Consider the following 123,116-nt stretch of genomic DNA (forward strand, 5'->3'; position numbering starts at 1 on the left):
CCCCAGGCCTTCACCCCGTTATTAACTGTGTCCATGGGTTATACATATATGCATATAGCTTTTTTGGTTAATCTCTTCCCACCCTCCACCCCCCATCCCTCTTTCCTCTGAAATATGATCGTCTGTTGCATGCGTCAATGTCTCTGGATCTATTTAGTTCGTCAGATTCTTTTGTTCATTAACTTCTTCTTAAAGAAGACTCTTTGACTTTTCCTGTAGTGCTGGTACAGCGGTGATGAACTCCTTTAGCTTTTTCTTATCTGTGAAGCTCTTTATTTGACCTTCAATTCTAAATGACAGCTTTGCTGGGTAGAGCAATCTTGGTTGTAGGCTCTTGTTTTTCATCACTTTGAATATTTCTTGCCACCCCCTTCTGGCCTGCAAGGTTTCTGTTGAGAAATCAGCTGACAGTCGTATGGGTGCTCCCTTGTAGGTAACTAGTTGCTTTTCTCTTGCTGCTTTTAAGAGTCTCTCTTTGTCTTTAACCTTTGGCATTTTAATTATGATGTGTCTTGCTGTGGGCCTCTTTGGGTTCCTCTTGTTTGGGAACCTCTGTGCTTCCTGGACTTGTAAGTCTATTCCTTTCCCCAGGTAGGGAAGTTTTCTGTAATTATTTTTTCAAATAGGTTTTTAATTTCTTGGTCTCTTTCTTCCCCTTCTATCACCCCAATAATATGAATGTTGGGCCTCTTGAAGTTGTCCCAGAGGCTCCTTATACTACTTCATATTTCTGGGTTCTTTTTTCTTTTTGCTCTTCTGGTTGGGTGTTTTTTGTTTCCTCATGTTCCAAACTGCTGATTTGATTCTCAGTGTCCTCTACTCTACTGTTGATTCCCTGTAAATTATTCTTCATTTCAGTCCTGTAGCCTTCATTTCTGATTGGTACTTTATTAGGTCATCAATGGTTTCACTTGTTTTCTTAATAGTCTTATTAATACCCTTGAGTATCCTTATAACTGTAATTCTGAATTCTGTATGTTAGCTTGCTTGGTTCTATTTAGTTCTTTTTCTGGAGATTTCTTCTGTTCTGTCCTTTGTGACATGTTCCTTTACCTCCACATTTTGGCTGCTTCCAGGTGTTTGTTTCTATGGATTATGTAGAGCTGCTATGTCTCCTGGTATTTGTAGAGTGGCTTTGTGTAGTAGGTGCCCTGTAGCGTCCAGTGGCTCAGCCTCCCCAGTCCCCTGAGCTGGGCTTCTAGGTGCTCCCCTGTGTGGGCTGTGTGCACTGTCCTGTTGTAGTTGAGCCTTGGTTGCTGTCGGTGTCACTGGGAGGAATTGACCCCCAGGCCAATCAGCTGTGAGGACCAGCTGCAGCTACAGCCAAAGACCTCTGTGCTGGGGACACCCCTATGGAGCAGGATTTACTTCAGTGGAGCTTTGGTGTTCACCAAGGGCGCCCCTTGAGTGTCACTTGTGGATGTGGTATCACAGCTTTTTTATCCATTCATCTACTGATGGGCACCTGGGCTATTTCTAGATCTCAGCTATTGTAAATAATGCTGCTATGAACATAGGCATGCATATATTCTTTCTGATTGGTACTTAAATTCAATGTCATTTAGTACATTTACCATGCTGTGTAACGATCACCACTACCTCAATCTAATTTTAGAACATTCCATCACCCCCAAAAGAAGCCTCATTCCCATCAGCAGTCACTCCCCTTGCCCTCCCCAGCGCCTGAAAACCATGAACCCACTTGCTGTCCCATTGGATGTGACTGTTCTGGACATTTCACACAAATGGGATCACACACTGTGTGGCCTTTCATGTCTGGTTTCTCTCACTTCATTTTTAAAAAATAAAAAATATTAAAAAAACCTTTTAGGTTTAGTGCTGGCCTGTGCAGCTCATTTGGTTGAAGCATCGTCTGTACACCAAAAGGTGGCGGGTTCAATTCCAGGTCAGGTCACATACCCAGGTTGTGGATTATATCCCCGTCGGAGTGTGCATGGGAGGAAACCAGTGGATGTTTCTCTCTCATCTCTCTCTCTCCCTCCTTTTCTCTTTCCTTCCCTCTCTCTAAAATCAATAAAATAAAATGAAACAAAACACATTCTTGGGTAAAAATTTTTTTAAAAATTTAGGTTTACAGAACTGTGCCATTAATACAAATAGTTTCCATAGCCCTGCCTGTTTCTCCTATTATTAGCATCGAACATCAGCATTGCCACTGTCTTGTCAAGGGGAGTATGGAGCAGCTCCCCAAGTCACAGATGTGATTTTGGCAGCCCTGTACTGGGACATGTGAGGCCATTGCCTTTGTCAGCTTGGGAGCCCAAGCGGGTGATTCAACTTCCCCAGGTGGAGACTCAGCCCAATGCAGCCAAGGCAGCCACAGTCACCAGCCTGGGAAAGGCTCCTAGCGGCTCCAGCTCCAGGATTTTCCTGCTGCTCCTAGAGGAGAAAGATGTGGAAGGGTGGGATCTGCCCAGAGGAAACCACCAACATAAAATCCACAGCAGAGGCTCAGGGAACAAGCTGTGCCTGGCTGCAGGACTTGGCAGGAGACAGGGGGCAGGGAGCGGTCATTGGCATGGCATGGCATGGCGGGGCAGGGCTGGGCTCTGTGCCACTTGGGAGGGTGGTGGCTTGGCATGTAGCATCTATCCCTCCCTGCCCACACACGTATGCCAGGCTGGGGAAGGGATAAGAGAGGGGCCTGGGGGAATTGAGATGTGGTCCATGGGGGTTGGTGGGCTCCAGGAGACCAGGTTGGGGCAGTGGTCCTGGAGGGCACTGGTGGTGGCCTGGCCCAGGGGAGGGTAGCTATGGGGTCTGAGAGGAAGGGTCTAGGAAGTAGCTGAACAAATGCAGGGGGCAGGTTCAAAGGTGCCTAGGTTTCCTCCTGGGCCAGGTGGGAGGTGTGTGTGCCACCTGCTGATCTCAGGTTTCTAGGCAGGAGAGGGGTGACCTGCTGTTCTCCAGACAGCCTGGAGAGCCTTCCTCTCACCCCCACCCAGGGTCCAGGCTTCCCCAGGTGCTGACAGCTCACCTCCTCACTATGCCTGGTGTTTGCCGTTTTGTAGTCTACCGGTCACCATCCCCACCAGGCCTGTCATCCCCCTCTGGCTTGGAGGATGACAATGATTCATCAGGTCCTTCACGCCTCATCTACACTCCACATGGGGCAAGAATGGTCCTTCCAAAAGTGACATCTGATCAGGTCCCTGCCCTGCCCACTTCCCTTCTGTGGTATCCAACCAGGAGAAATGAAAACAAATATCCACACAAAACCTGTGCACATATGTCCACAGCAGCCAAAAGTGGTAGTAACATGGACAGATGAACACACAATATGGTCCATTAAAACACTGGAATATTACTCAGTCATGAAAAGTATTAAACTACTAACTGGATGAACTTTGACATGATGCTCGGTGAGAGAAGCCCATCACAGAAGGCTCCAGGGACCAGCACTGGATAGACCACCTGAGGAATGCCTGATCCCAACCCTCACAGATCCTACAAAGACCACCCCACATGCCCTGTCCAAATTCCTAAGTCACGGCATCACTGTCAATGAATAAGGTTTGGGGTCACTAGGTTTGGGGAAGCTTGTTAATGCAGCAACAGAAAACCAGAACAAGTTTTTATGAGTTTTATTAAATCCTTATAAAACAGAATACAAAATTCCGGCATTGACAGTTGGTGTCAAGGAAAACTTTTGAGCTGTATCAGTTTACCTGGTACAGTGGAGTTAAAGTGCTTGGATGTCTGGATCTCTTTTCCCCCATTAAAAAAAAAAATGAATTGTTTTCTGTTATACATCTTAACGTGGAAACACTGCTATTTCCCCTTTCCCCAGCACCAGAGCAGCCTAGCAGCCTGGAACACCCTGGGACCCAGGCGCTCATTCACAGTTAACAGTTCCGGCCAGCCCTCAGGGTTGCATTGTAGATGTGATGGGGGAAGAGTAAGTAGCTGTCCCACCTTTGAGAAAAAAACGCTGTTCATAGCTCAGCTTTCCAGACCGAAGTGACCATAGTGCCTATAGCTGGCAAGGCCCCATTTCCCTTACAAAAGTAGAACCCCCAGTTGATACATGGAATTACTGATGGGCAAGAAATGATGGACGTGGGGGTGGCTGCACACCCCAGGGTCTTTGGAAAGGCCACTCCACAGACTCAGGCGGCCAGACAGGCATCGGCCCCCAGACTGCAACAATAGTACAAGACTTGGGGGGCAGCAGTGTCTGAGCCCCCCAACCCACAAGGCCCCCTGACATTCAAGTATTCTTCAAGAATAGTAAAAGGAAGTCAACTGATGTTCTTAAAAACTAATGAAACAAGATGAAAAACTAAATGCCAGAGGGCTATCCAGTGGGCCTGCCTGAAAGACCCAGCCAGAACCCAGGCTGAGCTGCCCTGGTGAGGGCTTGGGGGCCACCCCACTGGCAGAAACACGTGTGCATAAAGAGAATGCTTGTATTGCATAGTGTTTCCCACCCAAGGACAAAGAGGGGTGCCAGAGTTTCCTCGAGCTTAGCAGGTCATGTGACATCTGACCTGGACACTGGGGTGGGGGCAGGTTGGTTCCTGGGTACCTGAGGGAGGACATTTTCCTAAAGGTGGGCAGAGAAGGAATGCTGCCTTTTGGGGGTGGGAGGGGGAACGCATTGGGAACCTGGGTTAGCCCTGGCTCGGGGGGAGGGGGAGGAGACAGGGCTGGCAGAGCTTCCATGTCAACCCAAGGGTGGATGGGGAAGGACGTGGCCATGGTCAGACTGAGCCCTGAGAATGGGCACTCAGGTGCCCGGGGTGGGGGGTCTGCAGGTCCCCCATGTTGGCTGACGAGTGCCAGTCCAGCCCCTCCCATCCCTCCAGTGCCCTTGCTCTGGGTAGCCCCCAGTGGAAAGGGTGTGGGGTAGTGGCAATGGGTGCAGCCTCTCCCCATCAGCTGCAATTTAAGGTCAAGGTTGTCAGTGAGGGGTGGGGTGGGGGGTGGTGTCCATGTGGTTGGCTATTCACTCCAGCTGCCCACACCCAGGACACCACTGGCCACCAGGGTGCCTTTGGGGACGAAAGGAGGTGCAAGGTCAGTCCAGCCTTGAGAACACTGTGAGGGCTGGGAAGGGGGAGGGGGCACAAGTGTGTTCCAGGGCCCCCCAGCTCTGGAAGACGGCAAACGTCCTCCTCTCCTGAGTCACACTGGGCAGGGGCCATGGGCACAGGGTCTTTCACAGTACATGTGAGCATGTGGGGCCAGGGTGGCGGGGGAGCGGCATGTGCAGCACATGTGCCCTCTGCTCTTCTCCCAGGGTGCCTGTTTACTTTTAACACCATTCAAAGGAAAAAAAAAATGGGGGTGGGGGACAGAAAAAAAAGGAAAAACGCAAACAGCAAAAACTTTATATAAAAAGATCCCCTCAGCTGAGCTGAGTGCCTCGGAACCCAAGGGGGTGGGGGTGGGGTAGCACAGCCTGCTGGTCACTGGCTGGCAATAGCTTAAAAAAATCTTGAGATCTGATTGGGGAGGGGGTGACCTATGTACAGAAGGAGGGAGGGGTCATGCGTGGTCCCCTACCAGGACCACAGGGGCTGCGGACAGGCTGGCTCGCTGCCGCCGTTGGGCCAGCTTGGATTGGGATGGTGGAGACAGATGCAGGCAGCGTGAGGTAGCTCGGATGACCACGGGCTGGCCCTGCCCCACCTCCTCCAACGCGTCCTCCTCGCGCTGGGCCAGCTGCCGGTTCATGGCGATGGCCTCGGCTGCGAAGGACGTGAGGTCTTTGGCACAGCTGTTCCTAGGGACAGGATGGGGCAGTCACCAAGGAGGGGGAGGTGGCTGCCAGGTGTGCCCTCTGCTTCCCTTGGGACCCCAGGGTCTGTGCAGTGCCCTCAGAAGGGGCTATGGACCCAAGCACCCCATCCTCAGCCTGGGGGGGCCTATCCCATCACCCATATAAGGACACCCAGGGCCTGAATGGCTTCCCCTACAACTTAAAGAGAATTTATTTTGCCTTTTTTAAACACCTTAACTTTTAATCTTCCCTCCTGCACTAGGGGCTCCCCTCTCTGGGCTGGAGACCCAATGCAGGCCTTACCTCTGCAGGACCATGGGCGTGGGCAGGGTGTTCTCTGGGGCGCACTGCAAGGAGACCGGAGAGATGAGGCTAGAGAACAGAGTCAGGCCCATCCTCCCCAGGGCAAACCCTCCCAGGTACCCAGCTGGCTGTGATACCAATAAAGGTTAAGGGGTACCTGCTTGGAAGCTGAGGCAAGCTGGGGCAAACAGGATGTTGCAGCCCAGATGCCTGTGGTGGTGGGGACCAGTGGCTCCCCAGTCCTACCTGCTCACCAGCTACCCTGCCTAACCATTCCCAGCCTAGCCCCTCTCCCTTCTCAATCCATGGGTCTCCTTATACTCCCAGCAGGAGTTCAGAGCCCCCTCCACTGGGTTGCCTTAAGCAGGCAGCCCTTGCTCCCCATGGGGCCCCCTGTCCTGGTGGCCCCAGATTGGATGACCACAGGCAAGGACAAAAGCTAGGCTCTTCTGGTAACAGAGGAGACAGGACCCTGCATGAGGCTGGGCACCCACCTGTCTGCCCCCTGGCTGACCTGAACTTGCTGCTCTGTGCCAGGCGGGAAGAGACCCCAGAGCCTCCAGGGCACAGGCCAGAGATTTGCTAAGTAGCTCCTGCAACCAGCAGGTGGGGGAGATTTCATAACTGTGCCTGGGCCGTAAGAGGATGACTGAGACTGACCCCCAGACCCATGCCACAACAAGGGGTCCTGACACTGGGCCCTAAGAGTTCTCTTGCACTTGTTCTGAGTCACAATCCCAGCCCATTGGAGGCTGGACGGAGGGAAGGCCCCCATGCCCTGCTGCCCCCAGTGGGACTGGCACTCACCCCCTGCACCCAGGGATGCTGCAGGACCTGTGCAGCACTCAGCCTCTGCTTGGCATCGCGAACCAGCAGCTTTGAAATGAGATCTTTGGCAGCGAAGGAGATGTGGGCCCAGTCCTTCTCAGGAAACTCATACTTGCCCTCTTGAATGCTCTCGAACAGCATGTTCTAGGGGAACAAGTGTGGGTGGGGTCATCTGCAGCTGAAAGGGCTGAGGCCCAGGCCCTGACATCTGATGGGCAAGACTAGACCCCAAGGGAGCGGTGAAACTGCTAAGTGGTAGAACCTCTCAGGGCTCCCAGGCCTGACCTATGGCCCAGAAACCAGGTGCAAGAACCCCAGACTGGATACCCAGTGAGGTGGAACTTGGGCCTAGGGCCCTGGGATTAGCTGGCAGGATGGGGGACGCTGAAGAGTCACAAGGAAAGTGAGGAACAAAGGTCTGACAGTAGCTGGTCAGGAGAGCTGACCTCCTGAGGGCTCTAAGACATGAATCCTAAGCCTCAATTCCTGTATAGAAAACAGGAACCTGGTCATCCCAAACTATAGGTCTCATCCCACCTCAGCTCCCTGACTGAATTGCTTTCTGCTGTAAAGAACCTTGAGAAACTCAGATGATTAAGCAGGCCAGCATTACTCTGTGGATGTGGTCAATGTTCAGGGACCAGGCCCTAAGGATTGCACAGGGCAGGGGGTGTGGGCACACAGAAGGTCCCTTGCACACCTGGCAGGCGGGGCAGGCCTCACCACGGTCCCAGCCGCAATCGCTGCCACAGTGGCCCACGAAGGGTGGATAGCCACTCAGCAGGATGTAGAGTATGACACCCAGGCTCCAGAGGTCGCAGCGCTTGTCGTAGATGCTGGCCTCCTCGCTGAAGGCCTCCACCACCTCAGGGGCCATATACTCTGCAGAACCGCACTGCGGGGGAAGGGGGCGGTGAGGACAGGATGCCGAGGGGGAGGGGCGCCACCGGAGGGATTTCCCAGTGTGAGGCGCGGTGGGAACGCCCAGTCACCTGAGCCCAATGTGACTGACAGCCCTGCTCAACCAATCAGCCCCGCCCCAACCTGACCACAGCCCCGCCCAAACCCCTGCCCCTGCCCAATCAACAGGTGCTGGAAGCCACCCCCTCCCCGCCGACCGCGGCCCCGCCCCATCACACCCGAAGGGCCAATCAGCGGCTGTTGCTAAGCGAAAGTTCCAAGGCCCCAGCTCAGAGACACAATGAGCTCCGCACCTCACCTCGCGGTCCCAAACCGCAACTTGGGACAGGATGTAGTCCCGTCCCCTCCCAGCCTGCCCCTCATCCCGCAGGCCCTTACCGGGGTTAGCAGCTCCGGGGTGGAGATGGGGGAGCAGTCACCATTGAGTTTGATGCCACTGCCCAGGTCAAAGTCGCAGATCTTCACGGGAGAGACCTGGGTGAGGGTCAAGAAGGGGCAGTGAGGTGAAGTGGGTGAGGGTCCTGCCCAGCCTGCACAGGGCCTCATCCTGCAGAGAAGGCCAACCCCCAGCGTTCCTCACCTGGTTGGGGTGCTCACAGAGGATGTTTTCCAACTTTAGGTCCCTGTGGGCAATGCCTGTGGGGTAGAACCAGGAGAGAGAGTCAGTGGGTGGGGTGGGTGCATCTTTAGGGGAGTCCTGAGTAGGTGTACTGGGGGCAAGGCTGGATACCCCGGGGACCCAGGCATCTTTGGGCAAGATGCCAAAGAGTAGGTGGCACCCTGAGCAGCCAACCCCACCAGCCACCTTTGTTGTGCAGGAAATCCAAGGCGCTGGCCACGTCCTGCACGACCACGCTGGCCTCCAACTCATTAAAGTGCCGTCTCTTGTGAATGTGGCTTAGGATGGAGCCTGGGGCCAGGCCATGGTAGAGGGAAAAAAACGTGTAAGGATCACCTCTGTATCCCCAAGCCACCACCCAGCACCCACTCCCACCTAGCAGGGAAGCTTCCACTCTGGCATCCTTGGGCCCAAAGTCCTTGACCCAAGTTGCTGTGTGGACAAGAAGCTAAGAACCCACAAGCGCCCTCTGATGTGCAGGACCCTCTGAAAGGTCTTCTGTGGTGGCCCTGAGCCCATTAGGATCTAGCTGGACATGTCTCCCAAGCTCCACATACCGCCCCGCATCTTCTCAAACACCAAGTAGAAGCGGTCTTCCTCCTCGAAGAACTCAATCAGCTCTAGAACGTTCCTGGGGTGGGGGTGGGGGCAGGATAGGAATGAGACTTCCTAAGGCCCCTGTGCATACCCAGCTCATGAGGGACCCACCCTCCTCACCCCCACCTGCCCAGAGGAAGCCTGGGACTGGGTCCACAGGCCTGCTTCCACCTTGCCCACCTCAGACTGCCTGCCTAACACTCGGCCCACTAACAATGGCCTGAACACAGTGGGAACTCCCTAAATGCTTGCTGGTGGTAAAGAGGCATTTAGGCCCATTCATCCACTAAAAGATAGCTCAGGGCTGAGGGTGGGTCACATTACCTGTGTCCCTGGCATTGATACAGCATCTCCACCTCTCGGAAAACCCTACTTCGAATGTGGCCAGGCTGCTTCTCGATGATCTGAAACGTGGGGGTGGGGGGAAAGCAGCTGGGTCAGCCGGACTTTCCACAGCCTGAGGGACCTCCATCAGAAACTTTCCCTGTGCTACACCTGAAACTCTTAGAGCTTTACCACTAAACTCTAGAAAGCACAGTTCTCCTACGGGGACCCAGAATTTGCCGGTCAGAACTGCAGCATCAGCATAAGTAGTGGGCAATGTGTTTCCCAAGTAGCACCAAGGGAGGGGTGGAGTGGGACAGGAAAGGAAGAGAGATGGAGCCAGGCTCTGTCCACTCCTGACCCCAAAAGGCCTCAGGGATGTATTTGGGGCCTGGGGCCCCTGCAAAATACCCCTCCACAATGTCAGGGTCCCCTGTACTGAGTGGCCTCCCCTTCCTGACCAGGAGACTGGTGGCCACTGTGCTGGCTCCCACACCACCCAGGGGACTAGAGGGGCCTCAGGGCGCCTGGATGCCAGCCAAGCTGTACCCACTTGCCTCCACACCAAATTCTGCCTCCCTAGTTCCACACCAGTCTGGGTATATGTCTGTGGTCCCACAAACCTGGGTGTTTCAGGCCAGCCCAGATTGGCCCCCTGCCCACCAGCAGACACAGCCTCCCAGACCCCAGAACCTCAGGAAGCCAACCCACACTTTAATCCCCAAACCTTTCAGGCACCCAGGAGCTCTAAAACCAGAGGGTTCTGGGCCCATCCCCCCAAATGCCCCCCAGCCATCTTTGCTCAGAGGTGGGGTCAGACGGTGCCTCGGGTCCCCTCTAGCTGAGCAGGTGGGCAGGCTGGGTCACCACCCATGTCCAGGGTTCTGTGCACATCACAGTGGCCAAGGAAGGGAATGTGGTATGTTCCACAGGCCAGGCTCCTATAGCAGGCAGGCACACAAATCCACTGACCTCCAAGGCCTGGGCCTATGCATTGACCCATCTGCCTAGTGACAAACATACCAGTCCCAAAGAGGGGCAGAAAAACCAGATTCCTGGGCCTCTAGAGATAAAGCAACCAGCCATGCCCTTCTGCAATAAACTGAACCTCATCCTGTCCCTTGGGAATCTGGCTAGTACCCCACTTCATAGAGAAAACTGTAGTCCCTTGGGGGAGGGAAATGGCCTTCTGAGATTTCAGACACAGGGCCTCAATTTCCCTATCAGTCAAACAATGATAGTAAGCCAGGCTGCCCAGCAGGTCCTTAGGAGAGAGGTACTCAGAGATACACCAGGTATGCAGAAAGTACTCTAAGTGCCCAATTTTCCTGCACCCACCACCCCATTCCACCTGGGAGCTTCCAGGGGGCAGGGACCAATAGCATCCTTTGTCACTGGACTTCCACCAGGACCTAGAGCTTCTGATCAGCCCTATTTGCCAGGAAGCACTTGGCCTCCCTGCCTGAGCAGCCAGCTTCCCATGACCCCACTCAGCCCAGATACAGGATCATGAGGACAGCCTAGAAGGTTTCTTAGAATTTAGGATCCAACAGTCTAGCCAGACAATGGAGGTGACAGGGCCACAGCTCCCAGGCTGCACCCTGGGTCAGAAGCCACATGGGGCATGAAGGAGGCTCTGCCCTGGTCTCCCTGAATGCTGAGCCCCCTGGGACCTAAGTATGGCATTACCTTTTAATATGCCTAGTAACCAATATGGGTAAGCACTAGTTGTGCCTAGGGACCAGACTGAGGTAACCCAATAGGTGAGCATCAGCTTTGACCAAAGACCCCCACCCCCCACCCCAGTCTCAATGGCCACTCTGGCACCAGGTCCTCTGCCACCTGCATAAGGTGCCACACTTTGTGGTCACTTTCAGTCTCTGCCTGGACTTGGGGGCTCAGCCCAGGCTGACCTGGATTCCTAGGGGTCATTTTTAGACACTGGTTTTCCCCAGTTTTGAGTCTGGGAATTTGAATGCCAGATACCTGGTGCTGCCGGGGAGAGATGAGGGGACAGGTGAGGGTGTTGTGCTTACCTTGACAGCGTACTCCTGGTTGGTGATGAGATTGATACAGGTCTGCACACGGGCATGGGCACCCTCCCCAAGCACATCCTCTTGCAGCTGGTAGACATCTGGGGAGCAGGGAAGGCAATGAGAGCTGTCCTGGGCGTCCTAGTCATCTCCTCACTGTCCCCGGTGATGCCCACCCTACTCACCTTCGAACCTGCCCGAGAAGCTGTCAGTTGCCCGACACCGCTTCTTTTTCTTGCCCCTCTTCTTGGCATCTGGGATGTCGATGGGCTGACTCGTGGGCATATCTGCACCAGGGGACCTGGATGTGAGGCCCACTTGGCCCCTGTGGCTCTCAGGCCCCACCTGGCTCTCACCCATATTCCCCTCCCTCCCGGGCCCCTCACCAGGGCGGGCTGGGCACTCCAGGCTGAAGTCAGTCTCCCCGGGGTGGGCTTGTTCTAGGGAGAAGGCCAGCTCGAAAGGATTCTGCCCCTGTAGTGGAGAAGAGAAAGCTCTCAGGCCCTAGTGCTGCCAGGGCTGTCCCATCACAGAGTGACCCAGTCCTGGGTACATATGCCAAGGGGAAGAAAGCCTGGCTTTGCCTGACCATGAAGAAATAGCCCTTCTACCCCCAGCCTAGGGCCCTTGGGGCCCACCAGGGAGTGTGCAGCCATGCAGGGAGGAGGGCTGCAAGTTACTGTGGGCACCTTGGTTTGTTCACCTGCAGAATGGGGACAGCAGGCTGGAGATCAAAGGCAAAGAGCAGTCAGTGGGGGGTGAGTCACCAGCTCTAGGGTGGGGCTCCCAGCCAGTTGCCCTGCCGGCTTTCCCACGGCCCTTTGGGTTCAGCCCTTCCTGTATAATGGGGTGCCATCACCCTCCCTGTCTTATGCTGCTCTCTATCCTGTCCCACCGTTCCCCCAGAGGCTTATAGGAGAGGCATCCATGGGCTTCAGCATGAACACTGAACTATTCTCTGCCTGGGCCACAGCCAGCACTGTCCTGTTCACTGCCAGATAACCCCAGGAGGGAGCCCCACAGGTCTAGTGCCCAGCGAAGAAACCATCCCTGTTGGAGAGGGGCCTGCTCAAGGTCCTGGATGGCCCCCAGGACTGAGGAGAGGACACCCAAAGAAGACAGGCAGCCCAGAAATGGAGAAATCTCCTATGGAACAAACAGAAGGCTGCTAGGATAAATGCCATTTCCACAAAGCAGATAGTCCTGTATGAGAACTGACAGCCCCTCACATAAAGGCTGAGGGATACTGAGGCCCAACCAACTTCCTTTTTGAGTTAGTTCTAATTAGGTCCCAACATCCTGACGGGCCAGGCAGCCAGGGCCCTGGTGGGCATTTGTATGTTGGGGGGGGGGGGGTGCCTGTATACACAATTGTGGTGCAAGGGCTGATACTGGGTGACCTGGGCCAAGTCACTGCCCTTCTCTGGGCCGTGTGACAGCTAGGGCTGGGGCTGTAGCAGGAGAATCATCCAACAGAGAAGGAACTCTAGGAGAGCCCTAGGAAGATCCCGAGGGGCTCACTCTGCCAGACCAGATTCCTACAGACAGGAGGCCCAGAAGCCAGGCCAGCTGCAGAGGGTGCAGGCAGAGGTCAGCAGGAGCAGCTGAAAAACAGTCGGGGCCCTCCCAACCTCCCTACCCACTCTGCAGATAGTTGCTAGGAGGAGCAGGGGAGGAGGGAGGAAGGGAGTACTGAAGCCAGCCTGCTGATGCTGGTCCACCAGCCTCTGCTCCTGCCCACTGAGGAGTCTGGCCCCCATGGGGACTGCGATCAATGCTCTGATAAGTCTTCGTCCTTCCACCTGGGAGGAGGGGGTCCAGGGTGGCCACAAAAGGGGGTTATTAGGATGGAAGGTGGACGTGAGGAAGCTGTCCCCAACAATCAAGTAAGGGTGCTAGGACCTGAGGGGAATGTGGGTCCCCTCACCACTCCCATACAACTGTCCCAGCCCCCAACTCAAAAGAGCTAGACCCTGGAGGACCACCTCAGAGCCAAGATTCCCTGTCCAGTGTCCCCACTCCCTCTCTTGGGACTCCCACAGTCCCACCTCAGCACAGGGCACCCACAGAGCTCTTGGGTGGCCTGCAAAGGCCAGCCTTCAGGCATAAGCAGTGTAGGCGGGCCAGGCCCACGGCTGGCTGAGGGCCTCCAGTCAGCAGGCCTTGGCAACAGGCAGCTGGAACCATCCAGAAAGTTTGAGTACGCTTTGACCGCAGAGCTGGCCCTGCCCACTGACCCTGTCTCAGCTCAGACACAGCTCCAGAAGTTAACAGACCACCACCAGTGACATCTCATGTCCACCACCCTCCCACCCAGCCCCGGCCATTTGGACATGCCAAGGCTGTCACTACCCTTGGGGGGAAGCAAGGTGACAGGCATGTGCATGGGGTGGGGCGCTGGCAGGCAATGCTGGCTGGACAGGCCTGGGAATTCTAACCCAAACACTCCAGGCTGGCTCCTCCCACCTTGGTGTCCGGCTTGCCTGTACTCCCCCCCCCCCCCAGGTCCTGCCTCCTCTTCAGGGCAACAGGTCCCTGCCCAAAGAGGCCCAGGAAAGCCATTACATAACTAGGCAGGCAGGCAGGCAGGCAGGGTGGAGCGGCTGCTGACATCACTGCCTCCCCTGGGCTAGGCCTCATGGGGCTCCTACCCAGCACCTGCCCGACCCCCCTAGACTTGCTCATCTGAGACCAGGACCCCGGAGCCTTGGGGCCACCGCAGAGACTTCCCACTCCGACAGGAAATAGGACTTGGGCCTGGGGTGTCTGGGAGGTGCACAACTGAGGGAGGTGCATCCAATCCACACCCCTATTCCACAGGCCACCTAGAAGGGTGTGTGTGTGTGGGGGCTGCAGCCCTCTCTGGCGGAAGGACCTCACAGACCTCACGGTGCTGGGGCCAGTACTGTAGCCGGCTGACACCCCACCCAGGACTATACACCTCGCTGAGGTCTGCATGGGACACACACCAAGGGCCTCCATAGACAGGGGCCCCCGGCCCACCTAAGGTTCCTAGAAGAAAGACCTCACAGACCCCAGGGCCCATCATATTGGACTGTCGGCCGCTGACTCCCCCACCGGCGCACACTCGGCTAAGGCTGCCCCAGGGCCAAGGCAAGGGGGCCGGCACGAGCTCCGCGCCCCTCCCACCGGCCACTCGGGTGGTCCAGCCCGGGGCGCCCACCAAACCAACCCGACCCTCACCTTGAACGAACGGTGGAAGCCCTGAAGTTCGGCTGTTTTCTTCTGCACCATCTTCTGTCCGGGCCCCGCCAGCGGGGGAGGGGACGCAGGGCCCGGGGGGCGGCCCGTGGGCGGGGGGCGGACGGGGAGAGGACCCTGCAGGCGGGAGCAGACAAAGAAGGGCGTGAGTGGCCGCGGTCGGCGCACCGGGAGCACAGGCCCAGGCGGCGAGGTTCCGCGGGGCCCGATCCCCGCGCCCGAGTAGGGGCCGGGGCCAGGCCAGGGTCTCCGGGCCGCACTCACCGGGGTCGGGCTCGGGCTCGGGCCGGGGGCGCAGTTCCTTCGCCGCCGCCGCCGCCCGAGACGCACAGCCCCGATCCCGCTGCGCGGACCGCGCGGGGAACAGTGCCGCCGCCGCCACCACTGCTACCGCCGCGGCCGCAAACCCCTCCACCCGGGCTGCCGCCGCCGCCGAGAGGAGTCGCGCGCAGTGCGCCTCCGCCGCCTTTACGGGCCAGGCCAGGCCCCGCCCCCGACGTAGGGCCCGCCCCCCCAGTCCCCGCCCACAAGCGCGCGGCGGGGCGAAGTTGGAAGGGTGCTGTGGGCCCGAGTGCGGCTGCGCGCTCCGGCCGTAGGGCGTATCTATGCGCTTGCGCCGTGAGACGCGCGTGGCTCTGGGCGCGTGATCCGGGAAAGGTTTAGGCGATTGCGGGAGGGGCTGTCTGAGACTCCAGGAGGCCCGCGAGACCCGGATGCGGAGCCGGAGCCCGAGCCCGGCCCTGCTCTCTGGCACCTCCCCCAGTGTGCCGGCGGGAGCCTAGGATACACTGACTCCTTTTGGCGATGCTCCTGCTCTAGAACCTGCCTCGCAGCTCCGTGATCCTCGCTTCAGCTGCCACATATACACACCGAACACGCTTTGCACTCCCCAAGAGTTCATCACGTTGTTGGCAGGGAAAAGGGACCACAGTAGGGGAGGGGTACTAAGATCTATGCAGGATCCTTCCTCAGTCCTGCAAAGGAGCGTTTGTTCTGGACTGATGGGGTGAGGGGCCAGGACAGGAGGTAAAACAATCCGATTTTGGCTGGGGCACCTGACCCAGGCTAGGATACAGTCAGCCTGGCCTGAGCCCAGGCAGTTCCCTGTCCCCCCAGCACTGTCGAGCAAAGTTCTCAGACCCTGTGCCCTAGTCACATGATCTGCTAGGAGTCCTCTTGTTCTCCAGGCTCCAGCTTGTTCTTCCATAGGCTTACAGCCACCCACCCCAACTCCCCCAACCAGGCCCAGTTGACCTGAAGCTGGACTGTCCTCTTCCCTTCCAGCCGCTTCTATTTATATGCTGCCCCCCACGACCACAGCTCAGGCCACAGGAGCTGTGAGGCCTGATCTCAGTCCCACGGATCCCTGGGGTGGGACTGCTAGACCTGCCTGCCCAGGAGAAGCCATGGGTCCCTCCTCATCCTCCCCACCTCTCCCCTCACTTGACTTTCCCCTGCCACCCTCGTCTCCTGTATTTATGTAGTCACCTGCAGGTCTTCGTGCACTTCTTGATGGTGAGGTGGGTATGGATGGGCCACTGCCCCTTACCAGAAGGTCAGCTCCACGACAGCACAGATCTGTCCACTGCCCAGCACAGGGCCTGGCACACTGGCAGGAGGAAGTACTCACTGAATGTTGCTGAAAAGAAGGGATGTTTGAGAATTTGTACATGTGTTCATGTACTCTCATGCACGCGTGTGTGGGGATGTGTGTATAACTGCATATAGTGGTTGTATAAGTGTCGTAGCTCCCTGAGGCTGCTGTAACAAATTACCACACACAGGGTAGCTTAAAACAGCATAAATTCACCCTGGCCAGTTTGGCTCAGTTGGTTGGGCGTCGTCCCATGCACTGAGAGTTTGCTGGTTCGATTCCCAGTCAGGGCACATGCCCAGGCTGGGGCTCGATTCCCAGGAGGGAGTGTGCAGGAGGCAGCCTATTGATGTTGTGCACTCACGTTGATGTTTCTCTCTTCTCCCTTCCTCTCTATCTAAAAACCAATAAACTATTCTTAAAAAACAAAAATTTAGCCCGGCCAGGCGTGGCTCAGCGGTTGAGCATCGACCTAGGATCCAGATAATCGGGGTTCAATTCCCAGTCAGGGCACATGCCCGGGTTGCGGGCTCGGTCCCCAGTCGGGGGCGTGCAGGAGGCAGCCGATCAATGACTCTCTCATCATTGATGTTTCTATCTCTCGCCCTCTCCTTTCCTCTCTCTGAAATCAATAAAGATATATTTTTTAAAAAAACAAAAACAAAAATTTATACTCTCATGTTCTGGAGGCCAGAAATCTGAAATCAAAGTGTCAGCAGGGCCACATCCTCACTGGAAGGTTCTAGGGGAGGATCCTTCCAGCTTCTTCCATCTCCTGGTGGTGCCAGCCATCCTTGGTGTCCGTGGCTTGTAGACACAGGAAGCTGACCACTGGGACTGGCTGGGTGCCTTGGCTGTGCTGGCCTGGGTGAGGCAGCCAGGCCTAGCCCCAGCCCATCCTGCACTGGAGGCGAGAGGGGCTGCTAGTGGGAATCAGGGAAGAGGAAGAACCTCTGTGCCCTGCCTGCCGCCTCTCGGGCCTCAGCCTTGTCCTGCTGCAGACCAGCCACCAGCTCCAGACAGCTGATATCTGCCATCTTCCTGGAGAATGGCCCTCTTTATAGGCTCAGCTCACTGAGGAAGGGGTTGGGGAAGGAAGGCGGGCTTGAAGGTACCTGGGGGCAACAGCTGGGCCTTCCCACTATGTCTGCTTTTCCTGGGACCCCCAGGGGTCTCTCCTGCTCTGGGAGGGAGATCTGACCTGCCCCTGGGTGGAAGCAACCTGCCAGGCAGGTGAGACAAGAAGCCTGGCCCCTACTTCTCAAGCCTTCCTGGTTTTCAGGAGGCAGGTTTCTTCCATCCAGGCTGGGGCATTGACAGTCAGCAAGGGGCAGGTCCAGCCAGGGCTGGTGGGCAGGACAGGCAGGGCCCAGGACAAGGATACTCCCCAACAAAGGATGCCAAGGAAAATGGCCAGCCTGAGAGGGGGACTCAGGACTGCTCTAGGGAGCCAGGGGCCAGCCTGAGGCTCCCAGAGCAGGGAGAAAGTCCTGGGAAGTGATGGCCACAAAAAGGAGAAACTGGTAGTAAATGCCCTTCCTGCCCAAGTCATGGAGGGGGCTTGACAAGTCTTGGGCTGAAGGTGTAGGGAACTGGCTCTCTGGGAGGTGCCCTGTCCACCTCCAGCCAGCCCCCAAGAAGTCCCTCACTTCTACAGGGTGACTCTCAGCCTATGTCGTACATAGGGACACCCCAAAACCTCAGAGGAGACACCAGGCAGGTCCTGACTGCCATCTCTGGGGCCTCTGCTTCCCCCTGCCTCCTCTGAGCCGGGAGGAGGCAGCTGGCTGGGGGGTGTCCACTTTGACCTGGTCAGGCGGCTGGAGCCCTGGCACCATGGGGCTCAGTCAGTGCAGAGTTCACCGTCTGGGCAGTGTCCAGGGAACCCCAGGGCCTCTGCAACCAGTGTTAGGGCTCCCAGAGATGGCACATAAAAATAGAGTGTGCCAGTTAAATTTGAATTTCAGATAAACAAATAACTTTTCAATATAAGTCACATGCATATATCCCAAGCAATTATCTGAAATTCAAATTTAACTGGAGTCCTGTATAAACATAAACACCTTTGTTCCCCAACACTAAAAAAAAAAAAAAAAAGCACCAGTTTGGTGTGTGTGCAAGTGCCAACAGGCTGGGGTGTGTATGTGTGTCTGTGCACATTCAGAGAGGCACAGCCTGTGTCTGTGTAGGGCAAACCCTGGCATCTATGGGAGAGGAATGGAGGTGTGTGGGGCATGCATGCACCTACTTGGTGTGTGCACACACAAGACAGGGGGTGCCCATGCATGGGGCTGGGTGCTGTGGGGCTGGTACTGGGACAATTGCAGCATCCACACAAGCCTGTGCCTTTGAGGGAAGGGTCACTCTCTACTCAAAGCCTGGCACCTGAGGCTCTGAGGGTCACAGGGCTGGCCCTCAAGCACTGAGCTGCTGTGGGAGAGGCCTAGATCCCAGCCCAGATCCTAAGCTAGAATCAGGGTATTAGAACCAGGGTCAGCACTAGAGGCTGGGGTGGCTGTATCAGGGGCAGTCAGAGTCAGAGTCCTGGGCTGGCACCCGGCCTAGCCTGCACTCCCTGTGCATATTCCCACCTGTCTGCCCCTCCCCACCCAGGAACAGGAACAGGAACCACAAGCCCCAGGAGGTCCCCAGATAAGTGAGGGGCATGGGCATGGGGCCATTAAGCAGGAACATCTGATGCAAGTGGCCGTAAGTGTCCCTTCCTGCTGGCTGACTCACGGCTTGCTCCATTCCAGAGGCTCAGCAGTCCTGGGGACAGAGCCAGAGCCCCAGTCCTCCTTGACAGTGTAGGGGGTAGGGCAGGGAGAAAGTAAAGCAGGGGTGTGTGTGGCCAGGAGCTGCCAGTTGTAGGTCTCTGCAGCCTTAGGGCCCACCCCACTCTGAAAGGGGATAATATTGCCCAAGTCCTGCCTCTCAAGGGTCACTAAAAGTCCCAAATACCAGGGGGTGGGCAGGGTTGCTTCAACAGATGGCCAAAGGCCACCACCCTGCCCAGTAACTGAGGATGGGGCACTTGGTTTATCATCTCTTCTCTACCACACGCAAAGCATTAGACACCCAGATGATTCTTGGGGGAGCAAGGTCCTGTTCCCAGCTGACCTGCTCACAAACAGTGAAGTGGGGCTTCATGTACAAGTCCCCTAGTTGTTTTAAATTGATTTTAGAGAAGGAAGGGAATGAGGGAGGAAAAGAGAGAGAGAGAGAAACACCCGTTTGTTGTTCCACTTATTCATGCATTCATTGGTTGCTTCTTGTATGTATCCTGACCAGAGATTGAACCTGCAACCTTGGTGTACCAGGACAATGCTAACCAACTGAGCAACCTGGCCAGGGCGAAGTGTCTGTTTTGAAGAGGGCGAGGGCCTTTCAAGGCATGGGTACGGGTCCTAGGAGAGGAACGGTCGGAGGAGGATAGAGAGGAGGGGCAGGGTATGGCAGGATGAGTGTTGAGGGCCAGAAGGGAAATGGGAGGTGGATGTGGGGGAAGCCCTGTGCCTGACCAGGTGACACCACTCAGCTCACCTGCTCCCAAATCATCTTGTCTCAAAGCCAAGGGCCTTTCCCTGCTGGCTGACTCCAGGTGTAGTTCAGGGGCCACCTCCTTGGGGCCCCTCCCTGACAGGCCAGGCCCCAGGCCTAGAGGAGCACTGAGCTCTACATGTGCTGACACTCCTAGGGCCAGGCAGAGGGCAGAGCTGGCTCCATGCTTCAGGAAGCTCAGTCACGCCCTGGGGCCAGCGGAATAACAGCCCCCAAAGACATTCCGTTTTCAGTCCCTGTACCTGTGAATGTGTCAACTCATGACATAGAGGGACTCTGAAAGCAGGAATAAGTCAAGGACCCTGAAATATAGATGGCTCTGGATTCCCTGGGGGCCCTGTGTCATCACGAGGTCCTCATAAGAGGAAAGCAGGAGGGTCCAAGTCAGAGAGATGGAAGAGGTGGCACTGCTGGCTGTGAAGTCAGAGGAAGGGGCCATAAGGCAGGGATGTGGTGCCACTAGAAGCTGAACAAGGCCAGAAAAGGTTCTCCCTGGAGGCTTGGGAAGGACTAGCCCTCCCCACACCTGGGTTTAGCCCCATGAGGCCCATTTTGGATTTCTGGCCTCCAGAATTGTCACAGAATAAATGTCTAATAAATTCCCTAAATCAGTGGTAATTTGTTACAGCCCCCGTGGAGGCTCATATGGGCACTAACTGGGGTACATCCCATAGTTCTCATTTTGCAGATGAGCAAAGAGGAGGTGAGCCCAACCAGGCCCGGAAGAGAGAAACCTGGCTTCCTGGCCAGGGTCCCTTGACGGAACGGGACAGGGGCGACGTGTACAGGCGGTAAGAGAGCCCTGGAAGCCTGGACCCGCCAAGGGCCAAGGTGGCCGTTGCGGCCGGAGGTGGCGGGTTCCTCCTTGACCACAGGCCGGTGCAGGAATCAGGCTCCGGGGATGTCCTCTTCCAGGATTGAATTTGCTTGTGCTGCTAAAAGCTCGAGCCGATCTGCTGCCGGGCTTGTGACCCGGCGCCTCGGAACCCTCCCCGCCCACTGCAGCCCGACGCCCGCGGCGCCCAGCCGGTTCCCACGCCGTGACCCCCGCCAGGCCAGCCATTCCCGAGGCGCCTCCTCTTCATCCGAGTTGCGGGGCCTGTTGTCCGGCTACCGAGGTGACGGGCGACGAGGGGCGCCAACGTGGGGCGCCGTGGACTCCAGGGTCTGGGCTACAAGCCCTGGGGACCCTCGGGGGCCGGGCCAGTGCCCCGACTCTGGCGCTGGGCCAACTCTGCACAGCCGCGGAAGCGGTTAACCAGGCAACCTGTTTGCGTCAAAGAACATGGCGCCCAGCCCCGGCTCACAGGGGCTGGGAGGCGGGGCCCTGGCGCTGGGCCAATAGAATTCCAGAGACCGAACAAAGCGGCGTGGCCTTGGCCTGCGCTCCAGCCAATGGGATTGTTATTGTCAAGCAGCGCGAGTAGGGCCGCGCCTCTCCCCCTCCGCCCTTTTTAAAAATGTTTTTATGGAGTTTAGCGAGAAAGGGAGGGAGAGGGATAGAGACATAGAAACAAAGATAGGTTGCCTCCTGCACGCCCCGTACTGGGGATGGAGCCCGCAACCCCGGCCTGTGCCCTGACCCGGAATCCAACCAGTGACCTCCTGGTTCATGGGTCGCTGCTCAACCACTGAGTACACTGGGCGGGGCCGCGCCCCTTTTAAAGGGACCGCAAGTATTTTTGCTTTCTGCTTGCCTCCTGGTTCAGGACTAAGGCGGGGGCTGCTGGCAGGTTCCGGCTCTCACTGAGCCTCAGTTTCCCCAAGTGTGCACAGCAGGGACGTGGAGACAATGCATTTAGAGCCTGTGGCTTCCCCGAAGGGCCCCCCTCTGCATTTATGCGGTGCCAAAGTGTGCATCTGGATCCTATGCAGCGCCTGCCCCCCGGGGTCACCCATGCCCCCACCCAGGAGGGCACCACGCCCTGCTGCTTTAGGGCCAGCGCGCACCACGGAAGGCCACACAGCAGGTGGGGGCCGGATTTGTCCCTTAGGCCTGAACTCCTACGCCACCTTTCTTCCCCTGCGCCAGGAAACATCCCTTGCAAGGACCCTTACTCACCTACAGGGGCAAGGAGGTTGGTTCCACCGGGTCTCAGGTCTCAGTGCCCGGCACTATCCCCACCGGCTTTCTGTCCTGACAGCGGAAAGCAAAGGGGTAATTAATGGTGATGAGGGTCTGGACCCTGTGGATTCCCCGGGACAGTGATCATAGGCACAATGTGCCCCCATGATGGCCTGGCCCTCTTCTCCACCCTGCGTGTCTCAAGCATGGACTGCCTCCCTGGGGTGGCCCTTGGGGAATGGAGATTGCCAAGGCTAGCCTCAGGGAATAAGGGGAAGCAGAGCTCGGATATTTGGGGAGGAGGGGGGCAATTAGCCTGGTAGGGTTCCTGGTCCATAGCAGGCTTTGAGATGTGGACCCAGCTTCCTCCTGGTGACCCTATGTCCTGCCCCTTCATCAACCCCCACCCCCGCACCTTTGGACTCCACTAACTTGGGGTGTCCTGCTTTGATCCTTTTTCCCTTATTCCTTATGTCCGTGATGTAAGACTTTAGCTTTCAGGAACTCTCAGTGTAATTTTGCAACTTTTCTGTAAGTCTAAAACTAGTTCAAAATAAAGTAAAATGAAAGAGAAAGCACGCCACTAGTGTTAAGTAATTTCTAAACATTGTTGTGTGTCCCTGCCCCCTCTGACCCATAAGATGACCATCACAACCCTGCATGCAGCTGGACATGCCTCCGAGGTGCCACAGCCTACAGGTGTTCTAGAAGCAGTCTTCCTGCTTACAGCAGGTGTGCTGGGAAGGGCTGGCTTTGGTCTGGGTGGACTGTGGGCTGTCAGTGGTGTCCACACTCCCCTGGGGCCCAGGGCTAGTGCAAAGCTTGTCCATGTATCCAGGATTCTTTGGGGTTTGTGGAGATACTACTGGGGTGGGCTGTGAAGATGGAGGAAGGTACCACCTGCCAAGGATGTGGCACCTCTAGGAACTGGAAAAGGCAGGAAAAGGATTCTCCCCTGGAACTTCCAGAAAGAACCAGCTCTGCCCATACCTGGATTTTAGCCCTTTGAGGACATCTGGCCTCCAGATGTGAGGTGATAAATGTGTGTGGTTTTAAGCCACCAAGTTTTGATGATTTGTCACAGCAGCCCTATGAAAGCACCGTGCTACCTCTCTAGGCTGATCCTAAGGGATGAGGGTGCACAGGTCTTCTGTTGCTGCTATGACATAGGGCATGGCTCCTTGGCAGCTTTTGGGGACTGGACTGACATATGAGGATGGTCATTTGACAGAGGGTGAAATGGATCCACCCTCTCTGGGCCTTTCCTACAGGACTCCTAGTGGAATGCTTGTTCTTTTTTGGCCTGGCAGGGTGGTCAGAGCTGAACCAGAGGAACAGGCAGAAAAATATGCTCACACACCTGGGTGAGATGGTGGAGGAAAAACAGAGGGTCTAACAGGTGCAGGGTGTCTGCAGGGACCCAGGGCTTAGGGCCACCTCCCTGAATCATGACTGACCAGGGCTGTGGGGTACCAGCCAGTCTTGGGGGCCATCTGTCACTGAGGTCAAGACCAGGGCCCAGAGAGGGAGAAGGGTCCAGCAACTTTGTCAATCAGTACTGGGGACCTGTGTTCAGGACTCATGGGTGAGCATGCCTACTCCATCTGCGCTTTCTAACGAAGTGCTGCAGGGGGCCCAGTGTCACCAGTGTGAAACTCAGGTCAACCCTGGCATCTGATAGAAACTCAGACATGCCCTAGCCAGTTTTGCTCAGTGGTTAGAGCATCAGCACACAGATTGAAGGGTCCCGGGTTCAATTCCAGCCAAGAGCACATACCTCAGTTGTAGGCTCATCCCCGGCCCCAGTTGAGGCACATGCGGGAGGCAACCAATCAATGTGTCTCTCTCACATCGATGTTTCTCTCTCTCTCACTCTCTCTCTCTCTCCCCCACTCTCTCTGAAAAGCAATGGAAAAAATATCTTCAGGTGAGGATTTAAAAAAAAAAGAAAGAAAGAAACTCAGACAGATCCCTGAGGCCCAGCAACAGGGCAATGGTGACCCAGCTGGCCTGGATGCAGTGACCAGCCTCCATCTCGTCTGCTTGGGGTGGACATAGCTGTTTCTAGCTGTTTTGCAGTGCATCTGCCTTCCTGGGAGCAGAGTTCCAATCCAGTGGGGAAGGGCAGAGCAGGCAGCTGATTTTGTTTTTCATCCACTGTCTTTGGTTTGGAAAGAAGGGCAGATGGCTCCAGAAATACCTAGGGACACTCCCTTCCCCCATCCCTCCTCCCTGCCCCGGTGGTGACTGATGGCAGCATCAGAAGGACAGCAGAAGTGCTGTGTAAACAGAGGCTGCAGAACACAGCTCCTGGCACAAAGGCACGAAACTCTGCACCTGAATGGGTACAGCCAGAGGTGGCAAAGGCCCATCAAATGGGTGACCAGACAAACACAACGAGCCCATCCACACACTGGACTATCATTCAGCCATGAAAAGGAGTGAAGCACTGACGCTCACTACAACGTGGGTGGACCTTGAACACAACGCCCAGTGAGAGAAGCCAGACACCAAAGGCCACACAGTGTGATTCCACTGATGTGAAATGTTCAGAACAGGCAAATCCACAGGGACTGGAAGTGGGTTCATGGTTGTCAGGGGTGGGAGAGAGGATGGGGTGACTACTGATGGGAACAGGGCTTCTTTTAGGATGATAACATTCTGGAACTAGATGGAGGTTGTGATTATACAACACTAAATGCACCAGATGCCACCACATTGTGCACTATAAATGGGTGAATTGTGCAGCTTGTTAATGCTATCTCAATAAAAATGTTTAATGAATGAGCCCAGCACAGTGGAGGCTCTCGATTGTATGTGGTGCCAGCAGAGCTTGATGGTGCCATTGGGGCACAAGGGGAGCCTGCTGTCCTATTGACCAAGACTGGACACAAAGCAAATAGCCATACACTACAGCACCTGGCACATTTCCTGGCCTGGATAGGTTATGAAGTAGAGAATTTGTGTGTGAACAAAAGAAGGGAACCAGTGGGGATCCCCGAGAGCCTGCAATATATAGACCATTAGCTGCACGCCAAGACTGTGTGCGCTGAGACTGCACTTTTGAGAAGGATCGACATTGTGAAACAAGGCATTTAAGGAACACCTGCTTCTCACTTGCAAGAAATCTCAGGAGAATGAACTGTGCCTTAGAGAGAACATGTGCTCAAAGGTAGCCCAAACTCTGCCCAGTGGCAGACTGGAAAGGCACCAACACCCTGCACCAGGAATGTACACAGAGCCTTTGCACCTGGTGACATGTCTGACATCTGTGTTTGTCATACTGGAGGAGCTCCAGTGGGTTGGTCTAGGGATGCTGCTCAGTACCCCACAGTGCTGAGGACAGCCCCACAGAAAATAATCCGGCCCCAGTGTCAGCAGTGCCAAGGTGGGGAACTGGTCTAGAGAGACTTTCTTGAAATAGAGCAGGAAGGATCATCAAGAATGTTCCAGCAGCCGGGCCTGCGTGGCTCAGCGGTTGAGCATTGACCTATGATCCAGGAGATCGCAGTTTGATTCCCGGTCAGGGCACATCCCCGGGTTGCGGGCTTGACCCCCAGTAGGGGGCATGCAGGAGGCAGCCGATCAATGACTCTGTCATCATTGATGTTTCTATCTCTCTCTCCCTATTCCCTCCTCTCTCTGAAATCAATAAAGACGTATTAAAAAAAAAAAAGAAAAGAAAAGAAAAGAAAAGAATGTTCTAGCAGCACTGTCTCTAGAGGTCAACAACTCCAACCACCTTTATGTCTTTAAATAGCCACCTGATTGGTGTTTCTGTCATGTAATGGAGCTGAACCTGTGACTCAGGGAGTGTCACTTCCACTTAGTGAGAAAAAGCTGGACATCTCTCAGGTAGCCGGGGTCACCCGCCTCCTAGTGGTCATGTCCTTCTGTGGTCCCCTCCCCTGACTCGCTTCTGACCAATGAGTGGGGCAACAGCTTGTGATGCCCTTCTGGCCCGCTTCTCTTGCTGGCTCTGATGAATCACGTGGCCGCGTCGGGGTGGCCCACATAGCAGCCAGCAAGAAACTGAGACCCTCAGTCTTGCACCTGTAGGGAGCTGTACTGCCAACAACTGCAAGGGCTTGGCCGTGGATCTGTCCCCAGTTGAGCCTCTGGGTGAGACCCCAGCCTTGCTAACACCTTTACTGCAGCCTGAACAGGGGGTTTCTGAGCCACAGAAACTGTGAGATAATAAACATGTGTTGTCTATTTATTTATTTATTTATTTTTATTAATTTATTATGTAAAGAGGGTTTTATTTACAGGGGAGCAGGACTCTAATGGAACCAGCCAAACCCCATGTTGTAATCTGACTCCTCCTCCTTCTGGCTTTTCTTCCCTGCAGCAGCTGGGGCGCAGCCAGCAGCAGGAGCTGCGGACCCTGGGGTGGCAGAGCCAGCCACAGCCCTGCCAGCAGGATCTCTGGCCAGCTTCCCAATATCTTGGGTGATGACATCTTTGACGTTTTTTCTATTCAGCTCACTGATGACATTGTTGAGCCGGTTGTTGTCTGCCTCGATGCCCATGATATCCAGGATCTTCTTGATGTTTTTGGTGCTGGGTGAGGCATTGCCCCTGAGGGTGGCCAGCAGGTAGAAAGAAACTTAGCCCACCTCGGTGGCAGTGGCCAGTGTGTTGTCTTAAGTGGCTTTGTCTGTGGTCATTTGTTATATAGCAGTAGCCCACGAATACAGCTACTTCCTGATTCATAACTAATTAATAGTTAATACAGTTTCTCTTAAAGACACAGATGTGCAATCCCCATATTACACACAGGAAGCTGATGTTTAGAGTTTACATTTCTTGTTAGGTGTTCTGACCCTACAGCCAGAACTCTTCCCTTGAACTCTGTCTGGGCTGTTTTCTCTCTCCAGAGGGGTTCAGGAGAAGGCTATGAACTTTTCCATGGCCAAGAGTTACTTAACCCTGGCTATTAATTTCTAGTTTTCCTGCATTCTGCCTAGAGGCAATGGCCTGTACAATGTCTGGTTTTATGTTTTTTTGGAATTTGACACTTTTCATAGAGTAAAATATACAATCAATTAAAAAAGAAAGTCAATTTTCACAAGTGTTTTTATGATATTCTGGCAGAAAAAGAGGTTCTCTAGTTGTTAGGAAATTTTAAAAATAGCCAGTAAATATTAAATTAATATTTAATATATACAAAAGTTATATGATATAAACATACTAATAAATCTATGTGTAATGTTATAATTAATGTATCAGTAAACTTAGATATTAATATATCAGTATATTAATATATATGGTTAGCCTGCCAGAAAAGTAACTTTAAATGTTTATGAAATCATTTTACTATGTTTTCCTTGGATTGGTAGCTCATTAATGTATTTCAGTAATATGGTTTTCTATTTCTCCCACAGATATATTAATCACGAAACCTGACCAACATAATTAACCTTGCAATTCCTGCTTTCTCATGGTTTGCTTGGCATTTGACATAACTTTGCCTGATCGAATTTGAACTCTTTATGCCTTTTTCATAACAGCTTTGTCAGGATATAATGCACATACTGTATAAGATTCTCCCAATGGAAGTGCACAACTCGGGGATTTTAGAGTTGTGCAACCATTGCCACCATCCATGTCTGTCAGAAAAGAATAAAGTGTTAAGATTTTGGGTTTTCTCCCTCATGAGCTCCTCACATTTTAAGCAGAGAATCAACCACTATCTCTGTATCAGGGTTGGCCAATTTTTTTCAGTAAAGGTCGGATAGTGGATATTTTCAGCTCTGAGGGGTGGGGCCTCTCACAGCTGCTCAGCTCTGCCTTATAGAGCAAGCTCCCTAGATGATATGCAAATGAGTGAGCAGGGCCATGTGCCAATAGAACTTTATTGACAAAAGCAGGCTGTAGGCTGCCTTTAGGCAACCCTGACCCATGACTGCTGCATTTGATTTTCTGTGAGCCAGTCTTGTGTGATGCTTTAAAATATTCATCATTACTGTTTTCTGGGCTTCCTATCTTTTGTAGGTGCTGTTTTCCTATCTTTGTTCCTCCAGTTAATCTAAAAGGATACAAACTGTTTGACATTTTACTAGTGGTTAAATATATATTTAACCTATTGAACTTAATTTTGCCAATTAGCATCATCTGTGAACGGTATCTACTAATTCTAGTGATAAAAGGTGAACATATTCAATTAATGTCATTTGCAGGTGTGAGCCTCAGCCTAGAAAATGCAGGAGAATCAACTTAAAATTCAGAAAAGAAGCCAGTTACAAAATCCATGGTGAAATCAAGAAATTTCTATATGTTCCAGACATAGCCATCCAGAAACTACAATGGAAAAAAGGCATCATGGTTGCATAGTAACAACCAAAACCAACTAAGAAGTAACTTTAGAAGGAACATGCAGCCCTGGCCAAGTAGCTCAATTGGTTAGAGCATCATCCCCATACACCAAGGTTGTGGGTTTGATCCCCCTATAAGGGCACATATAAGAATCAACCAATAAATGCAGCAATAGGTAGAACAACAAATCTCTCTCTCTCTGAAATCAATAAATAAAAATTAAAAAAAAGAAAAAGAAACATGCAGATGTGAAATGTCCAGACCAGGCAAGTCTTTAGAGACAGGAAGTGGGTTCCTGGTTGTCAGGAGCTGGGGAGGGGGTGGGGAGTGACTGCTGATAAAGACAGGGTTTCTTTTTGGGGTAATGAGGTGTTCTAGAATTTTTTAAAAATTGATTTCAGAGAGAGGAGGGGAGAGGGAGAGACGGGTAGAAACATCAATGATGAGAGTCATGGATCAGCTGCTTCCTGCACGCCTCCCACTGGGGATCCAGCCGGAAACCCGGGATGTGCCCTGACTGGGAATCGAACCATGACCTCCTGGGTCATAGGCTGATGCTCAACTGCTGAGCCACGCTGGCCGGGTGAGATGTTCTAAAATTTGATGGTGATGGTTGCACAACTCTGGGAATGTACTAAAAAGTACTCAATTGTTCACTTTATTTATTTATTTATTTATTTATTTATTTATTTATTTATTTATTTTACTCTGCAAACATTTTAATGATTATTATTGACCATACATTTTGGAAATTTTGTACTTCAAACTCCAACAGTTTAAATAAATGTTTATAATATACAAAGAAAATACAACCAAAAGTAAAACTCACTTTAAGTGTGCCTGGCATCTAGACCAGTTTTTTGTTTGTTTGTTTTTTCCCCTTGATATATCTTCATTTTTGAACTGCACAGACACACTTAAGAATTTGATTTTTATAGTATGGCAATTGTTCACTTTAAAATGGTGAGTTTTATGGTATGTGACTTACAGCTCAATGTAAAAAAAGTATATGAGCAAGGAAAAGAAAGCTAAACAAAACGTGCAGAACCCTGCGGGATGGAGATTACAAAGGGACATGCATGGCTGGAACAACGCAGAGGCACATGAGGCTCCTGGGGATCAATCTATGTCCCAGAATGACAACCTGGGCCCACATTATTTTCTAAATTTACTATTTTCACCAAAATCCCAGAGGTAATTTTTTAAAAACTTAAACTAATTCTGAAGTTCACCTGAACTATGAACGAAATGCTATTCTAAGACTAATAATACTATTATTAGCCTATGCATAATATTACTATGCTAAGTATTCAGAATAGATGAGAAAATATAAAAACAACAATAACAAGAAACTTATATTGACAGATATTAAAATTACTCTAACTCTGTAAGGTACATTAAAACTGGAGGTGGGCCCTGGCTGGTGTGGCTCAATTGGCTGAATGTCATCAGTGCACCAAAAGTTCACAGGTTCCATTCCCAGCCAGGGCATATGCCCAGGTTGTGGGTTCTGTCCCCAGTCACGGTGCGTACAAGAGGCTACTGATGGATATTTCTCTCTACATTGATCTTTCTCTCTCTCTTCCTCCGCCTTCCTCTTTCTCTCTAAAAATGAATGAAAACATTTTTTTTTTTTAATCCAAAACTGCCAGGGGGATAGGCAAATGCCTACAAAACCCAGAAACAGAACCCTGTGTAAATAAGTAGCCTTCTGATCTGTGCAGAAGCATCATATGATGCTGGAATGGGGGTTTACTTGTTATTGAACAAATAAAGATTTTCGTAGAGTCTTACCTCACACTAGTCATGAAAATTAAACTCTCTAGTAATTTACCTAGTGTTTAATAGAAAGAGAAAGCAAGCCATGGAGAACAAGAACACAGAGGAGAGAATTTACATAAAAACCTTCCGCAGTCCAAGTTATAAGTTTATCACAACGGGTGGATACTATCAAGGAAAAGATTGACTAAAAATGTGAAAGTTGGAAGAAAAAAAAAGTATGTCAAAGTGATCGTAAACAATGTTGAAGACAAACCAAAAGCCATGAGAGATATGTGTAACATATATAATAAATTATATATAGTATATAGAAAAGCTCTTATAAACAAGTATATAAAGACATTTATAAGCCCATATGTAAAGAATTTTGATAAACCAATAAAAGACCACTCCCCAATGAGAAAATACAAAGGATGTGAATTGGCAATATAAATGGTCAACAATGCGTTACTACAGTGAGGATTTATCCTATCAAAAATTGATAAATGACACAAGGCCTAATATCCCCAGCGTTGGGAGGAGGAGGTAGGGAAATAGAAACCTGAAAGATGTCCATGGAGGTGTTAATTGGTACCTCCTGGCTGCAGGGTCCTGTACGACCCATCAAAAACATCCTCCAGCCCTGGCTGGTTTGGCTCAGTGGTTAGAGTGTCGGCCAGAGGACCAAAGGGTCGTGGGTTTGATTCCTGGTCAAGGGCACATACCTCAGTTGCAGGCTCCCTGCCCTAGTCCAGGCAAGTGTGGGAGGCAACAAATTGAAGTATCTCTCTCACATTGTTGTTTCTCTCTCCCCCCTCCTCCCTGCCTTCTATTCTCTTTGGAAATGATGGAGAAAATGCCCTGGAGGTGAGGAATAAAAACAAAGAAACAAACAACAAAAGAACACCCTCCAAGGTAAATCCCTCTGATGCCAATGCCTATATTGGCAGTTCACCTATGGCGATAATTAGGGATATTTATAAAGATTTGACTAGAGGAATATGTATTGTAGCTATAAGATAATGGCTACAATTAGGAGGGGATTTGTGCCCTGGCTGGTGTGCTAAGTGGTTAGAGCATTGGCCCCCACACCGAAGGGTTGCGGGTTCAATTTCTGGTCAAGGGCACATACCTGGGTTTTGGGTTCGCTCCCCGCCCCTGGTCAGGGCCTGTGTGGGAGGCAACCATCACATCGATGTTCCTCTCTCTCTCCCCCCCGCCCCCCATTCTCTCTCCGAAAAAGCAATGGAAAAAAAATATCCTCAGGTGAGGATTAACCAAAAAAAACCAAAACACCAGAGGGGATTCATTAAGCTATGGGGCACCCATAAAATGCATGGTTCTCAGCAGAGAGGCAAGTATGCATATGTCTACCTGGGCCTCTCCAAATCGCCCAACCTTCCACATTGCTGACGCTTGTCTCCCTTTCGATGACCCCATGCTCCCTCTTGGAAGTCAAGATGAGGACCAGTCATCAAATTTCGGGACTTAACCATCAGTCTTTATGATCTGGCAAAGATTCAGTCTCTATCTTGACTTTCATTCTGACTCAGGAACTGCTTTTAGAAGCATTGCTGAGGGATAAAAGCCTCCTGCCATGGTGGAAATGGGCAACTATCAAGATCCTACTGACAGGGGCTACTAGGAAGGGAAGAGCTGAGGAGTAATCTTTAATTAGAATTTAAACAGGCACATGCAGCTAGTGGCTGCCTTATTGGACAGCATGGGTCTAGGGCAACGCCTGCCCTGGTGGGGAAACTCTCAGTAACAGGGGGCTCCTGATTGTCTAGGATGGTCCCACTGAATTCTTGAGTTTCTGGAAGAACATCTCGTGGATATATCAGAGGCTGTCCTCTGCCTTCTTCTGCCATTCTTTGTCCCATCTGTTGGGATGATACAAATCCACAGTCACTCCTAAATGACAGCTCCTTGGGCACTGGCCAGGAGGGAACATGGCCAGCTAGTCTTGTCCAAGCTGAACACTGCTGGTTCCTTCTACCACTACCAGTCTGACTAGATTCCAAGGTACCAGTACCTGCCCCCCATTACCTCTCCTGGTAAGACAAGTTTTGGGATGAACTGTCCTGTTGGGATGAGTGACTCTAAGGGAGGAGTCTTTCAGAAGCTCACCTCTAGTTCTTGTGTTCCTGGAGCCAAAGTTAATGGGCCCCAGGGCATTCTGTGTGCAAAGCATTTCTTTCTAAAGGGTGTTGACTTTCCTATGGTTGCTGTAACCAATGACCACAAATTCAGTGGCTTAAATAATATGTTTATTCCCTTAAAGTTCTGGGGTTGGGAGTCGGACATGGTCACATGGGGTTAAACCCAGGTGTGCGCAGGGCTGGTCCTACTGGAGGCTCTAGGGAGAATGGCCTTCTCCAGCTTATGGAGGCGCCACATGCTGGCTCATGGCCCCTGCTCCATCCTCACAGCCGGCAGCAGCCTCTTCCGCCTCTGACACTCACCCTCCTGCCTCCTCTTATGAGGAGAGGACCCTGTGAGGACATTGCCCCACTCCACCCTTGGGGAATCCAGGGTCATCCCCATCTCAGGGGCATTAGCTCAATCCTATCTGCAAAGTCTCTTTACCACGTGGGGTGACATGTACACAGGTCCCTGCACTAGGATGGGGAAATCTTTGTGGGCCATTATTCCAAATAACAATTATAGCTCCCAAATTCTTAAACTGGTCCTGGAAATTGTTGCGGTACACTTACAAATAAAAGGGTAAGGAGACAATGGCTTCTTTAGAAGGTATTTCCAAATAACATGGAATTCACTTTGAAGAGAAACATCTCCCTTCACACACACGCCCTCTGGGGGCCGGAAGCCACACTAGGCTCACAGGTTCCTTGCCAGTCTACCCTATGGCTCCGAGTGGCCCTTGGTGTCCACTAGGTGCCTCTTCCCCATCTGCTCCCAGCCAGGAGCATGGCCTGCAAGCCCCCTTGCAAAAGACCAAATCCTGTTGGTCCTGGAACTGTGACATTTTACATTTGAAAGGGGCCCCTGAGAGAAAGATGTCTGCTCCCATTTTTCACATGAGAGAAAAGTTTGAGTGTCATTTTGTCTTGTGCCCCAAGGTTGCAGGGCTGGAATGGGAACACCCCTCTGTTCCTTCTCAATCAATATTTCTGCACTTGGTCCATTTTCTGGAAACTTCTCTCACATGGCAAAAAGGCAAAGAGTTAGAATTACATTGGGTAGGTAGGGGAAGGAACTCAGACAATGAGAACACAAAGCTCACCTTCCCTATGGTGTTTCTCAACCTATTTTTAAAAAAAACGTTTTTATTGATTTCAGAGAGAGGAGGGGAGAGGGAGAGAGAGAGAGAAACATCAATGATGAGAGTCACTGATCGGCTGCCTCCTGCACGCCCCCTACTGGGGATTGAGTCTGCAACCTGGGCATGTGCCCTGACCGGGAATCGAACCATGATCTCCTGGTTCATGGGTCGATGCTCAACCACTGAGCCATGCTGGCTGGGCTCTCAACCTGTTTTTGACACTTTTATCCTAATAGCCTCCACCCTGTACCCCATGAAATTCTAACCCACCCACATTCTGTGCATCTGTTTATCTATTGGGTATCGCACTTTGGCGAACCACAAGCTGCTGTGACATCTATTTCCTCACCACTTAGGGACCAGAGGACCTCAGTGACAATGACAGTGATATGTCCTGACACCAAGCCCTCCTGCCAGGAAAACAGAAATGACAGCCAGTAGCAACAGGTACGAAAATGGCACAATTTATTCTGATGTTTGTGTGGAAATACCCACAGGCACAAGAGGGTGGGGAGGGCACCCTTCCTGCCCCACAGTCCCCGCCACCTTCCCCAACCTGGCCTGGCTGAAGGGAAGAGCTGGTGGTGACCTGGGAGGGAACACAGTGGTTCGGGAGTTTGGTCGTGGTTTTGCATTTAAAAGGAGCTACATTCGACTGGATGGTTTTCTGCAGTCCTGTGGGGCCCATGTCCCCAGGGATCCAAGAGCTGGACCCAGTGGTGCCCAGAGGACCAGGCTGAGGTTGTATTAATTGCACTTGTTTGGTGTTGGGAGATGGTGCCCCTCTCTTCTGTGGGCATCCCAGATACTGAGAGGTCCTCAGAGGTGGGTGTGGCTGGGTGGGAAGGGCTGCCACGGGAAAGGCCACTGTTGTGCCCTGAAGGCAGGGTTGAGCGGCAGGGAGCCTGAAGCTGGGGGCAGCATGTGGCTTCCTGAGGTCATTTCTTGGCGGCCCCACACAGGTGCCTGGCCATATGCCCCAGTGTTCTGTGGGGAGACAGTGCTGGAACTCTAGTCCCCTAGTCACCAAAGGCCACACCAAGGGTTTCATATAAAGTGGGCAGGCACCTGAAGAAAAGCCAAGTTCAAAGACCCCAAACCTGGGAGAAGTTCTGTGGAAGGGTCATCCTGGGTTATTCATAATGGAGGGATATTTGTCTAGAGGGCAAGGGTGTTCACTATTTATAGATAAAAAGCTGTTATCCCTTAACATCTCAAGGTGGTTGTCAGTGAGTCTATATAAAAACACAATCTTTTATGATATGTGAAAAGGCCCCAGGAAACCGGGGGTACAGATGTGGGGTCCAAGAAACCCTGAGAAATGAACCAAATGTTTTGGAGGAACTGAAGGAACAGAAGGGGACTGAGGAATGTACGAGGGAGGGGTAGGGAGCCAGGGCCACGTCGTACCTCTCATGACACAGACACGGGGCTGCAGGAGGTATGCTGTGAGGGAGCTGAGGCTTAAAGGCCCAGCAGAGGTGGGTTCCTGTCTTGCTGACCCAGAGCCTGCGCAGTCTGTCCCCTCCCAGGCTGAGCGCTCTGGGGCATTAGGGGACAGGCCTGTGAAAGACAGGCAGAGCTTCAGCCTCCAGGCAGATCCAAGTGCTTTATAGATAAAGCGGATTTTCTCAGTTGCTCACAGCACACAGAATCACAGAGTTCAAGTTCAATCTTCCCCTATGGGGCTCTGGGAAGCTGGGCCCTGCTGTGCACGGACCCACAGCTGCTGCCACCGCAGAATCAGAAAGAGGACTCAACCCCAGTGTCCAGTGCGGCATTGGGGGCACAGAGGTCACCATCTGACAACTGTGGAGGTCACCGAGCTGCCAGGGCAGAAAACACAGTCCGTGTTCGGGGAAGGTGGCCCTCAAGTTGGAGTGTCCCCTGGCACTGCTTCGGTGGCAGCAGAGCAGACGGGTTCTCAGTGGCACATCCGTGCAGTCATTTCTTTCTATTAAGAACAAGCAGGACATCGGGTATTAACACAAGATGCAACAGAAATCACATACACATACAGAAAAGCAAGGGATGCAGTCTCAAGGGCCTTTTGGGCCTCATTAAAGGCCAAATCTTACAGAAAAAGGAACAAACAGCAGCACCCCTTGGGTTGGGGGTGGCAAGCTCCGTGGAGGGCCCGAGAGGTCACTCTGTGAGCTGTGGAGGACAAATGGCACCTGTCTGCTCACCTCTGCCCTGTTGCTGAAAGCAGTGGCAGTATTCAGTGAACAGCTGAGTGTGCCAATAAAACTATTCACAAAACCCAGTTTACTGGCCCCTGCCTTTGCGTGCCCAGTGTCCCCCTCCCTGGTCCCCTCGGTACCTGCCCCACTTACCAGCGGCTCCAGCTCCTTGGTGTCTATGAGGCCGAACTCCTTGACAAAGTAGTAGAAGTGCTTGTAGCAGGTGTTGACGTGCGCCTCAGAGCCCATCTGTGCGATGCGGTCAAAGTGGTGGATGTAGACGTGCACAAACACACGGAACAGCCGGGACAGTATCTTCTTCACCACCTGCAAGAAGTTCTTGGGGAACGGCGTGCCTGTGAATAGCGAGAGGGCCAGGGCGCTCAGGAAACAGCCTCAGGGGCCCTGAAACCACACGGGCCCTGGATCGCAGGCGCGATCTAGCTTGTGAACTAGTGAGGCTCAGGGAAGTTGAGATGCCTGCCCAAGTTCATACATCATACAGTTCATGTCCGGGTTTCCTCCTGAAGCCAAGTGTTGACTGAGTGGGAGGTGTCTGTCCCTGGGAAGGAGCCCCTTTTCCAGGATCTGTGGCCTCCTAACCCCCACCCTGGTCTGCTCACTTCCAGCTCCAGGGAGTCCACTGGAACACCATGAGAAAGCCACTGTTCTGCTGCTTAACTATGTCCGGGGAAGGGATGAGACAGGCCGAGAGGTAAAGCCCATCCTCAGGATAATTGACATCAGCCGCTCTGGCCCCACTGGTCCGGTCCTCACTGGGAATGTGCTGGGAGCCACACATTCCTTCTGCCTTTGCCTACTTCCTTCCCCAGAACCCAGAACATTCCCCATTTGAGGCTGCCAGCTGTGGATCTGCTATGTCCACTTTGGAATCCGGCCATGTATGTATTTCTAGTAACATTTATTTTTCTTAATAGGACAAACCCTAAAAACAAATTTTTTGACCTTTTTTCCACTTGATATCTTTCTCTCCATCTTAAGTATTTTTTTAAATCCTCACCTGAGGATATGTTTGTACTGATTTTTAGAGAGAGAGGAACGGAGAGAGAAAAACATCAATGTGAGAGAGAAACATTGATTGGTTGCCTCTGCACATGCCCTGACAGGGGATCAAACCCACAACCTTCTTGGTGCAGGGGACAATGCTCCAAACACCCAAGCCACATGGCCAGGGCTTAAGTATGTCTTTTATTTAAAGTATGTTTTTTATTGATTTTTAGATAGAGAGGAAGGGAGAGGGAGAGAGAGAGATAGTAGCACTGATGAGAGAAACATTAATTGGCTGCTTCCTGCACGGCCCCCATTGGGGATTGAGCTCGCAACGTGGGCATGTGCCCTGATCCAGAATCGAACTGGTGACCTCTTGGTGCATGGGACAATGCTCAATCCACTGAGCCACACTGGCCTGGATTAAGTATGTTTTTTGTGTTTTTTTTTTTAAATGTTTTTTTGTTTTGTTTTTTTAAAAAATATATCTTTATTGATTTCAGAGAGAGGAAAGGAGAGGGAGAGAGAGAGATAGAAACATCAATGATGAGAGAGCCACTGATCGAGCCCGCAACCCCGGGCATGTGCCCTGACCGGGAATCGAACCCCGATCGCCTGGATCCTAGGTCGACGCTCAACAGCTGAGCCACGCCAGGCTGGGCTAAGTATGTTTTTATAATATAATTTGATGTACTTGTCAGAGCTTAATTGAATCCATACACTATGTTGGAATTTCTTCTCCTGCTATTGTATTTAATTTCTTTAGTTTTAAAAATTGTGGTAAAATACACCCAACCTTGAGATTCTCTATCTGAGCCATTCCAGGCAACAGTTTGGTGGCATTAGGCACATTCACATTGCTGTGTGCCACCATGGGCCCCTTCCCACTCCTGTCTCTTTCCTCACCAAGACTTAAGGTCCCCTTCATCCCACAGGCAAGACAAAGTCACATGTTCATGAGATCCAACCAGCACTACCAAGTAGGTGCCTGGGAGTAGGACTGACAGACCGGCCCATTCTTTTTTAAAAAAATTGATTTGGGGGGGGGGGAGGGAAGAGAAACACAATGATCTGTTGTTCTATTTATCTGTGCATTCATTGGTTGCTTCTTGTATATGCTCTGATTGGAAATCAAACCTGCAACCTTGGTGTTTTGGGATGATGCTCTAACCAACTGAGCTATCCGGCCAGCGCCAAACTGGCCCATCCTTGAAGAGAGGGGCTCAGAGGCTGATGGACCAGGCGAGGACACAGAGATGTGGCTAACCATGGGAAAGCTGCAGTGCACCAGATACATGCTTTCAGGAGATGGGACCTCTCCGGACAGTTATCAGTAGGATAGCACTGTGCTTATTGGGCCTGCAGATGCCTGAGTAATGGCCCAAAGAGGTGCAGATGAGTGCGGACATCCATGTGCAGGAGGGCTCAAGATGCAGTGTCCGCAGCAAAACTGGAATCCGCAGCCCTGACTGACATCGAGAACCGATATGGCTGCTCACCGCCGGGGAACGTTGGAGATGTATCCAGTTAAAAGGCAATTGGGAAAGAATAGGCTCTCTGTACATGACAAGTCCAGCCTGGCTCTGCTCCCTCCTCTATATCTGGGGCCAGATGACCTCCCTGACCTGAGAACTGATGGCTCTTGTATTCCCTCAGCTGTATTCCCTGGGAGAAGTGGTAACAGGAGTCAGCAAGGGTGATGCTGGGGAAGGGGAGTGATTTAGAGCAGCCCATCCTAGAAGAAGGGCTTACAAATGTAATCTCCAGGCCCAGCTGGAGTGGCTCAGTTGGTTGAGCATCGTCCTGTGCACCAAAAGGTTGCCACTTCGATTCCCTGTCAGGACACATACCTCTTGTGGGTTTTCAATCCCCAGTTGGGGCATTTATGAAAGGCAACCAATCAATGTCCCCCTGCCCACCCCTCAAGGATGTCTTCGGTGAAGACTGAAAAGGGAAAAAAAAAAGAAAGAAAAATAGAAATGTAGCCCAGCCGGGCGTGGCTCAGCGGTTAAGCATCGACCTAGGATCCAGGCGATCAGGGTTCGATTCCCGGTCAGGGCACATGCCCGGGTTGTGGGCTGCAGCTGATCAATGACTCTCTCATCATTGATGTTTCTAGCTCTCTCTCTCCCTTTCCTTTCCTCTCACTGAAAATCAATAAAGATATATTTAAAAAAAAGAAAAAAAGAAATGTAACCTCCAGGATTGCATGGCCCACAAATGCAATGGTATTCTCATGCAGGGGATGAAATATGGCCTACTGCCTGCTTTTGTAAATAAAGTTTTATTAGAACACAGGTCCCTATTTGTTTACATGGGGTCTATGGCAGCTTTTGGGCTACATGGCAGGTCTGAGTAGTTGAGACACAGACCTTCTGGGTTCATAAAGCTGGAAAGATATACTGTGTGGTCTTTTTTGTTGTTGTTTCATAGAATTTCATAGTTTTATTAATACAAAGATAATGTGTACACAATCTGTCTATGCATTTTCTTCACTGTGCACCCTGGCATTGGGATTGGTGACTCTGATGGCCAGCTGGGCTGCTCTTTCCACAATGGCTTTGTGGTTCTTTGAGGAGCAGTTGTGAGCAATCTCAGCACAGTAAGATTGCTGCATGTCAGCAGCACTTCAAACTCCTTGACACTGTGGACCAGGAACTTCCAAAAGCTATGGGTAGCATGTGCTTTGTTTTTTTGTTGCTCCCATAACTAGTGCTGGGCATCAAGATCTGGCCCTTGCATCTTCTGTGCACTCTACTGTCAATGCCTCTGGGAGTCCACAGTTACACTTAATTTTGACATATTGGTCTGACTGGTGCCGGATGACTTCTTGGTCCTCTTTTTGACAATCTTGAGTTTTATTAGGGGTCTGAGGGCAGCTATGATGCCGAATAGGAGATGGCGGCCAAGGAGTAGGCAGTGCCAAGGAAGAGCTACTTTTCCCTTTACAGGAAAAATTTGCCACCCCAAGCTAACATTAAAGAGCATGAGCTGGTGGCTTGGGGCTTAAGTGGGTATACAGGTGTCAACAGCACAGGCATGGGAGACTGGGATAAAATTTGGGCCCCATTCTTTCTCTAAGCCATAAATCTAACCTAAGGAGCGCCCTGCAGGCTCTGGTTCTTGGAAGCACCACAGACAAGAAGCAGAGACACCCACTGTCTGTGCAAAGCATTTCATTCTTCTTGCCTGGCTGGGGGTCAAAACAGGCTGAGGGGCCCTGGGATTTGGAAATAGGGCAGGAAGATGTGGCCTGGGACAGACAAGCACCCAAGGAAAGCAACAGTGACTCCAGACCCCATGATATGGCCATGTGACAGAGGCTGGGGCCCAGAGAGAGCCGGCAGTTTGGTGATGTGGCCTCAGACCCTTGTCTGGGCAGTCATATGGCGTCTGCAAAGTTCATTTTCTCTCAATTGCTCATTAGTTTTCTCTTTGGTAAAACTGCTAGAAATATTATTCCACAGGCGAGGAGCTGCCTAGAGGAACTCAGGGTCTAAGTTCTAGGATGAGGACCCCCTTCAGGAGCTGTCAGGAATTTAGGGGGACCCAGTAGGCTCTGAGTCAGAACAGGGAGTGGGTGGGGGCACCTGTGAATCCCTATTTTGGGAAAGCATCTATTCTGAGCTGGTCTTTTCTCAGACAGGCCTCTGAAACCCCTCTGTCAGTGGCAGGCCCGTTCCCTGTACAGAGGTATGAGCAAGGTCCAGAGGGGTGAGAAACTTGACCAGGCACAGAGCCTATCATCAACCAAGAGCTGGGCCCCAAGACCTGTTCACCCTGTTTTCTGTGATGCTGTGCTAATGCCAATGGTGAGAGTGAGAAGGGCAACTGTGTGGGTCTCCTAGGGCTGCTAAAACAAATTATCACCAACTTAGTGCTTAAAACAACTCACATGTGCTTCCTCACAGTCCTGGAGACCAGAAGTCTCATGTCAGTTTCATGGGGCTGATGTCAAGGAGTGGGCAGGGTTGCTTCCTTCTGGAGGCTCCAGAGAGGCCCATTTCCTGTCTTTTTTGGAAGCTGCTGGCATTCCTGGGCTTATGATCCCTTTTTCCTTCTCCTGTTGTCACATCACCTCTTATGTGTTGAATATCCCTCTGCCTCCCTTTTACAGGGACCCTTCTGATGAAATTTAGGGCCCATCTGAATAATGCAGAATAATCTCCCCATCTCAAGAGCCTTAACATGAAGCAAAACATGGCACATCCACACACAGGAATAGTACTCAGCTGTGAAAAGGAATAAAGCTTGGATATTCACTACAACGTGGATGGACCTTGAACATATGATGCTCAGTAAGAGAAGTCAGACACAAAAGGCCACACAGTGTGAGAGTTCATTTATGTGAAATGTCCAGAACAAGCAAATCCACAGGGGACAGGAAGTGGACTGGTGGTTATCAGGCTGGGAGAGGGGAATGGGTGACTGCTAATGGGGATAAGGAATGTTTTGCAGGTACTGAATGTTCTGAAATTAGAAGGGATGGTTGTTGCATAACCCTATCAATGTAGTAAATGCCACTGAACTTACGCTTTAAATGGGTAGATTTCATGGTTTGTGAATTCTATCTCAGTAAAGCTGTTATTAAAACATGCCCCCCTGCTTCAGGCCACCTGACTCACCAACGTTGGTGGGGAAGATGTCCTCGTTGTTGATCTGCACCTCAATCCAGTCCATGAGCAGGTCCATGTATTGTGGGGCCGACAGTGCTGTGGGCTTGCGGAACTTGTGCTCATCCTGCCAGCGGTACTCATACTTGGGGCCTCCCGACATGATGGGGCAGGACTGCTCGGTGCAGCCATCACTGATGGTGCCATAGATGAGGTTGACACGATTGAAGAAGTCTACCACATGCACGGCCACCCAGTCATTGAGCTCCTCACCAGCCGGCAGCTGCACAGCCACCTTCAGGTCCAGCCCCGCATTCAATGATGCCTGTGCCTTCTTGTGTAGCTCGAACCGCTGGGTGCCCGGCTCAAACTTGCGCTTGGGGCGGAAGGTCTTGTCCTTGTTGAAGACCTGCTTCAGGAAGGGGTTGGACATTGTGGTACTCACTGCAAACTCCTGGATGAGTCCTTCGTGGAGGGGGCTGGGAAGGATGCTGGTGTCGACCACCAACCCACAGGTGACCCGAAATTCACTGGCCCCTGGGTCTTCCCTGAGGTCTGAAATACAGAAAGAAAAAGAATTGTCACCTTGTTCCTGTAAACCCTGTTCGGGAAGCAAGAGTGGGCTACACTTGTGGTTTTTGAGTTTTACCAAAAGGGTGCCAGCTCCTCAGTAAAGAGAACTGCCGTGAGGTGTGTCCTGACTGCCTCACAGCAGGATATGCTAAGTCATGATCTCTAAGAACCCAGGCCAGCCAGCATCCTACTTCTGCCCCAGCACCCAGGAGCTTTCTATAAAGTGGGAGAGGGTGTGCTAAAACATGCATGGTGGCTCAGGGTCACTGTAGTGGGCTAAGAGGTAGCCTCTGTACAGAAATGTCCACATCTCCAGGACCTGTGAATGGGACCTTATTTGGAAAAAAGGTTTTTGCAGATGTGATTAAGTTAAGGATCTTGGGATGTGCTTGTCCTGGATTTTCTGGGTGGGCCCTAGATGACGAGTGCCCTTATAAGAAGAAACACACAGACACACAGGGAGAAGTCCACACAACGATGGAGGCAGAGATGGGGTGACATGTCTACAGGCCAAGAGATGGTAGGGATCACCGACACTGCCAGAGGCAGGAGAAAGGCCTGGAATAATCACTCCCTCTGAGCTCAGAGGGGACCAGCCTTCTGAGGGCTGGCATCCTCCAAGGCTGGGAGGGAATAAATTCCTGTTGCTTCTCTATGTATTTAAATCTCATCATTATATTAGGGCCCCCTTTAATCCAGTGGGAACTCATTTTATCATCTTTATGACATAAGCAAAGACCCCATTTCCAATGGTGAACATGAATTTGGGGGGACACTATTCACTCCACAACACCATCTGGACCAGCTTGTCTGGGTCTTGTCTGCGCCTTCATGGGAACATGCCAGATGCCCACCCATTCCCCCAGATATGAGGGCCCTGATATGAGGGCTGCAGCTGAAATTCCCTGCCACAAAGGCTTCAACCTCCCACCTGATCCACCCTCTCCTGTCTGTGCTCAGTCTCCTCCTCTGTTAGATGGGGAGAGTAACAAGTTCCATCTCAGGCCCAAGGCTTCCTTGGCGAAGGTCAGTCTTTACCTTAAGCCAGCCCTGACCACTGTTCTTGTGCATTTAGGTTAACACCTTTTAAATGTCAGATCTTTTTTTCCAGACCTCTAGGAGGGTAACTACCCTCATCAGCTAGTGCACTCCTCAGTGTTATCTTGTTGCCCACATACCGTCCCCAGTCACTGTAAATGCTAAATGTTAACTATCCTGCACCCTCCAATGTAAAAGAAGCACGTGTTTCTCCATTTTACTTTTTTTTTTTAAAATCCTCACCTGAGGATATTTTTTCCATTGCTTTTTCAGAGAGAGTAGAAGGGAGAGAGAGATAGAACATCAATGTGAACCTGGCCAGTGTAGCTCAGCGGTTGAGCATCGACCTATGATCCAGGAGATCTCAGTTTGACTCCTGGTCAGGGCACATGTCCAGGTTGTGGGCTCGATCGAGGAGGCAGCCAATCAATGACTCTCTCATCATTGCTGTTTCTATCTCTCTTTCCTTTTCCCCCTCCCTTCCTCTCTCTGAAATCAATAAAGACTTATTAAAAAAAGAAACCTTGATGTGAGAGAGATACATTGATTGTTGCCTCCTGCACGCGCCCTGACTGGGGCCAGGGATCAAGCCTGCAACCGAGGTATGTGCCCCCAGGACCCTTCAGTCCACAGTCTAACCACTGAGCAAAACTGGCTCGGGATCTCTTTTACTTTTTACCCAATCCTAGGATTTCCCACTTTGCTTTCTCCTTAATCTCCCAACAATGTTTCATGTAATCTTCCTTATTGTCCCCCCTTTAATTCCAAATGCATAAAAAGAACTGCAAACTTCCATTCTCCAGGGCATTTTTTCAATCCCTTGAGAAAACTAGCTTCCAGGCATGTCCTCAGTTTTGCTCAAAAAACCTCTAAAAAATTCTTATAAGATCCTTCTACAGGTCTGAGCGTTCTTTTGTTGACAGTGGGAGTTCATTTCTGTGACGTACGGCCAGCTGGACTTGTCTGGTGGCCCACCCTCAAGACTCAGTATACCATGTAGCAAATGACCACAGAACAACGGGATTGGACCTCACATTTACAGGGATGCCCCTCAACCCCAAGGGCCCAGGGCAGCCCCAATGGAGTATGATCCACCGAAGTTGGCACGGCCAAGGCCAGGTTCAGCTAAAGAAAAGCACACGTCTACTCTGAACACAGCACCCAGCTCAGTGCAACAGGGTGTAGGCCAGGGTCAAGTCAGTCCTTCCTGGGCCCAGAGAGTGAGCTGGCACAAACACAGTGTGTCCTTGGGGCTAAGGTGAAGTGACTCGGATGACAAGATGGCCCAAGGGTGCTGGGGATTTCAGCAAATTTACAGAGAGCTGAGTCATGACTCGGGCCACATCCTGGAGCCCAGAGCCTCCTTCAGGCTTGGTCCTATCCATCTCAGCACAGGAATAGTCTCCAAGGGCAGAGGGCTCCTGGGCCCTGGCCTTCTAGAGATTCCTCCAGAACTACCACCAATTCCAGTCTCTCAAATTGCAGGGGTCAGAGGGAACACGGCAGAGTCTGCCAGCATCACCCTTTATTTATTTATTTTTATTTTTAAAATATATCTTCATTGATTTCAGAGAGAGGAAAGGAGAGGGAGAGAGACAGAAACATCAATGATGAGAGAGAGTCATTGATCAGCTGCCTCCTGCATGCCCCTGCAACCTGGGCATGTGCCCTGACCGGTAATTGAATCCCGATTGCCTGGATCCTAGGTTGACGCTCAACCGTTGAGCCATGCCCGGCCGGGCGGCATCATCCTTTATGTATTCTATGTACTCAACACAGACTTCATGGTGGAAGGCAGGCTCTGTCTTCCAAAAGCCTTCGGTTTAATTCCAGGTACAATATATATAATAAAAAATGCCTAAACCAGTGTCCTTACCTGGGTGATCCTGGCCCCAGGGGATGCTGGGAAATGTCTGGGGACATCTGTAGTTGTCACACTGGGGGTGCTCCTGGCATTGAGTGGGTGGGGGCCAGGGATGCTGCTCAACACCCCATAGTGACCAGGTAGTCCCCCCAGAGAGTGACCTGGCCCCAGTGTCAGCAGTGCTGGGGTGGGGGCAGGGAACAATAGTGGGGAAGAGACCCTGGTTTAGGTCATTTCACACGATTGGTGAAATCTGGCAGAGCTGCTCTACCATTTGGTCTGAACCATGTAAAACACAGAAGCTGATCATAGGGATGGAGGAGCCAACCGAAGACAACAGGGCCAGAGGACGGGAGAAACCCCAGTGCAAAGGGAAGCAAACTACACCCCCAAACGAGGATGGCTGTGATCAGAAAGGACAACCAGCTCTGACTGGGCGGCTCAGTTGGTTGGAGCGTCATCCTGTACACCGAAAAGGTTGTGGGTTCCATTCCCAGTCAGAGCACATAAATTGTGGGTTCGATCCCTGGTAGGGGTGCATAAGGGAGGTAACCGATGGATGTTTCTCTCTCTCTCACATTGTTGTTTCTCTCTCTCTCTCCTTTCCTTCCTCTCTCAAGTCAATGAACATATCCTCAGGTGAGGATTAAAAAAAAAAAAAAGGACCAGGAGAAATCGAATGCTTGTGCCCAGCTGGTGAAAAGATGAAAGGGGGCAGCACTGTGGAAAACGGTCTGGCAGTTAAGCAAGCAGAGATACCATTTAATCCAGCAACTAACTCCTAGGTATCAATCCAAGAGAAGCGACAACACACATCCACATAAAACCTATACACAAACGCCCACAGCAGCATGATTTATAATAATCACTGAAAGGTGGGAACAACCCAAGAGTCCACCCACGAATGTGGACAAACACAACAGTCTATCCATACACTGGAATGAATGTTACTCAGCCATGGAAAGGAGTGAAGCACTGACACTTGCTACAACGTGGATGGACCTTGAACACATGATGCTCAGTGGGAGAAGTCAGATACAAAAGGCAAGCATGTGATTCCATTTAAGTGAAACATCCAGAACAAGCAAATCCACAGAGACAGGAAGTGGGCTCCTGGTTGTCAGTGGCTGGGAGGGAGATGGGGGTAATTGCTGACAGGGACAGGACTTCTATTTGAGGAGGTGAGAATGTTTTGGAACTAGACAGAGGTGATGGTTGCATGACTCTGAATACATCAGATGCCAGTGCATGTGCACTTTATTTTATTTATTTATTTTTATTTATTTATTTACCCTCACCTGAGATATTTTTTCCATTGCTTTTCCAGAGAGAGTAGAAGGGAACGAGAACAGAGAGATAGAAACATCGACGTGAGAGACACACATGGGTTGGTTGCCTCCCGCATGCACCCCGACCAGGGCCAGGGATTAAGCCTGCAACCAAGGTATGTGCCCTTGGCTGGAATTAAACCAGGGACCCTTCAGTCTGCGGGCGGACACTCTAACCACTGAGCCAAATCGGCCAGGGCGCATGTGCACTTTAAATGGGTGGAGTGGGTGGTATGTGAATAACAGCTAATAAAGCTGTAATTAAAAACAAATTTTTTACACTCACAGTTAATTTAAAAGCTGTTATTTTTAGATTTTTTTAAAAAATTGAGAGGGAGGAAGAGACAGAGAGAGAGAGATTGATTGGTTGGTTGTTTCACTTATTTATGCATTCATTGGTTGATTCTTGTATGTGCCCTGACCAGAGATCAAACTTGCAACCGTGGTATACCGGGACTGCACTCTAACCAACTGAGCTACCTGGCCAGGGCTAAAAGATATTATTTTAAAGGTGGGTGAGGGACAAGCAGAGCAAGTGCTGGCTGAGCCTCTGCCCCAGGAACCTTGAAGAAATACAGATGCCCCTCTTGGCTCAAACCGAGGCAGGCATCACCTGTAAAATTGTTGTTTGCTGTGAAATGTAAAACAACTACAAAAAACTACGCAAACTGTAAGGTGCAGTGAATGATCTGCCCGAGTGAACAAGGCTTGTGTGAAGACTGACCACTCGATGGTGCTGCTCAAGGCAACCTGTGCTCTGGAGCAAAAAGGGCCCCAGTGCCTCCTACCAGACCAAAAGTGCCTTCACTTCCTTCCCTGCTGAGGCCCTGGCTGCCACTGTCACTTCCTGCCACCTTAGTTAACACCTAGCTAGGCACTTTATAGTAACCTTGGGAGGAAAACAGCATCCCCACTTTACAGATGGGGAAGATTAGGCCCAGCCTGGTCACCGCCCCCCTCTCCCGCACTGAACTGCTGAAATTGGGATTGGGTCACTCTCTGTGGGGAGCCACCTTGGGCACTGTGGGGTGCCCCCCCCACTTGATGGCAGGAGCACCCCTAGTTATGACAACCACAGATATCCCCAGACATTGCCCAGCGTCCCCTGGGAGCATGACTGACCCAGGTGAGAAACACTGGGTTAGAAGACAATGACTCAGTACTAATTAGCTACTGATTACTAAGCCAGTGTTTCAGGCCATACAGCTGGTAGAAGGAGCCTGAGCTATGGTTCTTTCGGCTGAACCATGTGCCTCCATAACTCACCACTTGTCCATTATTCTAGCTTCCACTTGTTTTATCCCAAATCCAGTGCCAGGTGCCCTCCAGGCTGGTCTCTCCCCCACCGGAAACCTCTGCAATGCCAGCACAAAGTTGGGACCAGCGCTCTTCCCTGGTTTTGGTGATGGGCACAGCCTTGGGCACACAGGGTGTGGAGGTGGGAAGGTGGTGTCCCCAAGGGAAAGGGGCAGCCACAAACACTCCACCTGCCTACTTCTCTCCTACCATGGAAGGACAGGTTGGAGCCCAGTCTCAGACACCCCCAGAAGCTCCGATTAAGAGGCCACCTTCCTGACCCTTGTCTCAGAGATTAGCTGGGCCCCCCAAGGCTGGGCAGCCCAGGAACCCTCCATTCCATGGGCATGTGCACTGGACACACTGGGTGGGGACCCACAGCACCACCTGTGACTAACTGCCCAAGTGGCCCGAACACCTGCCCAGGTAATAAGTCTGCAAACCAAGCCGCTCTCAAGGCACTCTGGGGGCAGGTTAAGGGACAGAAACCCCTGTGGGCCATGCAAAAAAGACAGCCACCTTTCCTGTTTCCACTGCCTTGCTGGCACCAAAGGGACATTTTCTCATCCTTGGTCTTATTTCAGCTTCCAAATGCCCCTCCATGTGGGGCAAAGGCAGCCCCACTTGGCAATGAGAAGACAAAGTGGGGCACTACACCCTTCATCCAGCAGAGTGGGGTGGCCAAGCCAGGCCACAGAGCCCCGCAGCTGCCTCTATTCCAGGTTCCTATTTATCCTGCAGCAAACCTCTACCCTGATGGAAATCCCAACACAAAGAAATCTGCACCCACCAGGGCCCGGGTCCTGCCTTCTATTTATTTTGGGGCCTCTCTGGTGATGGCTTTGGGAGTTTAACCTCTGATGTCACCTGGGGACATGAGACCTAGGAAGACAGGAGCCTTAGGGGCAGTGACAGGGCCCTTGGGAGGAGCCCCTGCCCAGTCAAACCTCAGGGAGGTGGTGGTACCACTGCCCCCCCAGGGAGGTCACCTTGTCTGCCCCCCCAGGGAGGTCACGGTTCTGGAAGATGGGGCAGGGCAGAAGGGGCTTGCCTTTCTGACTCTTCTCAGAAGGTGGAAGGATTTTTTTTTAAGTGGAAGTCATGATTTTCTGAAATACTTCCTGGATGGGCAGAGTTCCCATCAAAGACAACTTTTTATCAGAAACACACATCCTATGGCTGAGGGGTGGCAGGCATTGAACCAGTCCACACTGCTGCCCCACTACCGCCAGGGCCTTTCTTCTTGATATTCTTAGAACACCTCCAAGGGCCCTGGCGAGGGGAAGGGTTGGGAGAAATGTCTCAGAATTCAATGCTCGGGGCTCTACTGGCTCCCTGGTTCTTTCCACAGATGAGATGTGAGTGGCACCTAGAAGCTTCTAGAGTGATGCAAGGTAAGATGACAAAATTCCCAACCCAATACACGCCCACTCCCCTTTATTTCCTGAAAACAAAACAGTTCCTCTAAGCAACGGCCTCATGAGGTGCAGCAAAGCTCAGCCCATCACCACTTCCTTCCGGTGCCTCCACATCCTGCTTCAGCTGCTGACACTGCCATCACCTCAGGGACACTACCTCGACCTGGTGGTGGGGGTGGGGTTGGAGGAACAGGCCCCAATCTAGGAGATCAGTCCCTAGGTTCAGGCCAGCAGCCCAAGTGTTTAGCTGGAAGGTGCTCTTGGCCCAGGGTCTGTCCCATTACAGAAGCCAGTGCCCCTGCACTGTCTTACACCATCCTAATGTTCATTTTTATTTATTAACTTTTAAAAATATTTTTATTGATTTCAGAGAGAGGAAGGGAGAGGAAGATAGAAACATCAATAATGAGAGTCATTGACCGGCTGTTTCCTGCATGCCCCCTACTGGGGATGGAGCCTGAAACCTGGGCAGATGCCCTGACCGGGAATCAAGCTGTGACCTCCTGGTTTGTAGGTCGACACTCAACCACTGAGCATGTCGGCCGGGCCTAATGTTCATTTTTAAATATCACCACAGCACCCTGTGTGGGAAGGCCCCCACCATCCTTCAGGGTACCTGCAGGCCTCCTCCTGCATGGGGTGGGGATTTGCATTTTGTTGGCCTTATGTGCTCAGGTCTTGGTTTTGTGGGTGATGTTCTCCAACATGTATTGTACGAAGGCAGGAAGTAAGGTTTGTGGGTGCTGCTCCAGGCCAGGTGCTGTTGAGGGGTTCTGTAGATTCCAGCCCAATTGAGATAATTCACATCCCGTAAATTACACCCTTTTAACTAAACAAGCCAGTCTATGATTTTAGTAACTCATAAAGTATGCAACCATTCCCAATTCCACAGCATTCCCACCACCCCAAAAGACAATGTACCCATCAGTAGTCACTCCCCACTCCCTGTTATGGGTTGAATTGTGCCCCCCGAAAGATATGTTCAAATCCTGATCCCTGGTTACTATGAAGGTTTCAAAACCTTGTTTGGAAATGGGGTCTCTGTACGTATTATTAGTTAAGGTGAGGTCACACTGGAGTAGGGTGGCCCTAATGCAAGGACACATGTTCTTATAAGAAGAGGGAGATTTGGGACACAGACACACAGAGGAGATGGTCATGTGATGACGGAGGCAGACATGGGCAATAGGTCTGTAAGTCCAGAGACAATAAGGATTGCCAGTAAGCCACCAGCAGCTTGGAGAGGCAGAAAAGACCCTTCCCAGGGTTGAGAGCAAAGAGCTCACAGCACATGGAGGTGTGCTGGGATCTGAACTGGGTGTTCCTACATCCCCACCTCTGTTCCACCAAGACAGAGAAGGGTTGGGGTGTGCATGTACCAGCTCTCTCTGCTTCAGTTTCCCATAGGGGCAAATACAGATACATTGTTTGACAAAACCGTGTCACCTGGGGGACACAGAAGAAGGTGAGGAAGGTCATGGGTCATTGATGTATCCACTTAGGAGCCATGCCTCCTTCTTCCAAGGATAGAGTCCAAGGTTTCAGAGGATGCCACTGCATCTTTACTGACCAGAGGCATGTCAGGAAGGGCGGAACATATGAAACGGTGCCTCCTGAACTCCCACCCACACACATGCCCCTCACTGGCTGTCCACGCTTCCTTTTCACATCAGGATCCTCAGATATGGCCTTGAGTGTGCACTGACCTCAGAGGCAGAGGGCAATTCGGGAGGGAAGGAGTCACAGCTCTGAGCTATCCACGGAGGGCCAGGCCTAGCCACTCAAGGGTTGCACTCTCTCCCGGGGGTGGACTGTGAAGAGCTCCCAGCAAGTCAGCTGCAGCTGTGGGTCTGACCCAGGGCTGCCCTGCCCCCAGGGGACCCCAGGCAATGTCTGAGGACATCTGTGTTTGTCACACTGTGGGTGTTCCTGGCATCGAGTGGGTGGAGGTCAGGGATGCTACTCAACACCTCACAGTGCCCAGGATGGCCCCCCAAGAGTGCCCAAACCCAAATGTCTTACTTGGGACTCGGCTGCAGGAGTGACCTTGTACCTTCTCAGAATCCAGTTTTAAGTCAGATTCCCCTTTCCTGCTTAAGCTATCTGAACTTCAAAATTCCAGGAAATGAGAAACACAGCTCACCAGCTGGGGCACGTCTGGAACTTCCCCGACACTGCTGGGGGATTTTGTTAAACCTCCACTTTATGAGGCTCTGGAGATGTGAGAACAACTCCCAAAAGATAATTAATGGACTGACTTTTCCATGAACTTTAAGAGCTCAGCCTCGGAGCAGGAACAATTCCACATAAGAAACAGCTTGACCTAAACTTGTTAGAATATGAATTGTCTAAAAAGTTCAGGAACTGAAATAGCACTTCCACGGATCCCAAGGGACTAAAATACCGCTTTTGGTGAGAAAGAGAAAGACAGAGGAAGAGAGGGAACTTAGACTTCAGCTGATCACAGTTACTTGGGGCTACTGGTACATGGAGAACACTGAACTGGGCTTTGTAGGAGATACAGATGATAAAGACACACTCCTTTAGGAAGGTTCCAATAAAAAGTTATCAGCCATGAAAAGACACAAGGAACTATAAATGCACGTCACTAAGAGAAAGAATACAGTCTGAGAAGGTGACACTGTGATTCCAACTCTAGGATATTCTGGAAAAGACAGAACTACACAGACTTTAAAAGGTTCAGTGGAGCCCGGCCGGGTGTGGCTCAGCGGTTGAGGGTTGAGCTAGGATCCAGGCAATTGGGGTTCGATTCCCGGTCGGGGCACATGCCCGGGTTGTGGGCTCGCTCGATCAATGACTCATCATTGATGTTTCTCTCTCTCTCCCTCACCTTTCCTCTCTCTGAAATCAATAAAGATATATTAAAAAAAATAATAATAATAAAAAATAAAAGGTTCAGTGGAGCCCAGTCGGGTGTGGCTCAGTGGTTGAGCATCGACCTAGGATCCAGGTGATTGGGGTTCGATTCCTGGTCAGGGCACATGCCTGGGTTGCGGGCTTGATCCCCAGTCGGGGGTGTGCAGGAGGCAGCCGATCAATGAGTCTCTCATCATTGATGTTTCTATCTCTCTCTCTCCCTCTCCTTTCCTCTCTCTGAAGTTAATAAAGATATATTTAAAAAAAAAAAAAAAGGTTCAGTGGATGCCAGGGGTTGGGGGAGGGAGGAATGAGTAGGCGGAGCACAGAGGATTTTTTAGGGCAGTGACACTACTCTGTCTAACACTGTCATGGTGGACACATATTACTATACATTTGTCCCAACCCATTGAAAGTACAATACAAAGAGAGAACGAACCCTTATATCAACCATGGACTTGGAGTAATAATAGTGAAGTGCCAGTGTAGGTTCATCCTTGTAACAAATGCCCTGCTCTGGTCAGGGAGGTTGACAGTGTGAGAGGCTGTGCATATGTGGGGGTCAAGGGTAATAGGAAATCTCTGTGCCTTCTGCTCAGTTATGCCATGAGCCCAAAACTGCTCTAAAAAATAAAGTCTATTAAAAAAATTATAGCTAACACTAATTTACCAATTACAAAACACCAAGCATTTGCTTAATCCTTTAAGTAGCTCACCCCTTTGAGAAGTTACTAAAGCCACAAACAGGAAGCAGAAAACCACAAAGTCTAGTAGAGCAAGAGTTGAACATATATTTGCAGAAAGAACAAACACCATGGAAGGAACTAGAAATATATGTGCACCCATGCTTAATTTCAAAATAAGAACATGAAAGAAACAGGTAAAATCAATAATCATAATATATTCTATTTAACCCAAGGGCAACAAAATATCATTTCCACACCTAAGGAATATAGAAAATATTAAGGAGATACTCTGCCTTTTAAAAACATAGGAGTCTCTGTCATCTGGTGTTCATTTTGCACGTACAGCAGGTCCTAATTTAATCCAGCTATGTTTTGAGGGCTCACTAGCTGCACGTGGCCAGTGGCTGCTGGCCTGGACAGCTCAGCTCCAGAGGGTTTTTTTTGTCAATACTCAACCTATGCTATTTTTTCCACTAATTTTTAGAGAGAGTAGAAGGGAGGTGTGGAGGGAGAGAGAGGGAGAGGGAGGAAGAGCCAGAGAGAGAAAAAAATCATCCATTAGTTGCCTCCGGCATGCACCTGAATCAGGCTGGAGATTGAACCTTCAACCCAGGTTTGTGCCCTTGACCAGAAATTGAACCCATGACCCTTCGGTGATCGGCCAACACTCTAACCACGGAGCTACACTGGCCAGGGCTCCAGAGGGTTATAAAAGAGGGGGAAATCCACTTGTTGGATGACAGGAGCAATGGGACAGATGTCTAAGGTGGGTGTCGATTTGGACCCCAGGGAGGAGAAATATAGTCATCAGAGCAGGATCTGGGGGAAACAAAGGGTGTCTTCTGGGAGGGAGGAGAGAAACAGGGTGCTCTGGGGGTAGGGCAGCCAGGACTTTCACTTGCTGTGTTCTCACTCCATACTCAGTACACTCCTTCAGTGAGTTCTGATAATAGACCGGAAGAGGCTGCTGCAAACATGTGGCGAAAAAGTCACTCATTCCTTGCCCTGGTCGATGTTGCTCAGTGGTGAGACTGTCTGCCCAAGCACAGAAGAGTCAAGGGTTGGATTCCTGGTTAAGGGCACGTACCTAGGTTGCAGGTTCAATCCCTGGCCTGGTTGGGGCACGTGAGGGAGGCAACTAACAGATGTGTCTCTCTCACATAGATGTTTCTCTCTCTCCCCCCCTCCCTTCACTCTCTCTAAACATCAATGGAAAATATATCATTGGGTGAGAATTAACCAAAAAAAAAGTAGGTCACTCATTCCTTAAGATTTCAAGAGCCAGGGAACAGGAAATGTCAAGGGGTGGGGAAGGGGTGGCTCAGGGCTTTTGGGAGTCTGCAGCCCCCTGGCATCACTCAGCACCAAGTCTGTAAAATGGTCTGATAAAGAGCCTCCATTATGTTGGGTGAAGGGAAGAATGAGAAAGAAGCTGCCCGGAGGCCACGTGTAACACCAGCAAGTCCAAAACCAGATAGTGCAGACAGGCCCCTGGGCTGTGAAATATGCAAAAATGCATGTGGGTCATATTAAAACCTTGCCCGACTGTGTGCTTTGAATATGTGCAGTGCATTGTATACCAATTAAACCTAAAAAGACCAGAAGAATCTTACCCCAAAATTGACACTGGCTCTCTGGGTGGTAGGTCACTCAGGATTTATTTTCTGCTTTGTGACTTTTTGTATTTTCCAACCATCGCCTTCCCCTTTCAGTGACATTGTATAAAATACATGGTCATTTAAAACAAATGCCAGCCCACCAGCCAGTGCAGAGACGGATCTGCGAAGTTCCCCTAATGGGCAGAGCGGACACCGCCAACACCTCACGCCCAGCCCTTGCCCAGTGCTCAGCGACTGTGGGGACCAGGAAGCAAGAAACGCGCTTCTAAAAAGCCACCTCCCCGCCGTTTGGGAGCCCCGAAATCCTGCGGAATTGATCCAAACCATTGGGGGGGCCCAGCGATAGTGACACGGCTCCGGGATGATCCCCAAGTGACATTTGCAGCCACGAATTCGACTGAGAGACCACGACTACCTCCTTCCCGCCGCCCGCGTTTCCCCCTCCGAGATCTTCTGTTGTCCGCCGCCCGCGTTCGCCCCTCTGAGGACCCACCTGCCGCCTCACGCCGCTGGGGCCCGGCCGCGCTGGCCTCGGTCCTGTGTCTTCTGTCCCAGGCCGCCCGCTAGCCCCGACCTCGCCTCCCGCGGTGGAGGAACACGGCACCGCGCAGGGCCCGCCCCAGCCCCGCCCGGCCGGATCTACTTCCGCTACAGACTACGGCCTCCCCGGAAGCGGAGCTGGTGGGCCGATGTTCCAACCGAGAGGGGGCGCACCCGGGCACCGCGCTCTACGTTGCTTGGCAACCGCAGGCGGGCCTTGAAGCCTTTAGTTAGTGCCTGCGGCTGAAGCCTGTGGGCGGAGCTTCCGCTGAGTTGAGAATGCGGGGCGGGGCCTCTAGCAGGGGACGGCCTGCAAGGAGGAGCTTGCGCCGACCCAGGACGCCAGCTAGGGTCCCGGCCTGAGGGCGGAGCCGACCTGGGGAGTGATGACTTTCTGGGAGAGGCGGCTCGCGGGCGAGGCCTGGAGGCTGGGCCGGCGTCTTCAGTTTTCCACCGCCGAGGCCGGAGGGAGCCGTTGGTTGGTGCGCAGCGGAGAGGCGTGGCTCGGGAAGTGCAGTTGGTTAGTTGGCGGCGAGTGAGGCCAGGCCGTGGTCCTGCTGCTGTGCCTGGGCTTGAACTCCGCGCTGGCCCGCGGCTGCTTGCACTGCCGTGGCAACTTCTTGGAGTTCTACCGCCATCACGTGAACCGCAGGTCCTGGTAGATGGGCGATATCCCCATGTCGGGCTCACTCCTCAGCTACTGGAGCCACGACGTGATGGAGGAGCTGCCCCTGGCCATCCCCGTCCAGGCGTGTCCCCGGCCCAGCCAGACCCCTGCCTGGGCAGCGCACCCGACCCCTCCTTCGGTCCCCAGCCCAGGAAAAGCTGAACCAAGTGGCAAACGCCTTGTACCAGAAGATGGATCAGCTCTACCAGGGGAAGATATATTTCCTGGGTAAGGGTAATATATCTGCCCCTGTCTGCCCGCCACTCGAACCTGACTTCCCTCCTCCTGCCAACCCCCATCAGAGTATTTCCCCAGCGAACTTCTAGCCATCTTCTGGGAGCAGGTGCACCTCATCCAGAATGCCATCATTGAAAGTAAGCCAGTGAGGGCCTCGGGGACCTAGGGGCGCGGGAGTATTTTAGAGCCTCTTTACAGGCTGGGTGCCGGGGGCCAGGGAGTGGCTGGGGCTGGAGTGATGTTGATAGGGCATAGCGCATCAGTGCACGAGGCATTTGAATTCAGAGCCTGCAGCCAGCATGGGACCGGACTGAAATCGGGAAGCAGGGCATCTCCCTGAGGGAGGGACTCTTTCATCCTGTGGTCACCAGCAGGAGCCCTTGAAAGATAAATCGACAGCTCCCTCACTGCCACATTCCCCAACCGGACTCTAGAGGCACTGGAGAGTATTGCTGGGACCCTACCCAATGGTCACTCCATTCCAGGCTAGGAGCTACCCCAAGTGACTAATGGACAGACCCTGAGCCTTGGGCAGGCCTGAGAAGGGGCTGAAGTGGGGGACAGGCTGGGCCTGCTAAGAAGGTGTTCTCCATGCTCTTGTCCCTGCACAGGCCATATTGATTGACAACAGCACTGTGCTGAGTGAGCCTCTGTCTAGGCTGAGGGGTGTAGGGGCAGCAGCTTGGACCCGGAGGCTAAGGGGAACCCATGGCCACCTCTCATGTGTTGCAGGCATCTTCCAATACGAGACCATCTCCTGTAGCAACTGCATGGACTTGCACGGTGTGTGCTTTGGCTACAACTGCAAATAGGGCTCAAGTGCAGCAGTGTGCTGAGGGCCCTGCTGTCCACGGGGTCCAGGGCTCTCCCCAAGGAGCCCCTCCTCTGCCTCCTCCCTGCCTTTTATCACCTGGCTAGGGTGGGGTGGACACAGCTGGCCCTCTGAACTCAGGGCCACATTGGCTCCACACCCCCACAGGTAGTTGGTGCAGTGGAAGACAGCTGTGCATGGCCTCCTCCTTTACATGTGAGTTGTAGAAATAATTGGCACAAGTAAGTCCCCCCTCTCCAAACCCAATGTGAGTTATGAGGTAGTAGGGTATGTGTGAAGGCAGCCACCAAGATGCAGGACCTGGCCCCTATGTCAGGGCCCCAGCCCCTTCCTCCTTTAAGGGTCTCTGAGCTTAGCTGGCACAAGGGGGTCAGATTATCCTGGTTAAAGGGTCCCTCCCCACAGAGTCTGGTCTGAACCCCTGCCCCGAGTGAGTGGCAGGGCTGTGGTCAGAACCTAGGAGGGCCCCACATGATGGATGTGCTCCAGTGGATAGGCCTGGGGGCCATAGGCACTGCCTGGGCCCCAAACTCGGGGCTAACCAGGGCCCTGTCCTGTCTTTCAGACAGGACACCAACACAAGGTGAGCCCCCCCAAAGCCCTCGCCTGGCAGTGGGTGGTGGGGAAGAATGGGGTGGGGTGGTGTCCTCCATGTCAGTGGCAGTGAATGAATGGGGGTGTTGGACACGGCCAGCATAGCCAGGGCAGGGCTTTCTGCACATGGGACATGCTAGATATCACCTGTGCAACCATATCCATATGATCACTTTATGAATGAACATGTCCTCTTTGCTGCTTGGATGCACAAAACCACTCCAACCTTGTGAGTCACCCAGGGGGAGAAATCGGTAGGGATGGGGAGGTCTGGGGGAGGGGGCACGGATGGCAACTCTAGGAGCAGGGGTTGTGCCTAAGCTAGAGATCAAAACCCAGAAGCCAGTTTACCACAGACTCACCCACAAACTTTTGCAGCCCCAGTTGTGGGAGTTGGGTGGGGACAAGAAAAGAGGCAGGGCCTCATGAGTTCAGTTTTGGGGGTCTGTGCAACCCTGTCACATGCCCTGGCCCCTAGCAGGCACCCACCAGTTAGGGGGAGGCAAGGAGAGGAGAGGAAATACTGAGGCATCTGTTTCTCTGCAGCCTGCTATCACCAAGCTTCAAAGGTGTAGAGCCCCCATACCTGGCCAATCTGACCCTGGAAAATGCTTCTGAGTGCCTGACACAGCACTGATGGCCACCGGGCCCACTGGACCCACCCCAGCTGCAGCTTGGGGCCAGGATTCAGCTGGGCTGTCCCAGCCTGACCCTGTGGAGCAGGCTTGCTGCTCTCTGGGGTCCCTGCACACCTGCATCAGAGCCCAGGCAGGGCCAGGGCCAGGAGGAGGGGAAGGGGAATGGGAATGGGTTGTATATAGATGTTTGGCGGGATCAGGGCTATATAATAGCTGATTAAATGTCCCTGACATTTCTCATCATGGGGCAGTCCCTGTGGGGACAGGGAGAACCATGTGAGGCAATGGGTTGGGCCCGTGGGCAAGGCATATCTGGTCACAGGCAGAGGGTCCAGGGGTCCCCACACCAATTTGACTGTTATCTGCCACAGCGTACCTGGGCAGGCTCACCCAGAAATGAGCCTGGGAGTGAGATGGTTCTGATGACTCAAAGTGAGACTGCAGTCTGATGAATCAGGGCCAGCTTCAGTGGATCCTGAGGCTCAGATCACCAGGTCATGTGGGGCTGAACCCTACAGCACTGCTTCTGAAATCATTCCACATAGGTTCTGATCCGGGCTAGACAGCTGTCCCAACATGGGAAGGAGGATGGGAGATGCTGCCCTGAAGTACTTCTTGTGTCTGTCCATCTGGGTGTCGCTTCCCTGACATCCTCCTCCAGGTCCCTCTTGCTCTTGTGTGTATGTGTGTGTGTGTGGTGGTGGTGGGGGGTTTGAGTCACAGGACTGCTGAGGAACCCACATACCCTTGCATTGCTTCCTACTTAAGTTTCCCTGGTAGAATGCTAGCCACGTTTTCACCTGAGCTTTTATTTGGTAGGATTTAAACAGAACAGCATAAGAAAGACTCAGGTGATATTTGGGTAGACTGTCAAATAGTGGAGTCAAGGGATGTCAACCACAGGGGTGCATGCCAGGAGCAGGGCCTGGTCACTCTGTCACTGCTGTTTCTGTTGCCTTGGCCTTTGCCTTTTCCAGCTCAAGGGCCCTGCAGAGTTGGTGTGCTGCACAATGCACTTTTTCCTACTGAGAAGTGGGAAGAGCCTGCTGACGGTGGTAGAAGGCAGGGCTGCTGAGGCCTCTCTCCATTGGTGCTCTAAGTGGGGTTTAGTGTGGGGCTGGTTTGTGCCTCTGCTCCTTAACCTCCCACACTTCAGGATTCAGGTTGGGGTTGATTTGGGCTTTCTGTCCACTGACCCAGCCTGACCAGGTTTGCGTTATCCTTGTCCATGCAGTGTCAGGAAAGCCAGGGCAATGTGGTGAATTACCACCAGCGGGGCCTTCCTTCCAGCATCTGCTCCCGCCACTCACCCCCAATCACCCAGTACACCCTCTTACCACTGCGGTTTCTGGGAAAGAGAGGGTGATGGTGACTGTTGGACCCATTACTCTGAGCCCAGAGACCTGGATGACATGTGGGGATGAGATCACTTCCCGAGATGAGGGGTGCATAGGCAGATGGGGACAGGGCTTTCCAGCATGCTCCATGAGGGTGTCCCACAGCTCTTATCTGACCCTGAGCAGCTCAGGGATGTTCAGAGATGTCGGCTGTGTTCAACCCCCTGCCCCTGGGCTATGGTGTGATGCACACTGCAACTGGCAGGAGACCCAACAGGTAAACATCTGTTTTGCAAGTTTATTGAATCATCTTGACACAAAATCATGACAGCAGCGCGTGATATGTCTCCTTTACACGGGAATGTTGATAGCAAATTCTTATATAACACATCATACATTTTCAAGATTCTAGAATCACTGCACAGGATTCTGCAATAGATTACATGCTAAAGTGACAGTTTTCATCAAAAGGATAGTTAAAATGCCATTGAAGACCATCATCTCTGAGGAAAGTCTCACTGGGGTGGGCTGGAGTCCCCTTGCCCTGCCCATGAGGCACATTAAGGGACCCGGCCTCCCCAAGACGCATGTGCTTCACCATCTGGGCCATGGAACCCAGGACTGGGCCCTCCCGGCAGCTGCGGGCATGGTGGGAGGACAAACCCTGTGGCTCACCCCAAGCAACGTCAACTGAGACACATTCCACTGAAAAGGAAACAAAACAATGTCCAGTCCCTGCTCTGTTAAGGGTCCCAAATGAATCCCTACCCTCACTGCAGCCTCCTACCCCTGTGCCTTGGAGTCCACTGCCACTCTCTACCCGGCACACAAATACAGCAGTGGGACACAAAATGCAATGGACAACAAGCCTCCATGACCCTTTCTCCACCATGTGTCCTGGGGAGAGAGAACTGACCGTGGCTGTGAGGTATAAAGGGGAATGTCATTGTAGTGAGAAGCCAGTGCCCATTTTTCACATCCCAGGTGGGGACTTGGGGACTTGTGGGACTAGGTGACTTCACAGAAGCAGGACGTGCCTCCCTAACTTGTTTGCTGAACACCTATCCCCTGGGTCCACCAGGTCCTGGCTTGGACTGGTCACACTCACTCCTTGGGCAGCTCCTGTGGCCAGGTGCAGTTGGCCCTGGCTATAGGAGTTACTGAAGGTTTGGGGACTGCAATGGGGTTTCTCCCCAAAGAGAGTGGGAAGAGTCAAAGTAAAAAAGATGACAGGAGAAATCAATGAACATATGACCTCAATGTCTAACTGGTGATGACAGTGGACTTAACGCCGGGCTGAATGAATACATGCGACAGAGGAGAAACTAGCATTTGGAATCCGTCTCTCCTTCACGTCCTCTCTCTGGTGGCCTCAACAACAGTCAGCACTTGGCCAGTGTCACCTTCATTTCCTCCAGCAGGTTGCTGAGCAGTGTGGCATCACTGCACTTCCCATCTACCGATACAGACTTCTCACCCTGAAAAAAGGAAAACACCGCCCACTATGTTGAAAACTGCATGAAAATCCTGGCTCACAACTACATGTATTGTACTTTTGATTTTTCTAAATGCTGTCCTATGTGTGGGTGCTTTCAAAATCAGAACTAAGGCAGGACCCCAGGTAGATGGCACAAGCATATGCAACCACATCTCCCACAAGGGGCTGTGGAACCTGCACTGGGGTCTGCAGTGGTGGCTGGGGGCCCACGACTGGCATCAGAACCTGGAAGTGGCTGGGAAGAACTTGACAGAGTGGGGTGACCACTTTATGGCTAGGAACTTCAGGAGGAGCATCCAGAGTCTGGATGGTTCTGGGGAGAAGCTCAGGGAAAGTGACCTGAAAAACTGTTCATGAACTGAGGATCTGCCTGAAGCTCAGCACACGTGGCCCTCGCCCTGACGACCCAGCACACCAGACTGAGAACACAGAGCGCACCCAGTCCTGGCCTCACGCATGGGGCATGTGAGGCAGCTCTGTGCGATGGAGGACAAAGGCTGTGAAAACTGATGGACATTGGAACCAGGAGTCCTGCAGCTGGAGCCTATGCTTCAACATTCTCCCCAGGACTTCAATAAGGCCCAGTCTTGGCATATTAAAAATGTCTATAATACAGTCCTACATTACACAGCATACAAAGACCAGGGCATCTCAGCTTGCTGGGAAAGATAACTGATAATCACCCACACAAAGATGAAGCAGACGTCAGACTGATCTGACAAAGGTGGTGAAGCAGCTGTTACGAGAATCTCACAGAAGTAATCACAACACTCTTGAAACAGAGAAAACAGAACACCTCAGCAAAGAAATGGAAGATATAAAGAAAAACCCAATGGAAACTTTAGACCAAAAATGTGATAACCAAAATAAAAAATTCACTGGAAGGGTTCAACAGCAGAATGGACACAATAGGGGAAACAATGAATGTGACAGCAGATTACTAGAAATACTCCAGTCTGAGCAGACAGCACAAAGGGCTGGGGCAGGGTGGGGTGGGCAGAACTTAAGAGACTTGAAGAATGACAACATAAAGTCTGGGTTGAGGTCTTTGGGCTGCCAGAAGGAGAGGATAAAAAATGCAGTGCTGAAAGAGCAGTTAATAATAGCCAAAACTCCTCAAATTTTGCAAAAGTAATAAACGCAAAGATTCACCAAGTTCAGCACACTCCAAACAGATAAACCCAAAGAATTCAATGCTCCAAAACATCATACACTGCTGGAAACTGGAGACAGAAAAATCTGGAGAACAGCCAGAGAAAAAGTTGCACTCCCTATATAAAAAATAAGTAATGGTGCAGAGGAATGCAGACTTCTCATAAAAAACCATGGATTCCAAGTGGAAATAGCATGTTTTTAAAGTACAGCCATTCTCTGACTTACGATTTTTAGACTTTAAAATGATTTGAAAGTGATCTGTATTCAGTAGAAATCAAATGCCATATTTTGAATTTGGATCTTTTCCTGACTAGTGATATGCAGTACAACCTTGCTTGTGATGCTGGGCTCCTGTTGGCCCATGATCATGACAGTTAACACATGTGCTGTGTTGGTTGCAGCGTTTTCTGGATCTTGTGTTCTGCAAGCTTTTAAGGCAGGCTCGGTGAGTTCCGATGTTCTGTGGGTTAGGTGCATCAAATGCATTTTTTTTTTTAGAGAGAAAGAGAGGGAAGAGAGGAAAAGAGAGAGAGAGAAACATGGGTTTGTTGTTCCACTTATTTATGCATTCATTGGTTGATTTAAAAAATATATATTTTTACCGATTTTTTAGAGAGAGAAGGGAGGAGAGAAACATTGATGTGAGAGTAGAACATCAATCAGCTGCCAACAGTATGCCCCCTACTGGGGACTGAGCCCACAACTCGGGCATGTGGCCTGACCAGGAATCAAACCAACCACCTTTTGGAACATGGGATGACACCCAACCGAGCCTCAAGGGCCAGGCCCATTGGTTGATTTTTGTTGTTGTTAATCTTCACCCAAGGATATTTTTTCCATTAATTTTTTCTTTAAAGAGAGAGTGGGAAGGAGAGGGATAGAGAGAGAGAGAGGAAGAGTGAGAGACATTGATTGGGGCTGGGTATTGAACCTGCACCCCAGGTATGTGCCTTTGACTGGGAAGCCCTATCCTCTGAGCCACACTGGCCAGGGCTGGTTAATTCTTGTATGTGCTCTGACCACGGATCAAACCTGCAACCCTGGTGTGTTGGGATGACGCTCTAACCAACTGAGCTACCTGGCCAGGGCCCCCAAAAAATTTTTGACTTATGATGGGTTTTTCAGGATGTAACCCACTGTAAATTGAGGAGCACTGTACCAAGAGAAAAGACTAGCAAAGCCAGAATTGTATATGCAGCAAAAGTAGCCCTGAGGAATGGGGAAATAAAGAATAACCAGATGAAGGACAACTGAGAGAATCTGTAGCCAACAAACCTGTCCTTTTTAAAAGAATTGTTATTGTTAAAGTTCTTCAGACAAAAGGGACTGAGCCAGAAGAAGATGTGAGCATTAGGAATGAAAGAGCAAAAGAAATGGTAAACACATGGCCAAGCACAACAGACACTCTGCTTCCAAGTTTTCTGAAATCTGTCATGAACTGAAAATAGAAAGTGTAACGTGATGGCATCTTTGATGTCTGCAAGTGCAATGTGACAACTGCTCACAGAGGGAGGGTCAAGGGACCAATAGGGTGGTGAGGTGCCCATGTTCCACCCAAAGTTTTTACATTGATCTTTGAAAAGATCAATAGAATTGAGAGAGTTTGGATAAATTCAGGTCAGAGCTGTAAGTATGCAGTCCTCAAGTGTCACAGAAAAGCAACTGACTGACAACTGATCTCTCCATTCAGAAGTGTGCAGTCTTAATGTTCAGCGACGAGAAACTGTTATTTTATGATCTTTTCATTAAAAGTTTTACTAAAAACTAGTAAATAAATTTTATAAACTCTAGGATAACCAAGAAAAATGAGAGAAGACACAAACCCCTAACATCAGGAATGAAGAAAAGTTATCACTACTGACCGACCATTCAGACATTCCAAGAGCAAGAGAACCACAAATGATTCTGCCCACATCAATTAATTCAGTAACTTAGGTGAAACAAACTAATTCCTTGGAAACCACAAACTACCAACACTCACCTGAGGGGAAATACAGAAACTGAGGATCCTATGACTATTAAAAAAGAAAATGAACATGTAGGTAAAAACCTCCCAAAAAAGAAACCTCCAAGCCTGATGGTTTCCCTGGTGGATTTTGCAAAATGTGTAAGGAAGAAATACATGAATTACACACAATCTCTTCCAGGAAATGCAGGAGGGGAGAATAGCTCCCTACCTCATGCGATGAGGCCACAGGTGCCCTAATGCCCAAACCAGGCAGAAAATACAAGGCCAATCATCCTCGCAAACATGGGCTCCACAGACCTCAGCAGTCACAGACTGAACTCAGTCATGTGACACATAGGAAAATCTGCAGGGACTAGAGGGAGAAGACATGGCACGAGGGGCATGGTGGCAACGGTTGAAAAGGCTGCCTTCATGTGGGCTCACCTTCTTCACCAGGAGGCAGACATGGTGACCCTGGATGGATCGGCTGTACAGGGAAGCGCAGGAATCCACTCGCTCCACAACTGCAACAGAGCAAGTAGGTGAGACCCATGTGGCCCCAAAGGGAGCAGAGAAAGAACCATTTGTGAGCAAAGGCTGTGCTGCCTACCAATCCCATCAAATCCCTTACCAGAAAAATGGTGGTGAAAACAGATCTTTGTCAAAAGGTTCTGAAAGGACATATTAATGCCATCAACCTTGATTGAACTCATGCTCAGGTCCCCAGACTCCAGCAACTTGGCAAAGGCGTCACTGTGGAAAAGACATAGCACAGGGAGGCTGAAACCACGCAGGCTCCCCAGCATTAAGGCAAACAAAACCCCCAGCCCTGGGGGTGGAACCCCGCCTGTGTGCCAATGACTTGGGAGGTCTCCAAGGGTCTTATAAGATGTCATGGGCTAAATTGTGCCCCCCATTCCTATGTTGAAGCCCTGAACCCCAGGACCTCAGAATGTGACTATTGGGAGATGGGGGTCTTTAAAGGGGTGATTAAGGTAAAATGAGATCACTAGGGTGGGACCTCATCCAACATAACTGAGTCCTTACAAGGAAGATCAGGAGAGAGTGACAACCATGTGAAGACACAGAGAAGATGGAGTCTACACACCAAAGACAGAGGCCTCGGGAGAAACCAGCCCTGCCAGCACCGTGATCTCAGATTCCAGCCCCCAAGGCTAAGAGAGCCAATGTCTGCTGTTTGAGCTGATTGGCCTGTGTGTATGTTATGTGGCCTGAGTTGCTGACATGGCAGAGGAGCTGGATTTTCTGCACTACCTACAAGCTGGCTGCCCAACACTCCTGCCCTTTCACACCTTAGGCCAGAGAATTTTGTGAGATGACTGCACAAAAAAGAGCCCCACACAGCAGTAAAGTGGGGTGGGCTCATTGTGGCTGCCCTATGGGACTCGGGGTGAAGGCAGGAAGGGAATTCAGGCAGGCTCATGCACCTGTAGCACGGAGTCGTGATCAAGTATGAGGTGCAGCTGAAGTGCAACTTGAAGTCCAGCTTCTCGTGGGTGGAGCCCTCGTCGTTCTGTGGGAGCAGGGGTGCAGGGTGAGTGGGGAGGAGGGGCTGGGTGAGTGGGGCGTGGGGGCCGGCTAGGCCTGTGAGTTTGGGCACAGGGTGAGTGAGGTGTGGGGACTATGCCTAAGAGCTCTGGAGCAGGGGGATTAGGGGCTGGGCCTTGAGCTTGGAAAAAGGATGAGTGGGAAATGAGGCAGGGACTTCGAGCTCAGATGTATCCAGGTGACATGGGAGCAGCTTCCATTGGGAGGGCTTCACATACTCTCAGGACACCCGGCCCTGGGTTCTGGGTGCACTGGAGTGGTGTGGGGTTACTGCAGGCCCTTCCACTGCCTCAAGCCCCGCATACCTTAGCAATAAAGGACAGGGTCCCCTTGAGTTTCTGGGCCATGATGATACTCTGAATGGTGAACACAAACTGAGCTTCGTTGGAGATGCCTAGTGAGGGGGGGAGGGGAAAGAGTTGGATGGGGGAGGGGGGGAGGGGGAGAGAGAGAGGGAGAGAGAGAGAGAGAGGCAGGCTGGCCTGAGAAGCAGCACGAAAAAGGCCCAGGAGGGGCCCAGCCAGCCCCCCGAAAGCAGTTGAGTGGGCATCCCTAGGACTGAAGGAAGGAGGTGTGATAAGGAGCTCAAGCCTGAGAGAATGCCTGGCCTCCATTGAGCCTTGGATGTCTGCTGCTGCTCACCTGGGGGCAGCTGGAAAGGCACAGGGACGCCATCATGGACAGAGGAGCCCTCTGGCCGGTCCAGTTTGGTGTTGAGTGAGTCCAGTACGTTTAGCTCCATGCTCTTCAAGAAGCTGCTGCTCTGGTTCTCCAGTACAATGAACACAGTGACTTGGCTGTCCTTCTGCAGGCTACCCTGGACGTCGTATGTCTGCAAAGCAAGGCTGGGGTCAGTGCTTGTGGTGGGAGCCCATGGGACCCATTCTGGGCTGGTACAGGGGCCCAAGAGTACACAACACCCATTCTACAAATCAGAAAAGTGCGAAGGAATGCTTCCCAGTCCTCGCTGAAAACCTTGTCTCTGTTTTGTCTGCAGTCTTTAGGAGTTTGCTATCCCATCTGCCCCTGGCCTCACCCACAGTGAGCAGGCCTTGCTATCACACATGTGGCATGGGGTTCATTCTCTGGAGAGGCTGCCAATGGGGAACACACAATTGGAGCCACTCATGTCCCATGGTGCAGCTACCTCCCCCTCCCATACAAAGGGACCCCAAGCAGCCTGCTAGCGCCTCTGAAATGCCTGCATGGCTCACCATTTTAACGTAGGAATTCTCAGCCAGGAGGGAGTAGCTGGACATGGGCTGGAAACAAAGGAAAAATGATTCAACTTTGGGTCACCACAGCCTCAGAGTGTGCACTCACAAAACGTGGTCTGTTGGGAGCTGCCCAAGTGCTCTGGGTTGAAATACTGGGACTGAGATATTAGGGGGCAAGTAGCCCCGCCCCAGACAACACAAGTTTAAGCCCAGGGGATTCTGACACCAGCATGGTGAGAGACATGCCCTCTCCATCCCGATGCCCACAGTCAGGCCCCCGGGGCCACCAACCCACCGCTTGAGGACCCACTGCCTGCCACAGCTGGCTCCTAGACTGAACTTGGTCTCCCCTCATTGAGACCATGGTGAGCAGGAGGCAAGTAAAGTACCCCTCACCGGGAGAGGCTCATTGAGTGTGCCGTTCTCCAGGGGCTCTGCCCCCCCATCACTCGCAGGAAGCTTCTTCTTAGATTTCTTTTTCTCTTTGGGTCTCTCCTCCTTTTCCTTCTTATGCTTCTTCTTCTTATGCTTGGAAGGTTTCTGAAGCCAGAGGATAGGTCAGGGTCAACCCCAAACTTTTATGGCAATGCCCTCCCCTTATGTCCTGTGGCTGAAGATACAGGGAACAAGTGCACCCAGGTAAGGGTCACATATTGGGGTGGATGGGCCAGAAATCCCCCAGGGTCTACAGGGAACGGACGAGGCCCAGTATGGTTGAGGTAGGAACCTGGGAACTCAAATGCTGCCCACTTGGGTAAAAATATACAAGAGAAAAGAGCACGATGAGAATTCACACGATGGCCCAAGAAATAAGGAAAGTCCTCAGAACACACCCAAGAGATGAAAACCTATGTCCACACAGAAACCTGTCCACACATGTTCACAGCAACAGGATTCACAACAGCCAAGAAATGAAAACAACCCAGAAGTATTTCAGCAGATGATGGATAAACACAATGTAGGCCATTCACACACTGGAATATTACTCAGCCACGAAAAAGAGTGAAGCATTGACACAATGCTCAGTGAGAGAAGCCAAAGGTCACATAGTGTGTGATTCCACTTATGTCCAGAACAGACAAATCTAGAGACAGGAAACAGATCCATGGTTGAGGGGCTGGGCGGGGTGTAGTGACTACTGAAGGGACAGTTTTTTGGGGGAGGGGTGGGGGATGATGGAACCTTCTGGAATAAAACAGATGGTTGCATAACTCTGGGAATGTACTACCAACCACTATAGTGAACTGTTCATTTTAAAGAGTGAACTTTGTGGTATGAATTATAACTCAATAAAGCTGTCATGAAAACCAGAACCCCATAAGCACAGAGACAGGAGACAACCATCAGAAGGTTGACGACCCCCACGGGATGGATTTGGGCAGCAGGTAACCATCCTCCTCCCGACAGCCCTCAGTGTAGGTGCATGGTCTGTCCCAGCGCGTGCGCCGACCAGGTGGGAATCCTTACCTTCTCAGAGTCTTGCTCCTCCTCCTCCTCCTCCTCCTCTTGCTCCTGTCTCTTGGGTCCCTCGCGTTGTTCCTCAGAAGCAGTAATGACCGTGTTCACCCTTGGCTCTTCCTGCATAGAACCCGGTGGTGGTGGTGGAGGAGGCTTGGGAAGGCGGGGTGCAGGGGGTAGAGGGTAGCCGGGGCCTAGAACAGGGTGTTCTCCACCCCTGTGCCCTGGCCTGCCCTCGTGCTGGGACACCCTGTGAGTGATAAGCCCTGGGCCTCCTCCACCTGCCTCCTCTTGCACGCCAGATGTTTTGTCAGCATGTAGATATGTGGCAACCAGGAAGTGCAAGTGGCCAACAGATGGGCGAGGAGCCCTGGTCTAGGACCAACTGGCACTGACTGGGGTCACTGCACAAGACCCCAGAGCCACCGGGGATCATCTAGTTTCATAAAGTGACTGCTCATGTTGCTGTTGGACTCAGGGGGCACCAGGCTCTGTGTTGAGGGCCAGTTGTCCAACCACTGCCACACTGCTACAGTCACTGCCTAGATTAAGACGTGAGGCATGAAAACTGGCCCAGATCTGGTTGGCCTGTGTGTGAGGGTCCATCACTGGGGCCTGCACAGACAGGAAGGGCTGATGGGTGATGGAGGGGAAGGGCTGATGTGGGCAGTACCCAGAGGGGGTGTCCCTGTGCTCCTTGGAGAGGCAGTTCTGCCAAGGCCATGAAATGCACCCATCCAGTTGAGAACATTGCGAAGTTAGCACAGAGCATTTGTCAGGGTCTTACCGTGGATGGCACTGGGGCTGGGGTAGTAGCAGGTGGTGGTGTGGTGGACAGCCAGAAATCTAAGTCCTCGCTCTGAAACCACAGAAAGACAGGCCTTTGGCCATAGCAGCAGGATGGGCCCCAAGAAACCCTGGATGGAACCTGCGAGGCAACCCCCACCAGGCACAGGGCCATATGGATAAAACACATGCAATCGCAAAAAATGTCTGGGTGTTCCCTTAGAGAGGCTGACAAGAGTTCACTTTCCCCTTGATCACGACAGGCTATGACAAGTCTCAGTGCCACCAAAGGCTGGGGTGCCTGCCCTGTCTCCCATACTCTCGTCTGCCTGTACCCAAGGGAGGGAGGAAGGGTGATGAGATCCGAAGGAGGGCCTCACCTTCTGCTCTTTCTCCTTCCTTCTCTCCCGGTCTCTCTCTTTGTGCTTCTTCTCTTTCTTCCTGGGTTTCTTGCTTTTCTTTTCTATGTCAGGTGCATCCTCTTTCTCAGGGGACTTGGAGGTCTCAGCATTTCTATGTTTCTGGATGGGCAGTTTCTCGCTGTCGGCTAAGGGCCTGGGGGTGAGGTGGGGACAGGTCACAGGAAGAGCCCAGCCTGTCCTCCTGTACTTGACCCCTGCCATCAGACATACATGTGGCCTGTGACGAGGTCTGGAGGAAGATGAACCCTTTGCCACCCCTTCTGTCCACACACGTTATGTAAAAAACATAAAGCGTGGAGGGGAACAGCAAGGACAAAAAAACACCAGGAAAGCCTAGACCTGAGTCCAGCTCTGCAGGGCAGCTACCCAGCCCCAGCCCCACACTCACTTATCCAAGTCAATGTCCAGTGCTCTGTAGGGATCATTGGGGTCTTTGTCGTCCTCGTCACTGGGCAGAGCGTTCTGAGGAAAGAAAGACTCGATGTCCAATTCACCCAGCCCATTGGATCCTGAGCTTGAAACAAATGCCCAGGTCCACAGACATGTGCGTGTCTGATCAGTCCAAAAGGTTGCCAACACTTTCAGGCTATGGGAGACAGATTGGAAGTGTAGGGGAGGGAAGGGAGAAGAGATAACACACACATGTCCACTTGTAGCTCAACACTCCCTGGCCCACAGGCTTGGGCATAGAATAGCACTGGCTGTCAGCCTTCCCAGGGCACAGAACGTGGCAATGAGGAAGCACGCTTGAGTGTGGCTCCCTGACCAGCTGGGTCACATGGTGGTAGGAGGAAGCCTGTGTTGGGCTAAAAGCTGACCTCGGGCATCTCCTCAGTGATGATGTCCACCTGCTGAGCTGGGGCAATGTCCTCATCACTCTCTGTGTGCAGCGAACTATGGCGTCGTGGCTTGCCCTTCTTCTCCTTCCTCTTCTTCTTCCGCTTGTCCTTCTCAAGCCTCTGCCGGTGCCGCCTCTCCTCCTCCAGCTTCACATACTGCTCTGATGTGGGCAGCCCTGTAAGCATGAACACCGCACTCAACCCCATCCAACTCTGGTCCCACAGCCATGTGTGAGGAGCCTGGGGCTCAGGGGGAGAAGCATCCTGCACCCCATTTGCACTAACAGGTGAAGGGACATGCAGGCACACTGCCCCTTGAGCCATTAGACATGGGTGGGGGCTTTCTGAATGACAGTTGGGAACTGGGCTCAGGGTCTCCCGTCACCCTTGCCATCAGGGGGCTCCCTGTCCCTATGCCACCTGCAATCCCTAGACTGGGCAGGCACTTGCCTGGAACCTTCAGGGGCACTGAGAGGTCTATTTGCACCACGGGTATGTGCTCCACGCCTGGTGTATCCTGGTACCGCTGCAGAGGCAAACAGCAAAACATTGGGCAGGATGAATGGTGACACCTGAGGAACGATTCCTTGCCTGGGGAGATGGGTGCTGGCACCGACAACACGGGGAAACAAGGGGTCTTCCTGGGAGATTGTCTACAGTATGAACAAGTATAGATCGAGAAACAAAACTTCCATTAACTTTCCCCCTCATGAATCCCTTTTTTCCAAGTTAGAAAAGTTAACAGGGCTTGAAACCTCAGTGAGATGGCAGATATGACCCCAATGGCAGGACAAAAAAGGCAGATAACACAGGTACCCTCTTGCACTGCAGTTGGGGAAGGGTCTGTGGGTCCCTCAGGAGGTCAAGCAGAGTCATCAGGGAATCCAGCAATCCCAAGAAGGGAAGCACCTGAGTGCCCACCACATAGAGCCACATCTCCTGCGGGGAACCCAGTATGCCCGCCATTGGGGGTCCACTGGGTGAAGAGTACCAATGAAGGTAACCGGTGCCACCCCAGACCAAGATGTAGAATGTTCTTGCCAGGAGGAACATCCCCCCATTTACAATCCCCACCTGCTGAAAGGCTCCACCTCTGCAGCCTTTCTGCCTGTTGTTCAGAGTATCCTGAACTTGAGCACCATGTATGGGACTGGCTATCTCCCAGGTCCCAGTGTCTGGAAACCTCCTCTCAGTCCTACCACATGGATCTATGAAGACAGCCCATGCTGTCCTGCAGGTGATGGTCCCTGGTCCCCCCAAGAATGGACAAGGTCCCCACAGGGCTGGGGGGATGTCCCTGGAGGATGTTCCAGGCAGGCCTCACCTTTTGGGGGGATGGGGAACTTTTGATATAGAAGGGGTTGTTGGCCTGCTCCTGTTTCCGGGCTTCTCGACGCTGTGGGGACAAGATTCAAGGTCAGTGAACACGTGGAGTTCTAGGTGTGGGCCACTTCCATGCTGCAGGCCCCAGGGCTTATCAGTACTTTCAACTATGGGCCTTTGACCAACAGGGATACTGGGGTCAGCAGGGGGAAGTAGCAGGTGTGGGGACAGGCATCAGGTGGCAATAACCCCAGGAGGAGGGACTACCATCTCCGTTCAAGGACAGGGTCTCAGGTGAGGAAGGCCCGCAACTCCAGGGCACAGCTGAGATGGGAGCCAGGTCATACTGCCTAAAGGCTCAGCCTGGGGAGCCCAGGACAGTATATAAATGGGGTGCTGGAGGGGCTCCTGGAGTAAGGGGTGGTATCCCCAATTTCAGAAAGAGAGGAGCCAGACACGGTGGGGTAGGGAGCCAGGGAAATACAGCATCTCTGCACTTTCTTGGGCTGTATAAACCTTACATGTTGTTATAAAGTTCTGTACCCAGGAAGCTATGAACTGACAGAATTGTGCTGAGTGCACCTACAGGGTCCTGGGTGCCAGGTCAGACCCCCATGAGTCTCTATCTAGAGAGCTCTGAGGTCAAGAGATGCTCCTCCTCATTGCAACAAAACTCAACTCTGATGTCAAGGGTTGGCTCAGCACTCTGTAGAAGACAGTGGGACAGTGTAAATCCAGCAGGACCATGCACGGCTGCTACAAGCTTGGGGTTCAGAGTCTGCTTGGAGCAAGCCAAATGCCTTAGAGCCATGGCACTCACCCGGGCCAGCTCTTCCTCATCGGCCTTGGGTGGCTGCTGCTTGGCATGCCGCTGCTCCTCATCATGGAAGATGGCCTTGGGCATCTCATCCTCGGACTCACTGTCTGAGGGTGGCTCATTGATCCAGGCATCCAGGTCCAGGCTGCAAGGCACAGCAAGGTCACACATTGGCTCCAGCCTGTGTGCCAAACCTTGGAACACTTATGGCAGGGGTCACAGAGGATGAGGCAGAGTCCAAGGGAAACTGGAGCCTGGGCTACCCCTCATGGCCCTCCCCATATTCTGGGGGCCCCATGTAGCCTCATACTGCCCCTGAGGTTTGTGGGAAAGGGTTGCCAGCAGAACCACTTCCTGGGAGTGGTACCAAGGATGGGGACTACAGGGCCCCACAAGAACTGGTAAGCTCTGGTATGGCCTATGTAATGGGGGTCTGTCCAGCCCACGGGAGGCGCAGGTACAGGAGGCTCTTCCTCCTGCCTAGACTCAGGTCTAGGGTGCAGTGCTGCTCCCACCGCCCCTCTTGGGGCCACAAACCCTGCCCCTGGCTCCATGTCCTCTTACGAGCCACATGGCTCACCCTTCGGGGACTGGAACCTTCTTCTGGGCCTTGGGAGCCACTGGATTCAGCTCTCCAGCAAAGAGGGCGCTCACTTCTTCCGCCACTGGCACATCCTTGGCCTGAAGCTTCTGGATATGCTTGACCAGCTGCAAGACGCAGGACGCCTGTGGGAGCCATGGAAGAATCATGGATGAGTCAAGGAGCATGGGGCTCTGAAAGCCACCTGGCAATCACAGGGTATCACTCAGGCCATGCAAGAACCCAGCCTGGGGAAGGGACACTCGGCTGCTTTTGTCCAGAGCCCTGCTGAGGACACCTGCAAGGCTCCACAACAAGCCTTTGGCTGTGGAGAATTCCAACTAGAAAGGAAACAACCCTGGGTTCCCAGCTTCTTCAGCAGAGGTTAAGCGGGGAACAAAACAGGCCCATGAGTAAGCTGCATAGAAGGGCATGCCCAGATGCCCAGTGGAGTTCTAACTCAGGGTTCAAGAGTGCAGCCCACTGACCCGGATTCTGCTGACCACACACGCTTAAATCAGCTATCTGTCTACATGCTCCCCACTGCCCTTGCTGGGCTCCACCTGTCCCCTCAGAGGTGCCACCTGCTAGTGCATACCCGCTCCTGGACCTCCAGGTCTGCACTCTGCACAAACTGGGGCAGCCGCTCCACCATAAGCTGTGTGAGCTCCTGGGCTGCCTCCACATCTGAGTCTCTCTCCTTCTGCTGCAGGATTGATGCGTACAGCTTCACCACATTCTGCACATACACAGCCTGGATGTGGCCAGGCAGGGTGGTGACCTTGGGCCGCAGCATAGCCTCCAGGGTCTGGTGGGGCTCCTGCAGGTGCCTGAAGGCAGGGAGGCTGGGTGAGCAGAGAAGAGGGGCCGAGCATTCTGCTAAAGGGGTGGGCTACTCCCAACCCTGCCCAGCATCAGGGGTTGACCGAGAGGATTTAAAGGAAGAAATCATGGCAACAATGTGACAATCACAGAACAGCTAAAAGGAAAAGAGTTAAGAGAAAAAAGGACACCATTTACCAGCAAGAACTGGTGATGGATAACCTGTAATGGACAAGGACAGGAAGAACACCTGGGAAAAGACCCCATGCCTGTGGGGATGGTCACAGGGCTTACAGAGATGTTTTCCCAATGAGAAAGCAGCAGAGATGCCGCCTGCAAAATAGGCTTTGGTGTGGCAGATGCCATGAAGGGGACGGGTCTGCCGAGCATGTTCCCTCATCCTTTCCTCTCGTGAGCATAGGCCTGGGAGCCCCTTCTAGACCACTCACTCAGAGAACTCCCCGCAGATCCAGGCGGCGGCATAGAGCACCTCACAGATCCCATTGCGCTGGGTGCTACTGGCCACCAGGTGAGTGCTGTCGAGTAGCACAGACATCTGCGACACGGCAAACCTGCGGATGGCCTTCACTCGGATGGCCACATCTAGCATCTGAGCAGCGATGAGGTGGCCGTGGCGGGTGCCTTCCAGCCGGGTCAGCTCCACCAGGATGCTGATGTACCTGCAGGAGGGAGCTGTTGAGATGCACCCACCATGAGGCTGGTCCCTGTGTCCCCTGGGCTATGCATGGGGACGCACCACTCAAAGTTTGTGATGTGTTGGTAGTTGGATTGGCTACAGATGTCAATGATCTTTGTGAGCAGCTCGTCCCGGTAGGTCGTGCCCTCGGCCTTGTCCACGTGGGTCATCAGCTTTTTGACAATCTCCATCAGGTTTTTCTTGGACACCTGGGGAGGGGGTTGGGGACTGATGAGAGAGGGGCCGGGCGACGGAACACAGAGCAGTGATAGACATGATGTGGGAGAGGCACACACCATTCCATACAGGAGGTCGAGGGCCCGCAGCCGGATGGACTCATCCTTGTCGTCCAGACACTGCAGAACAAGGTCCTTGTGGGCCTGCACAGACTTGGGGTGCGTTCTCAGGATCTTGGACATGGCCAACAGCCCCAGGTACTTCACTGAGGAGACAGTGAGACACGGTTAAACCCGAAGACACTGCAAAAGGCTTCGAGGGCGACATAGAAAGAGAGGCCAAGTCTGCAGACAGGTGCCCTAAGAACCTTTCTTACTGCTGGCCCCAGAGTGTCCTGGACGATAAGGTGAACTCCAAGGGTACAGTGGAAGAGCCAAGACTTGGGATGGGGCAATGAGAAGAAAGGAAGGCCTCCCCATCTACTCAGCACTGTTACTTCTGCTGTCACCCAAAGTGGTTACTAACACTTTCTTAGTGTGGCAATTAACATGACACCCACCTTCCTGCTCAGCCCAAACCAGGAGAGTTGACAGAGAAGTTCCAGGCCTCATAGGCCCAGCGAGGATCTTACGCATACCAGGAGCCACTGTCCACCCGAGTGGCCCCCATACAAGGTCATCTAAATCAGGGATGGTAAATTGCAGCCACCAGGCCATGTCCAGGCCAAAGTCTGTTCTGTAAATGAAGTTGAACCGGCACACAGCCACGTCGGTTTTACTTAAATGTTGACTAAAGCTGGCTTTCAAGATACAAGAGCAGAGACAATGTGACTACAAAGCTAAAGACTTACTGGCTGGCCCTGCTCTAAACAAACAGATCTGAACTCAAAAAGAGCAGTCAACGTGCCAGGGCCTTAGAAGTCCTGGCCACCACAGTCAGGCACCAGACAGTATCATTGGCTGGAACCTCTCAACAACACATTTACAACAGAAAAGTGCTTGCAGGCACACAAGACCAGCAGGGTTGCTCTATGCCTGTCGGGAAAGACATGAAGGAGCAACGAGCTATCCTATTTAATTAATAACAAGAAAGTCTCATGCATCCCAGCGGGAACTCACACAGCTCTATGAAGGGGAGTGACTTACAGTTTTGGTCAGAGTCTTCTATTAATATCCTTAACTTCTGAACACAGAGCTGCAAACAGGGAGATGACACTGGTTACATCTCCTGAAGCAATGATGAATGCAGTGAACTCCAGCCTGCCCCAAGCCCCCATGAACCATGTGGCCTGTGTACACTATGGCCTCCATACTGCAGAACACCCAGTTAAGCTCAGGAGGGCTGTTTGCCAGCGCCACTGAGGACAGAAAGACAGGAGGTAACTGATGTAGATGCATGGGAAGCACCCACAGAAATATGCATGGGACACCCTGGTGCTTTTCACAGGAGCTCACGTGTGGGGACCTAAGACGATAGCATGGCAGTGCCTTCTGGGGAAAGGATGAGATCTGGGAATCTACTTACATGTTACTTATGTAATAAAAATAAATTCGAATCCACAAAACATGGAGTGACTATCGCAACGGTCCCCACGCCACTCAGGGAGCCCATGGGACTCTGGGCTCCAGAATGAATACAGCATTTACAGGGGTCACAGACAAAGAGGATGGAGACCCAGGATGGTGAAAGACCTCAGGACAGAGAACAAGACATAGGCATATGCTCAGGTGGCTGCAGGGAGAGCCAGGAGCTGCTAGAGAACTCAGAGCTGTACCAGGACAGTCAAGCAGATGAGGTATGGCTACTGGCTTGCTCCCTCAGGGCCATAGTGCAGGTGCAGAGCACTGGGCATGAATGATGGGGACATATGAGGGTAGGCCAGCATGTGTCAGATCACAGGGGCAGGAGACTTCCAGGGCGGGGACACTGGAAGGGAGGAGAGGCCCACATAGTGGCAGAGTCTCAGGACGCTGTGGCATGAGTCTGGCCCGGGACATACCTGGATGCTGGCACTGTGGTTAGGCATGCCGGAGGATAGGGAGATGAGAACTGAAAGAGACAACCTTGGGTTAGAAGCTTGGCAGGCAGATGTCCACTCAATATGCCCAGCGTGTGCCTAGTGGGAGTGACCCAAGACGGAAATACCACCACATTGGGAACTGCTTGGCCCAGTTGACGTTTGTGCAGGAAAGGATTAACACAGCAGCCTGATCACTCTCCCTGGGAAGGCAGGCTTACAAGTCTGTCAAGGCTGGCCCTCAGAAACAGAGTCCAAGAACTGAACTGATGGTGAGGGTGTGGGGAGGGCTCCCTATCCCCTGTCCCTAAACTTCACAAACACATGGTTTATACTGAGCACCTGCTCTTCTCCTGGAGTAAGGGATCTCACACGTGCAGGGCAGAGGCGCCTGTGTGACTAGCCCCGAGTGAGAACCCTGGGTGCTGGATTTCTGTCAAGAGTGATCAAAGATCTAAGGGTACCAGGTGTCTCTGTCCAGGGTAGTTCCATAGAGTTCAGGCCACATTGTCTTGCCCCGTACTCGGCACAATCACATGAGACCCGCTGCTTCTGCAATGTGCCAGTCCCTGGGCAGCCTCACCTAGGCCCACTGCCCTCCCTGCATCCCCAACTGCTCCACCTATCTCCAGGGCCATCTCTGATCCTATGCCCCAGTCCGCCCCACTCACTTTCCAAATGTACGTGACTACTCTCTGGGATCTGTAGTCACCACCTCCAGGCACCAGCCTGCTCCGCATGCCCACCCTTACTCTTCTTTACTGTCACCAACCCTCAAGGACACTCATGGCTCAGACCACACACCTACAGGCATGGAGCACAGATCCTGGGCCAGTTCCTGTGAATCCCTGAATTTAAAGTTGCCCATGGGTCCACAATGAGGGACTATGAGACTGCTTCCCAATAGCTTTGGGCAGAAACAAGCAGGCAGTGAGAAGCTGAGCCCCTTGAACCTCCAGCTCTCACTGCTAGTTTCTAAGATGCCCAGCAGCAGTGACACGTGGTTCAGACATTGAACCAGGAGACAGCCAGCCAAGCCTGGGAGTAACAACTTGAGTTCCCACAGATACAGCAGGGACAGGGGCTATAACTCCTCAATGGTGTGGACAACCATCAGCAGCGGTTCTGAGAGGCCTGGGCCAAGTCCTGACCCCAACAAATGGCCTCTTAGAAGACTTTCTGAGGAGCACCCATGATTGCGTTTCACAAGGTCTGTGTTGTGGATTCCTACACCTAAGTGCCTACGGGGAAATGATCTGCTTTAACACACTCAGAAAAAAACACGGGACCGTTGGCGGGAGTGATGGATGGGACAAGAACAGCAGGATTTGACACTGGAAGCCGGTGAGGGCAGTGGACTCTGGCTGTGACACTTTCCACAGGGCTGGGAGTGGCTGAGAGATGGAAGTAAACATCCAGCACTGAGAGCAAGTGGGAATTGGGTGGAAAAGGTTAGGAACCTGTGACTCCAAGTGACCGTACACCACACAGGCGAGGCCCGGGGATGGCCATCCTGGACAAGCCTGTTGCAGGCCCCACCACTAGGATGGGTACCCTCCTGTTCCTACCTGAGACCCCCTGGGGTAGGAGTGGGGGAGGGCCTCCTACTAACGGCAGCCATCTGTTTCAGAACCAGGTAACTGAGGTTCTTACCTGCGATGACGGTGTTCACACATTCGTAGAGAAGGGACATGGCAGATGTGCTGGAGAAGGAAAACAAACAGATGTAAGAACAGTGATATGCTGCTCTGTGAGATGCAAGAAAACCCAAGCGCACTGTGTCTGAAAAAATGTGGTCATGTTAGCAATGAATCCACGACACCTAAAGCCTGAACGTCACATTGGGGATAGCCTCACCCTTTGGCCCAATCACCCCATTCCCCCTGTTCCAAGGTGGGGCTAGGGTGGGAGTCTTGGCTCCTGTCCATGCTCCTGGCATCTGGTATTTCTGCCTGGTCAGTGAGGCCCAGAGGCTGTTCCCTCACCTGAGTCATCAGAATGCTCTGAAGGACAAGAACATACCATCCACTCACCACAGGTGACCTGAAACACTCCCTCCATAGCAGCCTATTCCCTTAACCTTCCAACTGTGCGACACCCATGAGGGAAAGCCAAATTCCCCACTTGCCCTGGCAGCCCAAAGACGATTCTACCAGCCCAGAATACCACTGCTTGGTTCTATCCAATGGGGGGGGGGGCTGAGGGCAGTCAGAAATGGTCACACACAGGAAGGCAGATCACAGAAGTCCATGACCCTAATACGACCCTCAAGATACCTAGGGAATGTGGGGAGCACAGCCCAGGCTGAAAACTAAACGTAGGGACCAAGTGCATCTACTCAGCTGATAGTCTCACAGATGATGCTCTCAAGCCCAATCACCCAAACCCCAAGGTATGGAGGCCACATGTATCAGAGGACAGGGGCCATCAAAGTCAGTCTACATCCCTAATCACACGACCAACAGCCCCTTGTTAATCTTCCCCAAAAACCCCAAGCCCAGACACCTGTTGTACCTAATTATGTTGTAACATTTGACTGGTTTATGAACCCGAAGCCTGAAGCCCAGGGGACAATGAAAACCTGGCTCCAGGCCTAGACCTCACATAGAGGAGCATATCACTCTGATGAGCATGAGGACCCTAACTACCACCGAATGAACCCCTGTGAGATCAGAGGGCTCCTCATCAATAAGGGGGGAGGGGCCTTCAGCAGGCTGGCCATTCTGTGTAAAGAGCCCCTGCTTGTGCAAAGCTCAAACCCAAATCCCTTGGGGCCCTTACCACTATCACTCCCGAGAAGACGGCCCCATGGCTCCAGTTCCTCCCGCTGCCCACGTCTGCCTCACCGAAGTACCCTGGGAGATCTACTGAGCCACCTGTCACTTGGCCCCCACGATTCAACTGCAGGCACCGTAAGTGGCATGGCAGCTTGTAGAACACTCCAGAATTAACAACATGATCATCTCAGGCCTTCACTGGGACGACCAAGGTCCAATGTGATTGAGGGGTTGAGTGAAAGCCTTACTTCCCTTTGTTCATGCTATTTCAAAAACTGAATGAAGGAAAGCCAGCTCAGCCTCTGTTCCAGGAGGGCTAGCAGGTGCTGAGGCATAGCTTTTCATCTATAGCAGTCACAATGCGTATTTGCTTCTCCATCCCGAGACTTTCCTTGGGCTCACACCTCCCACATGCTGGCAGCCTCCCAGGAAGCACAGGCCTGCCCACAGCAGGTGTGCCAAGGACAGGTGTATGTGTGTGTATATGTGTGTGGCACTGGGGACAGGCCCCCAAGGCTCACCTGTGGATCAGGTTGGTGAGAGGCTCGATCAGCTTCTTGCCCAACCTCGGCTCCAAGGGGGTCAGAGCACCAAACTAGGGGATGAGAGGCCTGGGTCACAGGCAGCAGGAGCAGGACAGGCACATCTGGGATTCCGCACAGTCATGCTGACCAACTCGAACCTCCATCCCCTTCCAGCACAGAGAGCTCCCAGGACATCCCCATGCCCTTTCCACACAATGGAAGAAGGAAAGTTGGGGACACTTGCCAGTTTGATGATTTTAATGAGGACCCAGTTGTTGGTAGAGGAGGTCATCAGCTTGAAGAACAGCGGGGCCAGGGAAAGGTAGTTTTTGGGGTTGCGCCTGGCCAGCTCACAGATCACGTTGACTGCTGCTGACTGGACCCCTGTGAGATCAGAGGGGTTGTGTGGTATGTGAGAACATGAGCCCCTTCCCAAGTTCCAACTCCCCCTCCCACCCTGTGGAAATATAATGAAGGCCATCTATACTGGCCAACTCCTCAATCAAGGAACAGCCAAAAAGAAACTGTTCTCAGATGTGAGCCTGGATCGTAAATAGCTGGCATTTTGGTCTCACACAGCTTGAGCGCAAGAGCATCTACCCTGAATGCCCTGTTTGCTTTGTTTTCTGTACTTTCTACAATCCTGTGCTGTGAAAGCCTGTGTTGTGGAGACTTCACCACTGGCTGCCCCCAGTGTGCATATAAGTCGTAATAAACTCATGTCTTTCTCAGCCAGTTCCGATATGCCAAGGTTGAGGGTTCAATCCCCAGTCAGGGCACATACAAGAAACAACCAATAAATGCATAAATAAGTGAAACAACAAAGCAATCTCTCTCTCTCTCTCTCTCAAATCAATTAAAAAAAAAAAAAGATTGACATCCCAGCAACACGAGCACATCCAGTGCCCCAATCTCAGTTTCTAAATACCACACCAATAAATGGAACTAGGGCTGCTTGGAGAAGTGGCGGATTCTAGGGCTGAACCTGCCTCTTGTGGTGCCAGAAAGTAAAGAGGTGCAAGGGAGGATGGGTTTGTCAACTTCTTCCTCACAACACCCTCCACAAGGTTCTAGATGCTGGTAAAGCGCTCCAGCCCAGCACGATCCCCATCTTATCTCAAATCAACAAACCAGGGTCAGGGTCTTCCAGCTTCTCTTTCAGACGGGGGAAGGCAGGGCGCAGTGACTCGGGGTACTTCAGAAACACCTTGTACATGATCAGCACGGCCTTCTTCCGGATGTATGGCTTGGTGTGTGACATCTGTGGGAGTAGAGGGCCATCAGGCTTCCCTCGGCACTGCATCCTGTGCACTTGCCCTGCACACCTACTCTGCTCACCTTCCAAACCCGTGTCTTACCTCCCTCTCCACACCTGCCCTGCTCACTTGTTGAGCACACCTTTGTGCTCACCTCCCACATCTCCTATCCAAGTCTCACCTTCCCACACCTGCATGCTCACCTCCCACTTTACCCTGCTCACCACTCCTATGCCTGCTCGTGTCTCACCTCCATTTCCCAAAGGAAAACCCTCTCTACAGATTCCAACCTTCAAGCCCCAAGCCCAGGGATCACAAAATAGTATGCCGGGTGGGATGGAAACCTGTCTCCCTGTATCCATGACCTTAGGCTTGCCTTCCAGAGGCAGAGACCCTCCTCCCTGAACTCACTAGGGCACACTAAGGGGGGGGGGGGAAGGGGAGAAGGTGAAAAGAAGTTCACACTAGAAAGAGAGCCTCTGCCCATCAATGTTGGCCTCAGATTATCCAGGTTGCTGAGGGGCACCACAGACTCCCCTTGCCTGGGCCTCAGTCCGCTCTGCGCCTCCACACTGCACAGCCCTGGAGCTCTGTCCTCCTGGGACTGGGCTGTGGCTATGAAGGCCTCTCGGCCCCAGAATGGGACACTTGTCACCTGTCAAGGCCCCAGGGAGCCGCTCCCAAAGAAAGTTGCTCCAGACTCCCATGACCTGGCACCAACATGTGCCATGAGCAACTCACCAACACCCCTCGGTGGGCTCATACTGCTATCACCTAGTCTGAGACGGCACACTTTCTGAAAGCACCTGATAGTCAATATTTGCAGCCTGATGGGCCACAAGGTCTCTGTTCAACTACTTGGCTCTGCCTTTGAGCTCTGAACCCACCACAGATACTGAATAAATGAATGGTGGGGCCATGTGCAGATACAAGGATTTATAACAGGCGGCTGCAGTGTGTTGGTCCCTGATCTAAAAGCTGATTGCACTGACACTCCTCAAGGCCATGAGCTGAGACCTGCCCACCAGCACAGCAAACAGGTTGACTGAGTAAGGACAGATGAATTACCCTCCATGTGGCTTTAATATGACCGAAGAGAAAAGAAGCCCCCCACTTCCAAAGGAGTTGGAGTTCTAGCACAGTGTATCCGAGGGCCATGATTTCTAGGAAGGCATCCATATTTAGAATGAACTTCCAGACACCCCAGAGATCAGAACTGGCTGGGGTTATGCCTTTCAGATCAACTGAACCATGAGAAGTCAAACTGTGACCAGAGAGAAATAAATGGAATCAGGGATGGAGAAGGAAGAAGAGGATAACCCTGACCACGCTGCCTGTTGAGACAACTGATACCTTCACCTAAACCTCAGTAAGAGAGTAACTGACGGGTAACACGCCCGACCTTGAGGGTGAACACCCTCAGCTAGACCTCATCTGCTGGCGACACCCCCTCTCCCTTCCCTAAGCAGAACTATTTCAAAAGAGGTGAAGTAAGAATTCAAGAATGATAGTGGCCTGAGGTGGGGTGTCACTAGACGATGGAGATGAAGACAGTGACTCAGTTTCCCCCTCTCATCCAAGGGATCCAGACCCATTTCCATATGCCTGAGTATTCTTGGCATGGAGTTTTAGCCTCAGTTTCCCGGCATCCATGTGTTTCAAATTGCTCATAGAGCAAAGGCCCAGGGGCAGCAGCACTCTCACAAACTCACCAGTGTCATGATGTCGTTGGCCAAGTCCCTGGCAAGATCTGGGGTAACAAAACAGGACAGTCCAGTCAGTGCAACACCAGTGTCGTACTGGCTGGGGCTGCTCAAGTCCTGGAAAGAAAGGAAGAAGGGTTAGGGGCAGGCATCAATCGTGCATTGCTCAGGTCCCCACTGTGCCCCTGGCAGCCCAAGGAGTAACGCAGAGCAGCCAGTTCCTCGCTGTCACTGATAGATAGGATGGGTATAAAAAGAGGGCTGCACCTTATTCCTGGCACAGCCTGTGTCCCAGGGGTGTGACCGGGGCCTGTTTGTGAACCCAGGGCCGAGGAGATGGTGTGGCCAACCAGCCCCACCCACCCACTGGGAGCCCCTTTACCTCCATTGGGGTGCCTACCCTATAACAGCCAGGGACCACTCCTCTGGGCCTCTCCCCAAAGCAGAAAGTTAGACCTATGCCTCATCCTCCAGGTAAACAGGAAAACCAGCCATGAGTAGGACCACATACCTAACCCTATGCTCCCACAAAGTCACTCACCTGCTGCCCTCAATCTCTAGCTCTAAGACCAACCGCAGAAGTGTCTCATGTCAACATTAGGAAAGTATTCTTTTTATATCACAAACTTGTTTTTGTGGAGACATTTTCTAAGGAACCTCTCAAAACTTTTTATACAAAAAGTATGTGGTAACAAACAACGTTGATGCATTTTAAGAGTTAAGCTTCTAGACTATGATAATAATATTAAAATACTGGCTTTTAAAATCCACTCCAGCCAAGGGTGAGGAGATAAAAACACATCAGAGCCCATAGCACAGTACTCAGTCTCTGATTGGTAAACTTTCCAAATCCGAGTGATTCACAAAGGCCGAGCAGAGAATGGATACCACAGGGAGATGCCATGGGACTTCTCAAAAATGGAGGTTTGTGGAGAGGACACTGGCAGATAGGTCTGTGGCAATTGTGCTCAGAAGTCTCAGGTTCATTTAAAATGGCACGCAAAGGGACTGCCAATATTAGGGATGTGAATGGAGAGGAATGGCAGCAGCAGACAGAGCTGTGGCTGCTAAAGATAGGGCCCTGTGAGCGAGGCTGAGATGGCAACAGGCAGAGGGGGCAGGGGTTGTGTTAAAGTCACCAGCCTAGATGTTACAACAGGATGTATCATCTGCTTTATTATGAGGACATTCTTAGGCTTGGGTCATCTCCCCAACAGAGCAGATCTAGGTGCGTCTCTAAACACATCTCAATGTGAATCGGTGACAAATCTCTGTCTAAATCAAGGTGGCAAGGCTGTGAAGAGATGGCTAGCAGGGAAACCAAAGTTGGGCCTTAGTACGTGGGCTGGCCTCGGCCAGAGCCCCTCCACCCTTCTCCCCCTCCCTCCTCCCACCCTCCACTTACTGTCCCGACAACTGACACCCAGAGTGCTTTCTTAGTCCTCCCCCTCCTCCTCTCCAAGGCTACTACCAAGACAAGCTCACCCCTCACAGCCCCATGGCATCTATGACACCCAGCAGTGCTGTGCAACCTGGCCTACAGCCATGAGTTGTCCCTCACCCCATGCCCCCAAAAACTGTGAGTGTGGCAGTTGAGTTCTCAGACCCACATCTTGTCCCGTGCCAGCACAAGTACCTAGCTAGTGCCAGCACAGCCAGTCTGCCTGCTCACAGTGTCCACTCCATTCCTAGGTCACCATGTGGGGTGACCAGAGCTCATGGGGATCTGGCCCTGGCACCCAGTCACTGAGAGCCTGGGGCTACTGCTTCCAATGGGTGGTCTGGGGTCAGGAAAGGGTGGATTTCTGATTCTTGCTGACACCCCCTCTGACCACAGGAAACAAAAGATGTTCAAATTACTGGGACCAAAGAGGAAATTTATTACTCAGTGGTCTTCAAAGCCCATTTCAAAACATAAACTTACACGCAACTGAAATGTAAACATAGTCTGACTCAAAAAACCTAGTGGGCAGAAAACCAGCATACTGAGAAGGGCACATAACCTCAACAGGCACTCCTGCAAGAGGGACAGGACTGGAGAGAAGAGTGGCTGTGATAGCAGCCCTCCAATGCCAAGAAATAAAAGGGAGAAGAGGGTAGTCCAGCAAGCCTGCTCTGTCATGTGGAATGACATGACCAAGGGCAGAAGACTGCTGGATAAGAGAACTATGCCAGTGAGATCTTGCTGAAATTAGTGCCTTCCATTCACATGTGACAGAAAAAACTGTGTGGAGAATAGACCTTCACATAGGGCCCAAAGGAACCCAGCCAGGGGGCCAAGGAGACCATGGGGCCTACAGGAAGGGCAGCCTACCTTGCGAATCTGGTTTGTAGTCAGCATGATGACATCAGTCCCTTCGTGAAAGCACTGGGAAGCAGCAAGGTAGCCAATGCGCTGTTGTTTAACAAAAGGCGTCAGAGGTGAGACAGGGGACCATGCAGTATTCCCGGAAGCTCCCAGCCCTACTCCTGATCTTGGCACCAAGCAGCCCCACAGGTGAGTGGGCACAGGGAAGTCACTCAGAAACCAAGCTGGGGGTCTTTAAAAGTCCAGGAGGAGTGTATGCTCTTTGAAATACGATGTTCCTTTAAGGTTTGCCAAGCCATGGAGTCCTGTTACTAATGCTACCTTTTCACTTGTCAGCCAAGAACTGCTTTTATGATCTAATGCAGTAAGCGCTGGTTTTCTTAGGATTCAAATCTCCCTGCCAGGCTGATGAGGCTACCTAGTCACACATGTATATGATGCTTTAAGACACGTGCAGAGCACTGCCTCAATTTCGGCAAATGCGGCATTTCGTTTCAAGTGTAACCAGTAGACAGGATGACCATGTCCTTTAGAGGGAGCCTGGGCTTGATCACAGCAGAGACCCACAGGCAGCTGCTCAGGTCCCCAGGGCTGGAAACAGCCCCAACTGCCTGGTCAGTGTGCATTCTTATTGAAAACTGGGCCAAACCAAGAAAATTCCAGACTAGCCACAAATGGGCCAGGGTGTGGAAAACTGTTTTTCAGAATATGTACTAAAACAGCAGATATGTTTATTATAATATCAAGTGAGAAGAAAAAGCAGTGTCCCAAATTGCTTAGGAGTAGTATCCCTCAGATGACAACTGAGACACAGGACAAAGTGACGAGTGGTGGCCTCTGGGTCACGTAATCAGAGTGTTTGTTTTTGAAGAGTTATGAATTCATTTTAATCTGTAATTAGACATATATAATCAATCCTATAAACCCATAATTTCACTGACGTCATTTAAAATAGAAAGAAAAGTATTATGTAAATAGTGTTGATAAATAATTTGACAAAAACTGGAGGTGTGATGTTTGATGGTTGGTTTGACTGGAACAGGTCATTATTTTGTTATTTTGTTTTTTCACAGTATAACCTCTGGCCATAGGATGGACCACAGGGATGCCCAGGGGACCCCTCTCCTCCACCAGGGATCCACTTTGCCCCATCCCCAAAGCAAGCTCACCTTGAACGTGAACTTGGAGGCACTCATTACTTCTATGATGTTAAAGGCAGCCCAGCTGATGTCATATCCCAACATTTGCAACTGTTGGGAGGGAGAAACAGTGACTCACAAGCCTAAGCCCTAACATCCAGCATCCCAGCTTGAGGAAGGACATGCCACTCGCACGCTGAACACGCACGCTTACCCAACATACAATCCTGGGCATTTAATCTTTTCTGACCAGTTAGTCTTCACGATGAAGACTACAGGGACAGGTTAGGAACAAACACTACAGGATGATAAACGTCTACAGCTGAAATCCTAGCATCTTGTGTACTGGTTAAAATTCCCTACAATGATATTCATGGAACCTACAATGCGATGGGACCCCCAACCCCTGCAAACCCCAAGTCTCCCTTCTCTGACCAGGAAAGAGGACAGGAGGGGGGTTGTGTGTCCCAGGCTCCCACACCAAGCAGGGAATGCAGCCAGACAAGGAACACTGCAGAGAACCCACCCAGGACAGTTCAGAGCTCCACCCACCAGGCTCCTCAGCAAAGCTCGAAGGGGAGCTAGGCCAGTTGGGTTAGGGGCTCCACCATGCTCTGTGCCACCTGATAATCATTGCTCACCTCTCCCTTGACTCTTAAGAATTAGCCCTGCATGCCCAAGGCTAGTGCCTGGAGCTGATGGCATCAGTTTGGCAGTTGGACAAACGATGGACCGATGGCAGGATGGATGGGCAGACAGAAACATGGACGGACAGACAAATGGACAGACAGATGGGGGGATGGATGGGTTGATGCTGGAGTTGATAACAGCACCAGGGGTGTTGGACAAGGGCACTGTGTGGAAGCGCCGCCTGAGCACTCACATACGTCAGCTTGCAGACGGCATTTGCTTTGACTGCGATGTTGTCCTGCTTCAGTTCTTGCTTAATTTCATCAATACACTGAGAGATATACTTTGCCTAAAAGGAAAAAAAAATTTGAGAAATTATGAGTGCCTGGCTAAAACAGTTAATAATTATTTCAGAAATGCAGACCCAAAACAAAAAGCCACATAGTATTTGATTTCATTTATGTGAAAAATCCAGAGCAGGCAAATCCAGAGAGACAGTAAGTGGATTTGTGGTTGTCAGGGGCTGGGGAGTTAGAAGGGGCGATTGCTGATGGGGAGTTGTTGCTTTTTGGGGCGATGGAATAAATGTCCTAAAACTGACTGCATGATAGTGGCACAATTGTGATATGCTAAAAACCACTGAATTCCACATCTAATAATGCTGTCATTTAAAAAGCCATTTCTTTTTTATTTTTAAAAATATATCTTTATTGATTTCAGAGAGACAAAGGGAGAGGGAGAGAGAGAAACACCAACGATGAGAGTGAGTTATTGATCGGCTGCCTCCTGCACGCCCCCTGCTGGGGATTGAGCCCACAGCCCAGGCATGTGCCCTGACGGGGATCTCCTGGATCATAGGTCGATGCGCAACTGCTGAGCCATGCTACTGGGAAAGCCATTTCATAAATAAATAAAATAAACAAATAAACAAACAAATAAATAAATAAATATTTTTTTTTAATCCTCACCTGAGGACATGCTTAGAGAGAGGGGGAAAGAGAAAGATTGTTTAGTTGCCTTCTGTATGTTCCCTGACGAGGGATCGAAACTGCAACCTAGGCATGTGCCTTGACTCGGAATTGAACTGGCAACCTTTGGATAAAAGGTACACAGAATGATACTCAACCAACTGAGCCACTCTGAGTGGCCTTTAAAATTTTTTTTTAAATTTTAGAGGGGTGGGGGGGGGGAACATCAATTTGTTTATTTTTTTCTTTTTTACTTTATTGTTGAAAGTATTACAGATGTGTCCCCTTTTCCCTCCATTGACCCCTTCCACCCTACTCTGGCCCCTTCCATTTATTAATTCATTGGTTGCTACTTGTATGTGCCCTGACCGGACATTGAACCCGCAACCCTGGTGTATCAGGATGATGCTCTAACCAACTGAGCTACCCGGGCAGGGCTTAAAAAGCCATTTCAAAATAAATAAATAAAATAAAAAGCCATTCAATGTGATAGGATGCCTGTGATTTTGCTCTGGCTGGTGTGGCTCAGTTGACTGGAGTGGCATCCCATGCACTGGAAGATTGCTGGTTTGATTCCCGGTCAGGCCACATACCTAGGTTGTAGGTCTGATCCCCAGGGCCGGATGCATGCAGGGGGAATGCATCTCTCTTACATGGATGTTTCTCTCTCTCCTTGCCTTCTCTCTCTAAAATCTATTTTTAAAAAAAGATGCCTGTGATTTCATCACCATCCTCCTCCTGAGGGCAGGAAGGGTCAGGGGAATAGAGATGGAACAAGAGTGGTTGGTGAGGGGGAGGAAGTGCCAGGCCCTGTGGCTGCCCAGGAACAATGTCAAGGCACACAAAGCACAGGCAGGCCAGATTGTGTTGGGGCTGTGATCAGGCATGGAGGTATAGATAAGAAGTCAGGCTGGGGGAGGGCTAGGGGAAGATTAGCTGTTAGAAGCCCCTCCTGCCTTGGGGCCCCAGCCTTCCTGTTGCTCCCAGGGCACCAGGCACCAACCACATCCAGCCAGCTCCTCCATGCCAAACTCCCCATTCCCCTTTCTCTGTGCATATTACCCAGGCAGCCTCTGCTAAAGCAGCACAAGCTTAGCTAAGTATCTCTGTCTGTGGCTCCCTTTGCCTCTCTCTGAGCATGATGTTAAGGATCATCTAAGCTTCAGCAAGCACCAGTGCTTTGTTCAGGTTCCACCATGTGCATACAGATGCCATTGTGTTTGTCCACTCCCCAGTGGATGAACACCCTGTGCATATAGATCACACTGTGTCTATCCATTCCCCTGTGGACACTTGGATCTTTCTCACTTTTTGGCTCTTGTGAATAGTGCTGCTATGATCATTTGTGTACAGGTGTTATGGTGCACGTATGTTTTCAATTCCCTTGGGTTTACTGGCTAACTCAGCAAATCTCCTAAAACACCATTCAAAACGGTTAGACCTGAAGCAATACCAATCCACGAGGTCCAGAGCAACTGATGGTGCCCGCTGGGAGCAGCAGGGTGCAAGGTTCCTATCACCCTCCAGGAGATGCACCATGGCAGCTCCAAACAGAACAGAAACCTGCTGCGAGGAAAGGAGCAGTCACCATGGGGCTCAGAGTGAGCCTGTTCAGCACTCCATGAAGCATGAGGAGCCCCTGCCAGTTATTTGACCAATAGCAACAACAGCTGTCCAAGAGCTGGCAGCAGGATTCCATGTCCTCCCGCTGTGTCACCTAGAGAACCTGCCTCCCAGAGACCAGGGCAGCAAGCAAGAAAAGCAATAGCAGACAGTGGGCTCCTCCTCCAAGTGCCCTGCACGCCACCTCAAGTGCTCCAGTCTTAGCTCTTCAAGGGCAACCCCCAGCAACACCTGCCATTCACATGCCACCCTGAACCACACGCCCTGACACCCTTAGCCGCCCAGCAGTCTCACAGGGAAAAGAACTGTTCAAGTGCCCTCTACCACAGAATATTTTATGAATTTTTTATGATCAAAGAGTTTGTACAATGGAACAACAGTCACCATATCCTTCCAACAGGTTTCAGATTACTAAATCCTGCTCAGGGGACCTCAGCTCCTGTTTCTGCACAGGAATGACCCCTTCCTGCTCCCTGGATCGCAACTATTAATGATTTAAAAGGGAAAGAACAAGAAGACAATCACAAGTGTTGGAGAAATTGACCATCATAGTGGATGGGGGGGGGGGGCGGTGTGTGTGTGTGTGTGTGTGTGTGTGTGTGTGTGTGTGTGTGAATGAAGACAGTGCAGCTCCTCAAAAGGGTGACACAGCACCCGCTCCCAGGTGGACCCTGAGAACACTGACAACAGGTGCTCAAACACAATGGCACCAGAATCAACAACTTGTGACAGCCCCAAAGCAGAAACAACCCAAATATTCACCGGCTGATGATACACAATGTGGTCCACCTGTCTAAGGCAGCTTTCAGGAGGGTCGGGCAGGGTCCACTTTAGGGAACGTCTGAGTCATTCCCATCAGACCAAGCCCCCTACAAATACAGTTTAACAACTACTATCCTAACACACTGGAGAACAAGCAAAAGCACTGGGGAATGTCCTGTTCTTCGTAGCTTTTATCTTAAGTGCCATGCAGAGAAGCTAAGATCGAGAGAGGAGGCCTGCGTCCAACTGGCTTCAAGAACCAGAGCAGAGTCTGGGGTGGACATGGCCACTGAAAAGTGAGGAGGGAAATCCCAGAGAAGAGAGAGATGGAGTTGGTTCTCATATTCTAAATACAAAGTCCGCCCAAATCTCTGGCCAACCCCAGAACTACGCATACATAGGCCCATTCCACACAACCCAGCCAAAGCTAAAAAAATGAACATTTCACAGGCCTTGTACCCTATAAGAGAGGAAAGCGTTGGAGTTTCAGCCCAGACAAATTAAATGCCCACTAAATAAGCCCCCTTCCCCACAGAATCAATACTCCTCAGAGAACATAACAGAATCCAGTTTCTCCAATGTCCCATTCCCAATGTCCAGGATACAATCCAAAATTATTCAAAAATAAGAAACAGGAAAACTCAAGGAGAAAAGAATCAATGAAGACTGGCCCTGAGAAAACCCAGATGTTGAAATTAACAAAGATTTCAATTCAGCAACTGTAACCACACTCTTACGGAACACAATAAAAATGTACTCACAATGAATAAAAAGAGGAAATCTCAGCAGAGAAAGTGACAGAAAATAACCAAATGGGTGGGCCATTTGAACCCAAGGCAGCTCTGTTGTAGAGGGACCTACCATGAGGGCACACATGGCTGGGGTGCTCCTAGACCTCCTCCGGACACCATCCTTCACCCGAGAAGCCAGAAGGCAGAGAAAGAACTGTGGGGCCAAGACCCTGTGTCAGCCATGGACCAGCACTACCAGAGCTAGAAGCCCAAAACCCCAAGGAGGCGCACCATAAGACCATCCCCTCACTGAAGGGGCGCCTCCTTAGGCACTTCCTTTCTTTGAGCTGGTCACCAGAGACGTCTGGTTGGTTCTAAAGGAGACTGGAAATCTTCAGAAGAGCATGTACCTAATGTTAAGGAAGAACCCCTTCAGCCGCCTGGCAAAAGAAATGTGTTAATACATGGTGTGGACTTTAATTGGCAATCCCAGGCCCTTTTGGCCCTACAAGAGGCAGCAGCAGCATTTCTAATACACCTCTTTGAGGATGCCTATCTCCTCTCCTACATGCTGGCTGTGTTACTCTCTTCCTGAAGGATGTGCAGCTGGCCAGGGGGATCTGATGCATTTAGGAAGGGCTTGGCTGAGCTGCCACCTGCCCTTGGATGATACCAGGGACCCTATCTGGAGCCGGGACCAGATCCACAAAACCTGAGGTGCTGTCTGGACTGGCACTCTCTGAGTAGCATGTTGCTTTTGTAATTGGTATTTTTAAGGAGCAGCAGACTGCAATGGCTTTCCCCTGCAACAGAGGTTAATATGTAAGAATATCAACATGGTTCCAGAGGCCTGAGAATTATTTTCAGATAGAGACTCCAAGATTGACTTCAGCTTGTAAATTATTCATATGACTTCTTAGTGATTTTGAAGACATGATGTTTGCTGATATTTGCTTATTATTTTAGACCCTCCTGTACCATTAAAATTTCTTATCACATGTATATTTACTTCTATTTAACACGTAAGGAAAAAAATAAGAGAAGAGCACTTCAGTCAGTTGCATGGAAGAGCTTGGCATGTCTAGCATACAAATCTGTCTTTTAGATTAATTTCATTAGTGGCAGCAGCAAGTGCCTATGTGGACTGTGCCTGTCAACAAATTATAGCTTTTCAAAAAATCAGGGTGAAAATTAAAAATCTTTTCAAGTTTGATGTTCTGGTTCTTCTTAATAAATTTCTATCAAAATCATTCAGAAATTCTAACTTGTAGAATCTTGTTATTTGTGAATCACAGATGTAGCATAATTTATAACTTTTGAATTTTTCATTCCAGGATTTTACTGTATTGACAAATATTTTTATAACTTCTTTGTGGAGAGATGCTGAACAGCAAACCGGACATGGAAAGAGTAAGCAAATATAAAGGTGGAACCACAGAAGTTACCCAGCCTAAAGGAGAAAAAAGTTTGGGGGAGGAAGATGAACAGAGCCTCAGGGACTATGGGACAATGTCAAGAGGTATAACATATGGATAACTGGGGTCACAGGAATGGAAAGGATGAAACAGAGAAAATATTTGAAAGAAATAATGGCTGAAACTTTCTTAAATTTGTTGAAAGACATAAATGTACAGGTTCAAGAAGCTCAGCATCCCAGACAGGAAACAGAAAACCACACCCAGACACATCATGGTCAAACTGCCAAAAACTGAAGATAAAGAGAAAATTTTAAAAGCAGCCAGAGGAAAATGACATGGTACATACAGACGATAAGTTTCTGCCAATTTATTGTCAGAAACAATGGAAACCACAAGACACTAGAAAACACTGCTGACCCAGAATTCTCTACCCACGATTCTATCCCTCAGAAGTGAAGGCAGAACAGAGCCCAATGACATCCATCCCTGCACCTCAGAACACTCATAAGGAAGATAAATGAGACCCATAGAAAGTAGCTGACATTCAAATATAAAACAGGTATGCAGGATCATGGTTCCTCCACACAGGAAAACGTAGGAAAGGGTTATAAAATATGGAAAATAATCTGTTTTAAACTCACGTAAGAGTGCTAAACATTGATCTAAAATAGTTATGTGAAGTTAAAGTGAAGAACGTGGGAAGAGTGATTATATTAAACTTTTATTTCCATACAGCATTGCGGACAGAAAGAATATTATTCTCTTTTTAACAAGAAGAAAAAAAATTGGTCAGGGTATGTAAACATAATCTAGATCCAGAAAATTATGTTAATAACATAAATTAGAAACATTTTAAAGTATAAAATAAATGGCTATATATCACTGACATATTTTTAGAAGAAACCAGAGGTGCAAGCACGGTTACAGTTCTCCAACACCTCAGCCTGTCCCTCAATTCACACTTCACCACAGGGCAAATCAGCATTGTTTTCATTGTGACAGAATTTAATTTGGAACACAGGATACAAACATCCTTCTTAGATGAACACCCCAGGGCTGTAATAAAATAGCCATTTCAACCCTGGCTGCTTGGCAAAGTTCCCTGGGGCACTTTTTAAAAGATCCAGGCTCCAGGGCCCTCCATGAATGAATGGTCAGGATCTCTCAGGTCTAGACCCAGAGAGTCTGTTTTTACAAAGCCCCACAGTGGATTGCAAGTTGCTGACAAGCTCAAAAACTACATTCCCAACATCGCCCAATGTCCCCAAGGGCAGAAGCACCCAGTGAGAATCACTGCCCTAGAGCCAGGACACAGAGTGGGAGGACAAAGGGACCCATAGGTTTGGGGGAGCAGCAGCAATATGAAGAGTCACAAATGGCTCCCATGCTCTCGAGGAAACAAGGAAAGTGCATTGGTAAAGGGGTGGGTAGTTTGAGGAGTGTGCTGAAGACTGAGGGGGCCCTTGTGTGAAACAGGAAGACTCCACCAAAAGGTCCCCAGTGGTGCTCAGGGTAAGTTCTGGAGTGCATCTCTGTGAAGAGGCCCTATCTGTGCGATGGGACTTTTTTTCCAAATTTAGAATTGTCGTGTGGGGTTTTTTTTGGTTATTATTCTGAATTTATTTTTAATTATAACTGACATACAGTATTACATTAGTTTCAGGTGTACAACATAGTGATTCAACACTTACATACCTTACAAAGTGATCACCCTGTAAGTCTAGTTAACATTTGTCACCATACATAGTTATTATGATGTTACTGACTCTATTCCCTATGCTGTAATTACATCCCATGACTTACTGCACAACTTGAGGGATGATGGACTTTTCCAGCACAAGTGGGGACAGAACACACGACGGGCCAACCCAGGGCTGGTGTTGTTCAAGGTAGATAGTGAGCAACATGGTGGCAGAAGGGAAGTTGGAGGCTGATGTGGTTCAGAGTGATGAGGGGGTGTGGAGCAGCGAGTGTGCGACTGCAACACTTCAGGGGCTTAGGCTGAAGGAGCAGTGGCTGTGAGGAGCTGACTGGGGGAAGGAGGCGAGACTCAAAGGCCAGCAGGCTAGTCAGTATAAGTCTCCTGTAGCTGCTGTAACAAGATAGGTATGACAGAGCTGGTCCTTCCAGAGGCTCCAGAGAGAATATTCCAGCCTTTTCCAGCTTCTAGAGGAGCTGCATATTTGGCTCCTTCCTCCATCTTCACAGCCAGCAGCATAGCCTCATCTGCCTCTGACCCTCCTGCCACCCCCTTATAAGGGCCCTTGTGATCACCCAGGGTCCTTCCCCATCTCAGGAGCCTTGACTTAATCCTACCTGCAAAGGTAGGTGACATGTGAGGTGACACGTCCATAGGTCCTGGAACTAGGATGGGGGCCATTATTTAGCTGACTAATCAGATCACCAAGGGCCTGTGGGGAGACCAAGACCTGGAGGCAGGAGACCACAGCCTCCATGACTAAAGCAGAGTGACCAGGGGATGGAGAGGCCAGCCCCACACAGGGACAGAGCAGCAGCAGCACAGATGCCTGGGCCTCAGAGAAAGGAGGCCCATCCTCATCCTTGTGGGCACAGGCAGCCCACCTAGAGGGCCAAGCCAGTCCAAAGTGCCAGTCCCAACCTCAGGGCCCTGAACAACAGGCAACATCAGCTTCAGGAGGCAAAAGGAGAGGAATTCCTCAGGGGAGGCTCCAGGGCCAGTGTGGGCTTCAAAAGTTGGTGACAGGAAGTCAGGTTGGTAAACGTAGGCAGAAATCCAGGGCCCCCCAGTAGTAGCTGACGCCAAGATGGGGTTAAATGTGCCCGAATATTGTTGGGGACAACTTCTATGAGAAGAAACGAGAGGGAAGGGAATGGGCTGTGTGAATCTAGCCCTGAGTGAAGGGCCAGGGAAGGAAGGCTGGATGGAAGCAGCTTAGGAAACGTCAGCAAGGCCAGTCATCTGCCTAGGTGGCTCTGTGCACAGTCACCAGCTGGGAGTGGCAGCATGGCCCCTGGAACACAATGTGATGGACTTCAAAGCTGGGAAGCCGGGTCCCTAGTCAATTAAGCTCAGTAGCTGAGGTCTTAGAGATGCCAGCTCTTGGGCTACCAAGGGGCACAGAGGGAGGCCTTGGGAGACTTGGGAAATACAGGGAGCTTCCAGGAGACAGGTCTAGACTGAATACAAAAGCAAAGGCAAGCTCTGGCCAGGTGGCTCAGTTGGTTAGAGAATCGTCCCAATATGCAAAGGATTCGGGTTCGATCTCCAGTCAGGGCACATACAAGAAGCAACCAATGAATATACAAATAAGTGGAACAACAAATCGATGTTTCTCTCTCCCTTCCTCCCCCCCCCTCTAAAAATACCCCCAAAAAACAGCAAAGGGAGGATGGCCAGTCACTGGGTACTCATCTCCAGGCAGTGAAGCAGAACACAACGCTTCCCAGAACCTGTTCTATCCAAAATACTAAAAGGTATATGCAGAACTTGTGCCCAACAGAATGAACTGCAGCCCCAAACAGCAAACAAATGGAACCACTTAAGTACCCATCCAAGGGGTTACTAGCTAAATAAATTGATGGGAGAGTCTTCCTACCCTCTCATAGAAAGCTGTCAGTGAGACTGCTACACTCACAGGCAAGTCACAACAGAATGTTAACCTACACGCAGAATCACCCACAATTTCTGGGCAGAAAAAAACCTCAAAGTACAGACACCAACTGATTTACAGGGAGAGATGTCCCCTTTTACTTAATAAACACTGAGCTTGCCTGGCCAGTGTGGCTCAGTGGTTGAGCATCTACCCATGAACCTGGAAGTCATGGTTCGATTCCCAGTGAGGGAACATGCAAGGGTTTCAGGCTTGATCCCCAGCAGAGGGTGTGCAGGAGGCAGTTGATTCATGATTCTCTCATCATTGATGTTTCTCTCTCTCCCTCCCTCTCCCTTCCTCTCTCTGAAATCAATAAAAACATATTAAAAAACAAAACAAAAAATGCTGAGCTTATTTTTAAAAGTTATGGTATAATTTTATAAAGACTAAAAGAAAAAGTTTCCCCCCAAATATGAAAGATATCCATGAAAACAAAGCATGAGGTCAATTGAGTTTTTTCTTAGTCATATCCAACTTTTAGAAGCAAGGACATTCACAAGTGGATTCCCCCTACCTACCAACATTATCCTCGCTGTATCTTAAAGACAATAAATTCAAGCACTCCAGAAATGTGTAAATCGGACCACTATTTTTCAAACTTCTGGGGTTCATTTTAAGAAAAATGTTTTCTATGGTAACCCAATACACGCACACATATACACACTTAGTATCATAAACCGAAATAAGTTTCAAGAAACAACAGTTATTCTATGCACACAAAGTCTAGGATTTTCTAGTTTCTTCTCCTTTTTTTAAACGTAACCCATTAAATTGAATTCATAACCCACTAAAGGGTTACAGGCCGAGGACTGGAAATAGTCAGGTAGAGGACTTCATGGGGTGCCCTGGTGCTCACAAAAGCCTGCATTACATTACTGCATCCTTATAAGCACCGGCAAGGAGGGGAGGTGGAGGCTGCCCCCACTTTAAGGATGAGAAAAAGGTCAGGGGCTCTCCCCAGGCCACCCAGTTAAACAGGCCCAAGAATGTGGACTCAGATCTCCTAAACTTCATAGAAGCTCCACTAACTCGCCCTGCCTTTCCACACAGCTTTTGAAGTTACTACTAAACTTCATTTCTATGATGCCGCACAGAAGTTTTATGCTAAAATCTATTATAAAAAGTAAGTTGAGGGGGGAGGACTATTACTGCTGCAGAAAAAGCACATTGCCAGAAGTCTCAGTTGGGGTGTGGTGGAGTGGTAGGGAAGGGCCTATTTTAGAGAGTGGGGGAACTAAGAGAGTAACTCAGCAGTCATGGGCTGTGCTCCTCCAGAGACAAAGAAAAATGTCTGGAGTCAGAACTGACACCTTGAGATCACAAGGATCTTCTGATGACAATACCACAACACCCTGATGCCACATCCTGCCAGGAATCGCCAACAGGCCAAGGGCACAGCGCACTGGGATACCTGTGACGTTTGAGGACTTCGAGCACCAGCCTGGTCCTGTGCTATTTAAAAAATGCTTCCACCCACCATCCACACCTGTTTAATGGGTCCCAAGACTGTAAGGAAGGCGCTATTAATTCCCACCAATTCTGAATGAAGAAACCAAGGGTCAGGGTACTGCCCAGTGATGATGGACACACTCTCCTAAAAAACCAGATGCCCTAACTGGAGTGTGTGTTTCTCTTCCTGAAAGACACCATGGCCTGTCCTCAGAATCCCAAACAGGCTGCACAATGACATCCACTGAACAGAGGTGTAAACCAGTACAAAAAAAAGAAATCTATGGGTGCAAATCAAATTTGCTTAGCCACTGCTCAACAATGAAGGACAATCAGCTACTCTTTCGACTCCAAAGGAAAGATCAGGATAAGAGTTAGCTACACATTTGTAACTATTGCCATTAGGGAAAGCTTTCCAACAAGATTCAAAACCCAGGAAAAGTTATGGAAATTGACGAAAATAAACTAATCACATTTCGGTGAGATCACACCTATTCTGAAAAAGTGTCACAGAGGCAGAAACTCAGGCTCCCAGCAGAGGGACCAGGGCTGAGGGCGCAACGGACTCCCAGCAAATTCAACTTCCTTGCACCTTTTCTATTCTGTAATGCAGACTTCCTGGGCGCCATTGTTTGGAGGGCCAGTTAGCATCTGGTAGTGGCACCTGCACAATTTCAAACAGCTGCTCTCCTCAGGGCAGCCTCTTTCTCTAGCGAGAAAAGCAGGCACTTTCTTTAATGTCCCATTGTGTAAGAACCTGCTTGGGCCTTTTCCATGGAGCCAGAGGCCTGGTGGCCACTAACTGTCCCCATTCCTCCTAAATTTAGGTCACAGGTTGGGGGCGGGGGAGAGGGAAGAAAGGCAATGATGCCCACGGTTACAATTTTACTTCTGGAAAACCTTTCCTTCCCCTTTGCTTTTGGGCTTCGCCATTCCAGGACCCCACAGCTTCCTTATTTTTGCCGGGCTCGCCGGCTGCCTACGCCCCACTCTCCCTAAGAAGGGAGGACCCCACTCCCCCCGAAACTGGCCCAGTAGGTAAGAACCAGTTCCGGGCCAGGCCCCAGGGAGCGACTTGGACACACACTAATGCCATAAGGGGTTTCTCTGGGGGCTGCCCGCAGACAGGACAGTCCCTCAACGTGGAGTCCAGAGGTCTGGGGCGCGGCCGGGGCCCCTGTATTTTGAACAGGCGATCCAGACACACAACTCAAGGTAGGGGGGCCGCTGCTCAGGGCGACCTACGAAGTCTCTTCCGGGGTCACCGCGGGAAGGGGGAAAGGGCCGCATTGCCGAGCGGGTAAGCTGAGGCTGCGAGAGGGAGGCCACCCAGTGGTAGGTCCCCCAAGGCGGAAGGGGCGGGGAGGGGTGTCCGAGAACGCGGCTTGGGGGCCGTCGGGGTCTCGGCTGGGGCTGCCTACGGCCTCCGGGGGTAAACTGAGACTCCGGGAGGGAGGGGGTGTGCGGCGCCCAGGCTGGGGGCAGGCGGGGCTCAAGCCGAGAGCCGGGCCTCTGGGGCGAGCCACAGGTCGGGGTCGCGGGCAGAGCCAGGCCGGCCACGCGCGGCGTCTGGCTCACCTCCTCCTCTTTGTGGTTGCGGATGCCGCGCACCAGGTCCTGCAGGTTCTTGTCGAACATGCGGTCGATGCTGCCCTTGACCATCTTGAGGGCCATCACGGCGGCCGCCGGTGGGCTGGAGCCTCAGGAAGCCCAAGCCCGGGTGCCGTGCGGGGACCCGGGGGCCGCTCTTGCCGCCCGCGGAGCGCTGCGCCGCCGGCCGCCGCTGCGGGGCAGGCTGCCAGGCCAGGCCGGCGGCTGTCCGGGGCGGGGCGGCGGCGGCAGCGGCGGCGGCGGCGGCGGGATCCGCTGGGCAGACCGCGCTCCCCTCCCCTCACGCTCCGCGGCACTTGCAAATGGCGGACAAAATGGTGGCTGGTCAGCTGACGGAGGGCTCCGCGGCTGACGGCCCGCCCCCGGAAGTCCCACCTTCCACGAAGAGACACGTTTCCCTGACGACACCAGGCCGCCCAATGGAAATGGGGACAACGCCCTCTGAGCCCACTTGGCCACGCCCAGTCCGGCTAAGGACTCTTCCCTCTCATTGGTCAGTGTCCCCCCAGATGCACCTACTTCCTAGTTTCGGGTAATGGCCACGCCCCCTAGGACAAACCTCCCTCCCCCTTACTAAGTGACAGCTGTGGGCGGGGCGCCCACGTGGAGCTCCTCCGGCAAGTTCCCGCAGAAGAATCCAGCTCTGCCTTTTGTGATTCCAAGCTGACCCTACCTGAGGGCCTGAAAAGCCGTCGCTGCGCTGAACGGATTCTGAGTCTCCTGCACATCTCAAAAACTCCTGAGATATAGGCAGACAGGTATAACCATGGCCCAGAACTAGGACCTCCAAAGCATTCATTCATTCATTCAACAAACATTTACTGAGGACCTGCTATGTGCCAGGAATGATAATGAGTGCAGGACACACAGCAGTGAATGAGATACATTCCGTGCCAGCACAATAGATACACTATTCAGAGAGTAAATAAGCAAGCCACAAACAGATAAGACATTTGCAATACATATATCTGACAATGGACTTATAAGCCACAACATGGCTCAACAACACAGAAAAGCAAGCAGAACAATACAAAAATTTTTACAGATCATAAGAAAAAGACAATCCAGTTAAAGCATGGCAAAACACGAACATGCACATCACAAAAGAAGACATCCGGATGGCCAATGGATATATTGGTCCATCTTGTTAGTCATCAGGGAAATATAAATTTAAACCACAATGATAGCACTGTAGCCCTATGAGAATGGCTAAAATTAGAAAGACTAATGACATCAAGTGTTGAAAGGATGTGGAACAACTGGAGCTCTCTTTTACACTTCAGGTAGGAATGTAAAACTATATATTGGACACCTGTCTGGCTATATCCTTTAAAAGTAACATGTATAACCCTGTGACCCAGCAATTCCACTACTGTTCCCAACAAGAATTCAGTGATATGTCCACCAAAGACTTGGACTAGAATGTTCAAAGTAGCTGTAATTTTATTAGCAAAATCCAAAATAACCCAAATTCCCATCAACAGAAATGGATACATAACTTGTGATATATTCACACAATGGAATACTATGCAGTAACTAAAAAGAACAAATTACTTACATACAGAACGAAATGGATGCATTACACCATACAATGTTGAACATAATAATCCAGGCACAAAAGGATGTATACAGTATGATTCTATTTACGTGAAGTTTGATTACAGGCAGCAAAACTAATAGAAAATGATGGTGTGGCTCAGTTGGTTGAGTGTCATCCCATGCACCAAGAGGTTGCCAGTTTGATTCCCAGTCAGGGCACATGCCTGGGCTGCAGGCTCATTCCTTGGCATGGGTTGTGCAGGAGGCAGCCAGTCCTCAATGTTTCTCTCCCTATCCCTTCCACTCTCTCTAAAGTCAATAAAAACATATTTAAAAAAAAAAAAAAAAAAGGAATAAGAGGCCCTGACCAGGTAGTTCAGTTGGTTTGAGCATTGTCCCCCTGTGCCAAGGTTGTGGGTTTGATTCCTGGCCAGGACACATACAAGAATCAATCAATGGCCCAGCCGGTGTGGCCCAGCAGTTCAGCGTCAACCTATGATCCAGGAGCTCCTGGTTTGATTCCTGGTCAGGGCACATGCCTGAATTGCAGGCTGGATCTCCAGAGGGGGAACAGCCGATTGATGATGTTTCTCTCTCATCGATGTTTCTATCTATCCTTCTCCCTTCCTCTGTAAAAATAAATAAAAACATTTTCCCATTGCTTTTCAGAGAGAGTAGAGAGAAAGAGAGAGAGAGATAGGTTACCTCCTGCACTCGCCCCGACCAGGGCCAGGGATCGAGCCTGCAACCCAGGTACATGCCCTTGGCCAGAATTGAACCTGGGACCCTTCAGTCCACGGGCCAACGCTCTAACTACTGAGCCAAACCGGCTAGGGCAACACACCAAGTTGTTTTTTTTTAAATGTTTTTATTGATTTTAGACAGAGAGGAAGGGAGAAGAAAGAGAAACTTCAATGTGAGAGAAACCAGTCAGCTGCTTCCTGCACTCCCCCTACTGGGGACTGATCCCACAACCTGGGCATGTGCCCTGACAGGGAATCGAACCGGAGGCCTTTTGGTGCATGGGACAACACTCAACCAACTGAACCACACAGGCCAGAGTTTGTTTTCCATTTGTTTGTTTGTTTTCTTAATCCTCACCCGAGGATATTTTTCCCATTGCTTTTTGGAGAGAGTGGAAGGGAGGGAGAAAGAGAGAGAGGGAGAGAGAAACATCGATATGAGAGAAATCAATTGGTTGCCTCTCACATGCGCCCCTGACCAGGGCCAGGGATGTAACCTGCAACCGAGGTACATGCCCTTGACTGGGAATTGAACCCGTGACCGTCTGTTGCGCGGGCTGACGCTCTAACCACTGAGCAACACTGGCCAGGGCTTGTTTTCAGTTTTAATTGCTGTTTGTCATTTTTTTATTTAACCTATTTATGGAAGATACATTGTTGCCACGTTTTGCCCTTAAAACTATTGCAGCTACCATATACAGGGGTGAGGAGCCTTCTGAGGTGAGGGGCAAGGAAAATAAAGGTAGGGAGGTGACAAGCATCATGGCAGATTTGGGTCCTGCTCTGTGTGTGTGGAAGGAGGCAAGAGGTAGAGCCTGGGAGTGTATCAGGGAAGGGACTTGGGGTCCTGTGATGAAGGGGCGTTGGGGACAGAGCTCTGTGTTTCCCCTCCCCTGAGCACTGACAAAATAGAACTAGGTCTCTGTCCTTCTTCATCCCTGACCATCAGGATTTAGCACACAATAAAGTTTATGACAGGGTGGGTGGGTGCCTAGATGAGTGACTGGGATGTTAATTCCCAGCTCAGCAGTCTAGAGCAGCCATGGTCCCATAGAACTTTCTGCCATGAAGGACACATCTTCCACCTGGCTCTCCAACATGGCAGCTACCACCCTGTCATAAACTGAGCACTTGAAATGTGGCCAGTGGGACGAAAAAACTGTATTTGAAATGTTACTTAAAATGGAATATATCAACAAACCAGAAATTAACAAGAGTTGGCAAGGATATGAAGAAACTGGAATCCTCATTCACTGCTGATGGTAATAGAAAATGGTGCAGCCACTGCGCAAAACAGTCTGGTGGTTCTTAAAGGAATTAAACACAGAGTTACTGTATGACCTAACAGTTCTTACTGCTGTGTATATACCCAAAATAATTGTAAGCAAGAACTCAAACAGATACACACTCATGTGTTCACAACAGCATGATTCACAATGGCCGAAAGGTGGAAGCAACCCAAGTGTCCATGGATGAACTTTGAGGACAATGAAATAAGCCAAACACCAAAGGACAGATACAGCATGATTCTACTTTATGAGGTCCCTAGAGGAGTAAGATTCATAGAGCCTGAAAGTAGATGGTGAGTGCCTGGGGCTGGGGGAAGGGGCTGGGGGTTAGTGTTTAATGGGGAGAGTTTCAGTTTGGGAAGATGATAAAGTTCTGGAAATGGTTACACAATAATGTGAATGTACTTAATGCCACAGAACTGTGCATGTAAAATGGTAAATTTAATGTTATGTGTATTTTACTACAATAAAACATTGAATATGGTGGCTAGTGAGGGTTGTGCTGGAGAGCACAGGTTTAGAGGATGGTCAGGTGGGGAGGGGTGAGGTGTAGTGAAGGGGTCTGCAGTCAGGAAAACCCTGGTTATGCTCCCAGTTCTGTTGGGAACTCAGGCAAGTCATTATTGGTGACTCAGTTTTGTAAGTACTGAGGTCAAAATACAACAAAAGTCTGAATTCATGGGATAGAACTAGGATTAATTCAGGATTTCTCTACTGTGGGTGATCTTGCTCCCAGGGGACCCTGGGCTGTGTCTGGAGCCATCTGTGGTTGTCACGACTGAGGTTGCTCCTGGCGTGTAGTGGATGGGGGCCAGGGATGCTGCTTAACAGCCCTCTCACAACAGTGGCTAGGCTGTCCCACCACAGGGAGTGACCCAACCCAATGTTAGTAACGCTGCAGTGGGGGGAGGTCCTGCTCTAGAAAATGCAACCTATAGTGACAGAAAGCAGATCAGTGATTGCCTGGGGCCTGGAGTTGGGGAGGGAAGGAATTTTGAGGGTAATGGAAATCCGTATCTTGATTGTTCAGATAGTTTTATGGGGTATGCATATGTCAAAACTTACCAAGTTCTATAATTTAAATGTGCATTTTATCATACCTCAATTATACCCAAATAAAACTGTTTTTTAAAAAGTGAAGCCTTGGCTGGTGTGGCTCAGTTGGTTGAGCATTGTCTGGTGCACATGGTCAGGGCACATGCCTAGTAGCAGTCTAAGTCCCCAGTGGGGAACATGCAGGAGGCAGCTGCAGCCCATTGATGTCTCATGGATGTTTCTCTCTCACTCTCCCTTCCTCTCTCTCTAAAAATCAATAAAAGCATATTTTTTTTTTTAAAAAAAGTGAAGGCCCCACGATACTCTGTTCCTTTTCCTGCTGAAATTTTCTCTTTAAAATGTATCACCTTTTAGCAAATCATATTTTTTACCTTGTCATTTTGTTTATTATCAGTCTCCACCACCTTGTCCACCCTGAACACAAATGATCAGATCTAGGGATATCTGTCATCTTGTTTACTGTAGGTGCTTAATAAATGTTAGGTTGATGAAGACTAAAGAATGGTTGTGACAAAAGTGGATTTTTACAGTACCCAGAGCCAGTGGGCTGCCTGCAACTTCCAGGACAGCCAGCAGAGGACAGTGCTAGCCAGGCTCAAAGAGGGGTGGAGCCCAGCTGGTGTAGCTCAGTGGATTGAGCATTGACCCATGCACCAAGAGGTTACTGGGCTCGATTCCCAGTCAGGGTACATGCCCCAGTTTCAGGCTCCATCCCCAGTAGGGGGCGTGCAGGAGGCAGCTGATTGATGTTTCTATCTCTCTCCCTCTCCCTGTCTCTATAAAAATCAAGAAAAACATTAAAAAAAAAAAAAGAGGGGCGGATTTTTGAAATGATCTTAGCCTGGAGCCCTGAGCTTGGGGACTTTGCCTAAAACTTGAACATCTGTGATTAGTTCCAGCTCCACCCTGAATCAGTTTCCTCATCTACAAATGACCCCTCCACCTACCCACTCATCCATCCATCCATCCATCCATCCATCCATCCATCCATCCATCCATCCATCCTTCCCTCCCTCCCTCCATCTACCCATCCACCCACCTATCTGTTCATCCATTCATTCAAAAACAACATAATGAGTGTCCACTGTGAGCCAACTTTGGCAATAAGCAGGGACGGAGGACCAAGTTCTAGCCAGAAGGTTTGGGGGGAATGGTCCAGGCAGATGTCAGAACAAAGTGAAAGGTTAGAATAAACAGCATGGTGGAAGAACAGAGAGGAGGCTGGTGTGTTTGGAGTACAGTGAGCAAGGAGGGGAGTGAATGGAAGTGAATTCCACAGGGGTCAGATCAGGCATTACCATATAGGAGCATTCATTGAAGGCTTATGATGTAGCCCACATGTGTTCTATTTTGATGCTCAAAACAATAGATGAGGGTTGTCTCTTTTTGCTCTTGACAAAAGAAGCTCAGAGAAGTGAGGTCAATTAACCAAAACCCCACAGCTGGTAAGTTGCTATCTTCAAACCCACTTCTCAAATTTTTCTCCTACTCCCAGCTACTTTGGATACAACTCAGACACCACTAACAGGTTCTCTCATCTGCACTTGGGTCCACTGCTTTGAAGCTCTCTCAGTCCAATGAGGGGAACATCTAGTGTTTTAGCCAGCAAGTGTCATGATAATGCTGTGTAACAAACTACACCAAAGCTCAGGGGCTTAGACCCTCATAATCTATTCTCAGCTGGGCATGTGCAGCTGAGCATGTGCAGATCTAACCTTGGCTCAGCTGGGCATGTGCAGATCTAACCTTGGCTCAGCTGGTACTGGTTCAAGTTTTGAGTTGGCCCACGTGTGTTCCATGCAGGGTACACTGGAAAATGTTTAACAACTGGATAGTGGGAGGGGGACATTAATTTGTCATTTTTGCCAATTTCTATGGTGTAAATACACCCACTGTGGCTGATTTTGAGCTACCACTGTGACATCACTGAATGCAGGGTTGGGAAGAAATATGCAGTTGCAGGTCATTATAGACTGCCTCAGTCTGTTCAGGCTGCTGTAACAAAAATACTACAGACTGGGTGTCTTATAAACATGGGCATTGATCTCTCACAGTTCTGGAAGCTGGAGGTCCAAGTTCAAGGCATCAATAAATCCAATGTCCGGTGAGGGCTGCTTCCTGGTTCATAGAAGGCACCTTCTTTCTGTGTCCTCATATAGTAGAAGGGGAGGGAGCTCTCTGGGGTCTCTTTTATAAGGGCACTAATACCATTCACAAGGGCTCTGCCATCATGACCTAATCACCTCCTAACTCCATCGCATTGGGGGTTAGGCTTCAATATAAGAATTTAGGGATTGGGGAACATGTTCAGAACATAGCATATACTATTTCCACTATACTGGCAATATTTATAAGTAACATCAAAAGAATGGTAAAATGGCCCTGGCTGGGTGGCTAAGTTGATTGGAGTGTTGTCCTCTACAACAAAAGGTTGCGGGTTCGATCCCCAGTTAGGACACGTACGGGAATCAACCGATCGATGTTTCTCTCTCTCCCTTCCTCTCTCTCTAAAATCAATAAACATATGCACAGCCAGTGTGACTCAGTGGTTGAGCATTGACCCACACACCAAGAGGTCGCAGGTTCAATTCCTGGTCAGGGCACATGCCCAGGTTGCAGACTTGATCCCCAATATGGGATGTGCAGGTAGCAGATGATCGATCAATGTTTCTCTCTCTCTCTCCTTCCCCCTTCCTCTCTCTCTAAAATCTATTAAAAAACATTAAAATCAATAAGCATGTCTTTGGGTGAGGATTAAAAATGTAAATAAATAAATAAAAAAATGGTAAAACAAATGGAAACAGTGAATTTTGAGTATCGATGATTTTTACTTTAATTACAATTTATTTAATAGTATGTTTGCATAATTTGATTTTTAATACTGTGTTAAAAACTGGGTTACAAAATTCCTAAATATTTAACAATGAGCCAGTGTGAACCAGCTTCAGAATACCACTGGTTCCACATGTCTGTGCTCATCGTCTTGGGCCAGCCTGATACTAGGTGCAACTTTTGAGCACCTGCCATCATTTGACTGGCCAGAACAAGTCAGAGCTGCACGCGCGCACACACACACACACACACATTCACCTGTATTTCAGGGGTGAACTCTTCCTAAGGCTGGAAGAATTCAACCTCACCTGACAAAGTGTGTTGACATAGGGAGGGATAAAGAATATGAAAGAATAAAACAAGGAACTAAATGTGCCATTGTGGCCTTCCCTTTAAAAAAATAAAATAACAGCCCTGGCTGCGTAGCTTGGTTGGTTGGAGCACTGTCCTGTACACCAAAAGGTTGCGGGTTCGATTCCCTGTCAGGGCACATACGTAGGTTTCTGATTCCATCCCCGGTCAGGGCTCATACAGTAATCAACCGATTGATGTATTTCTCTCACATTGATGTTTCTCTTTCTCCCTCTCTCTCTCTCCCCCCACTTCATCCCTCTCTAAAAAACAAACAAAAAACAACTATAATGCCTAACCGGTGTGGCTCAGTGGTTGAGCATCGACCCGTGAACCAGGAGGTCATGGTTCGATTCCCAGTCAGGGCATATGCCCAGGTTGTGGGCTCCATCCCCAGTAGGGGGCATGCAGGAGGGAGCCGATCAATGACTCTCTCTCATCATTGGTGTTTCTTTCTCTCTCTCCCTCTCCCTTCCTCTCTCTGAAATCAATAAAAATGTATTTAGGAAAAAAACAACTATTGAGCTATGTCTAGGAAAAATTCATTTCTCCTTCTGTGTGTGTTTCCTTTACTCTCACAGTACTGCTGTGCTCGCAACACTTCTGACACCACTTAGGTGGGGTTTTTTCCCCCTACACAAAGCAATTCTCTGTGACATCAACTGGGAGCCCACAATTCAACTCACTTTTGACACCATCTACCTGGAGATGGATGGCATCAGACCCCACAGGTTAAGGATTCAGTCCCATTAGACTACCCCCACTTCAGATGCCAATCACAAGTCCAGGTTTTCACCTCTGCTTCTGACTGCTAGGCTATAGGTTGGAGGTTACAACTCTCTTCTTGGGTTTAATTAATTTGCTATAGTGACTCACAGAACTCAGGAAAACAGTTTACTTATCATTTATTATAAAAGGATATGATAAAGTTTACAGTTCAACAGTCAGATGGGAGAGATGCATAGGGGAAGGTATGGGGAAAGGAATGCAGAGCTTTCATGCCCTCTCCAAGGCCACAGCTCTCTCCGATCCTCCATGTGTTCACCAACCCGGAAGCTCCCAAAGCCCAATGCCTTTGGGATTTTTATGGAGGCTTCCTCATATAGGCATGATCAATTATTAACTCAATCTCCACCTCCTCTCCTGTTCCTGGAGGATGGGGGTGGGGCTGAAAGTTCCAAGCTTCTAATCATGGCTTGTTCTTTCTGGTGACCAGCCCCATTCAGGAGCCACCCAGAGTCACCTCATTAGAACAAAAGACAATCCTATCACCCAGGAAATTCCCAGGGATTCAGGAGTTCAGTGTCAGCAACTAGGGGCAGACACAAAATATTAGAACAAAAGATGCTCCCAAGTGCTCTTATCACTTAGAAAATTACAGGGGTTTCAGGAACTCTGGCCAGAAGCCAGGGGACAGATTATATACAGATATAATTTCACAATGTAAAAATTACATACCATAAAATTCATCCTTTTCCCAAGTGCTCTTATCACTTAGAAAATTACAGGGGTTTCAGGAACTCTGGCCAGGAGCCAGGGGACAGATTATATACATATATAATTTCACAAGGTAAAATTTACATACCATAAAATTCACCCTTTTCAATGTCTAACTCAGTGATTTTTAGTATATTCACAAAGTTGTGCAACCATCACTACTATTTCTAGAAGTTTCATCACCAAGAAACAAAAATAAAAACAATAAACCCTATACCCATTAACAGTCACTCCTCCCCAGCCCCTGACAACCACTGACCCACTTCCTGTCCCTGTGGATTTGCCTGTTCTAGACATTTCACATAAATGGAATCACACACCATGTGGCCTTTTGTGTCTGGATTCTCTCACTGAGAGTCATGTTTCCAAGGTCCATCCACATTGCAGTGAGTGTCAGTGCTTCACTCCTTTTTATGGCTGAGTAATATTCTAGTGTGTGGATGGACCACATTGTGTTTATCCATCATCTGTTGTTGGATATTTGAGTTATTTATACATTTTGGCAATTATGAATAATGCTACTATGAACATTCATGTACAAGTGTTTGTATAGACATATATTTTCATTTCTCTTAGGCATATACCTAGGAGTGGAATTGCTGGGTCACATGACTATGTTTAGCTTTTTGAGGAACTTTCAGACTGTTTCCCACAGCAGCTGCCCCATTTTACCTTTCCATCAACAATGTATAAGTGTTCTAATTTCTGCAAATCTTCCCAACACTTATCTGTCTTTTTGATTCTATCCATACTAGTGAGTATGAAGTAGTATCTCCCTGAGGTTTTGATTTGCACTTCCCTGATGACTAATGATGTTAAACATCTTTCCATGAGCTCATTAACCATTTGTGCATCTTCATTGGAGCAATGTCTATTTGGATTTTTTGCTCTTTTGAAATTGGATTTTTTTATTATTATTAAGTTGTAAGAGTTATATATTCTAGATACATGTCTCTTATCAGATATCTGATATGAAAATATTTTCTCTGATTTTATGTGTAGTCTTTTCATTTTTCAGTAGTGTTCTTTGAAGCATAAAATGTTTTCACTCTGATGATGTGTAATTTATCTATATTATGTATGTTCTTGCGCATATTTTTTGGTAGACGAGTACTCTCATTTCTCTCGGTTATGTATCCAGGACTGGAATCAACTGGATCATGTTCATTTTTTGGTTTTGTTTTTAAAATATGTTTTTATTGACTTCAGAGAGAGGAAGGGAGAGACAGAAACATCAATGATGAGAGAGAATCATCGATTGGCTGCCTCCTGTACGCCTTCTACTGGTGATCGAGCCTGCAACCCAGGCATGTACTCTGACCAGGAATCAAACCAGGACCTCCAGTTTCATGGGTCGACGCTCAAACACTGAGCCACACTGGCCAGGTGAGTATGTTTTTTTAAATAGTTGATGCCAAACAGTTTTCCAAAGTGTTGTAAGAATTTACAATTCCAGCAGCAGTGGGTGGATGTTCCGGTACTATCTGTCCTCACCAACACTTGTTTTTTTCAGTGTTTGTTCAATGGATACACGTATATAAGGTGATTAAGGTTTCCATCTGGCAGATGAAGAATCTGGGTCTTAGAGAGGGAAGTGGCTTGCTCTGGTCACCCAGAAGGTCAGTGGCATGAGCCATCTGACTCAGATTCAGAAAACACCTTCTGCTTCTGCTTTTGAATGGTAGAGTCCCTAGGGCTCTGCCTGGTGACTGGGTAAGCCATTGGGCACCTCTGGCTCCAGAGACGCCAATTAGACTGCCTCAGGACCCTGGTGACTGGGGAAGGGATCCCAACAATGGACTCATCATCTTGCATCACCTGTGATCCTGGTAACCACAGACACTAGGTCTGCAGGGAAGACATGGAGAGGATGGCAACTCCTGTCAAGAGAGCAGTGCAGCCCTGGCCAGCGTAGCTCAATAGTTAGAGAGTCAGCCCATGGACCTATTGGTCTTGGGTTTGATTCCCAGTCCAGGGCACGCACCTGGGTTGCAGGTTCAGTCCCTGGCCCTGGGTCAGGGTGCCTGTGGGAGGCAGCCAATCAATGTGTCTCTCTCACATTGATATTTCTGTCTCTCTCTCCCCTCACTCCCTTCCTTCCACCCTCTAAAAATCAATGGGAAAAAATATCTTTGAGTGAGGATTAAAAACAACGACGACAACAAAAAGACAGAAGTGCAAGTTGGGCCGCCAGGGAGGTGACTAAGGAGCCTGGAGGGGTCTGGTCCAAGCCAATGCTCCACCAGGATCTCAACCTGACAGCATGATCCTGGGCCTCACCTTCCCCATTTGTAAAGTGAGGTTATGATATTCCCTGTTGGCCTAATCTCACGAGAAAAAGGAAGGACAAAGGTGTTAATTACGTTGACGCTGATAATAGCATATTACTGTAAGCTTTATCTATGGTGCCTCATTTAATGCCCACATATGGTTCACATAAAAATCAGAGGCTCAGAATCCTTGTCCAAAAGATAATAATTAAAAAGGCAGAATGGGGATTTGAACCCATTTCTATTTCTACCTGGGAGTCCTACCTTCAATGTTCCCCCAGAGGGAGGCTCTGATTGGACCACTCAGTAACCAGCCAGCTAGAGCTCTGGGCCTCCTGATAGGCTGCTTCTCCAACCTATGACTGGCAGCTATGGTCAGACAGCCAATTCCCATCAAAGAACTATTGTCACATGACAGTGTCACATGATAGGAAGTGCCTGGAGCCAATTTTCCAAAAGGCTGCTATGGGCTTGGCAAGTGCTTGGATTTCTGGGTAGGAATGCCACCTAAAATACAGGACTGCCCAGTTAAATTTGAATTTCAGATAAACACTGAATATTGTTTAGTTTAGTAAGCATATCCCATTTGGGACCTACTTACACTAAAAAAGTGTTCATTGTTTATCTGAAATTCTCTATATTCATTTGCTAAATCTGGTGATTCTAATTCCGGGGACTCTCCACTGCAGATAGTTCACAGGGAGGAAAGGGAAAAAAGATAGAAGGGAGAAGCTAATGGAGAAATTTGTCCCTGCATAGGGACTAAATCTGTGGGTTGTTGACCCCAGTCCCACTTGCTGCCACCCATATTGCAGCCCCACCCTCTCCCAAGACCTTTCGCTTCTTTCCTCCCATGAAGAGGACAGTTGAAAAATGTCTTATTTCTCTCTCTCTTCTGATTCTCACAACATCCACTGGAACGTCATCAGAACAAATTTACTGAACCCCATTATACTAATGCAAAAACTCTGGCTTGTCCAACATTACACAGAAAAAGTCTAAAGACCTGGGACTAGCAGCAGCTAGTTCCAGCTTTTTTCTCTGTGTTTCAGAAACAGCCGTTTCCCCATCACTGTTCCCTTCATTGGTAAAACACATCTAATAAAGACCTCCAGGGACACAATTATGGTCCTAGAAAGTTAGGTTTATTAACTTGTTACAGCAAAAGAGACAGCATGTAGAGGAAGTATGGGGTGGGCGATGGGGCATCTCACTAAAGAGTGTGAGAGAGAGATTGAAATTATAGGAGTATAAGCATATGCTGCCTACCTAAGAGAGAACTTTTGTTCTTCATAATGACATTATAATGCCACTGATTCATAGGAGCTTTAAATTAATTCTGTAGAGGACACCAGAATTATTAGTGTTCATTTTTATCTAAGATCTTTACTTCTCTAATGTTCCTGATCTTGTTGAAACATTTCAGTATACAAAAATACTGCAGTGTTAATACCCAAGAGAAAATCCATCATAATGTGTATGCTGGTCATTATGATCAGTGTGGTACAATTAAAAAAAATAAACTATCATGCCCTTCAAAAAAAGAGAGTATAGAATTTTGGGGAGAAGTAGAGTTTAATATTTACATGAAACATAGTTTGATAGGCTCAAAGCTAGGCAGAGCTATGAGTAAAGAGGTTGGCACTAAGCTTGGGCTGAGACGCAGATGCAGGGTCCTGTTTCCTTGGAAACTACCAAGTGAAGTACTGTCTAGACATCCTTTATTTTGAAATTCTGCACTTGGGTTGGAAATCCAGGCTGCTTCTCTGGGTCAAAGTGACCTTAGGGTTCAGACCCTCCAGGCAAGAGTAAGATGTTGCCTTCTCACCAACAGGGCTGAAAACAGCAAAGATTCTGACAGTCTATGACTTTGTATCCTTAATAGGTTAATATCTTTAATGTGATCAACAAAAGCCATTTGTACAGACTCGCATGGCATATCTCTGACCCATCACATAAAACACTTAAAAGCCCACAACATCAGACCTGGATCTTGGTTTCTAACCATTCTCCAACAGAAGGAACCAGAGCTCCATGGAGAATTGGCTGATTCTAGACTGGGACAGGAAATATACAAGATGAGCCTGGAGCAGCTTGTAGTACCAAAAGTAAGTGTAAAAAACTCCATGCACACAAAAATCCACCACAATGATGGGGATATGCCAAAGGGACACAGGAACCAAAGGAAAGAGCTCCCCACTCCCAAAATTGGAACAATTTTTTGTGACAAGATAAAGCAGCATTGGATTATAAACACCCCCCCCAAATATAACATAGATATCCATGACTCCATATTGATATAAACAAATGATTAATAAATGGGAGAATAGACAGATCTCCCAGGTAGAAGAATTAAAAATAATTTACATGAATACTCAACTTTCTAGGAAAAGGAGCATAACTTCCACTCCACAAGTGTGAGCTGTGCATAGCAACTTCCTCCCAAAGAATACAGGATGGAAAGGGGTAAATTTACAGTGGACAAACCTGACAAACACACCTTAACCAGGGAATCAGGTCAACATCACTAGTGATAAGTCTTGATGACATATGACTCTTCCTATGATGGGATGAGAAGGGCCCTTCTGGGGTCTTCCTCTCAGAACTCATCACCCCAGCCTAACCACGAGAAAAATACCAGACAAGCCCCAACTGAGGGACATTCTATAAAACCCCCAACCAGCATTCCTCAAAACTGTCACAGTCATCAAAAACAAGAAAACCTGAGACCATCTCAGCCAAGAGGAGCTTAGGAAGACATGACCACATTTTTCCTTTTGCTTCTTTGCATCTGGGAGAGCAAGGTAGATCACCAGCAGCTCTACTGGAGCCATCAAAGAAAATTCAGCCAGGGTACTCATTCTGGCCTGTCTGCTCAAACCAGCACAGTCTGATCCAAAAATATGACCTCAATATGTGCCACCAATGTTTCTGTCAGTAAGCAAAGGATATAGGCTTCATTAAGTTGGACTAAGTAAAGTTCCTTGAATGGGTCAACATCTACCTTACCACAGAATGCTAGCTCTTTGTACATAAAGTAAAATTTAAAAACTTCGGAAGAAAAAAAAGAAGACATGACCACTAAATGTCATGCAGTACTCTGGATGGGATCCTGGAACAGAAAGAAGACACAGAATTGGCATATTCATGGAAATAGAAAGTAGACAGTGGGTTGCAGGGGCTGGGGTAGGGGAATAGGAAGTTAGTGTTTAATGGGGACAGAGTTTCTGTTTGGGAAGATGAGCAAGTTCTGGAGACGGATGGTGGTGATGGTTGCACAACATTGTGAATGTACTTAATGCCACAAAAATTTACACTTAAAATGATAAATTCTGTCATGTGTATTTTACAACAATTTAAAGAACAAACAAAAATAAGAGAGTCTTAAGAATACTATGTGTTTGACCAGGTGACTTCTGGGGACTGCCATGAAGTCAAAATAGCAGGAGAGATTGTCTCTTTGTTTATTTCTCCTTTTTTAAAAAAATCCTCACCCAAGGATATGTTTAGAGAGGAAGGAGAGAGAGAAAGGGAGAGTAAGAGGGGGGGACAGATGGAGAGGGAGATATTTATGTGAAAGAGAAACATTGATTGGTTGCCTCCTGTACTCGCCCTGACCTGGATTGAATCCCCAACTCCGCAACCCAGGTAAGTGCCCTGACTGAGAATTGAACCTGAAACCTTTTGGTGTACAGGGTAACACTCCAACCAACTGAGCCACCTGGCCAATGCTCTCCTTTGTTATTTTTTGTTTGTTTGTTTGTTTTAATATGTCTTTATTGATGTCAGAGAGAGGAAGGGAGAGGGAGAGAGAGAGAAACATCAATGATGAGAGAGTCATTGATCGGCTGCCTCCTGCAGGCTCCCGACTGGGGATTGAGCCCACAACCCGGTCATGTGCCCTGACTGGGAATCAAACCATGATCTCCTAGATCCTAGGTCGATGCTCAACCGCTGAGCCACACCTGGCCAGGCCTTTGTTTTTAACCAGCATGTTGAAACCAACTGGGATCATTTAAAGCCAAAACTTGGACACTTGAGTTTGTCCATGAGTGATTTTGACTAGTTCCTAAGAGATGTGTCAGAATAAGGATGGCTTCCTTCAATCACAGATCTCCCTACTGCACACCTGTTGGGAATATCTAAGTATGAAAATATTTAGAGATTTCAGGAAAGAACCAAGGTCTTGGGTTGCCCTAGAACTCAAGGCTTATCTGCAGCTTGAGGTCAAGTAAGGACCTGGATGTAAGGAGTCCTGAGGTGTAGTCAGCAAGACAAAGCAGGAACTATAACCCTAGAAAAACAATCCCCTCACCAAGAGAGGCAAACTGGGGTGGGGGGTGGGGAAGGGGTCAGTACCATGGAGAGCTCTGAGATGCCCAGAAAGTACAAGAGTTCAGATCTTGCCAAAACGGGGAGGACACAGTGACCTGGACTGAGGGAGGTGGGGAAGGTGCAACAACATTAGACCCCAGGGACTTTATAAAATACCCTAAAATAGCTCTGCTTACTTTACTTAGTGAGAGAGCAGGTCCCCACATTTCTAAAACCTACATTCAGCCCTCTATTGCCATCTTCCTGCCTTCAGACACTTGGGACCCTGCCTGTCACAGCACTGGTAATAGCTTGAGCTCTGGAACTAGACCAACCCAGCTCAACTACTGACTAATGGCTTGTGACTCAAGCAAGACACTGAACCAGTCTAAACCTCAGTTTTCTTATCTGCAAAATAGGATGTTTATAGCCCAGCTGGTGTGGCTCAGTGGTTGATCACGGTTCGATTCTCACTTAGGGCACATGCCTGGGTTGCGGGCTCGATTCCCAGTAGAGGGCATGTGTAGGAGGAAGCTGATCAATGACTCTCTCATCATTGATGTTTCTATATCTCTCCCTTCCTTTCTCTGAAATCAATAAAAACTTTTTTTTTTAAAAGGGATGTTTATAAAATAGGTAGGCAGACAAATGCCCCCACCCCAAAGACATCCACATCCTAATCCCTGGAACCTGTGAATCTGTTAGGTTATGTGGGAAAAGGGAATTAAGGTTGTAGATGGAATGAAAGTTGTGAATAAGCTGACCTTAAATTGGGGAGTTTATCCTGAACTATCCCAGTATACCCAAGGTAATCACAAGGCTCCTTAAAAGTGGAAGGTGATAGAGATGGCAACTTGGGAAAGATTCAGCCTGATCCCGTGGCCTTAAAGATGGAGGAAGGGGCCACAAGCCAAGGAATGCAGGCAGATTCTAGAGGCTGGAAAAGGCAAGGGAATAGGCCCTCTGCTAGGCCCTCCAGAAAGGTGTGCAGTCCTGCAGACACCTTGCTTTTAGTGGCCTGGGTTCTCCAGAGAAACATTATGTGTGAATAAGTTGGTGTTATTTTAACCACTAAATTTGCGGTTGTTACAGCAGCGTTAAGAAACGAATACAAAAAGATGCCCTTCACAGAGTTCTTGTAGGATCAAGTGAGATTATGTGCAAAGTGTGTGACCCAGCCCAGGCATGAAGTCAGTGCTTAGTAATTGGAAGTGATTTAATTGCCAAAGTCCCCCAACGCAGGGAACTTGGAAGCTCTGGGCTCCAAAAGGACCAGTGGATTGGATCTCAGAGCGAGAGGAACTGGCAGGAATTCTTCTATTTTGTGCAGTCATGCTGTCACTTCTGAGACTTTAATGTGGGCTCTGAAGAGCTCTCAACTCTGCTGTTTCCCTTCCAAGGGAAATTTGGTGAAATCACTTAAGAATTCACAGAGGAGCTTGCAATGAGATTGCATGATGAGATTGCATCCTCTGGATGCCTGTCTTTGCCATGAAACAAATTTCCGCTTGTGGTCCTGGGGGTTGTCAGATATCATAAAGGCCATCAGCATAGTAGAAATGGTCACAAGCTAAATTTTCACTGGAAGAAAGTGCTGTGTGATGGGGAGCCGAAGCATCTGGGATTCTGTGTGGGGTGAAAGAAGGCAGATAAATTCACTGCTTTTTGTGTTTTGAGCCCCAGTAATCAGGGACTCAGCAAACCACAGCCCCCCTGGGCCAAGTCTAGCAGAAGAATGTTGATGAGATTCGTGCTATATTTGGGGATACAAGGAGGCTTTGCCCCAACCCCCTGAAAGCTTGTTGGCCACAGTTAGGTAGCTGATTCCAAGAGGAGAGTGTCCTTATATCGGACTAGCACACTCTACAAAGGACTACGGAGTCAATAGTTTTGGCTTTGCAGCCCAGGCGGTCTCTGTCACAACAGTAAACTGTGCAGTTGTGGTGGGAAAGCAGCCACACATGATGTGTAAACAAATGCATGTGGTTGTGTTCCAATAAAACTTTATCTATAAAAACAAGGGGTGGGGTGAATCAGACCCTGTCTTAACCCTCCTTAGGAGAGAAGGAATGGGCCCTTAAAGCCTCTCAAAAGGGCCTCGAGGTTTGGAAGCTCCCATACTTATCCTCCTACTGCCGTTAGAACATGTACAGAAACCTGGCTCACCTACTGTGGGATGACAGCAGAGATGAGCCCACTAGGTCAGTCAGCCTGCAACTGACCCACTAAATGACCCCACACATGTGAGTGGCAAGACCAGCAGAATTGCCCAGATGGGCCCAGTCCAAATTGCTGACCTACAGAACAAGGAGTGAATTGAACGATGGTTATTTTTATTTATTTATTTTTAATCCTCACCCAAGGATATTTTTTCCATTGCTTTCAGAGAGAGTGGAGAGGGGAGAGAGAGAGAGAGAGAGAGAGAGAAAGAGAAACATCGATGTGAGAGAGAGACATCAATTTGTTGCCTCCTACACAAGCCCTGGCCAGGGCCAGGGATCGGGCCTGCAACTGAGGTATGTGCCCTTGGCTGAAATTGAACCCAGGACCCTTCAGTCCGCAGGCTGACGCTCTAATGACTCAGCAAACTGGCCAGGGCGAACAATGGTTGTTTAAATCCTAGTCAGGGAGACAAGGATGTATGTATGCTCTGATAGCTCTACCAGGAAGCCCTGAAAACATACCTAGCAAAGGGTATGGATGTGCACAGTCCTATTTGCAGGGAGACTTAAATAGTCTGGAGCAGCAATTTCTTCCTCCCATCCAGTACTGACCATTGTAATGCATTTCTTATGAGTCAGGAAGAGCCTACTTACATGCAAGCATATTTTAAGTATGTGTACACATATACTTAAATACAAACATCAGCTTGTTCTGCACCTTGCTTTTTTCACCTAACATGTCATCATGTCATGTACATCTTTCTCCATGTGGACATCTTTCCCAAGTTACATCTGCTGGATGACCTTAAGCTCAGCATACAGATTTATAATACTTCTTCCCTGCTGACACAAAGGCATCTGTGCCTCCAGTTCTGCCAAGAATGATCTCATTGACCCCAGGACAAAGCAAATGAAGCAGCAGGAATGCAGCAAGGGGACTCTCACAGGGTTCTAGATTTCTACAGCAGAAGCCTACCTTTGTCTGCAAAGCTGGTCAGGTCAGTGTGATTCTATGTAGTAGAATCTGTTTTGTTTTTAAATTACATAGGTTTCAGGTGTACAATTTTATAATACATCATCTGTATATTATATTGTTTACCACTCCAAGTGTTGTTTTTTAAATTGCAACAAAAGGCACATAATATTTACCATCTTAACCATTTCTCAGTGCACAGCTCAGTGGCATTAAGTACATTCCCAGTATTGAGCAACCATCCCCACCATCCATCTCCAAAAATTTTTCATCCTCTCAAACTGACACTCTGTCCCCATTAAATACTAACTACCTTTCCCCAGCTCCTGGCACCAGCTACCCACTGTCTGTCTCTATGGATTTGACTCCTCTAGGGACCTCCTATGAGTGGAATCACACAGTATTTGTCCTTTTGTGTCTGACTTATGTAACTGAGCTTAACATCCTCAAGGTTCATCCAGGTTATAGCATAGGTCAGAATTTCCTTCCTTTTTATGGCTGAATAATATTCTAGTGTGTGGATGGACCACATTTTATCCATTCATCTATTGTTGGAAATTTGGGGTATTTCTGCCTTTTGAATATTGTGAATGAAGCTTCTATAAACATTGGTATACAAGTATTTAAGTCCCTGTTTTTGGTTCTTTTGGCTATATACCTTGGAGTGGAATCAGTAGACCACATGGTTTAACTATGTTGTTTGGTTTTTTAATCCTCACCTGAGGAAATTTTTTCCATTGCTTTTCAGAGAGAGTGGAAGGGGGGGGAGAGAAAGAGAGAGAGAGGCAGAGAGAGAGGTCAATGTGAGAGAGATATATCGATTGGTTGCCTCCCACAAGCGCCCTGACCAGGGCTGGGTATCGAGCCTGTAACCGAGGTACGTGCCGTTGGCCGAAATCAAACCCAGGACCCTTTCTTTAATCCTCGGGCTGATGCTCTAACCACTGAGCCAAACCTGCAGGGGCCATTTTAGCTTTTCCAGACTGTTTTTCACAGTAGCTGCACCATTTTATACTCCCATCAACCCAGATCTGCTTATAGGTTATTCTTTTTACTTGAGGGATGACATACATACAAAAAGGACACAAATGCACTGATCTTAAGTGACCAGCTTAATAAGTTGTATCTCCCTCTCTCTCCAACTAACCACCACCCAGACCACAATGTAGAATATATCCAGCCCCCCAGAATTTCCATATTCCCCTTCCTGGTCAGCAGCCCCCAGAGACAACCTGTTTTACTTCCCACTCATTGGTTTTTCCTGTTTTTGAACTTTGTGTAAATGGAGTTATAAAGCAAGTCTTGTTTTATTGTATGTGACTGCCTTCCCCTACCCACTGCCCTACCCACTGTGGGTGAGATTCATCTAACCCAGTGCATGTGTCAGTAGCTACCTCCTTTTCTTGTTTTTTTTTATCCTCACCAAAGATATTTTTTCCCTACTGCTTTTTGAAAGTGGAAGGGGGAGAAAGAAACATCAATATGAGAGAGACACATCAAGTGGTTGCCCCCACCGGGGCCAAGCCTGCAACTGAGGTATGTGCCCTTGGCCAGAATTGAACCCAGGACCCTTTGGTCTGGGGGATGATGCTCTAACCACTGAGCCAAACCAGCCAGGGCAGTTACCTCCTTTTCAATGCTGTGTGGTATCCCTTTGTATGAAGATACAATTTATTCACCCATTCTTCTCTGGAAAGACATTTAAATCATTTCCAGTTGCCGGCTATCATGAATAAAGCCATTGCAAACATTCTAGTGCCCGTCATTTAGTGGTGACACAGACTTATTTCTCTTGGGTGTACGCCCACCAGAACTGTTGAGACATGGAGTACATGTAGTTATAGTTATTAGCTCTTGTGGGTCCTGTGGAACAGTTATCCAATGTGGCTGCTCCTATTTGCACTCCTACCAGCAATGCATGCGAGTTCTAGTGGCTAGCCATCCTGGCCAACACTTGATATTATCAGTCTCTTTAATTTTGGCTTTGTGGGGGAGGGGAATGTCCACCATGGTTTAAAAGATCATAGTGGCCAGGTGATTAAGGTTAACATCATCAGTCGTAAGTCCTGTTGATGGCTTTTACCCTTGATGTGATCTGATGAGAAGAGCGTTTTATCTGTGTCGGACCAAATCCCATAACTCCAGTCTAACCATAAGAAAGATGCCAGAAAAAAAATCACAAATTGAGGGACAAAATACCTGACCAGTATTCCTCAAAACTTTCAAGGCATCAAAACCCAGGAAAGTCTGAGAAACTGTCACAGCTTAAAGGAGACTGGGACAAAAAAGAATGTTAGGGAAAAACTAAGGAAATTCAAATAAAGTTTGGACTTCAGTTAATAATAATGAATCTAGATTTGGTCGCTTAGTTCCCACCAATGTATCATACTAATGTGACACGTTACAAATAAGGGGAACTGGGTACAGGGCCTGCAGGCATAGGAATACTCTGTCCAATCTTTAGTACTTTTTGGTAAAGTGTATTTATCAAAGATAATACTGTTGTGTATTTCCTTGATTTGAACATGCCTGCGCTTCTTTTCATCTTTACATTTTTGACATTTTGATGTATGCATTTTACAAGCAATAACAAAAGAATGTTCCAAGCCCCTAGGCAGGTGTGGGTTGTGAGCAAGGGGTTTGCTCTGGAGCTGGAGAACAAGACAATGGGGGAAGTGTGACACTTCCTGAAATATTTAGAGCCATAGGAGAGGATGAGCCATGTCACTTAGGCACTGACTCCAACACAACCAGTGCCCTGACCTTTTCTGTTGGACATGACTGTTTTAAGAGTCCAACAGCCAGCATCTGTGTCTTGTACCCAAGGACATGTCCAGGACTGTGTAGGCTGGAAATGCCTGGGAATTCATACCTTCATCAAGCACACCCACCAAAAACTGATAGGAGTTGGTAAAGAAGTACTCCAGTCCCCTCGCCTCTCGGGTGGGTTAAGGCCAAGGTGTGCACACAGTCCCTCTGATGGTGAAGCTCTAATTGCCCCCCGTGGCAGCTGGCCTGAGAACCAACCACCCTTTTTTGTTGCCTTCTCTTCCTTTGTGTCACCTCCCACCACACCGTACTGTTGTCTGCACCTCTCAAATCAACAACCTGTATCAAGTCCTCGTTCTTAGCATCTCCAGGGAACTCAGCCTGCGATGGGACTGTGACTATGACAATGATGAGAGGAAATACTCTGGAAAAAGATGCATAGGGCGCGATAGAGACCAACACAGCTGGGGTCCAGTTCCACCATTCCAGCTGAATGTAGGGTGGGATGGGCATGGCATTTATCATTTCATCCACAAAGTTTGTCTGAGCCCTGCCCGGCTGCTCCATTCTATGTCATCTCAGGATGCAGAGGTGACCAGGATAGAGTGCCTGCCCTCACTGGATTCTGCAGGAACCAACCGATCAGAATAATATTTGAGCAGGGTCTCCCCATCAGCACTGCTCACACTGGGGCTGGTTCAACCTCTGTGGGGGTGTCCTGGGCACTGTGAGGTGTTGAGCAGCATCCCTGGCCCCCACCCACTAGATGCCAGAGTACTAACAACCACAGATGTCCCCAGTCATTGCACAGTAGCCCCCAAGGGCAGTCACCCCGGTGAAAACAGCTGTGTTGAAGCTGCCAGTATGGCCCTGAGCAATCTTGGCCCTATAGGGTCAATGTCTGAACTGAAACTGTCCCTCTTTCCACTCCTTCTCCTGCTTGAACGCTCCCTGTGACATCACCCCTGTATAATAAATTACATCTTGTCAGTTTTGTTCACTGCCCTCTCTAGAACAGGAACTCTGTGAGGACAGGGGTCCACATCCACTGTCTTGGCTGTTATGACCCCAGCACCCAGATGAGTGTCTGCTATGTATTAGGTGCTTAATAAACACTAGCGGAATAAAGAGTTGAACAAAGGTGTGAATGGATGAATGAATAAAGGGTTACAATCAAGGAAGGAAGGAGGGCCCAGCCCACGTGGCTCAGTGGTTGAGCATGGACCTAGATAGGATCCAAGAGATGGCGGTTTGATTCCCAGTCAGGGCACATACCTGGGTTGTAGGCTCCGTCCCCAGCAGGGGTCGTGCAGGAGACAGCTGATCTCAAATCATTTGAGACAATGACTCAAATCATTGGTGTTTCTATCTCTCTCTCCCTCTCCTTCCCTCTCTGAAATCAATAAAAATATATTTTTTAAAAAAAAGGAAGGAGGGAGGGGAAGATTTCCTTTCTGGCTGTGTGGGGGATGGAAGATCAAGCACACGGTTAATCTTAAATGGAGTAACAGACCACCCGGTTTGCCTGGGACCAAGGAATTTCCTGGATTTCCAGTCCTAAGACTGGGATAGTGTTAAGCAAACCGGGATGGTTGGTCACCCTACCTAACCACAATAACAACTGCAACAGCAAAAGTGACAGCAATTAACTTCTATTGATTAGGCACTGTTCTAGCACTTTCTATATTAATTCACTCAATCCTCACAAACATCTTGATGTCAGGACTGCTGGCAGCAGCTGTTTGTTAGAGGTTAAGTGTTTTACCCAAGAACTCAGGTAGGGAAGGGTGGACCAGTACTGGAAATCTGGTGGCACGGAGATACAAGGCATATCCTGGGATCTGGCCTTGTTGGGGAAGGTGCAGGAAGGTTCTGGAGAAAGTGAGGGGAGAGAGGAAGTGACACCAGTTGGAGGAGTCTAGGAAGAATATTCTATGTAGGGGAATAGCACATGTAGATGGCCCTGGGCCCAAGGTCACAGCAGGCCAGAGTTTGCTTTGACATCCTTCAAATGCGGGATAGGGGAGGACATGGGGAGGGGTCAGACAGGGGCAGCTGTTGTGAGCCACTCTTTGGTTGATTGCCTGAGTCAGGGTCTGAGAGGACCCTCGGGATCTCTCTGCAGAAAGTCAGGGGAAGGATAGATAGAGGGGGAGTGAGGGAAGGGGAGAGGGAAGAAGGAAGGGGGAAGAAGGCTGAGAAAAAGAGAGAGAGAGGGAGAGAGAAGAGGAGGGGAGGGGAGGGGAGGGAAGAAGGGAAAGGAGTGGAGTGGAGAAGAGAAGGAAGGAGGAGGGGGAGAGGTGAGGGAAGAGGAGAGAGGGAGTTTCCTGAGCCACTGGCTCCAGCAACGGCTGTGTCTTATGGGATGAAAGCTTAAAATAGCTCCTACCGCAGGGAGCCTGGGAGCCAGGGAGCCCAACTGACTGGCTCTTCTCCCTGGTAGGAGGAGGGGTGGCTCTGAGCTTTGGGTTTGTCAGGCTGGGAAGGGCGAATGAGAAGGGGCAGAGCAGGGACCCCTCTCTTTAGGACCTCCCAGGCCATCCCTGACTCGCAAAGCCGAACCACTTCCAGTTGTTAACATCCCTGTGTAATCCCCACTCCCACCCCACAGTAACTGCTATCCTGACTTTAACCCTTCAGTCAGTGGGCCTCAGTTGGGACTTCACACAAATGGAAGCAGCTGCATCTCCTCCTTCAGATCTGGTCCCTTTCCTTCAGAATTGCTTGTAAGAATCACCAACAGGAGTGTGTGCTGCTGTCAGAATTCCACAGGGTTCCACTCTCAGCCTCCCCACCTCAAACCTGTATGAACTTGGGTACTTCGCTGCACATCTCTGGCCCTCAGTCACCTCCCCTGGGAAGAACAGCATCATCTGGCCTCCTGGGCTGTTGTGACACTTAAGTGAGATACTAAAAGGACAAGTGGTTGGGTCCCTAGC

At 50.1% G+C, this 123,116-nt stretch overlaps 4 protein-coding genes and 2 pseudogenes across 7 annotated transcripts; 1 reads left to right on the forward strand and 5 right to left on the reverse strand.

Annotated features, from left to right (window-relative positions):
* Nucleotides 1-3,589: 3,589 nt before the first annotated feature.
* On the reverse strand, nucleotides 3,590-15,037 carry MKNK2 (MAPK interacting serine/threonine kinase 2). Its single transcript, XM_081134437.1, has 14 exons — nucleotides 14,858-15,037; nucleotides 14,576-14,710; nucleotides 11,758-11,845; nucleotides 11,557-11,658; nucleotides 11,375-11,472; nucleotides 9,339-9,418; nucleotides 8,975-9,048; nucleotides 8,604-8,708; nucleotides 8,379-8,434; nucleotides 8,177-8,272; nucleotides 7,578-7,772; nucleotides 6,857-7,021; nucleotides 6,050-6,093; nucleotides 3,590-5,749 (listed from the first exon to the last, which is right to left on the reverse strand). Exons 2-14 carry the CDS (start codon nucleotides 14,624-14,626, stop codon nucleotides 5,512-5,514), a joined length of 1,392 nt encoding a protein of 463 aa, XP_080990563.1. The 5' UTR covers nucleotides 14,627-14,710; nucleotides 14,858-15,037; the 3' UTR covers nucleotides 3,590-5,511.
* An 11,059-nt stretch (nucleotides 15,038-26,096) lies between these two features.
* On the reverse strand, nucleotides 26,097-31,935 carry LOC308556283 (large ribosomal subunit protein P2 pseudogene; annotated as a pseudogene). Its single transcript has 2 exons — nucleotides 31,925-31,935; nucleotides 26,097-26,394 (listed from the first exon to the last, which is right to left on the reverse strand). The product of its transcript is annotated as a large ribosomal subunit protein P2 pseudogene (transcript).
* A 1,688-nt stretch (nucleotides 31,936-33,623) lies between these two features.
* MOB3A (MOB kinase activator 3A) lies at nucleotides 33,624-54,309 on the reverse strand. Its single transcript, XM_081134684.1, has 4 exons — nucleotides 54,172-54,309; nucleotides 40,992-41,534; nucleotides 35,512-35,714; nucleotides 33,624-35,129 (listed from the first exon to the last, which is right to left on the reverse strand). Exons 2-4 carry the CDS (start codon nucleotides 41,410-41,412, stop codon nucleotides 35,100-35,102), a joined length of 654 nt encoding a protein of 217 aa, XP_080990810.1. The 5' UTR covers nucleotides 41,413-41,534; nucleotides 54,172-54,309; the 3' UTR covers nucleotides 33,624-35,099.
* LOC308555602 (large ribosomal subunit protein eL32 pseudogene) lies at nucleotides 38,846-40,921 on the reverse strand (annotated as a pseudogene). The gene is made up of 2 exons: nucleotides 40,900-40,921; nucleotides 38,846-39,245 (listed from the first exon to the last, which is right to left on the reverse strand). The product of its transcript is annotated as a large ribosomal subunit protein eL32 pseudogene (transcript).
* On the forward strand, nucleotides 48,558-55,934 carry IZUMO4 (IZUMO family member 4; the record flags this gene model as incomplete). Its single annotated transcript, XM_081135441.1, is given in 6 exon segments — nucleotides 48,558-48,671; nucleotides 54,764-54,877; nucleotides 54,881-54,971; nucleotides 55,033-55,113; nucleotides 55,188-55,259; nucleotides 55,855-55,934. Coding segments are annotated over 6 exon segments (552 nt in total).
* Nucleotides 55,935-59,802: 3,868 nt separating this feature from the next.
* Nucleotides 59,803-98,693, reverse strand: AP3D1 (adaptor related protein complex 3 subunit delta 1). Of its 2 annotated transcripts, none has more exons than XM_081136325.1 (32): nucleotides 98,350-98,693; nucleotides 86,439-86,534; nucleotides 85,586-85,666; nucleotides 84,423-84,503; nucleotides 82,118-82,225; nucleotides 80,281-80,410; nucleotides 79,394-79,533; nucleotides 79,147-79,220; nucleotides 77,502-77,551; nucleotides 75,831-75,880; nucleotides 74,977-75,025; nucleotides 73,951-74,096; nucleotides 73,715-73,863; nucleotides 73,407-73,637; nucleotides 72,734-72,965; nucleotides 72,136-72,281; nucleotides 71,559-71,700; nucleotides 70,740-70,811; nucleotides 69,866-69,941; nucleotides 69,395-69,591; nucleotides 68,965-69,038; nucleotides 68,535-68,709; nucleotides 68,156-68,227; nucleotides 67,378-67,488; nucleotides 66,307-66,450; nucleotides 65,908-65,955; nucleotides 65,336-65,525; nucleotides 64,999-65,087; nucleotides 64,573-64,658; nucleotides 63,756-63,877; nucleotides 63,569-63,648; nucleotides 59,803-60,001 (listed from the first exon to the last, which is right to left on the reverse strand). In XM_081136325.1, exons 1-32 carry the CDS (start codon nucleotides 98,443-98,445, stop codon nucleotides 59,906-59,908), a joined length of 3,633 nt encoding a protein of 1,210 aa, XP_080992451.1. In that variant the 5' UTR covers nucleotides 98,446-98,693; the 3' UTR covers nucleotides 59,803-59,905. The 2 variants fall into 2 exon arrangements, with proteins under 2 accessions (XP_080992451.1, XP_080992450.1); XM_081136324.1 differs by having other exon boundaries at nucleotides 67,378-67,521; nucleotides 98,350-98,533.
* Nucleotides 98,694-123,116: the final 24,423 nt, after the last annotated feature.

The sequence above is a fragment of the Miniopterus schreibersii genome (assembly GCF_964146895.1).
Source record: "Miniopterus schreibersii genome assembly, chromosome: 4".
NCBI classification, from domain to species: Eukaryota; Metazoa; Chordata; class Mammalia; order Chiroptera; family Miniopteridae; genus Miniopterus; species Miniopterus schreibersii.

Excerpts from the sequence above, each read along its gene's own strand:
- MOB3A (XM_081134684.1), bottom strand. The coding sequence starts at position 41,412 with ATGTCCAACCCCTTCCTGAAGCAGGTCTTCAACAAGGACAAGACCTTC. Across the intron at positions 35,715-40,991 it reads CATCTTCCCCACCAACGTTG|GCACGCCGTTCCCCAAGAAC; the intron begins GTGAGTCAGGTG and ends CGCTATTCACAG. Across the intron at positions 35,130-35,511 it reads CCAAGGAGCTGGAGCCGCTG|AAAGAAATGACTGCACGGAT; the intron begins GTAAGTGGGGCA and ends TGTTCTTAATAG.
- AP3D1 (XM_081136324.1), bottom strand. The coding sequence starts at position 98,445 with ATGGCCCTCAAGATGGTCAAGGGCAGCATCGACCGCATGTTCGACAAG. Across the intron at positions 69,592-69,865 it reads AGTGCCCCTGAAGGTTCCAG|GGCTGCCCACATCAGAGCAG; the intron begins GCAAGTGCCTGC and ends TCATGCTTACAG. Across the intron at positions 68,710-68,964 it reads CTGGACATTGACTTGGATAA|GCCCTTAGCCGACAGCGAGA; the intron begins GTGAGTGTGGGG and ends CCTCACCCCCAG.
- MKNK2 (XM_081134437.1), bottom strand. The coding sequence starts at position 14,626 with ATGGTGCAGAAGAAAACAGCCGAACTTCAGGGCTTCCACCGTTCGTTC. Across the intron at positions 9,419-11,374 it reads ACCAGGAGTACGCTGTCAAG|ATCATCGAGAAGCAGCCTGG; the intron begins GTAAGCACAACA and ends CCCACGTTTCAG. Across the intron at positions 9,049-9,338 it reads TATCAATGCCAGGGACACAG|GAACGTTCTAGAGCTGATTG; the intron begins GTAATGTGACCC and ends CCCCCACCCCAG.